At 33.4% G+C, this 144,179-nt stretch overlaps 8 protein-coding genes across 8 annotated transcripts in view; 3 read left to right on the top strand and 5 right to left on the bottom strand.

Annotated features, from left to right (window-relative positions):
• The window catches only part of LOC129799029 (MAP kinase-interacting serine/threonine-protein kinase 1), a 74,795-nt gene extending 29,332 nt beyond the window's left edge, over window positions 1-45,463 (bottom strand). Inside the window, exons 1-4 of the mRNA XM_055842624.1 lie at window positions 44,391-45,463; window positions 35,304-35,486; window positions 30,716-30,957; window positions 30,374-30,643 (exon numbers count right to left, since the gene is read on the bottom strand). Coding sequence (XP_055698599.1) covers window positions 30,374-30,643; window positions 30,716-30,957; window positions 35,304-35,486; window positions 44,391-44,445 — 750 coding nt within the window. The 5' untranslated portion in view covers window positions 44,446-45,463. The remainder of the gene's footprint in view (window positions 1-30,373; window positions 30,644-30,715; window positions 30,958-35,303; window positions 35,487-44,390) is intronic.
• Window positions 45,464-57,331: 11,868 nt separating this feature from the next.
• LOC129799036 (doublesex- and mab-3-related transcription factor dmd-4) lies at window positions 57,332-63,330 on the bottom strand. Its single transcript, XM_055842634.1, has 4 exons — window positions 63,142-63,330; window positions 62,496-62,691; window positions 57,726-57,931; window positions 57,332-57,623 (listed from the first exon to the last, which is right to left on the bottom strand). Exons 1-4 carry the CDS (start codon window positions 63,316-63,318, stop codon window positions 57,462-57,464), a joined length of 741 nt encoding a protein of 246 aa, XP_055698609.1. The 5' UTR covers window positions 63,319-63,330; the 3' UTR covers window positions 57,332-57,461.
• Window positions 63,331-67,401: 4,071 nt separating this feature from the next.
• LOC129799031 (ionotropic receptor 21a-like) lies at window positions 67,402-71,611 on the top strand. Its single transcript, XM_055842627.1, has 5 exons — window positions 67,402-67,767; window positions 67,828-68,199; window positions 68,264-68,372; window positions 70,301-70,949; window positions 71,007-71,611. Exons 1-5 carry the CDS (start codon window positions 67,548-67,550, stop codon window positions 71,346-71,348), a joined length of 1,692 nt encoding a protein of 563 aa, XP_055698602.1. The 5' UTR covers window positions 67,402-67,547; the 3' UTR covers window positions 71,349-71,611.
• A 188-nt stretch (window positions 71,612-71,799) lies between these two features.
• On the top strand, window positions 71,800-86,852 carry LOC129799035 (hematopoietically-expressed homeobox protein Hhex). Its single transcript, XM_055842633.1, has 3 exons — window positions 71,800-72,303; window positions 86,229-86,431; window positions 86,499-86,852. Exons 1-3 carry the CDS (start codon window positions 71,943-71,945, stop codon window positions 86,739-86,741), a joined length of 807 nt encoding a protein of 268 aa, XP_055698608.1. The 5' UTR covers window positions 71,800-71,942; the 3' UTR covers window positions 86,742-86,852.
• Window positions 86,853-91,245: 4,393 nt separating this feature from the next.
• On the top strand, window positions 91,246-114,576 carry LOC129799034 (prion-like-(Q/N-rich) domain-bearing protein 25). Its single transcript, XM_055842632.1, has 5 exons — window positions 91,246-92,482; window positions 106,226-106,519; window positions 109,872-110,120; window positions 110,177-110,319; window positions 114,047-114,576. The coding sequence occupies exons 1-5, from the start codon at window positions 92,386-92,388 to the stop codon at window positions 114,257-114,259; spliced, it is 996 nt and encodes a 331-aa protein (XP_055698607.1). The 5' UTR covers window positions 91,246-92,385; the 3' UTR covers window positions 114,260-114,576.
• A 2-nt stretch (window positions 114,577-114,578) lies between these two features.
• LOC129799033 (major facilitator superfamily domain-containing protein 10) lies at window positions 114,579-125,333 on the bottom strand. The gene is made up of 5 exons (XM_055842631.1): window positions 124,464-125,333; window positions 119,023-119,364; window positions 118,527-118,944; window positions 114,798-114,935; window positions 114,579-114,721 (listed from the first exon to the last, which is right to left on the bottom strand). Exons 1-5 carry the CDS (start codon window positions 124,887-124,889, stop codon window positions 114,627-114,629), a joined length of 1,419 nt encoding a protein of 472 aa, XP_055698606.1. The 5' UTR covers window positions 124,890-125,333; the 3' UTR covers window positions 114,579-114,626.
• A 195-nt stretch (window positions 125,334-125,528) lies between these two features.
• Window positions 125,529-135,995, bottom strand: LOC129799032 (TBC1 domain family member 22B). The gene is made up of 5 exons (XM_055842628.1): window positions 135,430-135,995; window positions 131,402-131,742; window positions 131,143-131,334; window positions 126,210-126,616; window positions 125,529-126,146 (listed from the first exon to the last, which is right to left on the bottom strand). The coding sequence occupies exons 1-5, from the start codon at window positions 135,840-135,842 to the stop codon at window positions 126,012-126,014; spliced, it is 1,488 nt and encodes a 495-aa protein (XP_055698603.1). The 5' UTR covers window positions 135,843-135,995; the 3' UTR covers window positions 125,529-126,011.
• A 3,488-nt stretch (window positions 135,996-139,483) lies between these two features.
• The window catches only part of LOC129799027 (uncharacterized), a 13,531-nt gene continuing 8,835 nt past the window's right edge, over window positions 139,484-144,179 (bottom strand). Inside the window, exons 4-5 of the mRNA XM_055842619.1 lie at window positions 144,076-144,179; window positions 139,484-140,691 (exon numbers count right to left, since the gene is read on the bottom strand). The exon at window positions 144,076-144,179 is cut by the window's right edge and continues 101 nt beyond it. Of these exons, the coding sequence (XP_055698594.1) occupies window positions 139,595-140,691; window positions 144,076-144,179 (1,201 nt within the window). The 3' untranslated portion in view covers window positions 139,484-139,594. The remainder of the gene's footprint in view (window positions 140,692-144,075) is intronic.

Below are 144,179 nucleotides of genomic sequence, written 5' to 3'. Positions count from 1 at the left end.
TACGATCATTACGATATCATTTTTAAAAACAAGCTGCTGAAGTATAATAAAAACAATGGATCAATAAGTTAGTTAACATTGTTTAAATTATCATAATACCGGGCTAGGCCTTAAAGTATAATTTTATTTTAATTACATTTTATATTTACTAAAGTTTATTGAAATTTAATTTATGATGCATCAAAGCTCTTAATCATCTTATTATTTATTAAGACCCCATTCAGAAAGTTTTTAATTTTTTAATGATTTAATGTATAAATTTAATTAGTTCTCTTTATTAGAAATAGAAATTTTATACTCCAATGTAACTAAAAGTTCAAAGGATCCTTTCAAAGGCATCATTGACCGAAAGGAGAACGCTCTTCATCTAAATTCTTGAACACTTGAACTATAATGGATCTTCTTTGATGTATCACTTCAGTGGTACAAATAAAGGATCCTATTCAGTGATAATGTAAATTTCCTTCTTTGATTCAATTCTTTCAGAGAGATCAACACTTAAGCGTGTACTTCGGGAGAGACAACAATAAGGAATTTCTTAAAGAGAAATTAAACTAAAGCCAATAGGGCATTTCTCTGGGGAAACGCTTGAGTAATACGGGCTTCAGAGCTAAGGCTTAGTCAAATGGCTTAATTTCTCTAACTAGTTAATGGTAAAGGTTTTTGGAAAAATTTTGATTTAGGATTAAATGTTGAGAGTAAATGATCCATAATATTTTCAAAAACCGAAAAAAATTCATTGCTTTATGAATTCGAAGCTTTCGGTAACTAGGCTAAACGTCTAGTCTGAAGACTACTTCACAGATAGAATTATCACAAAATTTAGTCTGATAAGTTTTTTGAGGAAGAAGATCCACATCTTATGCATCCAGAAAGTCTTCCACAAAAGAAAAATTCCTGACCAGAATATTAAAGAACTCAAGAAGTTTTGGTCAGAAGAAAATAATGAGAATGAATGTAAAAAAAATCCTTTGAAGGTATCAAAATCCGATACAGAATTGATCTCACAAAGTATCAAAAGGATGAAACAGCAAATTTTCTATTAAAATCGCATGCCCTAGACAGGCTTACGACTTAAGTCGAGAGACGACTTAGTGGAAAATAATAGAAATTCACTTTAACCATATTTCTAATATATCATTACGTTAAGCCGTCTCTCGCCTAATCCTCATGTCTGTCAAGGTTCTAACAGATTTTCTTTCTAAGGGTAGATTCACATTGACAGTAAAATGCTCACCGTCACCGTCAAAGGCTCACAGTATTTCGTTAATTTACGCATTTTTATTGCAATTCTTACGCAAATTCTCAATTACTGTATTACCTTATCTCACACTCGGTGGCATTAGGTGATAATATAAGAAAATTGAAGAAATAAAACGCAAATACGATAAACGGTGAGCAAAAAACTGTAGGATTTTTTTGCTACAGTTTTTCGTACATTTTTTTTTTGCTCACCGTTTATTGCATTTTCGTTTTATTTCTTCAATTTTCTTATATTATTTTCACTTAGTACCACCGAGTATGAGATAAGGTAATACGGTAATTGAGAATTTGCGTAAGAATTGCAATGAAAATGCGTAAATTAACGAAATACGGTGAGGCTTTAACGATGACGGTGAGCATTTTACTGTCAATGTGATTCTGCCCTAAATCTTCGAAAATATGCTCAGGCTCTATAAAGAGTTGACAGACTGTCTAGAAATTTTGCAATGTAATTAATATTTCACGAAAAATTCCTAAATTTCTGTTCCTGGTTGATCCAAGACGTTCAGACAACAATTTTGACTGGCAAACCCTACAAGAATGCTATTAAAGCAGAGAAAGCCTAAAAATTGTACCACATACCGCAGATTAAAATTTTCATGATTTACTAACTGCTTGGTTGTTTTGGTAGTTTGCCAAGTAAAATAGTTCGAAAGGGGCATGACACTCCTTTCAGCGTCATCTTCAAAAGATAAACTACCAGACACCCCAAATGCTTCATGCTAAATTGTTCAGGAGTTCTAAATTGATTTTCAATGCACCACGGCAGTTTTTGCACGTTCAGCTACATTTTTTCATCTCAAAATCAATTAATGTGCTCACACAGAGAAAAATTACCCTCTAAATTCAAGAAAAAAATACTCTAACTAAGGGTTCGATTTTGCTCCAAGCAATTTTTTTCTTAAATTTCGCTTAAATTAAGAAAAAATTTCTATAAGAGCATTTTCTTAAATTTTAGAGTACGATGGTTTTGAAATTCAGTAGCTTTGAATTTAGACTTTTTTACTCTTAAATTTAGAGAAAAATAGTTTTGAATTTGTAGCAAAAATGGTTTTGATTTTAGAGTATCATGGTTTTGATTTTAGAGTATTGTGGTTTTGATTTTAGAGCATTGTGGTTTTGATTTTAGAAACTTATGGTTTTGATTTTAGAGTATCATGGTTTTGATTTTAGAGTATCATGGTTTTGATTTTAGAGAATTGTGGTTTTGATTTTAGAAACTTATGGTTTTGATTTTAGAAACTTATGGTTTTGATTTTAGAAACTTATGGGTTTGATTTTAGAAACTTATGGGTTTGATTTTAGAAACTTATGGGTTTGATTTTAGAAACTTATGGCTTTGATTTTAGAAACTTATGGGTTTGATTTTAGAAACTTATGGTTTTGATTTTAGAAACTTATGGGTTTGATTTTAGAAACTTATGGGTTTGATTTTAGAAACTTATGGCTTTGATTTTAGAAACTTATGGGTTTGATTTTAGAAACTTATGGTTTTGATTTTAGAGTATTGTGGTTTTGATTTTAGAAACTTATGGTTTTGATTTTAGAGTACCATGGTTTTGATTTTAGAGTATCATGGTTTTGATTTTAGAGTATCATGGTTTTGATTTTAGAGAATTGTGGTTTTGATTTTAGAAACTTATGGTTTTGATTTTAGAAACTTATAGTTTTGATTTTAGAAACTTATGGGTTTGATTTTAGAAACTTATGGGTTTGATTTTAGAAACTTATGGTTTTGATTTTAGAGTATCGTGGTTTTGATTTTAGAGTATTGTGGTTTTGATTTTAGAGTATTGTGGTTTTGATTTTAGAGTACCATGGTTTTGATTTTAGAGTACCATGGTTTTGATTTTAGGGTACCATGGTTTTGATTTTAGAGTACCATGGTTTTGATTTTGGAGTGTTTGCTGTGTTGATTGTAGAGTATTGCTGGTTCTGAAAGTAGAGTATTCTGAGGTTTTGAATCAAGGCAATTTGAGGGTTTTTTTGTGAATGTTATATATTTCATTCTTTACCTTTTTCCACGTGATGCATATGATGCGCGCGTATTGACTTCCATGAAACTCTCATATGCATCTTTCATTTCAATTTTCTATATGAACTTTGCCAATCGGAATTTACCTCCACTGAAGTATGTTGCTTAATCTGAAATATTTAAGAGTATAATGGTTTTGATTTTAGAGTATCAAGGCTTAGAACCTCTCATAGTCTGTCTTATTTCGATATTTTTATATAAACTTTTCCAATCGGAATTCATCTCCACTGAAGTATGTTGCTTAATCTGAAATATTTAAGACTAATATGGTTTTGAGTTTAGAATATTATTGTCTTGCTTTTAGAGTACTTTGGTTTTGATGTTGGTCTATTGTGGTTTTGAATTCTTTTAGAGTATTGGGGATTTGATTTTAGACTATTGTGGTGATGATTCTACAGCATTGTGGTTTTGATTTTAGAGTATCGTGGTTTTGATTTTAGAGTATTATAGTTTTGATTTTAGAGCATTGTGGTTTTGATTTTAGAAACTTATGGTTTTGATTTTAGAGTATTATGGTTTTGATTTTAGAGTATTGCGGTTTTGATTTTAGAGTATTATGGTTTTGATTTTAGAGTATTGCGGTTTTGATTTTAGAAACTTATGGGTTTGATTTTAGAAACTTATGGGTTTGATTTTAGAGTATCATGGTTTTGCTTTTAGAGTATCATGGTTTTTATTTTAGAAACTCATGGTTTTGATTTTAGAGTACTGTGGTTTTGATTTTAGAGTATTGTGGTTTTGATTTTAGAAACTTATGGTTTTGATTTTAGAGTCTCATGGTTTTGATTTTAGAAACTCATGGTTTTGATTTTAGAGTATTATGGTTTTGATTTTAGAGTATCATGGTTTTGATTTTAGAGTATCATGGTTTTGATTTTAGAGTATCATGGTTTTGATTTTAGAGTATTGTGGTTTTGATTTTAGAGTATTGTGGTTTTGATTTTAGAGTATTGTGGTTTTGATTTTAGAGTATTGTGGTTTTGATTTTAGAGTATTGTGGTTTTGATTTTAGAGTATCATGGTTTTGATTTTAGAGTATTGTGGTTTTGATTTTAGAGTATTGTGGTTTTGATTTTAGAGTATTGTGGTTTTGATTTTAGAGTATCATGGTTTTGATTTTAGAGTATTGTGGTTTTGATTTTAGAGTATTGTGGTTTTGATTTTAGAGTATCATGGTTTTGATTTTAGAGTATTGTGGTTTTGATTTTAGAGTATCATGGTTTTGATTTTAGAAACTCATGGTTTTGATTTTAGAGTATTATGGTTTTGATTTTAGAGTATCATGGTTTTGATTTTAGAGTATCATGGTTTTGATTTTAGAGTATCATGGTTTTGATTTTAGAGTATTGTGGTTTTGATTTTAGAGCATTGTGGTTTTGATTTTAGAGTATTGTGGTTTTGATTTTAGAGTATTGTGGTTTTGATTTTAGAGTATCATGGTTTTGATTTTAGAGTATTGTGGTTTTGATTTTAGAGTATCATGGTTTTGATTTTAGAGTATCATGGTTTTGATTTTAGAGTATCATGGTTTTGATTTTAGAGTATTGTGGTTTTGATTTTAGAGTATTGTGGTTTTGATTTTAGAGTATCATGGTTTTGATTTAAGAGTATCGTAGTTTAGATTTAAAAAACTTATGGTTTTGATTTTAGAAACTTATGGGTTTGATTTTAGAAACTTATGGGTTTGATTTTAGAGTATCATGGTTTTGATTTTAGAAACTTATGGGTTTGATTTTAGAGTATCATGGTTTTGATTTTAGAGTATCATGGTTTTGATTTTAGAGTATTATGGTTTTGATTTTAGAGTATCATGGTTTTGATTTTAGAGTATTATGGTTTTGATTTTAGAGTATCATGGTTTTGATTTTAGAGTATCATGGTTTTGATTTTAGAGTATCATGGTTTTGATTTTAGAGTATTATGGTTTTGATTTTAGAGTATCATGGTTTTGATTTTAGAGTATCATGGTTTTGATTTTAGAGTATCAGGGTTTTGATTTTAGAAACTTATGGTTTTGATTTTAGAAACTTATGGTTTTGATTTAAGAAACTTATGGGTTTGATTTTAGAAACTTATGGGTTTGATTTTAGAGTATCATGGTTTTGATTTTAGAGTCTCATGGTTTTGATTTTAGAGTATCGTGGTTTTGATTTTAGAGCATTGTGGTTTTGATTTTAGAAACTTATGGCTTTGTTTTTAGAAACTTATGGGTTTGATTTTAGAAACTTATGGTCTTGATTTTAGAGTATCATGGTTTTGATTTTAGAGTATTATGGTTTTGATTTTAGAAACTTATGGCTTTGATTTTAGAAACTTATGGGTTTGATTTTAGAAACTTATGTGTTTGATTTTAGAAACTTATGGGTTTGATTCTAGAAACTTATGGTTTTGATTTTAGAGTATCATGGTTTTGATTTTAGAAACTTATGGTTTTGATTTTAGAGTATTATGGTTTTGATTTTAGAGTATTGCGGTTTTGATTTTAGAGTATTATGGTTTTGATTTTAGAGTATTGCGGTTTTGATTTTAGAAACTTATGGGTTTGATTTTAGAAACTTATGGGTTTGATTTTAGAGTATCATGGTTTTGCTTTTAGAGTATCATGGTTTTTATTTTAGAAACTCATGGTTTTGATTTTAGAGGGAGGCTTTGATGTTTCGCACATACGCTACCATCGGACACTTCGAATTTCTCCGGTATTACTTTATAACTTTCACTGATGGCTATATATTTTAGTAGCTAGTCTTAAATCACACCTTTCCTGAAAAAATTGGGAGTCTAATCCTTTTCCCCTAGTTTTAGGAAACAAAAATTAAAAACAGGTCCAAAACTGTAATTTTGCTGTGCAATATTTCATACGATTGTGCAGAATTAATATCACTTTTCTGAAAAACTACTATCACAAAGGGTAGAAGGGTTATTAGGAATCAGATTTATGTAAAAATCTTTTAGGCTGAACAGGCACTTTTTGTGGGTGGAACAAAATTCACAAACTTGACTCAGATTCATCGATCGCACATAGAAGACATGGCTTCTCTCACATTTTCCAAGAAACTTCATTTTAGATGCGATCCCTCATATTCACATCTATTGTAATCTACCGATTTGATCCACCACTAAAAAGGAAAACTTAAAAATCGTAAAGTTGATAAACAAGAAGTAATTTGACTCAAATAGGTTGCAGTTGAGTAATTATTAAGCAATTTTGCATTTCTTTGATATAAAAATATTTTTCAAGCTTGCACAAACTGAATGTGCAATGAAAGAATCACATCTGCAATAAGCTCATACAGTTTACAACTGGTTTTTGACAATCTTTGACATAACCTCACTATTGTGTTGTTTTGCATGACAAAGAAAAGAAATTGTCCGTAAGAAGATGTTTTGTGAAAATTTTAGCTTGTTCATCTGCTGAAGCTCAATATCTGTGCTAAATCCCGATTCCTGCAGCTGCAGGAACAGAGAAATCTTCAATGATGCGCATTCAAACGTTTTTGTGCATATCCGGCTCCGTGGAGGAATGGTGGAATCTTGTGTGGTCTTCTCGCTTGCAGAGTTTTAGTCAATTTTTAGCTTTAAAAACTTATTGATTCGTGTAAATTTAGTGATATTTGGACTTTTCTAGAAAGTATTCATCAGATTTAACCGTTTCCGGAGTGAAATTCTCGTAGAATCAAGCAAAAAAATGGTTTTTAATGTCAATAAAACATCTCTCAGAAAAGTTCCAAAAAAGTGATATTAAAATGTTTTATTCCTTATAAAAATGGTTTAATCAAGTAGATTAGAGTTCCCTTTAAACAATGATGTGCAACTTTTAGTGTCCGGTGCAAAATTTACGGTGAAAATGGGGTGTTCAATGATGGCGTGAATCGTGTGCGATAATAGAAACTTGATTCATCTATCGGACAAATCGCCATTAAATTTTCATTTTCCTCTGGAGGAAAATCTAAGGATTTCCTGGGATTTTGTTTGGTGGGATTATGAACCTTATAAGTAAGACATTTTTTTGGCATAGTTGGAGAATCCATACGGTTTGCATGGTAGTCAGAAAAAATCACTGAACTTGAACATCATTTTTGTGTGCGAAAGTTCAAAGCCTCCCCCTACTGTGGTTTTGATTTTAGAGTATTGTGGTTTTGATTTTAGAAACTTATGGTTTTGATTTTAGAGTCTCATGGTTTTGATTTTAGAAACTCATGGTTTTGATTTTAGAGTATCATGGTTTTGATTTTAGAGTATCATGGTTTTGATTTTAGAGTCTCATGGTTTTGATTTTAGAGTATCGTGGTTTTGATTTTAGAGCATTGTGGTTTTGATTTTAGAAACTTATGGCTTTGTTTTTAGAAACTTATGGGTTTGATTTTAGAAACTTATGGTCTTGATTTTAGAGTATCATGGTTTTGATTTTAGAGTATTATGGTTTTGATTTTAGAGTATTGTGGTTTTGATTTTAGAAACTTATGGTTTTGATTTTAGAAACTTACGGTTTTGATTTTAGAGTATGTTGGTTTCGATTTTAGAGTATCAAGGTTTTGATTTTAGAAACTTATAGTTTTGATTTTAGAGTACTATGGTTTTTCTAAAATCCAAACCCAGATACTCTAAAATCAAAACCATAATACTCTAAAATCAAAACCACGATACTCTAAAATCAAAACCATAATACTCTAAAATCAAAACCATGATACTCTAAAATCAAAACCATGAGACTCTAAAATCAAAACCGTAATACTCTAAAATCAAACCCATAAGTTTCTAAAATCAAACCCATAAATTTCTAAAATCAAACCCATAAGTTTCTAAAATCAAAACCATTAGTTTCTAAAATCAAAACCACAATGCTCTAAAATCAAAACCATAATACTCTAAAATCAAAACCCTGATACTCTAAAATCAAAACCATGAGACTCTAAAATCAAAACCATAAGTTTCTAAAATCAAACCCATAAGTTTCTAAAATCAAAACCACAAGTTTCTAAAATCAAAACCACAATGCTCTAAAATCAAAACCATGATACTCTAAAATCAAAACCATAATACTCTAAAATCAAACCCATGAGTTTCTAAAATCAAAACCATAAGTTTCTAAAATCAGAACCATGGTACTCTAAAATCAAAACCACGATACTCTAAAATCAAAACCCTGATACTCTAAAATCAAAACCATAATACTCTAAAATCAAAACCATGAGACTCTAAAATCAAAACCACGATACTCTAAAATCAAAACCATAATACTCTAAAATCAAAACCATGATACTCTAAAATCAAAACCATAATACTCTAAAATCAAAACCGTAATACTCTAAAATCAAACCCATAAGTTTCTAAAATCAAACCCATAAATTTCTAAAATCAAACGCATAAGTTTCTAAAATCAAAACCATTAGTTTTTAAAATCAAAACCACAATGCTCTAAAATCAAAACCATAATACTCTAAAATCAAAACCCTGATACTCTAAAATCAAAACCATGAGACTCTAAAATCAAAACCATAAGTTTCTAAAATCAAACCCGTAAGTTTCTAAAATCAAAACCACAAGTTTCTAAAATCAAAACCACAATGCTCTAAAATCAAAACCATGATACTCTAAAATCAAAACCATAATACTCTAAAATCAAACCCATGAGTTTCTAAAATCAAAACCATAAGTTTCTAAAATCAGAACCATGGTACTCTAAAATCAAAACCACGATACTCTAAAATCAAAACCATAATACTCTAAAATCAAAACCATAATGTTCTAAAATCAAACCCATAAGTTTCTAAAATCAAAACCACAATGCTCTAAAATCAAAACCATGATACTCTAAAATCAAAACCATTAGACTCTAAAATCAAACCCATAAGTTTCTAAAATCAAAACCATAAGTTATTAAAATAAAAACCATGATACTCTAAAATCAAAACCATAAGTTTCTAGAATCAAACCCATAAGTTTCTAAAATCAAACCCATAAGTTTCTAAAATCAAACCCATAAGTTTCTAAAATCAAAACCATGGTACTCTGAAATCAAAACCATGATACTCTAAAATCAAAACCATGAGACTCTAAAATCAAAACCGTAATACTCTAAAATCAAACCCATAAATTTCTAAAATCAAACCCATAAGTTTCTAAAATCAAAACCATAAGTTTCTAAAATCAAACCCATAAGTTTCTAAAAACAAAACCATAAGTTTCTAAAATCAAAACCACAATGCTCTAAAATCAAAACCCTGATACTCTAAAATCAAAACCATGAGACTCTAAAATCAAACCCATAAGTTTCTAAAATCAAAACCATGAGACTCTAAAATCAAACCCATAAGTTTCTAAAATCAAAACCATAAGTTTCTAAAATCAAAACCATGATACTCTAAAATCAAAACCATAAGTTTCAAAAATCAAACCCATAAGTTTCTAAAAACAAAACCATAAGTTTCTAAAATCAAAACCATGATACTCTAAAATCAAAACCATGATACTCTAAAATCAAAACCATGAGACTCTAAAATCAAACCCATAAGTTTCTAAAATCAAACCCATAAGTTTCTAAAATCAAACCCATAAGTTTCTAAAATCAAAACCATAAGTTTCTAAAATCAAAACCATGATACTCTAAAATCAAAACCATAAGTTTCTAAAATCAAACCCATAAGTTTCTAAAAACAAAACCATAAGTTTCTAAAATCAAAACCACAATGCTCTAAAATCAAAACCACGATACTCTAAAATCAAAACCATGAGACTCTAAAATCAAAACCCTGATACTCTAAAATCAAAACCATGAGACTCTAAAATCAAAACCATGATACTCTAAAATCAAAACCATCATACTCTAAAATCAAAACCAAAAGTTTCTAAAATCAAAACCATAAGTTTCTAAAATCAAAACCACGATACTCTAAAATCAAACCCATAAGTTTCTAAAATCAAAACCACAATACTCTAAAATCAAGACCATAATAGTATAATAGAATTCAAAACTACTGTACTCTTATTTCGAAACGATGATTTCGCTAAGATCAAAACCAAAATAGTCTTAACTCGAAACCTCTATACTCTAAAATCAAAACCATGACCTTCTAACTTTAAAACTTCTGTATGCTCTATCAGTGTTCAAAACTACGATTCTCTAAAATCAAACCCACTGTTCTCCTATTATTAATCACAATTTATTCTATTTTTTAAACTATCATACTCTTTTAGAGAAATTCAAGCGCAAAATATCTCAATTATAGGGGAAAATAGTTTGAAATTCTTGTACTCTTGATTCAAAACCACGTTTCTTAATTTTTTCTAACTCAAAATTTTTCTCTGTGCAAAAAGACTTTTTTTTAATCTTGATCATTTATGAATTAACGCTTTCCTCCAATTATTTCTACTAGATTTTTTTCATGTCTTGTGCTGTCGGTCGTAAAAGTGACACAATCGAGGAGACATGCAATTGAATTGCACTCTCTAAAATTGCACTGCGACACCTAATGAGTTTCTCCTGGTGTATCAACTTCTTGCATTTTATTTGCATCAGAAACCACACACAACAGCACTAAAAAACAACACTCAAGCGCCATTGAATTGGGACAATAGTTCGGTGACACCATCGTAAATTCACTCAAACATGTTGCTGTTTTCACTAAAGAAGCAATAGTTTTATATGTTACCGTCTGTATTCGAAATTCATCAGTGCGAATCATGGTGTTGAGTTGAAAAGTTCATGCTATATGCAACAAAGATTCCATTCCATTTTGGTACTCACTTAAGTTCAAGAGAGAAACTCCTTATTTTTCCTCTATGCCAATATTATTACAACAATTTGCATTTTGATACATTTCGTGAGTATATTTTCGAGAGAAGCAATAAAATTTTATAGGCTTGAGACAAATAAAACAAGACTCGTTTCAGCATCAAATTGATTATTTTGGGGGCATATTAATAAAGATCAGTAAAACTGAGATTACGAAATTGTTTTTCACACGAACACTCCTATTTGAATTTGTCAAGAATACCTAATATTTATGATTGTACAAATCGTTGAAACATACTTATCGGACCTTCATAGCTATTCTAGTAATAAAAATGCCTGAGCAAATATTCGCTCTGGAGTAGAAATTGTAATCCCCATTAATATCAGTATTTATTATCCATACCTATTGCTTCAATTTTTATCTAATATCACAAAACATATTTTCTAAAACTAGGCAAAAAAATAATTGAAATGTTCTTTAAAAATCATATTAGTTTTGAAAGGGGCGTGGCTTATTTTTCATAGGTAAGATACTTTCTTGGAATTTCTTGTAATTTAATTGACGCGGATAGTAGAATTTGCTCCCACAGGTTTACAGAAGGGCACCACTAAAAGAGTCCCGGTCAAAATCCCGAACGGCAAAATCCAGAATGCCAAAATCCCGAACCCAAAAATCCCGAAAGCCGAAATCCCGAATCGGCCAAAATTCCGAAAGCCAAAATCTCGAATTCTTAATAGTGTCATAACTACTCCCAAGATTGCACTAGCGCTTGGTGGAAGCAAAGGGAAATTTTCTGTGTCCTGGGAAATTATTCTAAACATTATCCTCCAGGATTTTCAACATTCGCAATTTTGGCCCTTCCGGGATTTTGGCGTTCGGGATTTTGGCTGCCTTCTGTATCAAAAGCTTTTAAGAGCTTTCTCAAAAATTCGAACAAATTTTGGAATGACTACGGCAAAATTTGTGTAAAAAGAGGCCATAAGTTGAGGCAGATCACAAGTAATGCAGCCACCCTATTTCTTATGAGCATATGGTTATAAAGTAACACCGGTTTACAACTTTTGAACGCTTTTACGAATTAAATAATTAATTCTGAAGAATCTAAGTTCTACTTAAAACTGAAATATTTCCCTTAATTAATTGATCAACCTTAAAAACTGATCCATTATTAGGACTAGACCTTATTCTTTTGCGGCACTATACATATGAGCAGTAAAAATTAAATTAATAAAACATATTTAGGCAATAACTTAATTTAGAACTTTAAAAGCAATGAAATTTTCTTACAAATTTTCGGAAAAAAAAGAAAATTACATTTAATCTGCAAACAAGTTATTTATATAAATTAATTTAAAATTAATACTTTATTGAATAAACTTGATTTTTAACTTCTCATTTGTTTTTTGGCTTCAATTTGGACTAAAATTGAGATTAGAAAATCGTATTGTTTCTTTTGCTCTAAAGATAATATAAATTATAAAGCAAAGATTCATTTTTAAGCTCCTTTTTTTTACTAAAATTTTTATAATAAGAAATTAATGGAATTTTTATTAGATATTGTTTACTCAGAAAATTTTTCAATAACCTGTGCCAATTTTCAGAAGTTCACATTAAATTTATTTATCATTGCAATGGGCACTTTAAGACACAATCAACTACAAAACAATTTTAAAAGATTAGCTTAGAAAGGCAAACTCATAAAATAGTTCTGCATGCGTAGACGAGATAACAGCACACAAACAACTTCTTATGAATATTTTTAATTCTTCCATTGAGCAAAAGAAAATGCTGGCGATCTATTTTCTTTCTAACTTTCAAACGACAAAATTAATTAAATGACGCACGAAGAAACTATCAAAAGTGATAGGAAGCTTTTTTTTGTCTTATCACAATATTTCACTGAAATTTTCACCAAGTTTTTCTTCAGCTAAATTGCATTAAAAAAGTGCTAAGTGTTTAAAGAAAAATATACAGAGGAAATAATAAAAAAAAAACAGCAAAAGCGTGATCTCTTTTTTTCACATTTCTCCTCTAAGATTAAATTTATTATCATGAGCTGTGAAAATTTCCACATAGTCCATAGAGAGTTTTTCTCTCTCTTTTTCCCACAACAAATGTGGCATGTAACTAAAAATAAATTAAATTTACGCATAAATATTTATCACCTTCTCAATTGCGCCTTTTTTTTCTAACGTAAACAACTCATACTAGTGAGTAAATAAGCTATTACATATTAAGCCCATAATTTAATGACCTCGGTGAGTGCATTAAATAATTTTTCTTTCCGTCCACCCCGAAGCCACAAACAAACAAGAGAACTTGCAGGATTTTCTTGTTTGCTGGAATATTGAGAAATATGTAATAGCTATTGATATTTTCGCAGTTGAAAACAACCACTCAAGTCAAATTCATTAATGAATCAGCAAGAAAGCTCCTTGATGACAATGTGAGCAAACAAAAGGGGAAAACATGTGATTCAGAATGAAGGGTAAGAAAAACATATGGGAAGTTATTTAGCTTAAACAGTTGATATAAATTGTTTGAATATGCAGTAATTTTGTCGGATTTGCATAAAAGTAAGACGAATGCATTTTTTTTTGTCCTCGTGCTTTCTTGTTTGAACTCATCAAATTACACACGACTTAATCTACAACAGGTCACCTTATCATATTTGCACGCTTCGTATGTGATCATATTTCGGCATGTGACACATTCTTAGCTAGAAAAGATATTGTTTTACCTTATGGAAACTATGATTCTTTTATTGGAAGATCCCGAAGATCCTGTTAGTAAATTAAAACGAACGCAAAAAATCTTCAGTCGGCCTACAACACACCAAAAATCGAACATGTTTAATCGAAATTATTCTAAATATAAATTTAGACTTATTTCAAAAACCTTCCAAAATAATCTATTACTGTTTCAACCTGTTTAGAAATATGGCCTCTAAACTCATTTAAACTTTTGACCGTTAAAACCCGACAACTTTTTCTTACTAAATTGAAGATATAACGCAAAGTAAACGTAATTTTCACATTAAAAATTTTCAGAACGAAAAAATTATCCTTTCCTTCCGTTAACTTTTATTAAATATTTGTAGGGAATCCGAAGTTCGAACTAGCTAGCCATTAAAACCTTTTTTTTAATCTTCAAAAAATTAAAATTTCACAAATAATCAATGGAGAAGAATCGAATATACTAAACTCAAAATGGATGAATTATTTATTTCGCTTTTCCGTTTAATTGAGCATTAAAAATTAAAAAAAGGTCTGTTAAAATAAAATATTTGTGAAACCTACTTTTTTTTAAATTTACTTAAGAGCTAGCTAACATATTTTACAAAAAATCTCAAGATGTTTTTCCATGCCCAAACCTCAAAATAATTTACTTCGTTTAGCTATTCAAAATAAGAAAAAAAAACTAAAATTATTTTATAAAAAAAGGGTACCAAAAGTCGCCATGATAGGAAAAATGCTCCTTAATAAGCTAAAAATATAAACCGCAAAAATCTTTTCATTATTTTGTATAGGGGAAAGTGCTCTCCCTTCGAACGTTCATGCCTTCGAATAATGTGAATTTCTTTTGTTTTTCGTAGGAGATTTACACTAAATTATCACGGAATTATCAACAATTGATGATAAGAATTTAAATATTTAATAGAAATGTGGAAGTCTCTTAGGAAAACATTATTCGAAGGCATGAACGTTCAAAGGGAGAGTACTTTCCCCTATGCCAATTGCTATATTAATGATCAATTTAAGTATTTCTATGTATTGTTGGATTTTGACCTGGCGTTATGAATATCTATTCTATGAGGACACCTCCGGTGATCGACATTGGAAACTTTATTTCGCCTCAAGAAGAAAAACAAATTTTCTGTCTTGCCCAGAACTTTCGGTCTAGATGTAGACCTTCTCTAGTGCCTACAAAAAGATTTTCATTTTATTTTCAAACTTTTCTGACACAGTCGAATGAGTTAAAATTTAAATTGTTCAAATGAATAAAAAATAATAATAAAAAGAAAGCCTTTTTGTAGAAACTGAAGGTCTACATTCGGGCCGAGAGCTCTGGCCAAAACAGAAAATTTGTGTTTCTTCTTGAGGTGAAAGAAAGTTTCCACTGCTGATCACTGGAGATGTCCTCATAGAATATTTCCAGAAATAATTACATTTTTTATTTATTTATTTATTTATTTTGAACACTCGAATTACATTAAAGATGTAATTGTAAAAATGCACTGGTTTTTTTCGGATCAACATGAATTGAGATTTAGTTAGATGCATCTGATACACCTGAAGTGCGCTACAGATATTAAGATATCAATTTAAAAAAAAAAACATTTTGTTTTCGGGCACTAATGCAGAAACAACCTAGTGGTTCGAAGAACACCGTCGATCCCTGGTACTCTTGCCTTATCTTAATTTATACTTCTCAGAATTTTCAAATATGGCACTATTCCGGAAAAGTGTCAAGAAGGCCTACAACATACCGGAAATTTATACTCAAAATTTTATTTATTTTCAAAAATCTACGGATATTCAGATTGGTATGACTTCTTGTGTGTTCAGAACCGAATAAATTACACGTTTAAGCATAACTCGTTGGTGCATTTTCTATAAAATCTTAGTATACAGCCGGGCCGTTTGGAATTAAGAATGACCCTATGAATACGTGATGAATCGAACAATCGACTAAACTACAGCATTTACAGTAGCTGTGATTAAGAACCAACTTAACTGACCAGCGTTTGCTGATTCCTCATAAAAAATCCATTCAATTTTATATTATATTTATTAATAATCGCACTTCCATGCAATATGATACTTAATAAAATATTTTGCCCGCAACTCGGTCAACAATAGACTTTTTATCTAAAGCCCCATCTATCTTCTGTCATTTCCAACTCCTACATAAATGTCTAGTGTATTAATTACTTGTTATTGTTATCACTTTATGCAGATGATGTTTATCTCTTTTCAGTGCTTTATTCTTAAGAGTCAACTTTCTAAGCATCTCTCAAGCAGAATGCCGGAAGAACCCTGAGCATATAATTTGCAATTTGTAGCAAAGCAAAAGAGACTTTCTTAACTTGATAAATGTACTTCATACATTTGATATTCAAGTAAAATAGTGCACACCGCTGAGAATGCCATCCCGGAGAGAGAAGATGGAGAGGATTTCATATACGCCACAAGATGTGGAACTAGTCTGTGAATACGTTGTTTCTTAACAAAATAAATTATTGTTTGTAGGAAAACCAGTTAATAAGGCAAGGAAAACAAACAGCCTCTTCAAGACGATCAGTGAAAATTTTTAACTCTGCTATTTTTCCCACTTAATTTAATTCACCGATAGTTTAACCCGCATAACAGTGGAGGAGATATTTATAAGTGCAACTTTTTCTTTCCATAATTAAAATTTACAGTTTGTTGCGATAGAGGTATTTTGCGAGATAAACTTGACGTCGAGACAGAGATTTCCTCTAATAAACTATATAATATTACTTTAATAGTTATCATTTCTTTAAAGGCAGCACTCAAGTTATTAGGGATATTGTAATTAAAATAAATGAGACAAAAGATAAATTATCCGATTTTCACAATACTTCGCAAAAATTTAACTTTATTTAATTATTTTCATATGATTTAGAACAGTTTACTTTAAAATATTCAAATATATTTTTTTATATATCAAAACTAATGATTTCTCTTAATAAATTGTTTCAAAATAAAGGAACAAATTGTTTCACAAATATACCGCAGTGTGTAATTGTAATGCTATATAACAAAGTCTAACTAAAAACTTAATTCTCAAGATGATATCAAAAATACTTAATCTTAATAAGTGGATACTAAAATTGTTGATCAAAGGCACAGACACTTCAATCAGCAATTGCTGTAACTTTATCACATTGTTAACAGTTCCTTTTCAGCTTATCTGAGTAAACAGCTTATGGACTCGATATTAAGGGTATCACAAAAAATAAACCAGGAAAATCATTTGATGGAGAAGAAAGAGTAGGAAGAGAGATCAGCGAAAACCAGAAGTCGATATATCTAACCGTTTGACCTCCAATTCGGTGGTAAATCAATAGAGAAGCGAAATATATCGAGCGTTAGTTTCCCCGAAATTTCAGAATTTCAAAATTTTTACTATGCCAAAACCTGCTCCAAATGGAAATTTTTCGCTACTCCAAATGGAGACGTCATTGTTTTCATGATAAATACAGTACTAAATTATTATATTTATATATTTTCTATACCACAGTTTCATTATTTAGTTAATTTTGCTCCAAATAAAGCGAAAATCCATTCATATTCACAAATTTTAATTTATTAATTTCTGAGAAAAATTAAAAGTGTACCTTTTCACCATCGAATTTTTCATCGATCGACCATGTTTTCCAATGAAAAACACAATGAGGTGACTATTGTTTATTCGTTTTCTTTAACATTTACGTTATATTTCTGGTTAATTTTAGTTAAATTAATTGCTAATCTTTGTTGTTAACGGTACGTGAAGTTTTCAAATGAAATAATTACATATTTCGTGAACAAAAAGGGTTTTTCTGAAATGTCTGCAAATACTTCAATAGGAAACCCCAGAAATATGATTTTTTGGAGAGATTTTCTTATTGTTTTAAATGGGAAAGGAGAAAAGACCAGGAATAAGAAAAAATCCTGCACTCAGGAGCAACTTAACAAGGTTTAGGAAGCCTTTTGTCGCGGTTTCATTTACACTATTTGTCTCCAATTAGAAACTTTCCCTTGTCTCCATTTGGATTAACATGTTTCCAAAAGAAGCATTTTACGCTCGCGTATTTTTTCTTGTATTTAAGAAGTTTTCAAATTATATTTTCACTAAACAGTAACATTCTTGAAGAGTCAAGGAGCAAATTTATGTAATTCTCTTAAGAAAAAATATGAACTTAATGTGTTGCATCTTCTGTCAAAGTTAAAGCATCTGGAAATGGTTTTGAATTAGGACATTTACCCTAAATATGATTTAAAATCAAAACCTGTTATTGCTCTGCCTTAACAGTTTGAGCAATGAAAAGTGTTTCAATGTGATTCAAAATTTATTTTGGTCAGTGTTGATCATTTGGAAGATTTTGGAGTTGGCCAGTTGGTCAGGTGGTTCTTGATTTTCGACTTTTTTTCAGCAAGTTCAGCACAAAAATATTCCATTGAGCAGTTAAAGTGCCTATTTTGGAAGTTTTGCCAATTGGAAGACATCATGCCACTTTTATTGAATATCAAACTGTTTATTTAGCGACTATATTTTTTCCTCAATTCTTTGCTTTTGTCGTATTATTTCCTTCTCTTTTGCTGCTGCTTTAAGCATATTGGAGAGAAAAAAAAAACACCTAACTTGTGACTCATAATTTGCTATTCCTATCGCAAAATATAACCAATAGCAATGATCCCCGAGACCAGTGCAATTTAGCTTTTTATTTCTCTTTTAGCTTTGATATTTTTCTTCCACACCTTCATGTCTACATGGAAAACATGTACATAATGTTGTATACATATTTATTTGATGTATATACCTTTTGAAAATACTTTCCCAGGCAACGATTGTCTCAAATCTAATACAAATTTCTTGCACATACAAATGGGAAAGTTCAACGCTGAATTGCAATTTGCTTGGGTGGAAACTTCTTTCTTATAGCCGGAGAAGATGAAATAATAAAAAAAAATATCGCATATAATTTAATATTAAAATTAAATATAAATTAATCTCATAATCCATTTTACGGTGCATTATTTGAATATAACACTTTGGGTGAGCTTTCTAAACCGCCACGCATCCATCTCGAGGTAAAATTTATGTGATCTTCAGTCGAAAACTCCAATAAGGTTTGATCGAAAAATTATAGTGATCACTATCGTCTCTGCTGCTGATCGTCATTTTCAAATAGAGAGTTCAGTGTATCTCACCAGAGTGACTAATAACCCGCAATAAAAAAAAAACCACATTCACCATCTCAACTTTAGACGAGATTGCGGGCATAAAAAAATAACCCAAAGTGATCACGATCTCCCACCATAATTAATCTTGCAAATATGACTGAATTCTTTTTTTTTCTTTCTGGCATAAGATCGAGAGCTCAGAAATGGGTTAAATTTATTCCAATTGCTTGCAGATCTCATCCACAAAAGCCACACACCAGAGAAAACAAACAGAAGAGGGAAAAAAAGAATTGTATCAACCTTGAATTAAAATTAATTTGTGGGTTTTGTTGATCACCAAATAGCTCAATTGGCCACAATTGTCTTATAGATAGCTGTAAGAGGAGAATATAAGCAGCAAATCACAATTTATTCTCCAAGTTTATTTTTCACTTGGATACTACCCAAAGAAATCACCATGAGCCACCATGACACTTCTAAATATTTCCCCGAATTAATACACCAATTCCAGTGATTACGATCCACCCAAAACACGCTAGTGATAAGCTTGATCCAGCTTATGGCAGCTGTGATTCTCACATTTCCAAGGTGAGTCATCACTGAGTGAGTGAAATCCGAAAAAGTTAAAATAACATTCCGAAAATGTTAATTTTACCCTGCAGTATTGATCCGGAATCGGTGTAAATATTATGCTTTTTAGTTGTATTAGGGGTTAAACTTACCATTTTTCATGTTATTTTTACCCTTAAAAGGGTGTAAAATTAACATTAAAAAATGTTGATATATTTTTACACCTAAAAAGTGTTAAAATTATGAGGAAAAAAAGTGATCTCTTAAAATAGTGATCTCTTAGTGATCTCTTAAAATTTTCTAAAATTTTGACAATTCCTGAATTAATTGATTTATCTTTAAAAAAAATGTAAAATAATGCGCTTTTTATCTGAAGGGTGGGTACTAGCATTAAGACGGAGGTGGATGGCTTAACACTAAACCTTCCAAGACCCAGTCAAATTGACCGGTTTAAAATCAACACATGTTTAAACGGTACAATGTCACTATCAAACTTTATGAATTTCTTAAAATGTGCTTGTAATATATTTTTCAGTGTTTAAATTTTAATTTTTTGCACTTCTACAAGATAAATTTGTTGATTATCTCACCCTACCATGGTTTGTCATTTGACCGAAAAACGACTAAAAACGGTCAGTAGGTTTAGGGCAGAATCACATTGACAGTGAAATTCTCACCGTATTTTGTTACTATACGCATTTTTATTGCAATTCTTAACGCAAATTTTCCATAACCGTATTACCTTATCTCATACTCTGTGGCACTAGGTGAAAATAATATAAGAAAATTGAAGAAATAACACAAAAATACGATAAACGGTGAGCAAACAAAAACTGTTCGATTAATTTCTCTTAGAGTTTTTTTTACTTACCATTTATCGAATTTTCGTTTTATTTCTTCAATATTCTTATATTATTTTCACATAGTGCCACCGAGTATGAGATAAGGTAATACGGTAATGAAAAATTTGCGTAATAATTGCAATTAAAATGCGTAAATTAACGAAATATGGTAAGGCTACGGCGAGCATTTTATTGTCGATGTGATTCTGCCCTTAGTGTTAATCTTCACTTTTCAATGCATAAGGTAAATGTGCCAAATTTCGGTATAATAATAATAATAATAATAATGGTGGCACAACAATCCATTAAGGAATAAGGCCTTCCCGCAAGGGGATTTCTAGACACGCATTATTATTTTTTTCTTGTACGGGATGAGGTTGTTAGTCCCATGCCATGTGAAATCAAGTGCAGTGAAGCTCACTGGATGCAATCCGAACATCTTTAACGCCAGAAAAATTCCTAGTGACCTAAAGGGGATTCGAACCCGGGACACTTGCATCATAGAGCAAGTACTCTACCATTTGACCCTTTGAGTGCCACAAATTACGGTATAGTTGCATGAAACTGCCAAAGTCTTAAGTTTCAAAGGTAATATTTTTGATACAAATTGAATTTTTTAATTCTTCTTTTTAAAGAGTGTTGCTTGGAACCTTGTAGATAATTTGTCGTTTTTGTTTTCTCTAAAAACATTCGTTAATACTTTTTAAAATGAATAAAAATATAGACATAGCTTTCGACAATATTTCGGCTATATTGATTCTTACAGTTTCTTGCCCTACCAGTTAAGTTGGAGATTTCGATGGCAGCCAAAATCCCGAAAGCCAAAATCCCGAGAGCCAAAATTCCGAAAGCCAAAATCCCGAAAAGGCAAAAATCCCAAATGTTTAAAATCGTGAAAGGGATGAAATTATATGGAGGAAAATGTATAGAATAATTTCCCAAGACACAGAAGATTTCCCTCTGCCTCCAGCAAACGCGGATGCAATCGTGGGGTCGGAGTAGCTATGACACTTTTAAGAATACGGGATTTTGGCTTTCGGGATTTTGGCCCATTCGGGATTTTGACTTTCGAGATTTTGGCTTTCGAGATTTTGGCTTTCGGAATTTTGGCTTTCGGGATTTTGACCGGGACCCGAAGATCTACCTTCAAATCTACATTTTTTTCCGAGTTCGCTAGGTCAACTGACCGGATCGATTTTTCTTCAACTTTTAGTTTAGCTCAATCGAAAACGATCGCCTGATTTAAAGCATCACAACAGTTGTGATTTTAAAAGAATCACGACTAAAAACATGAGAGAAGAGAAAAAATAGCGAAAGAGAGTATAAATGGGAGGAATATAGAAATATTTAATGTTTTTGGAAATGCAAAAACAAACAGAAAGACAAGAAATCGCCTGATGTCTCGAGACTACAAATTGTGCCTTTCCTTCGTTTCTGGTGATCGTGTGATCGCGACTTTTGCGCGTCAATATAGGCTCAACTCTATCTGAAAAAAGTGCTTCTCAAACACATCTCAAAGCATCGATTTGAAGTTCCATTTGTCTTTTTTTATATAAACTTACATTCATTTCATCATTTGCCACTATTAATAAAATAATCTTATCTGTCTTCAATTATAAATTATACCCCCTTGTTTGAACCCAATGCACTAGCATTGGCGCATTTCAGCATTTCTCGAGGGTCAACGCAGCCATCGCAAGAAGGCAACAAATTGATCAAGAGCTTATTTGAACTTTTTTTTCCAAGCATGGTCTTTGATAAACTATGGTTTACGATAACGTAAATAATATTATGTCCCACTTAAAATAGATTAAGGGAGTGGCTATTGCACCGAATGCTAATACTTTTTCATACTTTCTATCTTGAGACAAAACAAATTTAATTTTCTCAAAGGATTTTCCAACAATAAAACCACAATCTTTTAATAAAGTCGAGTAAATTGAACTAGGAAAGGCACTACTATAATGGAATAGGTTAGGTTTCAGAATTTGGCAAAGAGAGTTTGTTCCATATAAAACTTGGAGGAAATTTTGTATGATCTTTATCCACAAACTTCATAAGTTTTTCTCGAATCTTGTACAAAATGCACTCAATTTAAGGAGCTTTTGGTAAATATTGTTGCAAAAATATCTCTTTCGGAAGAAATTGAAAAAAATAAATATTTTACTAAACGTTAGCATTTCAGAATTTATGCTGAACTTATTGGCTAATCCATTAAGTAAATTCGGAACTTGACTTATGTAAAAACAAGTTTCGTATAATATATATATATATATTAAAAATTAAAATTTAAAAGCAAAATATGGACACTCAGAAAAATAATCGAGTAAAACTTACTCAAATCGATATTGAATTAGTAACTCTTTTTCGTTGTGATTTTCGAATAACTATATTTTAGAGTTGATTTTACTTCAATTTAGATGTAATATTCAGAAAAGTCATTTTAATTTTTTTTCCTAAAATTTACATGACAAAAGAGTGTAAATAAATCTTTTTAAGACTGAAAATTACTCGTTTTAAAAGTTAAAATAACTCTAGTGCTATATTTCGACCGTATGCGTATACTAGGCCCTGAAGAAGATCCCATTCAGGATCGAAACGTTGGCAAAATAAAGTCAAATTGAAGAACAAAAAATTAGACCGAATTTCCCACTTTGACTTCAGTTAAAATAACTCGTTTCAAGACTTAAAAAAATCTTTCTTAGAGTTAAAATAACTCTCTCAAATTCCAAAATTAATGTTTTGCAATTTTATGTTTTTTTTTATTTTACCATTTTCTTTATTAATATTTTCTTGACCTCAAGTTCCCTATATTCCGAGCGAAATATCACGTATGATGCTCGCACATGTCTTCATGAAACACTGTTAGGCATATTTCTAGTTGATGTTCCTTATGAACTTTGTCACACGAAAATCTTCTTGAATGAAGTATATTCTTAAACGAAAACACTTAAGCATATACTTCAGTCGAGATGAAATTTTACATCGAAAAAGTGTATTACATCGATATCCGACGAATTAATTCAACTCGCACGAAGAGTTGTTTCAACTCTATTTACTAAAATTTACAAAGAAAAAAAGTAACAATTACATCGATATCCGTAGAGTTAATTCAACTTTGCCATAGAGTTCTTTTATATTTTTTAGTTTTTTTCTTAGTGAATGAATTTACAGTATTTTAAACTATTTACGATATTTCGAAATTTTCTAATACAAAAAAAAATAAAATTATAAGTCTTTCTTTTATCTAACTACACCTTATTTGTACGTAGTACTAGATCTGATGTATGTTCTAGGCGTTCTAGGCATATCATATACGTGTATAGTACAGTTCAATTTAAATAGACATGCAAACCCATGGGAAAAAGAATAGAATAAAATGATTGATGCATATCTTTTCTTTTATAAATCGCTAAGTTCACTAACACTATTCTCCATAAATAAATGGTAAGTTTTACATAGTTATTGAAATCTTTACCATTTATTATAATTTTGTTTTTATTTGTTCTATTTTTTGTATATTAAACCGGCAAGTGAATAATTGTGAATCCGATAGTTTCGATAAAAACTCATCAAATTATTGAGAAAAGCTTTGACTAAACTTTGATGTTCGGTATACCTCTAGCAGCTCTGATCATTCCAGTCTAAATCTAAATTATGGAATGTCACGGGTTCGAATCTCCTTTAAGCTTCTAGAAACTTTGTATTATTAAAGATTTTGGAAGGAAGGCTCTTCCGTCAATTCGCCATGGCTTGGAAGTTGGGACTAAACACCTTATTAATCAACTTTATTACAAAATTATTGTGCCGCATTAATTTTCTTTCTAAAATTCTACCTTAATCCAAAATTTTATTTCAAATTCTTTTTAAACAAAATTGTTTCTCTTCAGTACAAATAAATGCACTACAAACTTTCTTCAGCATCAGTGTAACTTCCTCAATCATTAGATAAAGTCCATGTTTCACAAGTCTATCCCTCAAAGTAAAGCAAGTGCTGTCAATTTTCTTTCTGAGTCACAGAAACTGTGCAAAACATCGTAAAACTGTCGAAAATGGACGTGAAAGTTTGAAAAGCACTGCTTTAAGTGCCACAAGCAAAGACAGAAAATTTATTGCTGAGACTGAAAGCTACGAAGTGAATATGAAGTTGAAAATGTTGCTCGGAAACTCTCTCACACCTCTTCTCGTCACTTTTGCATTTTTATTGTAATTCTGGATGAGGTGATCGTCAGTGTTTAAGACGGTGAAAGAAACACTGTCACATAAGTTAGTTTGAAGAAAATATCTTTTAGATTTAGAGCCATGGGTGTGTTGTTTCTCCCCATTTAGATCTATATTTCTCGTCTTGATGCCTTTTTTTTGTCATTCAATTTGCTTCCATTTAGAAAAATTTTATATGTCTATTTTATGAAGTATATAATGGCTAAAAATCTTTTTCTATATTCCATCTTTCTCTGCCTATCATCTGCTGGATTTTATTTCCATCTTTTCCAGAGCCAAGTGTGGGAATTGGAGAAGAGAGTTTGAATATAATACTTCCAACTGTGTTATCATCGTCACAGTATGTAGCCATATATAGCTGCTTTTTTTATTGCTCAAACTCTTACAGAAGAAATTGTGTGCAAACCATCAATTGCGAGTTGTATTTCGACGATTCCTCTTGCCAAAATTTTGGCATTAAAAAGATTGAAGAAAAATGTTGCCATTTGTCCGACTTTCCGTCTGACTGTTACTGGTCTAGAGGACAAACGGTTAGAGATATTGACTTCCGACTTTCGGTGACCCTCCCACACGTTGATATTCTCTTTAATTATTTATTGCCAATACCATAATTTTTCGATTTATTTCAAAGCAACAGCAACCGATTTTTTATTTTCAAATGTTAAGACCGGAAAATTTAAAAAAACGCCATTTGGATTTTTCAATGCCAATTTTAAAACTATTCTCAAAAGCTTATTTTTTAAGCGATTTGGTCAAAATTGGATTTATTTGAAAGGTCTTGAAATCTTCCATCAGACTGTATTGATTTCAATCGGTTATAAACCGTTGAAATATAATAATGATTGCACAACGTTCCATACAGGAATTAGGCGGTATTAGGCTGTCACAAGTGAGATTTTCGGAACATCCATTATTATTTTTTCTTAAACGGGGATAGGATTGTCACACTATAATTGCCATGCTCTGTGGAATCAAGTTGAATGAGCTTACTGGATAAAAATCGTTTCAAACGCCTTTAATTCCAAAAAAAATCCTAGTAAGTGGATTCGAACTTCGGATATTTACATCATTAGATCGAGTACTCTACCACTTGACCCAAAACCCAAAACCGATAAAATACCAATAATGAATCGATGAACTTTTAATGAAAATTTATTTTATATTAGGGTAAGTGTGCCAAATTTCGGCATAGTTGCATGCAAGCGCCAAAGTCTCAAGTTTGAAATCTAATATCTTTAACAGAAATTGATTTTTTTCATTCCTTCTGCTTAAGGAGTGTTGCTTGGAACCTTGTAAAGAGTTTACCATTTTTATTTACTTTAAAATCATTCTCAATACATTTTAAAATTAATAAAAATGTAGACATAGCTTTGGTGCCTTATTTCGGCCACTTTCATTCTCATATTTCCTTGCCCTTCGGGAATTCTTCCAATGTCTTTTTCACGTCATCTCGTTTGTCAAAGCTACATTTTTGTTATTCTTTTGCATTGCATAATCTCTAGAGTATGTAAAAACTAAAAAATCATGGAAATTCGAGGTACAAAAAAGGTGGCCGGAATTGCAAGCTGGTCGGAATTGCAAGCTGGCCGGAATTTGGCACACTTACACTAATTCAATATGGACGTCTTACCATTTTAAGTATAGTTTATGAACCAGTTAAATGAGTTTTTCGGATTTATCCGAATTTGTGCGTTCGAGCACTCCGCGAACTTTCTCTAGTCACAGTTTTACGACAAATTGAGGAAATAAGAGAGGGCATGAGACGAAAAGAGACTTACATTGTAATAAAATCATCTTCTATAATTCTCACAAAAACAAGTTCCAAAATTTTAAAAATAAATAGCAAAATGTTTAATTATGGCATTATATCACAATTTATTTGACTTCCCCTCCTTTATTGCCATATTTTTCCACTCTTCTCTCACCCATAGATAACTTTGCACTTCTATCGCGGCCACAGTTATATTATTATTTGTTTGAAAGTGATAAAAAGTCCTATACTCTCCCTCCTGCAGTTCAGCCAAATGCCCATCAAATGGTCTATCATGGCATTCCGGACAAATAAAGTGCTGTTAACCTTTTTCCAAAAGTCACTATCATACTCCCAACAATAATGTTATCAATCAATTTTCATCTATTTCAAGAACGTTAAATGGAAAAGTCCAACCTTTTCAATTGATTCTCTACAATTTTTCCCATTCAGACTTCCATCAAAAAGCTTCTGTTGTCGCGCATTTGTGCTTCACCAAAGCTATTTTTGCATCAAATTCATATGAATTTCGTAACAAAGCTCATACATAATCTCCATGTCGATGGAGCCATAAGGTGACACAACCGACAAGATCTTATTCCTCGCTTAGAGACACATTATATTCTCCTCGTAGCTATTTTTTTCCTCCTTTCAACATCAAACTAAATAAGGAGCTAAGCTTTTGGCCAAATGAATCGCAAAACGACATTTTTTTTACCACTGACAACTTAAAAAGAAACTGGTTGAATTTCTTATTGACAAATTGATTGGGAGTCTCTCTTGTGAGAAAATTGCAATTCATTTTATAAAAAAAACGAAAATTCTTTAATATATTCCATATGATTTCAGCTTTTTCAGTGAGAAAATAATTTCTTGCAAATACCCAGTCACGATGGACAAATTTATCATGATTTTTAGATTTTGGAAAGGCTATAAATTATTGAAATTTCAAATTGGACCTAAATTAATTAAATTCCGAATGGCATTATAATCACATTACTAATAATGCAATTATTGAATTATCTAGTGCCATTGCAATTTATCATATTTTGGGACTATTCTGAAATGATTCATTGTATTTTATTATTACGTGTCACTGGATAAAATTCACATTCTGCACACCTTCAATTTTATAAAACCATAAAAGAGACGAATAAGTTAATTAAACTCTAACTGACAAATTTATTTTTTGCTCACTAAATTAGATTACAAAATATTTCATTTCAAGTGTAATTTATTTAGTTATTTATACTTGCAAGCTGCATTCAACCAAAAATACGAGAGAAAAAGCATCAACCATAAAAATAACAAATAAGTATATTTAATTTGATTTTATTTCTTTAGAAGATGGGTTATCTAAAAAAATTGTGTACCTTCAATTTAAAAAAAAATGAATACTAATAATTTCATTATATGTGAATAAAATTTATCGCTATTGAACGGTCTTAATTTAATTGATTTTTATTATTAGTGCTCAATAAATTCAAAATTGGATTCTGTTCAAAATTATTCTTTTGTACCCAAATTACATTACTTTACTTTTATTGTAACTTTTTAATGTTTTCATTTACTGAGAGAAATCCAAAAAAAAGTTAAAATAGCATTATGAAAATGTTAAGGGTAAGTGTGCCAAATTCCGGCCAGCTTGCAATTTCGGCCATATTTTTTGTTCCTCTAATTTCCATGAATTTTTAATTTTTGCATACTCTTGAGATTGTACAATGCAAAAAATAACAAAAAATGTCGCTTCGACGAGGAAGATGATCTGAAAGAGACATTGAAAGAATTCCCGAAGGGCAAAGAACTATGACAATGAAGGTGGCCGAAATAGGCCACCAATGCTGTGTCTACATTTTTACTCATTTTAAAATGTATTAAGAATGATTTTAGAGAAAATAAAGATGATAAACTGTCTGCAAGGTTCCAAGCAACACTCCTTTTAAAAGAGTAACAAAAATATTCAATTTTTATTGAAAATATTACATTTCAAACTTGAGACTTTGTCGCTTGCATGCAACTATGCCGAAATTTGGCACACTTACCCTAATTTTACCCTACGGTATTGGATCGAAATCGGTGTAAATAATTACCCTTTTTAGGTGTATATTAGGAGTCAAAGTTACTCTTTTACAAGTTAATTTTACACCTAAAAGGGTTTAAAATTAGCAAGAAAAATGTTGATGTATTTTTATACTAAAAAATGTTACCGGTATGACGAAAAAAAGTTCATCGTACCCTCTTCTTGTCTTCTCATAGTTCTAATGCATCCAGTTCACAATTGTTTTGAAGTTTTAAGGCGGAATCACATTGACAGTAAAATGCTCATCCTCACCGTCAAAGTCTTACCGTATTTCGTTAATTTACACATTTTCATTGCAATTCTTAACGCAAATCCTCAATTACCGTGTTACCTTATCTCATACTCGGTGGCACTAGATGAAAATAATATAAGAAAACTGAAGAAATAAAACAAAAATGCGATAAACGGTGAGCAAAAATACAGTACGAAAAACTGTAGCAAAGTCATACAGTTTTTTTTGCTCACCGTTTATCGCATTTTCATTTTATTTATTCAATTTTCTTATACTGCTTTCACCTAGTACAACCAAGTATGAGATAAGGTAATACGGTAATTGAAAATTTGCGTAATAATTGGAATGAAAATGCGTAAAACAACGAAATACGGTGAGCATTTTACTGTCAATGTGATTCTGCCCTTAACTGTATTTGGATGAATATTCCATTTATTATAGGTCCATAAACAGTTTTATCCGACTGAAAATTATCCCAGACTCAAAGACCTTTCAAATGAATCCAAACTTATTCTTATCGGTTGAGAAATAAATACTCTAGAATTGTTTTAAACTTTAAAGTTGAAAAAAATATTTGAGAATAAAGGACAACAGATACGGACGAAATATAATCCATTAAAAATACTAAAATAATATTTCACTGAACAAGTTCTATTTGCCAACCATTTCAATGAAGCATTGCAGAGTTTTAATTTTTTTATATTTAATGTATATAATGCACGAACATAACTATTGACAAAATATTACAAACAATATACCTTTGATCTAAAACTGTTTTTTTAGATTATGCGTCAACAACTCTCAATTCGCGACTATTTCTAAATTAATTCTGTTGATGTTATATAAATTCCCTTTTGTCATATACGTAAACAAAACCATTTAATTATTTATAGATAGTAGTCAGTATCACCATTTAAACCGTGGAAAAAACCCAAACATTTCGTGCAGATCAATATACGATAGTGCTGAACACCATTCCAATTTGATAATTCTTAAATGAGGGACTACAGATGGTCCTAACCAAGGGTAATTGCCAAAGTAAATTGCGCCCTAGTTCTTTTCGAGATAGTCCAATTCTTTGGAAGCTAAACAGAGCCAGAAACTTGCTAATGAGCCCAAAAAAGCGTGAAGCCAAAAACTGGTGAAAAATTTCCATATGACTTGGTGTCCACCACAATTGAGCTATCAAAGGGGAAAAAGAAATTTCCATACAGTCGATGAAAATGACCAGCATAGAGGAAAGAATTGAGAATGGAATATCATCACAGTCAGAGGAGCAAACAAAAAGGAATGAGAAAAAAATGAGAGAAATAAGCGAAGAGGTTGATTGTATGGGAACACGAAAAATTTGCGTCAACGAAAGCCGTTGAGTATGGGGCAGAAAATAACCCGAAAAGGTGGTTTTCCAAACCGTCAATGGTATTCCGTATCATACAAAAGAAGATCCAAAAAATAACATAGCACCAGGGTCGAAAGAATGTCATTTGCTGTAGATAATTTTCAACCACACATCAAGCATTAAATATACGTGAAAATTACTTGACAAAAATAGAAAAAAAAGATTATATTGTAGACGTAAGATATTGCGTTGTTGATTTGAAACTTTTCTGAGGGGGTCTAACACGCTAAACCTTTGGTTTGGGGACAAAGGATTCAGAGAGTTTAAGAATTTCTGAGGAAGTTGACTTTTGAATAAATAACATCGAGGGGAGATTATGATAAAATTAGACTTACCGGCGTCAATAGCTGTGGCGTTGCGGCCGGTGATGAGATATTGGTGGTGAACTTAATGCCGGAACCAAGATCAAAATCACAAATTTTAATTGGGCACAACTTGTCCGGATGCACACAGAGAATATTCTCAGGCTTCAGATCACGATGGGCGATTCCTTTCTTATGCAAGAAATCCAAACCTGATGCTATCTCCCGGATTATCTGTGCAGCCTCATGTTCCGAGAAGCACACATACTCCTGAATACGCGTTAACAGAGGTCCTCCGTTAATCTACCAACAAATTAGATTAGCATAAATTTCCCTGAAGGCAACCAAAATAGGAGGCATCATCAATTTTCTCACCTTCTCAAAGACGAGATAGAACTTCTCGTCGTCTTCGAAGAATTCAATCAACTGAAGGATACCCGGATGTCCTTGACAGTGATGGAAAGTCTCCACCTCACGGAAAACACGAGCACGAGCATGCCCAGGAATCTTATCAATTATCTTCACAGCATACTCGAGATCCGTGTAGATATTAACACACGTCTGGACAGATGCATAAGCACCTTCACCCAAAATCTCTCCAGTCAACTTGTACAATTCTGCAAAAAGATTAAAGGACACGGAATCCTTTTAGAGCAATATCCCCTTCAAAGACACTTTAATGTCAAAGTGCATAGGATGACCTTCTATGAACTCCGAGTACTCTCCTATTTTCCACAATGAATGTAAGAAAATATCGCCAAGGAAAAGCATGTTAAAGCGGTATCTCTATAACTGAATATTTTAGCTATACGTGCTAGATATCAAAATGAAATGTGATTGACCGATAAATTTGTCTTCACTTGAGACATCGACCAACAGAATTAGATTGCAGCTCGACTTTGGATGACTTATGGCATCAACAGTGCAGAACTTAAACCACAATTTCTTAATTATTATCGCTTCGGGTATTACTTCTCTTCGCATTTAAAAGCAGTAAATTACTCAAATATTATCTTAATGCCACAAAATCTTCCTGAACTCAATTTTAAAGAAGGATGACAAAGCATAAGATATTTTACCTAAGTGCACAAATTCTGAAAGGTGAATACTTTTCAGGAAACCGTAAAGCATTACCTTGGTAACCGACTTATGCACTAAAATTTGAAGGTAGCAATTTCAAAAATCTTTAATAATGAAATTATAAATTTGGTTTATTTACTGATAAAAAGCAGTACTTTAGCCGAACTAAATTATGAAAATCATATGCACATTTAACTTATAAAAAATCTTAAATTTCACTTTTGAGCGCATATTAATGACATTTAACTTTAATCATCTGAATGCAATAGTTTAAAAACTTCCTAAACTTTTACTTAACAACAATGCATACAGGTTCGAAATAAAGCTAGACAATCATCGATCGACAACAATCGATGAATCACTCTTATCTCAAATTTTCAATAGTTAATAGTTCAAAAATATCCTGGCGACAACATTTAAATTTAAAGATTAATTAACTCTTTTGCATCTTTTGGAACACTGAGTACAAAAAAAAATATGGATATACTGGGAAAAGCATTTTTTTAATTACTTAAAACCGATAAAAATCCCATTTTTTTGGATATTTACAAACTATAAAGATGTACAAATCTAGGATAGGGGGAAGCTTTGATGTTTCGCATATACGCTACCATCAAACACTTCGTATTTCTTCCGTATTCCTTTATGAATCTCACATATGGCTATATATTTTAATAGCTACTCTTAAATCCCACCTCTCCTGAAAAAATTGGGTGTCTAATTCTTTTTTCCTAGTTTCAGGAAACAAAAATTAAAAACAGGTGCAAAACTGTAATTTTAATGTGTAATATTTTGTACAATTTTGCACAATTGATATCACTTTTTTTGGAAAACTACTATCACAGGATGTAGAGGGGTTATTAGGGTTTAAATTTGTATAAAAACCTCTTGGAATGAAGAAGGCCGTTTTTGTGGGTGGAAAAAAATTCGCAAACTTGACCCATATTCATCGATCGGATATTAAGAATTATTATGTATCGCATAGTGAATCTGGCAACACTATAATTTTAATGTTCTAACATAACCTCACTTGTGTGTTGCGGACGTCAATGCAACATAACCTTCAAATTTCCACATACATTTTGGGGTTGCCAAAGTGACATTTTCATGGAATTTGAAAATCAAAGAAAGAAAATGGATTCCTCAGTGTATAAAATTATGCCTTTTACAAATCTTCATAAAAGTAATATTAAAAGATATTATTCCTCACATAAACTATTTAATCAGATAGACTAGAGTTCCGTCTAAACAATGATGTGTAACTTTTAATGTCGGGTGCAAAATTTACGGTGAAAATGGGACGTTTTTGAGTGATGTAAATTATATGCGAAAATAGAAACTTGATTGAACTATCGGACAAATCGCCATTAAATTTTCATTTTCTTCTAGAGAAAAATGTGAGGATTTCCCAGGATTTTGTGAGATAGGATTTTGAACCTAGTAAGTAAGAGGTTTTTTTGGCATAGTTGGTGAATTGATACGGTTCGTGTTGTAGTCAGAAAAAATTACTTAACTTGGACATCATTTTTGTATGCGAAACATCAAAGCCTCCCCCTACTTTTTGTAGGACTTCGATTAATTCCTGAGCTAATATATTTTAGTTCAAAAAATCGCGAAATTGGCTTGCTGCACAATGAGGTGTTATCCCGAAAAAAATATTGAAATTCAACATTCCTATTTTAGATTAATTGTATTGAGGTTCAATACAAAAAAGTATTGAACTCAAAAAAGTTATTGACTCAAATAAGTTTTGTGATGTAAAGTCAAGGATCTTTATTAAAGAACATGAATGAGTTTCTGTAGGCTTATTGAAAGATGTTAAGATTAATCATTTAACTGAGAAATTCATTGTGTATGTATGTAAATTTATCTTTAAAGAGTGATTTACATTCTGCGATAGAGATCCTTGAAGATGCAAATTTCTTAAGGCTCCAAATACGAAACAAGGCAAACATTAGTGGTTTAAAAATGGAAATGTAAAACTTCTTAAATGGGTTACATTTAAATTTAGATTTTAACGAGGGAGCGATATCTAAAAGAAAAAATAGACAATGCTAAATCGAGAGTCCAAAAAGCCCATTACGTATAAGAGTATTCTTTGGATATATTCCGAATTTAACCGGGGTATCTTCTATCCCAAAACAGCATTCTGAAATAATACTGCCTTACACAGGCTGAGGCAGTCACATGTAAGGTATATGATATGACCATTTTTATATTCCAGGATCCATCTATGCTTGCCTCATTTATTATTTTTTTAAAATCATTCTTTTATTTTTTAATAAAAATGACAAAATAGTGAGAAATAATTTTACAAAATTTATATTGACAGGACTAAACATGGGTTTGTTTAATCGTATTTTCTAAAAATCATCTTTTCATTAATCTTGTATTGATTGAAGAATTTTGAAGATTCTTCAATCTGGTTAATATAAACGTTAGAATATCGGTCTAAAGTTTCTTACTCTTCTTTATGTTTTTATTAGCCGACATTTCTGTACTTGGCTGGGACCTTCTTCAGGGCCAAAATGCAGTAGATACTGAAGAGCACTTTAAATAAATTCTTCAACAATTCACATCAAAAATTGAGAGAACAATTGTACACATAAATTTTATCACCATCAACTTTAAATTACACTATACATTGCTCTCTTCATCTATCAGCAGTGGATGATTGACTAATAAAAAATATTGGTGATCAACTGTTATTTATTTCAAGTGCTTTTCTAAATTGTATTTTCATAATTTAGAAATTGTATATAAGCCCTGAGGATGGGCACAACTAAGGGTCGTAATCTCGGTCCAATAAAAACGTAAAGAAGTAAGGACGGTCGATTCTCAACATTGTAATGAGTCTGTTATTATTTTTTACTATTCGAACTCCACAGAGAGACCAGTATACATATATAATCCCTCGATTTTGAGTTATATGTATTCCGAATTCCGACTCGGGACCTTCGTAGGATCCCCTATAAGCCTATAAGAACCGTTAATATGCCGACAAAAATCCACCTGAATCATTCTTAATAGGGATATTTCAAAGTCAAAGGTCAAAGAGACTTAAGAAAAAGCGTATTACTTAACCGAAAAGGGTCATGTATCGACTCCTTGTAGTCTTGGAATTTTTGAGATGTCTAAATCAGATCCAGTCTATTACGAACCGATAACTGATTTTTATTAGAAAATTATTTGTTCTACTCCTGGCTACTCCTAAGCTATATTTTGGAGGATATTTAGAGTGATATATAAAACGATCAAAATTAGTTATGAACCGGTAAAGAGTAAATCATGGAAAGCATTTTTGTGGTATACCTTCTAAGTCATGATTTCGAGCATTTTGCAGAGAATGGGACGCTTTGTCTACTTTTTTTATTAAAGCAACATCCTTTTAAATAAATAAATTTTATTTCTCTTGAAGTTTCTGAGTGTGCCGCCGACCTCACGACCGACCTCTGCGGCAAAATGCCAATATACCCGCTTCACAGCTTGTGCATAAGTCTTTAAAATGCATGAAATCCCTAAGTTGTGTTATACAGTTCTTTGGATGTTTAAAAATGCTAAAAGTTTTAAGTGATTTGAGATTTAAGGAGCGGTTTTTGTTATGAAATGATTATTTACAGTCTAAATTTTCAAACAATTCCAAGAAATCTAGTACCAGTTCGGCTTATTTCTCTTATCTTTGGCAATAAAGCCGCTCTTAAAGTAACAGTATCAGTGATTATAAAATCCGAATTACATCAAATAGATAGGGAATAAGGCTTCTTTTGTAAACAACAAGCGTTCATTTTATTGGAAAAGGTAGAGGAAGTTCGTGTGAGTAATTTACAGGAGATTTAGAGAGAATATATAGCAATATTGAGGAATTGTTTAAATTTAAACTTACCCTGAAAGGTGGATGATTGGAGAGACGAGCTGGTTCGGTTCTTCTTGCGGCGCTTCCTCTTCATTTCCTCCTTGTGCCGATTAAAGTCAGCCTGCCTCTCCGTTTCCGTAAGGACACGCGTCTCCGTGGATTCATTTCCAGAAATTTCCTCGCTGCTGTAACGCGTAACTTCGGCGTGAGAAACTGCCAAAGACAAGAAAACAAGGGAGTGTCAGAGGAAATTGCTAAAGAAAATCATGTGTATTTAATGTTTTAGTTTTTTTTTTTGTGCAAACTGGACGAGAGAAATCCAGCACTTTTCATCATCTTTCACCATTTCAAATCATGGGTGGAAAAACTCGTGATGCAAAAATTCAATTGCAACTCTACATAGATGGAAAATGCATTTACATCACCATACTTTTTCAACTTCAAGAGAGAACACATTCACTGAAATCCACGACCCCATTGTCCCTCTCTTTCACATAAAATGCACAAAGTGCATTATATCAAACACACACTCAAATAACCAGTTTGTAAATTTTTCCCTTCTTTCTCAAATTCTCATCAGAGCTCAATTTTCAGTTAAGTTCAGAGTTGGATCGAGGGGAAAAGTATAGATGAGGATCTTTGACTAAATTTGAACCCTTTCTCTACCTTTAAAGCACTGTGCGTAGCTCTTTTTTTCAAAGTTGGAAAGTTAAATAAACTTTATTCGAAAGATAAGAAAATATTCTTGCACTTGAATGCAATATGCAAATGAATAGGAAATTATGAATTAGGCAAAGCAATTTTCGTGTCTCGACTTTAGATTAAAGTCATCAAGAGTCATATTCGTGTCTGATAGCATTTAAAGTGAAACATTTGAATAAAAAAACACCATTAAGTGGATGCAGAAATTCAATGCACTTTAAAAATTTTTTACTGAAAAAATTATAATTTTTTCTGACAAAAATAAACAATTTCTTGAGAAGTAAACCCATCGGTTCATAAAGTAATTAATTTACTAAGGGTCAGTTAGAGTTACGTTATTTCGTGTAAGGGATTGATCACTGATAAATCTTTCCAAAGTTAGGCCGGCTTCAGACCTAAGACTTATGCCCTAGACACACTTACGATTTTAGCCAAGAGATGACTTAGTTAGTGTAAAATGATGGAAATGTAGTTTAACCATTATTTCTAATATAACTACACCAAGCCGTCTCTCGGCTAATCCTCAGGTCTGTCAAGGCCCTTAGCCATCTGGCTTAACTGTCCTAATTCTCAATCAGGCACAATTTTTTAAAAAATTGTTGTTTAAGATTGGATTATAAGGGCAAATGATTCATTAGATTATGAAAAATCAATAAAATTGCTTGTTATTTAGATTTATGAGACCTTCGGGAACTGAGCTAAACCTCCAGTCTGAAGTCGACATTACCCCCATGCCCTCCTGTTCCTTGTTCCTCTTTTCCTTCAGAAATGTAATTTTTGGATACGGTTATCGGGGTCCCGGTCAAAATCCTGAACGCCAAAATTCCGAAAGCCAAAATCCCGAACGCAAAAATCCCGAAAGCCAAAATCCCGAAAGTCAAAATCCCGAATTCTGAAAAGTGTCACAGCTACTCCCATGATTACAGCCGCGCTTGCTGGAGGCAAAGGGAAATCTCGTCCTATGAAATTATTCTAAACATTTTCCTCCATATAATTTCACCCCTTTTAGGATTTTCAAAATTCGGGATTTTGGCTTACGGAATTTTGGCTTTCGGAATTTTGGCTTTCGGGATTTTGGCTGCCACCTGGTTATCGGATATAAGAGCGCTTTATTTTTGAAATTATTCATAAATTATTTTTAAACCTAACAAATACAAAAATTTCTTTTGTAAGCCCAGTCTCATAATTTCATTAGTTTTTACTAATTTCAGGGTACTAGAAAATTGACTAAGCTAATATTAAATAAATCAGGTTGTTAACTCTTTACCTGTTGTTAACTTTCTATCGGGGAATTAGGGCCTCAACGACTATGTGAAACCGATTCTTTTTATGAAAAATTGTTCCAACTTATTTCAAAGAAGTACCCCTATTAGACACCTTAAAAATTTAAGGGAAACATTTAGGGTCAAAATTAAAGACTTGTAATTTGAAGTTAAAGTGAAATAACGTGAATTAAAGTGAAAAAATTTAATTAAAATGAAAGACGGCGGTGGCCGCATAAATGCAAAACATATAATTACTTGAAAAGGACTCTAGTGTAAGCACAATAAATGAAATAAATAAATAATTAACAGAAATAACGTTTTATATAACCTTTTGTTTCATGATTTTCAGAATTTATAGGTTGAACAGTTTTCAACAAAATTTAAAGAAAGCTTAAATTTCGCATCCGATTAAGTTTAATGCGGTTCCAGAAGGTCTAGAAATTCAAAAAACGCATAATTTTAGTGATTATTTTTAAATCGAATGGATTACTTACTCTTAATACATTTTAAATTAAAATGTTTGAAAGAAAATAAAAGATATTGTAAAAGCTAAGCCGTGGCTAAGCCTTAAATCTGTGGACCGTATAACAATTTAATCGTCTAAATAATTAAAATTAAATATTAAATAATTAAATATTTTAATCTTTACGCGTTGTATACAAGCTTTACATACACACTTTCAAATCTTTAGCCAAGCAACAAAAAATTTAATGGAATTGAATATTTAATTAGGTGTGATTTATGCTTTAATTTAGATATTTTCTCAGTACCAAAATGCTATGAAGATTTACTATGAGATTTGTAATTTTACTAACAAATTTTCTGTGAAGTAAAAAATCAAAACACCATCAGAAAAGGATAAGGTGGGAGTGAGGCTATTTTGAGATGTGGGGCTACATTGATAAACAATTTTTCGCATATTTCTAAAGAAAACTGGACTTTAACATAATTTAATTTATATAGATACAGTAGACTCTCTCTCAATTGGGCATTTTGGGCAAAATGTCATTCGGTTTATCGATAGATTTGGGCGTCAAAGCCTGTAAATTCCACAAAAACCACTCAATTATAAAGAATCACAATGAAATAGGAAGAACTACAGCAAATTTGAGCAAATTAGCTGCATAATTAAACGTGAAAATTGTCAACAAAATTTTTCGCCCGATTGAGAAAGAGCCGATTGAGCGAGAGTCTACTGTAAAACAATTTATTATGGATCTAAATTAATTTATAGAAAGGCCCAACTTCCTTTAGAAATATGTGAAAAAATCGTATATAAATGTAGCCCCATCCTCTCCCTAAGAATACCAATAATACAAAATCTTAGAAAAGTTATTTTTCTCATGGATTTTTCAAATAAAATTCTAGCCAATAAAAAATGATTAAGCACATATAAAAAATTAAAAGTTTTTGAATAGCAGACGAACAAAACATGGCTGACTTCTGCTAAATGCTATTGGCTGTTATTTGTGTTAGTTTCTTTTGATGGAAAATCGAGATTAAAATAATCCATTTTGCGAGTATAATCAAAGTTATAGATCTAACCAAATAAAATGCAAGAATGCAAAAGTTGAAGACCTCATTTGTTCAATGAATAAGCAGTAGTTTTTGAACCATTTCAATTTGATTAAATTTCAAGATTACTTAATGTTAAAAGATTAAAATATTTAATATATAACCAAGAACTTTCTGGTGTTCTTCTTTCGATGGAAGAACACCATCTTCTTCAAATCTGCTTTACAAAATTCTATCAAGTCGTCCAAATGACTTCTGAATAGATAATGCTGTATCTTATAAATCTTCAACATTTCCTGTATAATCGATTTTAAAATGAATATTCCTAAAATTATGTCCCAAAAGTTAATGAGTAGATACATAATTCCAATTCGCTTCTGGTGCCTCCATTAGACCCTCTACCTCTTTCTGCCCAATTTCAATATCGATTGATTGCACACGGAGATTTTCCAGTAAAATATATAGATATTTTCCCGCAGATATACAACGGAAATGAAATGTTAGTTTTTCGAGATGAATTCCCTCTATGATCGTGAGGTATAAATTGTGAATTAGAGGAGAAGTAAAAAAAAAAGAGCTATAAGCTCTAAACATCAAATGTCAAGAGAATGGGAAATAAATTGTATGGTGTTCAATTAAAATTTGATATAAATGCAACGAGAAGTGGATTTGAAGCGATGAACGCTCTGAACTGTGTTCGTGTCATCGACCGCAAAATAGAAAATTATGCAATTTGGCCTTGCAAAACACACCAAAAAGCCATTCGTCGATGTCTCTGCGCTTTTCGCGATGAGAGAGAGAATTTTCTCTCTTTTTTATTGCTCTAACTCTGCAGAGCGGGCAATATATGTAATCCTTTGATTTATCGATACTTCAAAATTTTCATCTGATCTCACGATTTGCGAAAATGACGCAACGTCTACAGGCGAACCTGTTAGAGATAGGGACAAAAGAGCTAAGGGGACCCCCCATTAAGTCGATCCTAGGATCATTAGCATAACCTTCACTCACCGCCCCCCCCACCCGGAGGATAATTTCTTTTGAAGTCACAAAAGACATCACTAGATTTCTCTAAGAAAGATCATTTAAATTGGTGATGATCACATAATTGAACAAAATAAGCGCCGCGCAAATTTTATCAGATGATAAGTTTTCATAACCTGCCATAAATATTCTTTACCTTGTATTTTTGTATTTTTTATGAAATATCTCGAAAGTGCATCTCTTTTTTTTATTTTTCTATATCTTGTGGAGATTATTTTATTATTATAAAAGATTATTAGCCTTAAGTATTCAAAACAAATAACACTAAATTTGAGTAGGGAAAACCGAGGTACCAAAGAACATGGGGTAGCACCGAACAGTATGATTTTTTTTTCTAAACAACTTAGACTATGACGAACATTTCTTCAGTTGAGAAATATCCTTATAGTATCTATTCGGGTCCCGTCTTCTGTAATCTATTATCTAATTAAAAATTCGCAGTATCCGGTGTTACTCTGCGTTCGGTGCTGCCCCAGGTTCCTCTACATATACCATATGAAAATTTACAAGGGTTCAATACCTTCAATATTTTACTGCTCGAACTTAAAGAAAGAGCAGTTATATAATCCACTTTTTGTCAACTTGTGACACGGCTAGAAGCCAAACGGTAAGAGATATCGACTTCCAGTCTTCGATGACCCCCCTCCATAAGTTAACATTATCTAGGACAGTCTTGTTTCCCCCACCCCCTCCTTTCCCATCCAAAACTATGTTTTATTTGGTTTTTTTACAATTTTCAATTTTTTATGAACCAAAAAAGATAATAAAATAATTTTTCATATAATTTAGACAGATAAAGTGCTTTATTAAATTGTTTTTTAATAAAGCCTAGACATTAACATTATATAATTATTTAAAATAAAAATATATCTATCATGGGGTCTCTTGATAAATTGCTCAGAATGAATTGAACCCCTGTCAATTCGCAAAATTGATATGAGAAATTTTAAATTTCGGACAAGTTCTATTTTTCCCAATTGGTTGAATACGTCAATAAACAAACAATTGATAAAATTTTCAAAAATTCAAATGTACTCAAGCCAAGGTTATTTTGAGCAGGTTTTATTAATCGGTTTAAATTGTTATTAATAAAATAATTTCAGAACAAATAATACAGTATGAGATTCAAGATTAAGATTTTATAGATGTCGGTTTCTTTAAGCATCCGATGTTCCGATTTTAATCCATTTAAATTAGGCTCAGATTTATTGTCTCCAACAAATTCTAACGGTTTTTATTTTGTTTTATTTTTTCTTAACTCATTACCATCCTTTCTTGAATCAACTTATAAAACATTTTAAATCTATTGTAAAAAAATATATAAATAGGTTTAAAGCTAAGAAAAACAACTTTCTGAAATAGTTGATATTAGACTGCTCGACAAGTTTGTTAATTTAAACAATTAACACGAAATTATTTTTCGAAATGTGGCATGGCACGAAATAGATTAAAGGGTAGAGCACTCGCTTTGTTATAGAAGGATTTGATTGAACTACCTCTATATTACCACAAATTTTCTGGCATAAATGATGTTTAAATTGCTTACAGTGAGATTCAGTTCAGTCAATTCCAAATAACTTGTAATAACCCCATCCCCTTATTGCATATTCAGAAATCTCACTTGTAAGAACTATAGTTTCCCTAGTTTCCCTAGGTTATTGTATCAGTCAATTTAAGGTTCTCATTCTCTCTTATTCGCTCAATAAGTTAATTCGAAACATTTTAAGTTATACTACCCTCAATCTCAAATATCAAAGATTTTGGGTCTCTTTCTCTTAAGTAATCAAGTTAATGTAGAATTTGATATTAAGTATGGTCTAACTACAAAAAAAAAGAAATTGTAAAATAATAATTATGATCAGAATGAAATTTCTTAGTAAAAGTAGCGTCCTTTTTTCTACATTCAATAACCAAAAATCCTTTTATTTGATTCTTTATTCATTTCTTTAGAACAAAAAAATAAAGATCAAATCCAGACCTATTTACATACTGGATGCTTGCGAACTTGTTTCATTTAAAACTAAAAGTACATTCAGATTAACTTTCTATGGTTAAATTACTCGTTACAAAACATATTCTTATTTCAAATATTTGAAATTAGGCTTAGAACCAGGCTTCGAATGCCATTATTAGGAGTAACCAATTTTTCAAATAGTCAATTATTTTCAGTAATATTTCCTAACCCATTCAGTCAATGTACTAGAAATACTTGAGATAGAATGTTCATATTTTGGAATTAGTTTCTTACAGATTAAAAGATTAATTTTTTGAAAAGAAAAAAATATTATCTATTATTGGGGCGCGGGGAGCCGCTGTTAAACACACGTTTTAACGGTAATACGGGCTTCAGACCTAAGGCTTAGCCATATGGCTTAACTTCTCTAATGTCTTATTTGACATGAATGTGAAAATTTTGACTTAGGATTGGATTATTAAGGGCAAATGACCTATTACATTTTGAAAAATCAATAAAATCGGTTGCTGTTTAAGGTTTTGAAAACCTCCGGAACTGGACTAAACCTCCAGTCTAAAGACGGTCTAACTGATTTTATTTTTTTTTACATTAATTCACTACAAAGTCTATAGATTTAGGTAGAGTAACTATCCAAGAAAACAAATCGGCAACCACAATTCAAATCAGGAAAGAGAAAAAAGGCCAATTTCAACAAATTCGATGGGAGGTCAAATTTTCCGTCCGCCATTTTGAGCAAAAATTTTGCATGACCTTCCGTGAAGCAAAAAAAACAATAACAAAATGTACTGTCAACTCTGTCGGGCTATTTTCCCAAGTAATTGAAGGACTAAAGTTACTAAAAATCCATTCTCGACAGCAATTCGGATAACAATTGCCCAGGAATAAATCATCTAAAATCACTCAATTTGCGTATGATGTGTAATACCATGGTAAGGAATGGGTTAAACATTTATTTAGAGGTTCCTGTGAGTAATACGGGCTTCAGACCTAAGGGCCTTGACAGACTAGAGGATTAGCCGAGAGAGGGCTTAGCGTCATTATATTAGAAATAATGGTTAAACTACATTTCCATAATTTTCCACTAAGTCGTCTCTCGGCTTAAGTCGTAAGTGTGTCTAGGGCATAAGGCTTAACCAAATGGCTTAACTCCTCTAATTCCTTATCAATCACGATTTTTCGGAAACATTTAACTTAGGATTGGATTGTTAAAGACAAATTACCTATTAGGCTCTCGAAAAGCAATGAAATTGCTCGCTATTTATGATTTTGGAATCTTCGGGAACTGGGAACTCTAGTCTGAAGACCGCCTAATGCTGGCTTCAGACTTTAGGTTTAGCCCAGTTCTGAAAGTCTTAAATTTCAAAACAGTAACCAGTTTTATTGATTTTTCAGAATTAACCAGAGTTATTTACCCATAATATTCAATCCTAAGTCATATTTTTGCAAAAACCTTGACTGATAAGAAATAAGATAAGTTAAGCCATATTGCTAAGCCTTAGGTCTGAAGTCCGTATAAGGCGAGTAAGGCTTAACCCAAGCCTATTGACAATATAATATAATAAGGCCCATTATTATTATTATTTAGTATAGATCATTTTAATAAATTTGTAAATACGAGCATTCAGCGAAGTATTTTTTCGGTTTGTTACCCCTTTTTTATATTTGTGCATTGGCACAATTTATTCATTTATTTTTTTCTATTTTACCGTTTTTGTAACTGACAAATTTCACTAATCATTCCCCTAAAAAACAAAATGACATTAGATTTCTCATTTTATGTGTCAATTGAGGAAAATTCCCCATGAAAACTGATTTAGTCATTTGATGCATTTAGGTGTGAAAGAAAATTTCTGGGTAATTCTCAGAAGGACAGAAATAGGAACCAGCTGTTCGATATATATTCACTCTTCCCTTTTGGTACTTCTTTTGTTTTGCTATATAGGGGCTTTTCTTATATGTATGTTCGTTATAGAACCATTCAATCAATTCTTCATATATTATATGAACGTTTTGTGTGATATCTCTGGTGTTGTTCTCGAAAATTAATAAGTCAATTGATAGGACCTATTCTGTTCCTTCGAAGGTCACCCCCAAACCACCCTTTCCTTTAGCGTCGTTTTATTTTCAAGTAGGGCCAAATTCAGTTGGAAACGGCTTTGTCAACCCTGCCAATCAAACCCGGTTTTGTCTTTTTCTCTCTTACACCAAAGGCAAATCCAATAAGACTCTTTCGGATTCATTCGCTCATACCTTCTCTTTGGGAGAAACTTGAATTTGACGCACACTACACTCATACCATCTCAACGGAATTGCGTAGCAAGAGGAAAAACGATGGAAAAGGTACATATACCGATAAAATTTACGATTATTCCCTCATCTGTTCCTCACAGTGGTCCCAACGGCCAAACATAGGGCTACGGAAAAGTACCGGATGATGCACAACACGGTGCAATAGCTACATCGTAGTAAAGGATATGGGAAGGTCCCCAAAAATCCGTTTTTTTTTGCATGCCCACCCAGAGCTGTGAGCTGAGGCGGCAGATGAAACGGCCGCCTCGCGAGAACGCGAATTAACTGATGATGTGATGTGACAAGACAAAAAAAGAAGGTACTCACCATTCGCTATGGAAATGACGTTCACGTCAGATTCCTCCAGAATTCGCTCCACCATATTGTTGAATGCACAGAACTGGGGTCTTTTTTTTTTACAATATTCAAAAATAGTTGGGAAATGCACACACAAGTTCTTCAGCAAAAAGAAAAACCGTTCTTATCGAAGAAAGAAAAAACTAATCAACAGTGAAAAGAAGGTATCAAAGATTGTACTGTATCACGGATGTCGCTCTTATTAAACTGGACAATTACTATATATAAGAAAAACTGATCTCTGAAGGAGTCACTAGGAGATTGTGAGATTTATAATCTTCCTCAAAGGTGTCTTTCTGTTGCGAGCGGACCTTTTTATTTTTGTTCTTTGTCAAAGAGATGTTCTGTGTGTTTTTCTCTATTCTGCTCTCCACCGAGAAAGTGAAGAAATATGATGAAATGTATTTCAAACACTCTCAAAATCGAGCTCTTCCTTATTAAATTCCTTTGCCGCTTCTACTTTTTCAAGAATTTCCTCATCGGTCAATTGACGGAAAAGTGTCAAATGACTTCTGATTTTTTTTCCAATATAATCTGCTTTTTTTTAGGGGATGCTCCAATTTTTCTTTCTCTCCTCCTTGGAAATATCTCTCAAAAGTCTCGGTTTTTGGAGTCAATCTGTCATCGAAAACTTGATGTTTAGGAAAAAGAATCAAAACCAAATGTTCTCCAAATGGATCTGGCTGATGTGTTGGAAACAAACAATGTAGTTTTGGTAGAGGAAGAAAAAAATAATTTTATCGATTTCTTCTTCTTCTCTCTGCTGCACCAATTTCGTGGGTTTTGACGTATTTTCTACACTGCTGTAACTTCTTTGCACATCCAATATCTGCACTAATAGCCTTCTCAAAATGCTCTCGATGGCTCTTTTTTCCTTTCTCAATCAAAAACACTCACAAAAACTCGCGCAAGATTTTCGAAAATGATGTTAAATAAACGCTAAAATAGCGGACAAAGGCCGATGTTTCATTCAATTTAGCTACCGCTCCATTTTACACACAATCCCTTTGATGGTTGAATTCCGACTAAAGCGCAATTCACGTAGCACCTCGGCCGATACCTCTCTCAAGCGGCTCCCATTCGCATACATATAAAGCAAATTCGTATACATACACGGTCGTCCATGTTGTTTGTGGCTCACATCTCCAAATCGAACCACTCACCATTTATGTGTACGTGCGCAATGTCGGATATTTGTATTTTTCTTTCTTTGCTGAGAATACTCACCATGAGGTGTGAGTCGATAAATTTCAAAAGGCTGCACAGCAGCAGCCTTACTGTCGCCGGCGGTTGAAACCTTACCTTTATCAACTAGCTCTTATTTATTTTTATACGGAAAACTGCAGTTTTTAAATTTGTTTAGTTCAATTGGGTCTGATCATTGTTCGAAATGCTAGGGCCAAGCGAACACCCGTTCAGCAGGGACCACCTATTGGCAATTTATCAAAATATGTATCCAATAAAATTCAAATAATATGACGTTTTCCATGTAACACACCAGGGATGTCAGTGGCGCAATAGGCAAGACCGTTGGGTATTGGGCAGATGAGATCTCTGACTCGACTCTCACAGTTGCGAGTTCAAGTCCCGCCCGGTGGAAGCAACTGAATGTCACGAAAAACATTTTCACTGTGATAAAACGTAACATAATGCACCGCCTCTACCCAAAAAACTCCAGGGGAACGGAAGAAGCATCCACATCGCGGGGAAGGCGATTCTGGGTGGTCTACAATGGACTAAGCAGATTCTTCCAACAGGGGATCACATTCTAACAATATATCCCGATACGATTAATAATAAGGGTGCCAACAGGTCATGACACGTGTTCTTAAAATGCAAATAGTTGTTCCTTTGACCGTATTTCGCAAATCTTTGAACATGTCGTACATTCTAAATACTAAGATTTATCTAATTTGATCCATTATATTGAAATCAAAAAATCAATAGAAGTATAAAACCAATAAAGATCCCAAATATGAATTATGAAATATGTATTTTGTTGTAAGCTAGAATAATGAAATAATAATTGTCTTATTTGGTGAAATGCTCCTCTACATAGATTACTAGGGTAAGAGAGGTAATTTGGAATCATGTGTAATTCGGAAGTGTGAGATTTCCTAACAGTTTAAGATGACAAAAGGAAAAAAACAACGAAGAAATAATCTCGAATGCAAAGTCTTGTACTTCTTCGTAGTTTCCTTTTTCCCTTTGACCAATCTCAAAATTCCAAAATAGACGTGATTCCGAATTACCCTATCTTATCCTACTTTAAAAGATATCGTTACAAAATTAGTGACGAAAACTTACAAAATTCGAATAGTTAAGAGCTCAAATGTACCCAAAATGCTGACTCTACTTCTCTTTTTAAAGTAAACCCATTTTCACCCATACGTTTACACATTTCTATCTAAAGATTAAAGTTACTAATTTTTTTGTAAAATCGTGAAGTAATATTAAACACCTTACCATATGAATGTGACAAAACATCAGAATCTCACATTATTTTAATAATACTTAACGCAAGAAATCCTGGTAGTAAAGTTACATAAAATCTTAAAATTTATATACTGATATCTTATTAATTATAAAGTATAAAGCCATATTTTTAGTGAGGAAGCTTTTAAGTTTTTATTAACGCCGCGACCAGCCGGTTTTGCTGGCAAAGCTCACAGCTCCCACCATTCAGCAGCTGCGACTGTGGTGAAATTCTATTTAAAATTTTTCATCTAACACAAATGATTTATGACTTGAAAGGGCAGATAAATAAATTTTCGCACAAATTCCGCCTCTTCTGAGACAATTTACTGTCCTTCCGGCACTTCCACCCACTCCAAATCCAACTCCAGAGATTGCAAGAAAATTATGATAAGAAGCTTTTGATCCAACAAGTCCATCAGCAAAATTTAAAATTACGTCAGCAATCGTACGAGAAGGTGCTCTCCAATGTATTCGCAGATTTTATTTTCTAACCAGACGATTTGGTATTTACTGATTTTTGTTGTTTCTCTCTTGCAAAAAAATATATCTGTGAGAAATTGCGCATTTCTCAAATCCGCCGAGCTTGTAAACTTTGAGAAAACCACGTGCTAAGCCAAGATCTTGCCAGCACATTTAGCTGAATAATATGAAAATTCGCAAAAATCATCGAAGATTTTCTTCTTCGATGTAGCACTGGATCATGTTATTGGTTAAAGAAGCCAAGAGTCAGTGTGAAAAATAATCAACAAGATTCTTAACATATTTTTATGATCTCGAATGAGTCAATAATAGTGTCCAGCCTCACGCAATCATTTTGTAAAAGCATTGTTGAATGCGTTGCTTCTGTCACGTCCACCTTCTTTTTAAATACAGATGCATTTCATTTGAGTTTACAATAGACATCCCGAGAATTCTCCCGCAATTTCACTAAGTTTGACGTCATTTTCCAAGTGATTTGCTTGGGATTATTGTTACTTTAAAAGAGCAAACCAATCACGATTCATTTACACGTTATTTTCCACGCCACATTTTCAATTGACCAAGTCTCAAGTGGAGAAACAATTGATTTGAAAAACTGAGTGTATCTTCTAAACAACGGATTTTAGTCTTTTTTCTAATTTCGTAATATTACACGAAGTGAATAATTGATAATAGAATGATGAAATATTCAAAATGAATAAGCTCAAATTGTGATAAGACGATTGTAATAAATTGTATTGTTTTTAATTCTGGGACAGAATTGCATTTATTTCCTTAATAATTAGGGGCAATAAGAGTCCTTCAAAATACTTGAAATAAGGAAAAATACTTCTTTAGATTCTTGAAAAAATCAATTATGAAGATTATTAAATCTGCAGACTAGAATTAGCATTTTGGTTAGTCAAAAAATCACATCGGTTTGTCAAAAATCGAATTGATCAATAAAATATTATTGAAAATTATTAAATTATTAAAATATTATTATATAATAACGCAAAATTGTTTAATTTGACCTCCAGCTCGGGAAAAAACTTAAGATCAAATAAAAAAATAAAAATTTCTAAAAAAAAATGATTCAATTACCGGTACTTAACCGATGAAGACCGATACAGCCGGATTCGAAATTTCAATACCTTTCCAAAAAATCCAAATTCAATCAAATCGGTTAAAAAATGATCCCAGTAAAGTGATATAGTTCAAAATGGCGATATTTCTGGTCATAGGTACGTTTATATTTACGAATTATTCGCCTAGTAATTTTGAAGTATTTTCTAAATCCATACAAACCCGGTATTATACTTATAAAATAAACTTACTTATAAACAATATTTTCAGAATTGAAAAAGAGATCACAAAACGTCCCAGCTTTGCGGAATGCTCGAATTTACGAGATAGAACTCTCCGTGAATTAGTTTTTCGCATGGTCTTTTGGTGCGTACGCGTACTGCTACTAGAAATCATATTGATTGATAAATCACAAAAGCATTTTAAAATCTAAAATTAGTAGAGAAATGATCATTCTAGAATGTTCTGGCATGAGATAAAAGCATAGGAACAAACAATAAATGTAAATATGAGAAAGATAGGTCATTTATGGATATTTAACTTCTTTGAAAATGTTTTCAAAAAACCAAATGTAACCTATCGGTTAAAAAATTAATAAATTGACTTCCAAAAGCAACAGTAAATCTAAAAATAGTGCAATAGTAAAAGTTGCCACAAAATAAATAGAACGCATTCTAATTGTAACCCACAATAGCAAGCATGTCAGATTTTCTGATGTATTTAAACCCCTCAAAAATTGATAAGTTGGTCTTCTGAGTGTGCCGCACTTTCTACATTATGCTAACAATTGTACTATGAGTCCCACTTTTTTGTCAGATTGAGAGTGTAACCTCTCCAAGTGAGACTCCAAAAAGACGCATTTTGATTAGGTGTGGCAGAGATTCTTATTGTGCTCCTCCACTCACATTCTGCTCTGTTTCTCAAGCAATTATTTCCTCATCGAAGACATAGGGTGAAAATAGAACGGCTCATCATCAAAATAGATTAGACTTCGTGGAATTTCCCTAAACTCTCAATCCTGTGACATTTCTTAATTTTCTCTAATATGCGATTTATCTGCTAATTTTGCTTGTTTACGCCAATCTACCTTTTCTTGGGAAATTCACTCTATCGACAATGAAGCCTGTCATTAATAGACTGTTAACTACCATAGAATATCTTTGAACACTTTATTCAACATTGTAACTCAAATGTGACTTTTCTTGATTATAATTTTACATGACATTGAGGACAAGTCTAAAATGTTGAGACTATAATGGATTCTCCTTATGTTTATCACGCATAAATTAATGGTATTTCTGTATGATATGCTTTCTTTGTGCGATGCTTCAGAGAATAATCTTCCTCATTCACCAGAAATGAATATTTTTCGAGATCTCTTTTTGGGAACTCAAGGAAAAGGAAATAAAAGATGGGTTGGATGAGTTTCTTTTTTTTTGGTTGGAAAGATACTGAAAAAGTGAAAGGTATGGTGTATAAGATTAAGAATATAATTACACACTTGGAATGTTCTAGAGAGATCATTTCAACACAAAGTTACGCAGTCACGGCAGTTAGTTCCAAATGACACATTACTTTTCTATCTATGTGTTGAAATTGGCCGCTTTGAGCACCAGCGACTCACACTCCCTATCTCTTTTAACGCATACTGTTAAGTTTATCGCATTATTTTCACTGTATTGAGGTCTTCTTACACTGCAAAATGCATGATGCAATTTTTCACAATTTTCGTAAAATCTTTCATATAGTTTTTTTTTTATTTAATTGTAGAATTTTGAATTATTTCTCTTTATCCGAATTGAGGGCCAACCACTTTTATCTGGAACTCTTTCATAGACACAGCTACAGTTATGCTAAGATTCAGTCAACGTCTCCGATAGAGCTTTTGTTCACAAGATAGACAAGATATTATAGATGATTTGAATATCCTTGGTTCCAAAAATGAATAAACACCAGATTCAGCCTGCCGGCCGGTTGTTGTAGCGGGAAGTAGGGTACTTTTGTATTAGGGCAGCTTTGAAATTGTGCTTTTCCCCCTATTTTCAAAAGAAACTGGACCTTATCATGATATAATTTAACTCCGTAAACCAATTGCAAGGCTAAATTACATCATCAAATAATAACTCAATTGATAAGACTCAATTCGATTTAAAAATAGAATAAAAAAGCACAAGTTCAAAGCTGCCCCACTTCCCCTATACTCTAGGGGAAACTGGGACACCACCAAACACGGGGTACCACCAAACACTAATTTTTATTTCTATAACTACTTGGACTATCTCGACCATTCCTTCAGTGGACAAGCATCCCTATAGTGCCTATAAATTCCTACCGGTCTTATCCTCTGATATCCAATATCCGATTAAAAAATCGCAGTGTTTGGTGGTACCCCGTGTTTGGTGGTGCCCCAGTTTCCCCTATGTCAGGCTTACAGAAGAAAAAGTTGTAAAAACTTTTCAAAGATTTGTTAGAATTCAAGTTAAAATTGAAAAAGCACATAATAAAAATTGTTGTTGAAGAGACGCAAATTGTTCTTTTAGTTCTAGCAATTGAAAAACAATAACAATTACCGCCTACTCTGGGGTCTCTCTCGGGCCTTCAGCCTTCTCTCTCCCCAATATTGTAAAGAAGGTCGGGTTGGCACCGTGTATCCGGTTTTCAGTATAGTATGTGTAATTTTGGTCTCCGGCCATACCGCGGTTTCTGGGTCGTCCTTCGGGGTGGGGTGTCTTGCCCTCCGCTTTGTCCCTTGACGTGTATAATTCATGTAACTTCATATTTTAAATCTTTTTCCTTTTTTTCCTTTTTTCTCTTTTAATTTATACACATTTCTTTTTATCACTACGGCAACAACACGTGCTAATTTTTAGCCTCGTTGTCGTATCCCCCATGTGTCTTATCTGGTGGTTTCCTTCCTTCCTATGTCCAGTAATAGCCATTTACAACAAAAGAGCGTCTATGACGACAAAAGATTACACAGCCTGAGAAGAAGCATTTCCGCCGTTTGGCTTTGGAGGCTGGTCGCCAACGCTGAGACGGCGGCGGACGCATGGGAGGGGGGCTGCTGTCAAGACACATGAAGGAAAATAAATACAATACAATACAATACAATACTATAGGGGAAAGTACTCTCCCTTTGAACGTTCATGCCCTCAAATAATGTGAATTTTCTTTTATTTTTCCTAAAAGTCTTACAGATTTCTATTAAATTTTTAGGTAGCTTACGTTATAATTACGGTATAATTATTTGTAAGTTTCTTAGGAAAAGTAAAAGAAAATTCACATTATTCGAGGGCATGAACGTTCAAAGGGAGAGTACTTTCCCCTACATTTTTTCCATTGACCAAAACTTTTTTTTACTGAACGAATTGAATTATTACTGCTCATTTTGAATTAATAAATTCCTAATTTAATTGTTTTGCTGACCAAATTTATTACTTTACTTGCTGAATGTTACTTACAAATATCGTTGAACTGATGGAATGTGATATTCTACTGACCTAAACCGATTTTTACTTACCAAAATTGATTTCTTTTTATTGATCAAAACCAGTTCTTTATAGATTGAAGTTGACAATTTTTAACTGATCAAATTGAATTTGTGCTGTTCATTTTGAATTAAATAAGATATAAATTTTATTCTCTTACTGATCATTACCTGATTCATTAATTGATCAAATTTAATTTTCTTAGTGATCACTGAAATTGAATTTCCGTTGTCTATTTTAAATTAACAAATTACCAGTTTGAGTCTTTTACTAATCACATGGTCTTTCTACTGTCCACTTTGAATTAATAAATAATACATTTAATTTTTTTTACTGAGCAAATTTACTATTTTACTTACAAAAAAAATTGTTTACTAACCTTTCCTGGTTCTTTTTTATTGATCAATCAAATGAAATTTTTATTGCCTATCTTGAATTAATAAATTTTACCAGCTTGAATATTTTACTGATCTAATTTACTATTTAACTGAGCAAAGAAGATTTTTACTGGCCGAACTTGATTTTTTTACTGATCAAATTGAATTTCTACTGTCCATTTTGAATTAATAAAATATCAATTTGATTCTTTTACTAACTTTTAATCGTTTTTCTAATCATTACCAATCTGTTATTAATCGAATTTGATTTTTTTACTGATCAAGTTTAATCTCTGGTAAACTTTCGAATTAATAAATGACCAGCTTGATACTTTTACTCACCAAATTTACAGTTAGACAGAGCAAGGATTTTTTTACCAGAAAAAAATGATTTTTTTAATTGATCAAATTTAATTTCTACTATCCATTTGAAATAAATAAATAATCAACATGATTTATGTCTAAATTTACAATGTTTACTTACCGAAAGCTTTTTCTACTCACCGAATATATGATTTTTTACTGACCAGTTTCATCAAACTGATCAGTAATTTCATCATATTCTGGTGCGTTTTAAATAAGGAAAAGTTTAAATGTGTATATAATGTGAAAAATAAAATAATTTATAAAATACTTTTAATTAATATATTTGAATGTTTGTTTTTTTAATATTTAAATTTCTTTGAAAAGTTCCAGAATATAGAAAAACATTAAAATTTGCTGCACTATAAAAAAGATCATTAGTTGTTTTCTTGTTTCTTAATGTGTTTGCAAAATTTAACAGGTTTTAGAAATATGCTTGAATTTTGCTTTGAAGAAACTCCATGTACATTAGGCTACTTAAATATGATTTTTAAAAATATTTTTCTTAAGTGCGGAAAACAATTCATTAAATTCAATAATAGTTTTTGAAGATACTTCATTTGAATTGACTCGCAAACTGAATTTCCATTCAAAGAATCACTGCTGCTATAATTTAAATCCGGCTTATCGCTAGTTTTCATTTGTTTTCTACGAAGACCTTCTTTCAATTGGACCTCATAGGCTCTCACCTCCGAAAACATAATCCTTGTCACGTACGCATTCAATTGAAGCGAGAAAATGTGCGATCTCAAGTCGATCATTAGCAGAAGAGTGAGAGATAAAAAGATGTGTAGTGCTTGAACGCACTTGAACCTCATTACATTGCAGTTGTACAATTAATTTTTCTAGCTAAAAATAACACATGTAACACTCTTGGTTGAAAAATCTTCACACAATTTTAAACATCTCTCGCATAGATCGCACAACTCGGGGGCGATCGCGGTGAAATGCAAATGAAATACCATTACAAAAAAAAATTCTATAACAAAAGTGTGAACAAGTCAGTAAGAGAAATATAATAAAACAGTTAAAGTGTCATTCTCGATATTATTTTCCAATCACTCGTCTTCTGGCCATGAAATAGTTTTTCACTCGGAGGATGAAGTTTGAATTGAATGCATAAAAACCCAATGAAAAAGCTCGGGCTTCTTTTTACACAATATCGAAGAAAAAATTAGTCACACTCAATTTAATTGCTTCTGAGCATAGTGATTCATGCGATTTTTCACCAATTTCTACTCTCCCAATTTAATTATCTATTGCATCATTTGACTTTGGTTGAACTTTCACCTACGATGGTTACAGTCAATTGTTATTTTGGTTTTTTTTTTACCGACTCCACGAAGCTGGCAAAAAAATGCTTGACATAGGATTAAAAGTTACACACAAAATCAGAACAAAGTTAAACGATTAAAAATAAATCTACGAACACGTTTTACACTGCTGGCATTAGTATTTGTGCCAATAAACGATTAAGCACTAAACATATTGAATTAAACATTTAATTTTATATTTTTTTTAGTTCTATTGCAGCCTGTAAGCGGTCAAAAAGCTTTGAATATTTTGAATGTTTAAAACACAAACTAATCAAAAGAAGATAATGTTAAGGGCAACTCAAAAAAAATATTATTTTTTACAGGCTCTACCAACTCTACCATATAGTATTTGAGGGAATTAGTAATCTAATCAGACATTCTCATAGGAAATTCACTGCTCTACGACTTTGGTAAAGTAGAGAAAAGCGCGCTTGCTACCTTCAGACGACTCAAGCTACGAACATTGTTTTTTGAATATGTTATTAATTAATTTGACAAGTTCTAATATTACATTTAAATAGCTATTCCCAGGCCCCAATTTTTTGAAAAGAGCCATAAGTCAAACCCATTAAGAACATAGAAAAAAAACAGAGTTGTCCGAAGCTTAAGTCGTCCGAAAGTATCGCACTTCCCCTACATTTCCCTTTATCTCGACAGAAAAAAAATACTTTTGAGCTAATTTTTAAAACTTGTTCTTGTGTAGATTTTCTAATATTTGATTAATATAAAAAAATAAAGTTTTTTATTTCTTCGTAGTCAATAATTTAACGATATTCGCGCTGCTTTTAAAATCCTAAACTTCGAAAAGCGAACCTAGGATAAAGTGTTACATTAAAACAATTTTTTTTATTTTTAATGATATAATAGAAGACCTGTGAAATTGAAAGAAATAACCAGTTGAATAATTTTACAGGAAATTTAATCTTCTACAACTTTGTTAATGACTAGTTTTATATCATAACCTTAATGTAAACTGGCAATGTGAATTTACTAGTCATTTTTTGAAAGCTTTTCTTGAAACTAAAAACTACTCGGCTGGTTTGAACAGATAAAAAATGATGAATTGGCGACAAAATGTTACCAAGTAAATGTAGTTCAATGAAGGTTTTTGACATTTAAAAATAATAATAAAATTTTGGTCAGTAAGTAATCTGAATTTTTAGAAAAACTATTTTATTTTATACAAGTATCTAAGTTTTCCTAAACTTTTACATAATAATCTGACTTCTTTTAATTTATTTATTAGTGATCAAGTAAGTAAAGAAAACTCTTGCAAAGTTTAAAATTGATATTTTAAAACGAGAGCTTTAAATATCAATACTTTGTTCTTTATCCCTTGCGGTGTCCATTGAAACTTTAAAATTTTTAGGAAGATCGTGAAACTTATCACATGATCTCTTCTTCTCTTCAGAAATAGGAGAAAGTGGGGTACCTTTAAATTGGAGCAGCTTTGAATTTGGGCTTATTTCTCCTACTTTTAAATAGAATTAAGCCTTATCATAATATGTAAGTTTTGAAATTAATTTGTCGAGCTAAATTATATAATGATAAAGCCCAGGTTTATTTAAAATTAGGAGAAAAAGGTCCAATTTTAAAGCGGCCCCAATTCAAAAGTGCCCCACTTCACCACACCCAATTTTCACCACATTTTGCCTCAAGTTCCGCTAGTATTCAGAATTGTTTTAGTGATCAACTGCAAATACTAACATTGTTGAATAGTGTAGTGCTAAATTAAGCCATTAGAAATATTCCTCATTGACTGAATTAAATTTATTAAAAAGCTATCATGAATTTAAACACGAAATCATATTATCAAAATTTTTTTCCCAAAAAAAGAAAATGATTAAATGTCGTTTAATTTAAAAAACTAATCTAAAACTATATAATACGACATCAAAGATTATTTAAAAAACAATGAATAAGTATAAGTGAATCCATCTTAAAAATTACATCAGTTCAAATAGGCATTGTATAAATGAGCAGTAAAAAGTTAAAATTGAGCAGTAACAAAAAAATTTAAAACAGTGATATTATCGTCTAAATTTTGGCAAAGGGAAAATAAAGGGCTTTTCATTCTATCTGCAACAATTTTAAATGTTAAATATATAAATTAGACCCATTTATGTAAAGATTTAATTTTTTTACTGACCATTATTAGATATTTTACTGCTCATTTTTAATTTTTTACTGCCCATTTTGATTTTTTTTACTGCTCGTTTGTTTTTTGCCGTTCAAATATAAGCCGTCTATAAATTTTTCAAGGAAGAAAAGAAACATCATTAAGGATTTTTTCGTAATTTATTATTTACTTCTATCAGATTTTTATGATATGAAATCGAATAAATTATGTTATCACAATTTTCTGTCTCTAGAAATCTTTAGGACCGAAAGTCCTAAAGACACCAATAAGATTGGAAAACAACTTTTGAAATAGCAATATATTGGAATTTATTCATCTGAAAATTACAAATAAATATACATAATCTCAATCTAAAAGTAAACTTTATGACCTTACCTAATCTAAAGTGTTATATTTACAAAACATGAAATTGGAAAAAGTGTCAAATAGTCTCAGTATCCTCAGTATCGTCCCACAAATCAGCAAATTATGTTTGTTTTGCTAAAGATAAAAATCTGCATATTTACATTTTACACGTGAGTTACCAAAATAAGAGGTAATGCTAGCCTATGGCAATAAAACGATTTTACAACCACCTTTTCCCAAATCATAAATGTTTGTTGAGTTATTTCCTGATAAAATTGTTTTACTTTACTTTGCATATTGCGTGATAATTTTGAGGAAATATGGGTTTTGGAAGAAGTACACATGAACTAGAATTTGGAAGCTGAGATAAGATTACGCTGAATTTGTTCTAAACTTGTTAAATATCCGTGCAATCTATTTGATGTAGAACCATTTCTTAAACTTGACATTGATAGGTGGAAAGTTTCTAAGCAAACAAAGATATTTTCACTCTCTATTGATGGGGGGTGTAAATTAAAATTAGCTGAAAACCTATAACGATTTAAGCCAATATTTTGCATAAGAAAATCAAATGGAAGATTCTTAGATAAACATAACACGTCAATTAAATTGTTAGCGTAATACGTAAATAAAGGCGATTTTTGGCAATATTTGCCAAAACAGAATTTTGCGTGAAATTTGCCAAAAGAAAAGTATACATAGTATAGGATCGTAGAATTGTTTATTGCAGTGTGCCGTATCATGTTCTTTTTATGTAAGCATAACAGAAAAACGTACACACGGACTTCAGGACGCAATTAACCTACATTTCTGAATTTTGTTAAATTTCCGCGATTTAGCAGCGCGCCTCATAAACAATTCTTAAAACATATTGATGGTTATTTAGAGCCAAAATACCATTTTTTCACACTTCCTCGCTGTCGTCGTGAGTATATGTTTGCCTGTTCTATCTTACTACAGCAAAAGCCGGTCACGCGTGGTCTAGATCTCTAAATGTGGAGACACATGGGGCAATTGGGAAGCGTGCATCGCGGCGCTAAGTTCGGTAAGTGAACTGGTATGCCCGAGATTGGGAACAGCCACTTTGGATAAGCTATCAGAGGCGCATAGTGTGGCTGAGGTGGAAGTGTTGGTGGTGGAGTTTGCTGGTGCTGTACACTCGAAGACGGAATCTGAGATGACGATGACGGTAAAGAGGGCTGAAATTCACAACAGTATGAAGAAACTAAGTGGATAATTCAATATTTAAGCACTTTTACCTGATTCGGTGTTGTTGTTGGGGGCTTAAATGCACTAGGAACAGATGATCCACATTGCTCAATTGCTTTCAGGAGATCAAGGTCACATCTCTTAAGGACTAGCTCCAGTACTGATCTTTTGCGGTGTGGAAATAGTTGGGCTAACATATCAATAGCCGTTTGAGATACCGATCCGCTAACCGGATTTGGAATAGGAGATGCTGAAATTTTAAGGAGTTTCAATTCTGTGTCCTGTATTTTAATTTATTCTATTTTTTTAACAAAAAATATAAAAAATTGAATGAACGTAAAAATAAGAAACAGGAACTTGGGTAATTAAAAATCACAAACTGCAATTTTAAAAAAATTATGAATACATTTTGAAATGGAATAAACATTTGTTTCAGTAGGGAAAAGTGCCCATGCTTGATACCATTGGAAGCTTCGTAATGACTAAATTATCTATGTTTCGCAATATTATATGTGACTCATCGGAACCATATTTTAAAAACTATGGGAAAGTGGCCGGTTTTTAAAATATATTGCGGAGTCATGTTTATTGAGAAACATAGGAAAAATTTAGTCATTACGAAGCTTACATGGCATCAAGCATGGGCACTTTTCCCTATTTTAATAAATATTTGGTAAAATTCAGTCTGTACAAGATTTATAAGATAATTGCACTTATAACACGGATAAACAAAACTTATTTAAATTTATTTTAATACCGTAGATGCGGGAGACTTTGCACCCAGTGGCGGCTATAAGGCGTAGCAAAGAGGCAACGCTAACGGGGTCTCTACCCCGAGGGGCCCTCTGAACAGCACTTTTAAATATTTTATACGTTTTTTTTTAAGTCATAAAGAACTTAGTTTTATCTATCCGGCCCTTTTAATATTGTAGGTTTTAAATTTTGAATTTGCTATTCAATTCTAATTAAACATTAAACAAGAGCCAACAAGAGCCAACAAGAGCCTAGTGAAAAAGGGACATGGAGGAACAGGGGCCGTTGCTCCACTTACACGACATTAAAAAAAAACTCAAAAAGTATAAAATCAAAAATAATTCAAGAACATTGAGATTTAGCACACCTTAAAGAAATTTCACACATTTTACTGTTTTGAAATATATTTTGTTAGTACTTCTGAGCTTTCTAAAAAGCGTAAAATTATTTAATTTAGATTAAAAATCGATTAAAGACAAAAATTGATCAAATAGATTAAAAGACTTATGCAAAAACCGAATTTTCAAAATTTTCAAAATGGGCTTTTAAGAGAATTTTATTATTTATGTTATCTTACAAGAAGTTTGGGGTCATAAAGAGCATTTTCCATTCTAATTTTGATTAAAATATCGGCATATTCTTTAAAAAAGAAAAGTCTTCTCGGTGCTTTTAGCAAGTTTTCAGCTAACAAAATCCGCCGAGAAATTAAATTTAAATTCAATATTAAATTCAAAATACATAAAAAAAACAACATTTCTCGTCTTTATTGGAATTTTCACCCAAGAAAAGCATAATTTGGAAATGTTTTAGACTTTTCGTAATTTTTTTGTGGAAGTGTTCTGGTCTTCGCAAATAATTTGAGATTATATAAAACGATATAATGGTTTTATTATGAATTTTGAAATAGAAAGCGTGTTTGAAATCTTCCTAAGGGAGTTTCAAAACGTAAAAATTGAAGCTGCTTTTAATTGCAATTCCCTAAAACCAGGGACATGACATTTCCTATGTTTCTAGCGTGCCAAAAAACCTTTTGGGTCTATTAGTTGTTTTCTGTCAGTGTAGAATGAATTAGTAAAAAATATTAATACAAAATAATAGCTAACTTGATATTAAATAGGCAACCGAAAACTATAAATTGGCATCGTACATAGTTTTGGAGATATATTATGAAATGTGTACGAAAACAGGAAAAAATTTATACTAAAACTGGTCGCATATTTCAGAGCTAATGTCACCCCCTGCCTAAAACAAAAAAAAAAAACTAATATTTGCTTTTCAAAAACTATTTGAAGACTGTTTGTGAGCAATTTGAATTGAACCACTTAAATAAAATCATCAAAATCGGATTAAAATAAAATTTATGTCGATAGAGAGTCTGAACGTTTTTTTTTTTTTGGTTTAAGAATATCGTTTTCAATTCAAACATTATTCTCAAAATATTCAAATGCAATTTCCTGTAATAAAAAGCTACTCAGATCCATGAGAACATTTTTGTACCCCTTTTTCTAAATCCGTCAAAATTGGCGCAGAAATAGAAAAACAGAATTTCCTTGAAAAAGAATTTCTAAGTGGATTTTCATTTTTCCTAAAGGTGCTATTAAGGATTTGTTGATTTTTAAATAAGCTCAAATTAATGAAAATTGGACTTATTTTTGAAAATGTTCGAGGAATCTCTTTGCGTTCGATACACGGAATAATCCTCTAATGTGGCTACTCCTTTTCCTAAAAGCCTAGCTACACCCTTGACACTAAATAGAGCCTCTTATTAATCTTAAATGATGGGGCCCCCTTAAACATTTTGCTGACTGGGTCTTTCCTCCTGTATCCACCATTGTTTGCACCCCTATTTTTCGTAAAGTTTTCTTTAATTTTAGCACTTAAGGTTGAACTATACACTCTTTTTAGCTGTTTTCATATAATTTCTTTTCTTTTTTTTCTTCCTAAAGTTTACTACAGTTTACTACTTTTTCAGAAGAAGACAACCCTCTAGTCATGGACCTCTCGACATTTCATTTTTCCATACGTTTTTGCATAGAAGCACTGAAGACTATTGGCAAGTTTTTTCCTAAAGAATATTAACTTATCAGTCTAATATATTTCGAAATTGTGCCTTAAAAGCTATCTAAAAATACATAATTCATAATGCTCGCCGAAATAATACAAGAACTACGAGGAAATTTATTTAAGTCGCGGTGCAATATCTGCAAAATTTTTATAAGGAAAAGTGAAAAATATACGAAGGTCAAGGAGATGAACTCCCTCCGGATGCGTCAGGGGGTGCAATCCTTTCAGGACAGGAAAACACACAATTCTTTGCCAAAGCTTTCGACGCTTCAACGCGTCTTCCTCAGTAGTGGTCAAATCTGTGATTTGTCTCTGAAATTTTGTCCGCACTGTCTGTTTACTACTCCAAATGAGGATTTACAGGGAAAATTGGGAATTCGTCGCGGGTACTCAAGACTGTTGAACAGAAAACAGTTGGCCTCATATCAATGTCCAATAAGGAGTACCCGCGACGAATTCCCAATTTTCCCTGTAAATCCTCATTTGGAGTAGTAAACAGACAGTGCGGACAAAATTTCGCGTTGAAGCGTCGAAAGCTTTGGCAAAGAATTGTGTGTTTTCCTGTCCTGAAAGGATTGCACCCCCTGACGCATCCGGAGGGAGTTCATCTCCTTGACCTTCGTATATGAATTGCCGTCAGTAATCTACCGAAAAGTGAAAAATATCTTCACTTTTTATTAGACTTGATCGGCCCCTGCTCTAGTAAATTATGAATATTGTTCATTATCATCACTTAAATGGCTTAAATAACAATGTCTTTTTACTATCTGGAGTGATTTGAGAAAAACTGGATTCTTTTCTCGATTCCATATTTTAGTATCAGTTGAGCTCATCTTATGCCTTGTAAAATCTGCACAATTCAATTAATTTATTTGTTTTGTAGACACTTCTTGAAAATAATTTCACCGATAGTAAATTTTGAAATTTCTGGAAAAATTGCATTTGTACGGCAGATTTTATCCACGCAAAGAAACTTCAATTGCCATAAAGTGTTTCATTCATTGCATCATTTGATCATAATTCACTAAAAATTATCGGCTAAAAACTATCGGTTTAGGTCTTGTTATAATTAAATCGGATTTATGAAAATTCTCAACCTCAATTAAGACAAACAAGATTTTGAAAATTATTGTCTATCCGATATCCTTTGATATTGAAAGTACTAAGGGCATTATCATAATAACGGTAAAGACGTGTTTTCGACATATTTCAAAAACTATCTCATTAGGATTAAATGATATGAAAACATCTTAATGAGGACTCCTCCGAAGACTTTAAATCACCATCTCAAACCGTTTAGCCTCTCCGTTGAGTCAGAGGCAGAAGAAAAGACAAATAATGTAATGTGGGGGAAGTTTTCAGGCTACGCACACACTCTGTTCTCTGGTTTCGATCACTTCATATATTTCCCATATTGCTTTAATGAATCTGACCTTAACCCTTTAAGGACGAGAAGGTCAAAAATCAGGGGTCCGAAAAAATCGCTTTTTCTGACTTTTTAGAGCAAAACATAACTTTAGAAGATCGTAGGAAAAATTTCATTTTTGGGTACCCGGTGACCCAATCGTCCTTAAAGGGTTAAGGCAATATGGGCAATATATTTTGATCATTTTGATAGCCAATCTTAAGTCATGCATATCTCTTGGGAAAAATTGGTCAGGTTCATTAAAGGAAGATGGGAAAAAATGAAACGTTTAGAGCCCGAATAAGTGCGAGCCCTGAAACCTTCTCCACAAATTCAAACAACAAATTTAAAGCTTCTTCTTCTTCTTCTTCTTCTTCTTCTTCTTCTTCTTCTACTTTAATTAGGCAAATCCTGTTTTTCCCACAGTAGGGCTACGGATTGTTTATCGTCGATTGAGTGTACCCATGCCAACTTCAAATTTAAAGCATGATGATCATAAATATCCATTATTCACTACCATTCACTGATATTTCCCAGTATATTTCAATTTCAAATAAATTTCCAAAGCGATAATAGGTCCTCCTGAACTTACTATTGGATTTTGCTGGAGATTCTTCAACTTTGGTAGATGCTACTGCATCTTTTGTTAGTGGAGTCATTCTTGGTTCTGTTACATTCATCCCAAATATCTTTCCCGGTGGTAAACTGTCGAGTGATGTGCCAGATTCATTTGATGCCAGGCGCAGAGCGATGGCATCCTCAACTGCCTGCTGACGCTTCAGGGCAACCTGAAAAATTACCGAGGAAATAGAACCCCATTAATATTCTTGGTGCAATTTCTTGCCCATAAGCTCACCGGAAGAATACTAAGACAAACACCAAAAGATTCCCTCGAGGATATGTTTATTTTATCAATTTAGCGTTTGTCGGAGGACAATGGAATTGTGGAGGGATGAAAAGGGGTGAGAGAAAGTTAAGAAAATGTGTGCCACAAGATAGTGGTGACTCTTGTTTGTACATCATGAGGCGTAATGGAAAAATATCATGAAAAGTGATTTGAGGGGTATCAAATGAAATTGTGCAGAGGGGACCGAACGCGATGAATTGATAAATTCGATTAGGATCTTATTTCATGAGTCAACAAGCATATCTTCTATGCTTCGAGATTCTTTGATTACTTTTGCAAACAGAAATCTCAAAAAAAGGATGTAAGAATTTATGTTTGAAAAAATTCAAACCTGAGCTGCCATTATCCTCTGTCTTTCGTGAATTAATTCACACTTGGCACATCGACAACTTCGGTAGGTGCATTGTTTCTTGTGACCTCGCAAACCCGAAATGACCCCGTGATTCCGGCAACGCGCACATTTTGGCACTCGCGGGTTTAGTAATTTGGCATTCTTGCTACTCGACATCACTCGGTCAGAGCTGCTGGAGGACTTTTCCGCACAAAATCTTCACTTGAGACACAACTGGCAACTAAATGAGTCAAGCCATCCTTGGGAGCATCTCTTGGCCACAGATGGATGTTGGAGAAAGATACACGTACAAGTCCGTTACACAAATCAAATGGATTCTGTGGTGAAGATGCTGGCAACAATCGAGGATCATCCTAATGGATTTCCCCTTGTGCGCAGTGAATTTTCCTCCAGGGCGTGGCTAGAAAATATCCACAGTGCGTTGAAGCACTCATCGTCCAATCCCCGCCATAGATTCCCTTATCTCTGGGCCACAGTCACAAAATTCAGATACCAAATTGTGGAGTTTCACAGCACTAAACACACCCCCATGGGATACATTACCTCATGGGAATTATGATGTGCTACACATCCGATTTGAACCAGATGGAAATTCGATATTTGTCGATTTTGACTGCGCCGAGGAAACCACACAAAGTGATATTTTGATGGGGGCTAATGGCTCAAAAACGTCTCGATGAGGCGAAAGAAAAAAATCCACCAAAATAAACAAACATGAGGCTCTCTTTTTTCTCTGCCCAGGATACACTCTAAGTAATTCCCTCAACTATCGATCTTGCTTCGTTCTTTAAACAAATAAACTCTTGTCTCAATTGTCCAAATGCGAGAGCAATCCATTTTGCCACATTGATTCACTTGTAGACATGAATATTGGGTTTTATTCCTCTTGTTTACTGCGGGGTGATTACCCAAAAATATCATGCCGGCATAACCTGATACCCAATGAATATTATTCCTCATTTACTTTACTCGAAGCATGACCTCTAAGAATAACTCTAACTTTCCCTTTTCAATATTTTGTTATTTTGTTGAAATTGAGGAATAGATCTTCGGGTAATTTTCACCCAAGGGGGATATCAAATTTTGACTTTTGTGATACCATTATTAAAAAGATGAAAAATTACTTAAAAATATTAAGTGTGATCGTTAAGTTATCAATTTAGTACGACTTTACTATAACGATATCTAAATAACACCATTTAATTATCTAGCGATTTTACTTTAAAACTAGAAAAGTGATTAGAAAATAATAATATAAAGTAAATAAAACGAAAAGCAGCTGAACTTACAAAATTTTACACCACCTGAACACTCTGAACTCTAAACAGAATAATATTTATTTTAATATTTCTTACAATTCTTCCTTTTTTCTTAATTAATTTGAAATCAAAATTTACAATTTACCAAAGACATTACAAAAGCTAATTCGATTTTTCTAAAAGATAGAACAATCTATTTGAGATACGACCAAACAGTTTTACTTACATTTTAGCATTATTTTAATTAAAAGCAAATTTAAAGGCACTTAATACTTAAAGCTTATAAAACTAAATCGTAGCTTGAAAGCATAATTCCACGATTTTATTAAAGAAATAATACAAAACCGTTAATAAAACATATTTGTCCCTCAATTCTCAAGCAAGTCTTTAAACCGTAAATATTAAAATCTGTCTTTAAAAAATAATTCGGATTCTCCAATAAAAATCTAGAATTTTGAAATGTCAAATTTCTTTAAGACTTTATGATTTTAAGCTAAAATGGAATAAATTTATCAATAGCGGATGTAAAACGGAAGTGACAAATTTCTTTAAAAAACCTTTAATTTTAAGGCTGATCGGAACGACCTTTTAAACCTCCAATTATAGAAAATGTCGAGGCAGTATAGGCATAGGTAAAGCGTCGTCCAGCATATTAACTTAGGATTTTTAACACTAACTACTTAACTTAAATCTTTAGGCGTTTTTTATATCAGAAGTATAAGGCTAAATCTAATTATTAAATATACCTAATTATTGAATTATTGATATTGTTTTAATTGTTCTTTCAATTGCTGATATTAAGCTAGTGTTGATTGTAAAAGCTTTCGGTCATTTGTTGATCCTTTCATTTCAAATTAGATTTTCTTACTTAGAAAAATATTAATTAAAAATAATCTTGAAAAAATCGGATTAAGATCGGGTTTTATTATATCTGATGACACATTAAGTTGGACATACTTAAATCTCGGTAACGGCTGCAGAGAATTTAATGGCATTATGTTTTTGGACCTATTCAGGTCAAAATAGCATAAAAAAGATTCTGTAACATATATCAAAATACTTCAATATTCAAAGGCAATTTCTTGAAATTACATGTAAAATTCGATTTACCGTAGGTTTTTTAAAAAAGTCATAGAATCCAAAATTGTGTAAACAAAAATCATAATAATTTGCATATATTCTGAACAGAATTATGAACGACCTCATCCGGCTTTCGAACTCAAAAATCATAAAAAAAACATCACTCTTATGAATATAAGACCTATCGTGTACGGTTGCCGGGATCTGAGCTTTATGATAAGAAAAAGAACGTTTACAATCATTACCTAAACCTGTAACTCTTTAAGCAGAGATACTACAAATTTTTATATAACAACTTTAATGTTAAGAGATAATTGACTTAAATTAAAGAGATTTAAGGCAGTAACACCTGCTAATATTTCCTTAAAAAAGTGTTTTTTTTTTGTTATTTTTTCAAAAACTCACTAATTTTTCTTATTTCGTAATGTGTTTTGAAATTTTTTTTGGAAATAATTTTTTTCATAATGACAATGACGTGAAATTATACTTTTTTGGAATATTTCAAAGTGATCAGTTATTCCTTATTCACTATATACATGTCCATTGAAAATTATTTTAACTTGTTAACCTAGTTTATAAATTTAATTTACAAGTAATTTCAAATAAGAAAAAAAAATGCAAGAAACATACTCGTAATTTGAGAGCTTTTCTGTGATTGTAGAGTTAATTAAATATGAGTCCCGATTAAATCCCGATTTTCCCGGGATTTTATCTGATTGGATTTTGGCTTTTAGAATTTTGGCTTTCGGGATTTTGGCCGGCCTTATGTATAAAATTAACCGTGACCCATGTTAAGTTACATTTTCAATTAAAATTAACCGCCTAAATTTTTTGATTTAAGTGTTTCAGTCGTCCTATGTCGTCTTTCAAGTCAAAATGTAGTCATAATTACTATTAGATATTTTGAGCCTTATCTGTATCTAAAGATTGCTATAGAGAATTGACAAACCCCTTCATTGGTTTCGTTTATTTACTCATTTCACTTTCTATAGAGTTGCTTTTGGGTTTTGCTATAACATGAGATGCCATTAGGAAACATCACAGGGATAACGGTGGCAAGAGGCGGCTTCTGAGACGGGACGGGAGACGCTACAAGTGTCTAAAATCATCTCTGATACGATTTCCCCTGCGTGTGTGGCTTCTTTTGGTCCAAAATGTGGCTCTTTTCACGCAATTCCGTCACAAGAATTCTTCCCCCTTCAGTATGCCTGAGAATTTCTCTATGATTGATGGAATTTTAAGAGATTTTTCACTATGACGTGAACTAAATTGCTAATAGAGAATCATACAGTTAATTTTCACTAATTCCTCTGTCCTCACAATTACTTTTCCTTCTGACGAGGCATTTGCCTCAAAGGAAAATGTCTCTTTGCCATGAAGCAATTTTCTCAAAGATAATGCATTTGCGCAGAATGCGTTACCACAGAACTTCAAATAAAATTAATAATTCAATTGGATGATTGCTTAATGCTACAGACAAGCTGGTTTTAATTTTAAGAAGATGAAACATCAACAAATGCAATTGTTTCAACAGAAAATACATTAAGCATTCATGTGCGAGCTAAAGAAAAAAGTAAACAATTTTCCATGTGGTATAAAAAACCAACTCTAGAGCATTAATTCTGTAGAAACTTTCCAAAGCTTCTTGATACACCAAGATCTTGTGGCAAATCGCAAGAAAAGTTAAAAGAAAAGTGTGAGACTGTTTTTTTCTTGGACGGAGTTATAAATTGTAAAGAAAGAAAATTTTAAATGGATATTTTGGCTGGTGGCGTCATTGTAAATATTTCTATTATTTCTCTCTTCAATCAAATCGGTCGGTTTATTTCAAACTGAATCAATTTTCTTTCTTTAAACAAACATTTTCAATAACACAATTTTCTCTCCATCACAGTTCCACGATATTTCTTAGAACTGAATTCCTTTGCAATTATTTTTGATGGGGAACCCTCGAGCGATGTTTACCAGGAATATGCAGATGAACTTGAAATATTTTTTAAATCTCAAACTTCCCCACCGATTTCATGGATTTCAGTTGATAGTTCAATGGACAGTGAATCACTCGAAGAGAAAATCCTCTCAATTACTGAATTAGGATGTCAAGGATTCATCGTTGCAACGCCAAGAGTTGTGGACTTTATTGCATTAAAGTATCAAGTTACTCAAAAGTCTCTTCAACGCCATCGGGATAAATACTTTATCTTTCTTATTGATGATCAAAGTGGTAACACAACAGAAGAAATTCTACAACATAAAGCTTTGGAAAGTAAGACAGGAATAAAAATAAGTATCCTTAAAATTTCTTAAAGTAAAGCTCTAATTGCAGTTTATCCAACACATTTGATTGTAAGAAAATCTTCAAATGGAGAGTACGACTTAATAACACAAAAATTTAGCAGCAATTTTGAAAATGATAAGGAAATCTTGGTGGATGTTCTTCAAAAAGATGGGACATTCCTTTTTGAAAAAAGTCCAGACTTCTTTCCTGATAAACTCAGAGATTTGCAAGGTAAAGACCTTAGAATGGCAACATTAACGTACTTGCCATACATGACGATCGATATTGTTGAACCTGGTGAAGGAAATGCAGATGAGCTAGATCAAGATCATCAGAAAAGCGTCTTCATTGACGGTTCTGAAGCTCTAATGATGTTTGAGTTCAGTCGCCTGAGAAATTTTACTATGAAAATTAAAAGATGTAAGTTATTAAGTACTAAATCGATGGACTAAATTTTTGCAAGATTTTTTTATGCTCATCGCAGTCGAACCTGATTTCTGGGGCACACTGTATGAAAATGGATCATCCGACGGGCTTCTTGGAAGTGTCTATAAAAAAGAAGTGGACTTTGTTGTTGGTTGTGTATCAATGTGGTAAGGACAGGAGTTTTTTCTAAAATAGAAAATTTTGGAGCTTTGCGAATTTTACATTTTTCCAAAATACTTGCCCCCTTCCCCAATCTGAGCTTACTCAAAAACATTTTCAGAAAGTCCTAAGTTATCACATTTTCTCTAACACATATTCGACAAAAATTAATTCGAAAACATAAACGAAAAAATGTAATAGGAAAAACCGGAAAATCTCACTAACCGAATCGTTTAGTTTTATATTAATTGATTTTCTTATATTGCAATTTGAATGAGTTTAGTCAGAGATGGCTACCTATATGATACATTTCAGAAATTGGCGAAGACCTAGTATTAACTACAATAAATCTAATACTTATAACAAAAATTTTAAAATAATCTCTCGAAAACATATTTTTCATTTTACTGCTCGAACTCAAAGAGAGAGCAGTTATAATCTTTTTTTTTTACTTTTCACCCCCCTGATACATAAACCAGGGGGTGAATAAGTCTGCCACTCACGGTACACTTTGAGTGCGATCAGCGCGATCTTGGAGACTGATTGCGCGATCAGCGCGATCTCGTTGACTGATCGCGTAATCTGCCGATTTGCCACTCACGGTACACTCGCTAAACGGTAAAAGACTTCGACTTCCGGTCTTCGATGACCCCCCCATAAGTGGACATGATATCGGACAGTATTTTTTCCTTTATCCCCTATCCCCCCCTCCTTAAAAACTATATTCTCTTCGGTTTTTCTCAAAATTGGCCTAAACTTTTCCAATGGTTTTCGGATATGCTTTAGAGGTAGTCTAGGTGAACATTTCGTCCAAATATACCTATGACCGAAATATTCACCATTTTGAATTATTGAAGGTCAAAGGACAATCACTTTGGAAGGCCCACTTTTAAACCGAGTTGGTTAAATTTGGATTTTTTGGAAAGATATTGAAATTTAAAACCCAGCTGCATCGGTCTTCATCGGTAATGAATCGGTTAGGTACCGATTTTTTTGATTTTCAAAAGCTTTTGTGATTTATGAATCAGATTGATCTCTAGTAGACGAGCAAGCACCAAAAGATCATGTGAAAAACTAATTCACGGAGAGCTCTATCTCGTGAATTCGAGCATTCCGCAAAGCTGCGACGCCTTGCCATCTCTTTGGAAAGAAGTGTTTAAAAATCTCCTATTTTAATTAAGAACAATTAAATGAGGTTTAAACTAAAAGTTTCTTTAACAGCCAACAGAACCATTGAATTTTAAGGGTTTGTCAAATGAATTGCCCTTATCTATTATTCTAAACAAAATTACTCACAAAATCTCACTGCTTATAAAAATTTTAAAATGAAGCCATTGTTATAGGTGTGAAAAAATATTTATGGTCTCAAGTTTGCCAATTTCTTAACAGTTTGAAAATTTTTAATTTTCCTTTTATTTTGTTGTTAATGCACTACTTTGCCGAAATAATATTTCACCTTCAAGAAATTTTATTACGTTCAAGAACATCACGAGTGTAAATTCTTAATGAATTTAAATATCTTTTTCAAATGTTTTGTTTTATTCATTTTATAAAGTTTACAATTTTGAAATCTAGATCTTCAATTAAAATTTGTAACACAAAGATAGATAACTTTGGAGTTTATTATTACTATATTGAATTACATAAAACAAGAATTACAGGATTTACTTACACAAATAAAACTGATAAGCTAACTCTTCAATAATAAAATAAATTTCTGAAATTTTAATTTATTTACCGAAATACTTTTTCGACGAGATTTAAAGATACAAAAAATGTTAAAATCGTTTACCTGAGTCCTTCTTGAATGCTCTCAAAATTTTAAGATTCCCTTAAGTTCGGTTTTTAAACTCCTATTTTGAAGCTTTGAAAGTACCTTATTATTTTGGCAATGAACAGTTATCAATTTCCCATAATCACTTTTCGTACTCTATAGGTATTATAACGAAATGGATTTTTCATTCACAATTGCAAAATCTGCTGTGAGACTTCTAGTTCCAGCTGCCCAAGTTCTCCCGGCGTCTCTTACACCAACTTTACCCTTCACTTGGGGTGTTTGGATGGGTATTCTGCTCGTAATTCTTGTGAATGTAATTGTTTACTATTTCATGGAGTATCACATCCAGAAGACTTTGTCAAGATCAAAGAAATCAATTGGATCAGCGGCTTTGACTATTGGAGCCATATACCTTCAACAATCTGCCCCTGGGACACATCAGAAGTCCTCAATGCGAATCCTTTTGGCTGTTCTCTTCCTTTCAAGTGTCATTGTGGGAAATTCCTATAGCGGAGGACTAGCTAGTGTCCTGACAGTACCAAAATACGAAGACTCAATCGATACTAACCATGAGTTTGCAGAGAGCGGTATTAAATGGGGAGCCCCGTCGGATGCTTGGCTCTATTCACTAATGGGAACAGATCAACCTGATTTCAAAACGATGGTCAAGAATTTCGAAGTTAAGAGTTACGATGAATTTCGTCGGGTGTCTCTAACTAGAACTTTTGCATTAGGAATAGAGAGATTAAATTCTGGTGAATACGCATTTGAGCCCTATATACAGGAAGACGCCTTGGATAATTTTGATGTAGGGGGAATTTTGGGTTTAAAACCTGCCAATTTTAATCTATTTGTTGTACTACAGATGACGAAAGAAGATGTCTATTTTGAATGGACCAGCCCTAATGCAGTTCGAGGATGGCCATTAATGGACTACTTCAACAAACATGTGCTGGAAGTTCTTCAGCATGGACTTTGGGACTTTTGGGAACGGCGAATTGTAGAAAAGTATTTCAACGTAAAGGTTCAAATTGGTCTGCACCTTCTTAGTACAGGATACAAGGCATCTCCAGGAATTACTAAACTTAAAGTAGCCCATATTTCTGGTCCCATCATTCTTTGGGCAATAGGACTCACTTTAGCTACTATGGCGTTCATTTTCGAATTAATGATTGCGTTACTAAAACAGAAAGGTTTACGACAATGATCCACTGAAATTGATCTTATCAGGAAGATTACGAAAAACGATGCCTATTGGATGTTTTCAATCGCTTAATAATGAAGATTAGTACAGCCCAGGGCTCTAGATAAGAGTAAATTGTGGAAATTTTCTCAGATTTGAATTCCACCAGGTTTTGACATGTATGCACGTTTTATTTGATTTTCAATAGTAGTTTTTGGATAAAAAAAATAGATGACACCTTCCTCTTTCAAGCACTGCTTTATAAGCAAATAAAGTTGAATTCAAAGTAATTTATTGTGTGTAATTTTTCGGGTGAAAAGAGGAATAGAACGTCAAACGCAGCCCATTAATGCCCAAATATGAAATCCATTTGAGTCTTTTATCATGACTTTATCGGGGAAAAAGTGTTTTTTTTTTCTGATAGAAACTCATGCCTTAAGCCTTCTATATGTGGCCTCTACCAATTGATAAAATATTTAGTTACAATTTAGACCTCATCGAAAGCACATCGAGGATAATTCGTGTGAGTTTTGATTTTTGTGGGTGAATCAATGCAAGTGCTGCTTTTGAGTGAAGATTGAGTTGAAGAAGACATTGAGCAAGTAATATTTTTGTGCTATGGGCTCATCGAAACGAAAATCTTCATTCCGGATTGACGATATTCTGCAGCAACAGACGGAGAATCAGATGGCCACACAGCGTCAGCAATCAAACACTGTCATCAAGAACAATGATATGGAAGCCACTTCCAGCAATCGACCATCTTCACCACCATCTGACCCCACAGCATCCACGGTGTCATCCTCAAATACCCTCCAATCAGGGCGAGATTCCCCAAGAAAGCCCACACCGATCTACCCCCAAATGCTGGATCTGCAGAAGACACCAAATCTGTGCTTTCCCATCCCCGTGGGATTTCCTCAGCCATTCTCACCAGCAGCCGCATACCTAGAGCACTATGCCAATGCACTTCATAAAGGTTGGTACATTTCTACATGATAGATTAAAAAGTATATTTCCACGAACTGCGCAACAGGATGTAAGCATTCAAATGGGGAATTTATTTCACTTTAATATAAGTGAGTATAGGGCAATTGGTGATAATCCTAATCACATCTCCTTCCTGTGTTTGCAAAATAAATCTCGGAAATAAACTTTAACAAATTCGTCGAATAATGTGTCAAGAAATATTGATGTGTTATGAATTCTTTTAATCTCAACATTATACTGCATAACATGATTCAATTAAAATAAAAGAAATAAAATTGTACAATACTATTATTTTATTGATAATTTTTAATATTAACACTCAGAAAATAAGAGAGTAGAATTATTATTTTTTTTTCATTAAAACGATTACAATTTATGAGTAGGGGAGACCGGGGCAGAATTAGCCAGCAAATGAAATTTTTCATTGATCTAAAATTGATTTTGGATCATTACCATAAGAGCAAAATTAACATTTTTGGTAACTAACAATTCTGCTCACTCTTTGCAAAACTATACTTTCTTGTAAAATAAAGGTTAATTTATATATCGCTCCTTGTAAATTACAAGGGGCTAACTAATTTTCGGCCATTTTTCAGGAGACAGCATGAAAAATTCAACTTTGTTTAAATAAGTATCTCAATTCAATGACTGAACAAAAACAATTTATTTCTTTTCTATTTGTATGAGCATTAGTGTAAACATCGAAACTTTTATATTTTTACCTTTCAAAATATGTTTTTTAGTAAATTAGCTCCTTGTCGTTCTAAATGATGTGCAAATCTTGCTGAAATTAGAATGACAAGGGATCCACTTGCTTGAGTTAGTCCCCTGTTTCACAAAAATATGAACGATAAATATATTTTATTTATCCCTTTATTTCACACAAAATTATGCAAGCAATCAAAAAGATTAAGATTTTGAAAAACTTTTCTAATAACGAAATTTAATGACTTATATCATCTGAAAATTTATTAAATTGTCTTTCTAAGTGCATTAGAATCTCAAAATCTCAAAAAAGTGAGTTGACCCCTTGTAATTTCCAAGGAGCGATATACAAGAACAACAACTCGTTGATGCTATCAACTAATGTCGAGTGAAAAGAAATCATAAATTGTACGGTAATAGACGATACGAACATCAACTAGTCATTTAATAAATTCAGTAATTATTCAGTTTAACTTAATAATTAAATTACTCCGCTTTCTTTAGTTTTATTATTATATTCGAGCAATAGTTCTTACAACTTTTTGAATTGATCTTTTTGAATATTTTTTTAGGTAAAAATTATTATCAGACCGAAAATTAAATTATACAACTAAATTAATGTTCTAATACACTTTTATATATTAACATATTCTATTGATAATATGCAATTGGAAAATAAATGTTATTTTCAAAGTTTCATTTGATAACAATACAGAAACAACCTCCTATAGAAGAACTTGACCATTTTTCAAAATGGTTTTCGCAAGTTCCAATATTTTGCTTTTTTATGAAAAATACTAATAAAGTGACAAGGACTGAAACCCTCTTTGAGCAAATAAAATTATAAAATCTACTAAATTAACAAAATATTTTAAAAACAGCAGAAGAAATTTTAATTTAGACATTTTAATTAACCTATTAAATGTGTCTTCCATTAATAATGGTGAAAATATTTTTAAGAACGATTTAAGCCTTTTAATTCAGATAAAACAGTTTCCAAATAAAGGCCAGAAGAACTGAATAAATTATACAATAATTTCCTTAAACTTTCTGTAGTAAATTCTAATATGGAATTGTACTAGTTTCACACAATTCATCAGAATTTCTATTTCGAACATTAATCCAATTTTCATACGTTGTGTTGCTATAATGTAGTAACCTTCAGATCCAGTCGTCCAATTTATACAATCTTGGATTCTTAACAATTTTAATAAAGAAAGGATGTTAAGTTCCAAATGCGTCACACTTCTAATATTGTAAATTTTTAGTATTCCTTGAGAAAAATAATAAATATTGGGCTACACTTATTGTTCAAAATAACACAACCTATCCCTAATAATTAGTAGAACAGAATTTTGCTTCGGAAAAAAACACACTCTTCGAAAGCTGGCACATTTGGAAGCTATCTGACCACTTTCCCCTATATAAATATAACAGAGGTGTGCAAAAACCGTTGAAACCGAATTAACGTCAAAATAAGTTTGTTATAGTAGCGTTTTGACCATTGACGTACATGGTTTATTTGATGTTCATTCTGTTTCAACGGTTCTTACACGCCTCTGATATATAATATATACCTATAAAAAATCACATAGTTATTGGTCACCAGTGAGCTAGTGACACAAAGTGCCTGTAACGTGTCAGGTTCTAAAATTGTAAATACGTAACAGAACTTCCCAGCGTTTCAGTATATTTCTACTGAGCCGATCAGCAAAAAATAGACTGACCGGTCATAAGTTCTCGAAGAAAATCCATTTATTATATAATTCAACCAGAAGTTATCTAAGGATATTTTCAACATTTCAACTATAATTTTTCTATAGAACAATTTGTAATAAAATGCCAGGATGGTTTTAACACATTGAACAATTCGATAATACTGAATTATGGTTATTCTTTTTTAATGGGGTCCCTTAATTACAAGATCAAAAAAGATCTATTTTTTTTATTTCTTAATATATAGATAAACTATCTCGAATTTCAGAAGCGAATTGGAATTATTTCCGAATATACAGAGATAAAAGTAAAGAAACGCCGAGCACATCTGCAAGGGCTCGGGCGACCATCCAAAATTTTGAAGAGCTCTTTCTCTCCTCCACTCCTTATTTTTACAATATCTTAAAATTGGCGGGAAACATTAAAAAAAAACTTATTGACGGAATAAAACGAATGAAGACTTGTTTTCTTCAGAATAAAATGCTTTTTGAGTTGAACTAAAAGAATTATTGAAAACCCAATTTTTCTATGTTTTATTAGCCATGTTAAAGTCAAAATCTTAATCAAAAAATGCATGCTTTTTAAAAACCCTGAAGAAAGTTCCGATTTCACGATGTTCTTCGGGTTTTATTAGTTTTAATATTACATACACTTACGAGAATAGAAAAAAATGGAGTTGCCTTTTCTCAGACAAGAATTATCAGCTGCAGTGATACGATGAGACGCTCCACTGAACTATTCATTTTGTCGCCATTTTGTAATATTTTTTTTTGAACAAAATAATTTAGGCACTTCAAATTATGTATAAAGATATACCAAAAATTTCAAAAAGATTGGTAGTTTCTTTGTCTTCAAAAAAAAACTCGCAAATACCAGGTCGTTTTTAGACTCCTAAATTAGGGGAACCCCCGTAATAATATTGACATGTGGAACCGTTGGTGACAGCAAAAATCCCAATTCTTATATTTACGCAAATACTATATTGAGTTACGGACGAGGTTACGGACTATTCATTTACGTAATTTAATGTGGTCAGCTATGACTTACGATCATTTCATGCTCTCGTATCCTCAAAAAGAGCCCCGAACGGAAAAGTTCTATATTTTCCCATAGTTTCCTTTATCCAAACTTGGGAAATTGGTTGTCAAGGCACTAAATAATTATTACCATTGCATGAAAATTTTGTCATTTTTCCAATTACTCAAAATTAATTTCAGTTTATGACTATAAATGAAAATTATTCTATTTTTTATCCAAGCAGAACTTTACTATATTGATCTATTTCAGAACTGTACTTTTTCGATGTAAGATAATTATTTAAAGATTTCTACGTCAAAATTTTTTCAGTAGAAATCCCCTACTAGAAAAAAAATCATAAAAGTAAAAAAGTTGGGTTTGTGAATGTTTTATTATTATTATTATTTTAGCCACCGCTGTAATTTAGTCTACAAACAAATTGGGAAGTTAAATTAAATTAAAATTAATTAGTTATGTATTTAAAAATAAGAGAGAATAAACCTATTTCAAATCTTACCAAATTCTACGGTGCCCACCTGCCCCTATGTCAAAATAAAATTTTATAAAAAACTCATTGATATAAAAAAGATAAAAACAAAATAAAACTTCATTGCGTCAATTGAGTGAATATTTCACAATTAAATCACAATTTTTGGAAACTTAAATGATGAAAATAGATAGACTTGGCGCCATTAGGGATCAATTTGGTGTTGATATCTCTATTTGAAGACACCTTTTTCCAAAAAGCAATCACTCATCGAGCAGTGATAATTGGAATTTGATTTTTTGTCCCCATACCTAAGGATTACTTTCACATTCATTACCCTCGAAAAAAAAGATGATCACACCCGCACAATAAAAGTGCAAATACAAGTTCAACAGTGCATATGATTAGAATATATCGAAAATACTGAGTATATCGAAGGATTATGAGTAACATTTTTGTGGCATATCAATGTCCAAAATACCTTTTTATCATGTTTAATAAGCCTCTTGATTACACACAAAGTGCGGACGTGAATGAGGTCTATTTAGAGAAAATCTTCCAATAAAGTTATTTATTGAAGTGGGTCTCTTTTTGCACCAGACATCAAAGGGAAACCGCTGCTTCTGATGACTTCATTGGGTCATATAAAATTCCAATTCTTGGACTCTGTCGCACAGAATTATTGACTTCAAAACCACCCAAAAAAATATCATGATCAGACACCTTTTTTGTGAATTTAGTGTAAGTGTCTCGGGTGAGGAAAATATGAAAATCACCCTGTGGTGCTCAACGCACTTAATCAGTGCGCAAATGATGGAATTCGAGGCGAAAAACAGGCAATTTAGATACCTAATCCACGTATGCTTTCCACGCCTGATAATGATTTCCTAATTAATTGAAAGGAGGATTTACGCGTTTACCTATGTGAGTGGCTCAAATATTCTGCTAATCACAATCGAATGAGTTCGTCCAAAAATTAATTGCATTTTTATCTACTGCTTAATTACACACTGAGGACGAAAAATTGTGATTTTTTTATCGTAAATTTGCCTTTCGAGGTCCCATTTACACAGAAAATCATCAACTTTTGGAAGTGATACCACCTTTCAGCGACGATTTGTGCGATTTGATAATACATTTTCACACATCAATTGATATATAAAAGACACTTATACCTGGGAGCACGATCAACTAATTCTACCCCCATAATCCTCATCGATAAGTATATTATCATTTTGGTGACGTTGCAGTATTTTGTCATGTGGATGGATTTTAGCCTTAATAAGTAATCCATAGTCGTTAAGTCTTTTCCATCATGTGAATGTTTGCCATCAAGATATCCAAATAATAAGAGGATATTATTATAATTATTTGGCATAATAAAATAAAGTCTTTTATTCATCCATTTGTGAGCAATAAACAACAACTTTTGTTTTAATCTGAATAAATATTATTTTGCAATATATTTCTGATGATTTTTTTCTAGTTGTCTCAATAATTCTCATATGCAATTTTGAAAGCATACTTACAACACGAAAGCTTTTATTGTATCTCACTTATATTTACTGAAATATTAAGCAAGTATTTACAAAATAAATGTATAATTTAATGTGACCATAAAATTAACTTAGGCAAAGAAAAAAAATTGTAAAAAATCTTATATAAAATTATTTGATCTATTTTCTTCGCGTGTATCTTTCTAATTGTTACAAGTTCAAGTTTGAATTGAGCATGAGTATACTAAGACCGTCTTCAGACTATAGAGGTTTAGCCTAGTTTCCGAAGGTCACAAAATCCTAAATAGCAACTAATTTAATTTGTTCTTCTGATTCAAATAGATTAATTCTCCCAATAGTCCATTTCTAAGGCAAAATTTTCCAAAAAATTTCCACTGATAAGCAATTAGAGAAGTTAAGCCTTATGGCTAAGCCTTAGGTCTAAAGCCCATATAAGAGAAAGTCATCTTGTTAAGTCGCAAAAATTTAGAAAATAATAACTAAGAAAGACAAATTCAAAGTTTAGGCTGCGAAACTCAAAGTGAAATTTATTGAAAAATCGATTACGAAGTATGAAACAAAATGTATTTCTAGGAAACCAATATCTGGAAATCTGATACGTCTAACGAGTATTCGAGACAACACGTAAGTCCTGTTCGAACAAAATTGTCTTGAATGCAATGGTGCATAGAGTAAGTGTACCAAATTTCGGACAGATTGCAATTCCGGACACTATTTTGCTCCTCAAATTTCCATAAATTTTTAGATTTTTCATGCTTTAGAGATTATGCAATGCAAAACATAACAAAAAATGTCGCTTCGACAAGCAAGATGATGTGAAGGATACCGGAAGGACAAGGAACTACGAGAATCAAGGGGGCCGAAATAGACCACCAAAGCTATGTCTATATTAGGTGAGATTCTTAACAATCTCACCTACTATAATCCTAACAAAATTTCATGTCCTCCGATCGCGCTCAAACTTGGCCAAAATGTGTTTCGCCACTTCCTGATCACGAATATATATGTGGCTAATTTACGTTCCCGGCCGGCCGGCCGGCCGGCCGCTCTTTGGAGCTTAATAGCTCCTAAACTAAAAAAGATATCGACTTGCGGTTTTCGGCAAAGGTTAAATATCGTATGAAAATTGCAACATGGTGCATTGACCCCCCACCCCCCACCCCTCCTTCCGCCATTTTGAAGACCCCCCTTTTTTTGTTTTCTCAATAGCTCCGGCCCTATGGCATCGAGCGGACTCAAATTTTAGTATGTTATAGCTGGGCCTTAGAGCTTTCCATCAATACCAAACTTAAGGTCCCCCGACCCCCCTGACCCGAGCTATAAGGGTCCAAATAAATTTTCTTAAAATGGCCATAACTCCGGTTCTAATTGTCAGAATTTAAAAAAATGAGGGCTTTTTGGAAAGCTCTCGTGAAATGCCACTTCCTCTTCTAACATCGCAAGTTCATAAAACCACCGCTAGGGGCGCTATTATTAAAAAGAAAATTTTTAAATCTTAAAAGTTAAATAACTCAAAAATTCCTTATGCAATCGGGCTGAAATTTTAGTATGTTGTAGCCGTTGATTATACCTATCAAACAAAAAAAAACCTTAAGTCGATCCATAACCCCTGACCCGAGCTATAAGGGGTCAAAGTTCGAACATTGACCGGCCTCTATCTCCGGTTCTAATTAACATATCGACATATATTTTACCTTTTTGGTTTCGTCTCGATGAGAACTTTCAGATGGAAGTTCAAAAAGTCACTACAGGTGGCGCTGTGATAGCGTCAAAATTCATCGAAATTCAAAGTCACTTTTCTCAAAAACGGCATTGTGCAAGTTAATGAAATTTTAGTATGTTGTAGTCCAGTCTAGGACGTTTCCAAAATGGTGCGTATGTGCGCTGTGGTTTCAATAGAACCGGAGATATGAGGGGTCAAAGTTCACAAAATTTAAAAAATCATATCTCCGGTTCTATGTGACCGATTTTGATGAATGAGGGCTTAAACGAAAGATCTCACCAAATGCTACAACTTTCTATAACATTTGAACTTTGTGGAACTAACACCAGGGGCGCCACAGTCGAAAAACCAATTTCAATATCACATAACCTCAATTATCTCGACTGTCGCTGAACCGATTTTGATGATTACTTCGACATAATTGTAGGGGATATTTGTCTCTACATTTCGTCCATACATCATTTTCCGCTCAGACTACGCTATCACTCCGATTTTGCCGTTTAAGTGTGAAAAAATTGATTTTTCCCATAATAACGCTTTGAAATCACTCAGATGCCAATTTGACTGCCTCTACTCCACCAAGACACTTAAAATAGGGTTTTAAATGGAAAGTCCCACAGAATACAACAATTCTTTGATATAGTTGAAGTTCAACAAATGACTACTTGGGGCACTCTGGATGAAAAAACGAGTTAAGAAACAAAAAACCTCGCTTATCTTGGCTTCTGAGTAATCGATGAGTTCAAGTTCTACGGCAAAATTATAGAGAACATTCTGGTCTACATTTCACCCATATAACACTTTTCTGTCAGTTCATCCAAATCCTTGATATTTTGGTTTAAATACAAAATTTGTATAATTTCACGAATTTTATTCAAGATAACTGAATGGCGTCTCCCAACTTCAGCTCTAAATCGAATTTGCATGCACTCCGAGTTAGCTCACGTTAAGAATCTCACCTACATAAGCCGGTTAGGATTATCTGTCCTTTTTTATTCATTTCAAAATTTATTAAGAATGATTTAAAAAAAAATGAAGACGATAAACTGTCTACAAGGTTCCAAGCAATACTCCTTAATGGCCTCTACACATTGGGAGCAATTTTTGTCAAAAATTGCTTTTTTGAAGGAAATTTCCTGCACCGTTGTAGGGGGAAACGCCAAATTTCTGTCAAAAACGCAATTTTTGACAGAAAACTGCTCCCAATGTGTAGACGCCTTAAGAAGAAGTATTAAAAAAATTCACTTTGTATTAAAAATATTACATTTCAAACATTAAACTTTGGCGCTTGCATGCAACTATGCCGAAATTTGGCACACTTACCCTATTGAAGTACCAAAAAAAATATCAAAATTGATGCTATGTCGAACTTTTAGTACTTGACTTTGACAAAATAAAAGCAATAAATAGTATTTCTACCTGTATCAACTAAAATACTAAAAGTTAAAATCCCGAAGAGGTCAAAATCTTGAAAGTCACGAAATTATACAGAGGATAATATGTGAAATAATTTCCCAAAACACAAAATTTCCTCCTTCCTTCCTTCCCTATTTCGGAAATTTGGCATTTTCGGGATTTTGGCCCTTCGGGAATTTTGTCATTCTGGATTTTGCAGGTTAGAATTTTGGTTTTCGGGATTTTGACCGGGACCCATCGAGAAAACATGTACATACTTCACATAATTTAATAAATCTTTTGTCTATAACTTCTACATCAATTCATTACAATTTATTGTCACGAGTAGTCTCAAAAATACTGACAAAAAATTTGTTGTTTTTTTGGTAAATATTTGTAAATTAGGACGGGGATTTATGAAATACAGTGAACTGTATAGCTCACTTATAAGTTCGTAAAAGTTTGTACCTTATTCACAAACATTATTCATAACGTGATCCATTGACGAACACAAATATAATGCTATTAAATTTACTTATTCAAAGATACGAATCATTAGAAATTAAAATTAAGTCTATATATGAAATGTATCTGAACCAAATTTTAATTCAATTTTCTTATTTATTATTCTCATTAAAAGAACTTTAAAAAAAAACTATACCTATACCAAATTATTGAAATCAATTTGTAAAATCTAATTCTATGAATCAGGCATAAGGTAATATGTCACGTATAGTCTATCAGGAATTCAAGCTCAATCATTTATCAGTGAGAAATTAATTTTCCGTAAAAAAATTCCCTGAAATCGTACTAAATGTCTTCAATATCGTTGTCTGCCCGTGATTGTAAATCCCATTTCACTGCCACAAATGAATCTTATGCCATCAATTTTGTGAACGTTGACAAATATTAAATGTGATCACACATACAGTAATACCGTAAAAATCAATTTGCTAGGGCCAATACATGTTTTGGCTACTTCATTTGGTATCTCTACCACCGTGTAAATTAACTGTTATACTTCTTTATCGCGCCACCATATCAGGTAAATGATGATCAAATTGTGTTGGTTGACATTATATCCGCAAGTATTTGAACAAGAGACAATAACGTGACGTGGAATTTACAGAAAGCATGTTACGTGGAAAAATTAAAAAGACTTATAACTACCGATTTTATTTTGAGAAATCTATAGAACTGTTATACCTCACTGAATTAATAAATTCATATTTTACCGAAAAAATATTCTAGGAGTAAAACAAATATGTTGTCGAGAAAAAAAAGATGAACGATAGTATAATGTAATTAAACTTTGAACTAAATAAAATTGAGAGTCGTAGAAAACATCAATAAATGTCGAATAGAAAAAATCAAACATCTAATTGAACACCATCATTCGATACTCAATCACCTAATCGATAAGACTGAAACTCGAATGGAAGTCATCAATTACGTCCAGTAGCTGAGATTACACTGAAATTATTTACCTTTCTTTCATACAGCCCTGCAACCCCCCCTTACACAATTTCATAGACAAATATGTCCGGGACTCGTGTTTTTTCCAAACATCATGTCATCTTCCATAATCAACATAAATTGCCACTGACACCCTTTTTATCAATCAGCAAAAGCAAGAAAGAAGGTTAATGCAAACCCATATGGAATTCCCTAGAAAATTTGGATTAATTTAGAAGTTGAACTTTATCGAGTTAGTTGAACTTTGTCGAAATTTGAATTCCATGTAGCTGTATATATTTTGAAGAGTTTTCCTTTTTTGTAAAAGAGAGTCCTTGTTATTTCTATAATACTTATTTAACAATTTATATTATAAGTAAACCTTAAAATTCTAATGATAAATCCTGGAAAAATCTTTCAAATAATTGCCTCCATTCTGAGACCAAGATCAAGATAAAGAGAATTTTAAGATTTTCGTATTCTGAAATCAAAAAATCAAGATCAAGATGTCAAATCTGTTAAATGTCTTGTAGAATCTTGAAATCCAAGATTCTAAGTGGATATTAAGATTTGAAATTCTAGAACCAATATTTCAAGACATTGAAGAAATAATTCCAATAACCTCTCGGAGGTGCTTGGAATTTTCAAGACAGTAACAATTTGAAGAGTTTCATGCGGAAATTGTTTTTGATTAAGAAAGTTTCTATAAGAGATGATACAAAAAGAGAATGACTATGAAAAATACTATGTTTGATCTTGTAATTTAATCGAAATGTTTCAAAAGGTTCTAGATGTACGTTTTCAAGTACAACATCCTGAGAATACCTGCAAAAGAATGATATCTTTCATAAGCATTTCAGGGTTTATCGCACGTCACAAATTTTGTGTGCACTTCTTTTATTCCCGATAATATCATGTCATATATTATTTAATGCAACCTATAATTATTTTTTCTAATTTATATGGCGAAATTTCAATGAATTCGGCAAAGAAATGAAAATATTTGCCAGAAATGACGTTTCGTTAAGTGTGGAAAATCTTGGTTCTTACCTAAGACATTTTAAGTTTCATAAATGCTTCGCGTCAGAATATGAAATTTTGATTTTGGAAATATTTGACAGCTTGAAATTTTAATCTTGATCTTGGTCTCAGACTTGAGGGAAATATTTCACAAATTATATTTTATTTTAAATTTTTAAAGGAATTGATAGAACGATCGACACTGAAAATGAAAATCTAATTTTATTTATCTAATTTTAACTTACTTTAAATTTGCAGTATTTAAGTGTTCACAAGATATTTTTAATTGATATTAAATTAAAAGACAACTCAAAACACTTTAAGATTTCCATTTCGAATTTTTTTTGCGCAGTGTATTGGATTCTTTTTATAAGATCCGAAAAAATTGACACTTTAAAATCAAAGATCTTTTCGGAGAATACGAACTAGGTTTTAAAGATGAATTTGAAATTTAATGGCTCTGGAACACCTTTTAGATCAGGAAAATTTCAGTCAAAATTCACTTCCCTATCTTTATTAAAAGTTTTTCATGTCTTTCCAACTCTTTCGTACTCTTCTTGTTGTTCTACCAAATGAAATTTGATTCAGTCAAATTTTGAGACAAAAAAGGAATGCAATAGACTTATGCAAATCTCTTGTGAGACAAAGGGATGCAAATTTTGATTTCATCAAATAATTTAAACCGAGTTAAAAGTTATGCCGAAGGCATAAAGATTCATCTTACAATTGAAGGGAGAAATTATTAATTTCACCAGACCAAAAGAATTTTCCAATAAATTAAACATAAAAACATATAAAACCAAAAGTTATTTACTATAATAATTCCTAAAGACAAAAAATAAAGTAACACGGAATATAAAAACCTTTATTTTTCGAGCCTGCGTTTAGTATTTCGAAAAAAATAAGTAGGGGATACCGGGATACCTATAGCCAGGGGTAGAATTAGTAGTCAGTGGATTTTTCTCATATTCCTTAAAATGTACATCGAGCAAAGTATTTTTTAATGAAAGTAGGAACACATCCCCATATTCCCAGAAATATTTATAAGTCTGATCCTGTTATCCAACAATTTAGGAGCATTTTTATATAATCGGTATAACATTGTAATTTTGATGTTACAGTTTTTGGACCAGCATTTGGTTTTCTAAGTTGTTAGTCAAAATTTCATAGTTTTACCTCGTTTCTGGTTTAATAAACCTAATTAAAAAATATTTTTCACTTGAATAATAATTATCCAATTTTTTATATAAGATGACAAGCACTGAAACAGCCCTCGGGGCAATTGTAGCCACTCTTCCGTGGCGGGCTAAAACTATCATTGATTTTTTACTAATACACTTCATTTGCTGGCTAATTCTACCCCTGTCTCCCCGAATTGTAATTCTCACTCTCATATTCTTATTATGAAAATATAATTTAAATGACAAAATTTATAAAACCATAATTGACCTGATTTTTGTTTAAAAGAAATGTTTACAAAATAAATTGTTTTAATATATAGCGCTGTAGAGGAAGTCGCGCTACCTTTGGACGACTCAAGCTTCGGAAAACTCAATTTTTTTCTATGTTCGTAGTGGATTTTATCAATGGCTCTTTTCAGGAAATTTGAGGAATTGGACTAGATACTAAAAAGGCGTATTAGAATGAGTAAAATTCATTTAAAAATATATTGAAAAAATTAGTTGTTCGAAGCTTGAATCGTCCTAAGATACGGCGCCTTTCCCTATTTGTTATAGAACAAAGAAATAAAAGTGAACTATTACAATTTTTTTAAGAGTGTGTGGTACTGTTATGAAGACGCCATTTTAAGAAGAATAATAACTTTTTTTTATAAAAATAGGTAATTCAAATTAAAGAGAAAAGATCTAGGTTAAGTAATCTTGCTCAGTCTAAACTAGTTTACAATACATGTTTACAAAACAAGATTAGTTGTGCGTAGCTTATAAGAGCTACTCGGAATTAATAAGAAGGTGTTAAGAGTTCAGCGTTCTCATTTTCTTGCCTCAATGCTATAGCTAGACTTTTTGATATAGCGATCAATTATACATTATCAGAAGCTCATGAGGAACCATCACCGTGATTGAGGAGGGCAACAAAATATTTGGCTATTTGGAAGAAGTGGAAAAGCGTGTTAATCACAAAGTACATAAAGGCTCTGATTTATCGCAAAAGTTGCATGTGTTATCAATTAAATACTGAAATATTGCCATCGCACCGAATACGCATTTTTTGCGTAAAATTACAACGCGAATTGATATGGAATATTTTGGCAATTTGTACAGCTGCAGTGTCATCGTACTTTGATGTAATTTCCAGAAGCTAAAATTCTCCAATATGATACAATACTATGTTGAAAGAGCATTTTCTATTTGAAGTGTTATGAGTTGCTCCAAGAGTGTTGTAAATCTGATAATCAATCAAATCGATCATTCCCTCAATTTAGGAGTGTTATATTGCTGATCCTCTGTTCAATATTGTATGGCTACTCCAATAAATTCATTTTGCCGACACGCTATCATTACACTGAGCCATTTTTCTCCTTATCTTACGTTTCTATTTGGCTGAGTATTGAGGAACTGTTGTGTCGGATCCTTGTGAAAAAAAAAGAATTCGTGGGCCCACTTCAAGCGAAATGCTACCGACCCAATAATATGGCAATTTAATTGAAAGATAAAATGTGATTTGACCAGAAATTAATTGCTCTCGCGATAGTAGATCAATCCACTCATAATAATGGTCTTAAATTACTTTATACTCTTGCGATATCGAAGGTGGATTTCAACCTTTTAATGTGGTTATTTTCTCTATGGAATTTTTACGCGCAAAGTGTTTACATTTGCCGACTGATTCCATGTTTGTTTTCTTTTTTTTATCTTCAGCATCGCCACGCCTCTGGCCTTTCTATCCTCACCCCTATGGCGGCTACTTACTCCCACCTTGCGGGTCAAAGAGAAAAGGTGGACAGGTGCGATTTACCCCTCAACAGACACAGAGTCTCGAACGAAGATTCTCCAATCACAAGTATTTATCGCCAGAAGACAGGAGACATTTGGCTATGCAACTCAAACTAAGCGATAGACAGGTCAGGCTTACCTTTATTCCAAATCCTTGATTTCTTTATTCAAAATTTAACGTCTTTTTCCCTACAGGTAAAAACTTGGTTTCAAAATCGACGTGCCAAATGGAGAAGATCCAATAATGGAGCAACTACCTTGGACTCCCCTAATACAGGACCCTCAGATACCCATTCTGACGACAATTCAACCCCTCCATTGAATTTGGCAGGACCTCATACAAAATACAACTCGAACTCGAAAGCACACCTAAATGAAACATCTTCTGATGAAGAAGATAACTTTGAAGAATCCAACTCGCCTATAAACGTGTCATAGATTAATCCATTAGGACTGATTTAAGTCCCACAGAAACTATAACGTCAGTATTAAATAGCTAGGAAATATTTTTCACCGTTACACAAAATAAATCCGAATTAATCACACAAATTGCTCTGTTTTGATTGCACAACTTAAGGCAAGCTTCGTCATCTAAAGACTGGACTTTAAACTAACAGGTGAATTATTTTCAGAGAACTTGCGTCATTTATGATCTCAATTGGAAGCTCGTCTTGTGAATCATACTGCTTTAGAGACTAAGACGATCTTATCAGAAATTTTCCTTTTCGATAACGATCATTTTGCCAAAAATAATCGTGAAATAATTCACAAAAGCAATCGAGCTCACAGTGTACTTTCTGATTGATTGCTCAATTGGGTTTTAATCTAGGACTAGGCGACCTAACAGTTGGGAAACGTCCACTGAAGTAAGTTTAGGGGAAACTGAGGCCGTAAACATGGGATAGTTGTAAACACTGTCTTTTATGGCTACTTTACTTGAAACACTTGGACTTATGTCGACCATTTTTTAGACAATCATAGTAATGAATGCATTCATACATAGATCTCGTCTTCTGAAGCTTCAGACGAGAGTCATGTAATTCAAAATTTTCAGTTTTAGAAATAAAATAAGAATCTGACGATTTTCGAATATAGTTGATCAAAATTTATCTATGTTAAACAGCAAACCAGTAGGGGAATTCTGTAATTTTCGTGACACTGTCACGCGTGAGTTCGAAACCTGACAATGCCATTCGAGCTTTTTTGTCATATCATATGAGTTCGAAAATGCAATTCATTGAATTTTTAATGAAATCCCTTTACTTGATGATTTTATGAAAATACAGTACGTCTTGGTTGATTTATTTAACAAAATAGATAGATAGATAGATATATTATGTCTCATCTCAGTGTACAATGGTTCAATCCCTGGAATGAGAAGTGCCACCGAGGGTAAGGATACCGAGCCAAAAATGGCTGTTTGGTTCCATTGCAATTGCAAGATACACGTAACGCGCAACAGAGAGTTATAACAGTGTCAATATTATATATAAAAAAAAAAACAAACACAGTCACGGATTCAGCAAAAACGAACGTTAAAAATGAAGGAGGTGTGGATCCCAACCCAACTCAAGCGTATCGTGACCTCACGACACTCTGTAGCTCGTCCGCATCCACCCGCCATAGCCATATCACCATCAGGGTCGCCCTGTTTAGCGGGCTCAATTCGCGAAGCAGGTTATTAACTATCGTTGGTGCCGAATAGTTAATGCATCTCAAGAACCTTTCAGTGTTAGGTCTGGGCACCACAAACATCTCCGACCTTCCTCGTCCACCACGCTCCACAAATAAAGTGGGATACAAAAAGCTCTCCTTTTGATTGAAGAAGAGGTCAGCCATTCTCAGAATATAGAGCTGTTTCACCGGCCAGATTCTCCACCTCTCGAACAGAGGTCTCGAGTGTTCTCTACGCCCAGCATAGGACATCACTCGCAATAGCGACTTTTGTGCAACCACAAGGGGGTCAAGATAGACATTATGAGTGTTTCCCCAGAATATTAATCCATAGGGGAAATGCTCATAATTTTGTCCAGTTTCTTATTTTGGACACTTTGAGGATAACATTGGACACTAAAAATAAATTGATTAAAATGATGGATTTTTATTCCAATATTTGATGAATAATGAATTCTATCTAAATATTTGTTCTTTTTGGAAGATTTTAACACTAAATACGTTAAAATTTGAATATGATTTGAGTTGAAATTGCTTTGTTGAAAATTCAGTGTGAGCAATTGCTTACGAGAAATATGACAGAACTTCGTGGCTTACTTCAGTCTTATTTAGTTTTGGTGAAGTACTAACAAAGTTTGTTCGCTGTTTTTGAGTGATATTATTGAATATTCATTGCATATTGTGTTGATTCACGTTACTGATGATTTGTACATTTGACCTGAAGTGAGATTTGCCTTGTGAATTATATTTTTCGTGTGAAAAATGGGAAATTTTTTAAGACATTCACCAGTGAGGTGATGATTCTTATTTTGGACAGGTGTTTTTCTCACGAAATTTCGTGAAGTTTTAGCTTTTGTGATGACTAGGTTGGACAAATGCCTGGAGAAACAAAGGAGCATCATCTCTACGAAAGAGATGTAGCGAGAAATGCCTTGAAAGGCTCCCGGAAAGGTCAAGGAATGCGCTAATCCGCACGTACTTTGAATACCGAAGTCAACTCACTTTAATGAATGATATGGAAAGTTTCCGGGCTTCTTGTGACATTCTACGTTTCCCTTACATAGACAGGAAGATTACTTGGTAAGATTGGTTCATAAAATGAAGAGCAATGGGCATCCTGTTGAGGCGGATTATCTGTCCAAATTTACAGACAAGTTGTAAAAATTAATAACCAAGTAGTCCAAAATAAGAGTCAAATTCACCTCTACATATCAATTCATTTTTAAACGTATTAAAACTAATTTTAGTAAAAATGAGATGATAAATAGCTTGCCAAGTTTCTAAACAATCCTTTTGAAAAGAGAGTAACAAAAAAAGTCAATTAGTATTGAAAATATCGCACTTCAAACTTAGGATATCGATGCTTATATGCAGACTGTCCAAAATTATAAGCACTTCCCCTATCTAATTCTTGACTCCGCAAGGGCATAATAAAATACACGCAGGAGCATCGCCGAACAAGACCGTCTGAGGGCGAGACCGTCTGAGGGCGAAAACAAATTCAGTGACAAATTCATTGTCATTTAAACTGCCAGAAATCTGAAATATGTGACTTCTGATAATGCTATGTGAGCTGAAATGGCAATGCCACGGCTACAGAATCGCATTTTCGAAAAAGTTCTCCTAAGATTCGAACCCAATTTGTCATATGGCATTGTCAGAGCGTTACAGAATTCCCCTCCAGGTTCGATAAGGGGTCCCATAAATCAACCCTGCCTGACCAATAATTCCCTTTCCAATATCTCCAAACACATTTTTTTTTGTAATCAAAAATTCATAGCAGCTTGCTTTTATTACCTGAACTTTGCATAATTTTTTGCTTGAGTCTTTATGAGATTATTCTAACTGTGTTTTGATTTAAAACAACATGGATCCCCCCGCCCCTGACTCTAAAAGCCTCTGCACATTGAGAGCAATTTTCATATAAAGCGTTTTTTTTTAAGTGAATTGGCTGTGTTACAATTTTTGAATAAAATTACTTTCAAACTTTCAATACTTTGAGCCCATAATACAATAAAGTGTCTAGAAACCAATCTTGAAATGACTCATTCTAATTGTCTAAATTTGATCGTCTTATTCAGAACAGCACGACTTACTACGATCCCTGCTGAGTGCTTTAATTAAAAGATCGATTTATCAAAAATTCGATGGTTTTGCATTAGAAGTCCAACCAGACCTTTCTCCGTTTTTTTTCGATTTAGGTTCTCTTTCAGCCTGTTCGATCCAGGAGGGGAATTCTGTAACTCATATGGCATTGTCACGTGTGAGTTCGAAAAATGAGAATGCCATACGAGCTTTTTTGTCATATCATATGAGTTCGAAAATGCGATTCAGTATACTAAATCAGGTCTCTCTCAGTCTTTTATTTCGATATATTTCTCGCATTTTCAGTCCTGACTTTTCTCGGTCTTTTTTGATCGAATAGTCTCTCAGCCTTTTCGATCAAGGTCTTTTTCAGTTTTTTCGGTCGAATGCAGGTTTTTCGGTCGAGAATGTCATATGACAAATTTAGAGTTTTTTTCCCTACAGGTAAACTAATTAGGGGAGACCGGGGTAGAATTAGCCACCAAAAACAATTTTTCATTCCGTATAATTTGTACAAAAAATGTTTGCATGAGGCTTATAAATATTTCAATGAATAGGAAGGGAAGTATAATCCAAACCTATTTTTGATAATAGCATCAAAGTCACGGGTTCAAGAAATTTGTAAAGCTAGGCCACTTTGCCTATCTTTTAAGTATGTGTTTCGCTATATTAGAGAAAGCACAAAATTTTATTTATTTTGTAAAATTGCTAAAAATAACAAAGTTCCTAATACAAATTGGTTGATAAGCCCCTCGAAAATGGAGGATAAAACAGTTTCACGTTGATAGTGTCTTTGCTTAAAACGCCATCTCTTGTGACTATGATCCTAAACATTCAAGTTAATGTGGTGTACTCTCGTGCGGTAAATTTAAGCGCCGAAATATGTTATTCTCATGGAACTTTCAGTGAAATCAATTTCCCATCTTTTCTTTGTGTATTTGTACTACAAATTCTCTTTCTCCCATTTCATTCCTGGGCAATCAACTATTGTGTCTCGCTAAAGTCAGTGTGGGAAATTTAAATTGTAATTTGTCTTTGGCTTCCCTCAACACCACGATCACTGCCGCATCTCAGGCCACGATCGTCAAAGTGCTCTTCCCATGATCGCTGAAATTTCGAACGTATGAGCACGATACTTAGCTTTTTTCGCCTCTTCCTCCATAAATTCCATTTTCCGCACCAGGGGTACGCAGTCTTATCCGAAATACCGCCGCGGTCGCATCACGATCGCGCTCAAACTTGACCCATTTTACTTGCGAGGTTCTTGAAGGAAAAAAAATGTTTGGGAGAGTTCTTTTTTTTGTCGACGGATAGAGATTCTGGATGTTCTGGATCGTAGTGGAAAGGTGCAGACTAAAAAAAAAGCGACGCACCGTGTAATAAAAGGCACTTTGGAAAAAAAACAACAACAAAAAGGAAATAAAACATAAATAGGTGAAAAAAACGTACAATAAGAATAATAAGGAATAAAAAATACCACGCTGAGTGCCATTCGTTGTTCTCTCTCGCACTCTTGTTCCCTTCCATTTTTTTTATTCCTCCTCGCATCTCATTCTCCGCGATCTTCAATTCGTGATCTCCAACTGACCAAGTCTCTCAGTTTCCACGGAGAAGCCAAACGATAAATACTCGCGTCTCAATTTTTCTCGCGCGCGTCCTTCACAGTCTTCTCCAAATTTAGACCCTTGGTGCTCAGTGAGATCTTCCCTCTTAACAGAAAATTCCTGTTCTTCCCAAACGCCCACGCTTTCCCACCAAAATCCCATTAGTGTTCGATTGCGTCTCGGAGGTGGCGGCTCATTCAGGTGCACTGTATAGAAAATTCTGTGTTATCATTCCCATGAAAGAACCCAAGTACCTTCGCGTGTATGTGTGGGACACAGCAGGTGGAGAATTTCACTTCTAGTGCCGTGGAGTTTAGTGTTTGAAGTGAATTTCGTGGGTGCACAACCGATAAGTCTCCGAAGAATAGGCTCATGAGTGATAAGACATTCCATTGAAGGAACATCTCCCACGACTGATTTCCGCTCACAGAATCACTTTCACGGATTCAGTGCAACGCACGTCACAAAAATGGTCTCGCATCGGGGAGTTGCAGTAAAGGGAAATCGCTGGTAAAATTGTGTTGAACAACAAAAAAGTCCATCCGACAAAAGTGAATTGTGCAAGCAAATTCTACGGGGAGAAATTCGAGAATAGTGCCAATTGTGTAGTGGAAAGAAGGGAACCACGGAGGAAAAAAGAGATAGAATTATGTGTGGTGTATATTTAGTCTCCCCTAAAGTGTCCCTTAAAATTTGATCAGTTGCGGAAGAAGCCAAAAATGCTGACCAAGAAGCGTGTCCATGCTCTCACCCTCTGCTCAATCCTCATTTGCAGCCTTCTCATTTCTGGTAGTGCCCAAGACATAGTGAAGAGACGTAAGTGTGTACTAATATCTCAATTTTCATAATAAGACTTCAAGGGGCTACTCATTTCAAAATTTGATTTCAAGTTGTGTATTTGTTTAAATTTTGACGCCTCACAAAGTATAACGTATTACAAAGTCAATTGACTTTCTAACGTTTCTAATCATGGCCATGGGTCACACTAGCCTCTCCATGTTACTTTAATTGACTTAAGGGAAAGCTTTGAGACTTCGTACACTTCATATTTTTCAATATTCCTTTAACACTTTAAGGACGGTTGGGTTACCGGCGTTATCAGTGACCCAAAAAAAATGTCATGAACAATATATGTTATGCAAGCCCCTACCTACCAAGTTGCTTAAAAGTTGATACCAAAATCTCATTTACATGCAAACACTTATAGAAATTTCTCTGCATTCTCTGCAATCGTTACGCGAAATATTTTAAAAATGAGAAGATTTTTCGTATTACACTCAACTCTTCGTTATCCGGCACTTCGTTATCCGGGTGACAGCTGCCAAACACTGGCGGTTGATGTATTCAAAATTATTTTTACTAAACTTGAAGTTTCTCCTGTGTAAATTGAAGTATTATTTATTAACACTTGGAAGGACCCTAGTGGCAGCCGCTGCCAATTTAGTTTTCAATTTAATTTTTTATAGTGAAGAATATACCATTTCGCTTGAAGGCCTGATTGAATGCGTGCAGAATTTATCTGGCTATTTTTTCGTTATAAAATTTTTAATAAAAATTAAATATTAATGTAAATATATTGCAAAAACAAAAAACTGCACTCGGAAGGACCAAGTGGCAGTTGCTGCCATATGCATTTTATATGGGACTTTGACGTTCTGCAGATGTAATTTTCTTGACTGTTAGTGTATAAAAGCCTTAAAAGAACAAATTGAAAGTGTTTTTGCAAATTATTGAGAAGAATTATGGGAAATATTGAATTGGGAAATATGAATAATTTTGGGAATTATTCAATTTTTCTCTTACTTCCCAAAGCTAAAAATCCATTTTGTTAAGCGAAGTTAATAGAAAATAGTTAATAGTATTAACTATTGTTCATAAAGTAGAATTTTTGCTTTGAAAAATAAGAGAAAAATTGAAACATTCAAAGGCTGCCGCATCGAAAGGCACACCACATTCCCTGACTCCATGATTCTGATGAGGATGACAACATCGAATGGTTAAAAATCTTTAGATACAGTACCCAAGGAGGTGAAATTTCTGATTCAGACACCAGAAAAGAACTGACTAAAGCTCCGAATGTTAAAATGTAATTAAAATTATCAAAATATTATGTAAAATCCGATAAGTGGCAGCGGCTGCCACTTGGTCCTTCCGTGACACTTTTAGTTAGGGTTTTACGAAGTGTTAAAGTATCGAAGTTTTTAATACATAATTATGAAAAAAATGAAACATAAGCACACCATGAAGAAAGTACTCTTGTTCTTTGTCAGACAGAAAATAAATTCACACTGCACAAAATATAAAACCGTTAATCATTCAAAAAACCTCAATGTCATTTTGTCCCCCGGTCAGCCGGATAACGAAGAGTCGAGTGTACAAGATTCAGTGCGGAGGAATTAATATAATAGATTTCTGTTTAAATACATTTTCCCTCAGATCAAGAATCTTCGTATTTTTTCAATTTTGTTTTTTACACTTTTTTTACACTGTTTTTCCTAGTTTGTCTTTATCTTTGTCTTCGGTAATTTTTGTTTTTTGGAAACTTTGTCTTTGGAAATCTTGCCTTTCATACATTTTGAATAAGTATATTTTATAACTTTCCAAAAATTTCCAAAGACAAACTGGAAAAAAGTGTAAAAAGCAAAATGGAAAAAGAACGATTCCGCAAACCGGCTACAAATAGCTCCATATAAAAAAACCAACTTGTCATGGAGGTGAGACAGTAGTGGGGTGTTTTAGTTTTCTATAGGAAGAATATTGAGTAAACCACTATTTATTCAGAGTAAATTGACTCGCTCCCTTTCCTCGCTATATTCATTGAAATATTTATCAGTCTGTTTCAAACTTATTCGTAACAAATTGTATGCAACGAAAAGTTTCATTTCCTGGCTAAGTCTGCCCCGGTCTCCTCTACTAAAAAAAAAATTAGAGTCGTTTTAATTTTTAAACACAAAAAAATAATACAATTTATTTTGTGTCAATCTTTTACTTCTTTTTCTATAGTTATTTATACCCTTCAGAAGAATATTAATTAGCTAATATTTGAGACCGTTTTCTTTCATGAAACAAGGTTTAAATTCTTGGAAAAGACCTACTTATATTTTCTTTATATGTAAGTGCAATTTTAGAAAAAAAATTGTATTAGACTTGTAGAGTAATTTCAAATGCTTCGGTCCAATCTGTGTTATTTGCTGATATATTCAAGAAGTTCTTAAAACATTAAGTTTGAAAAACATGGTGATCGTAAAATTATTCAAAGAATAGCATTATTTTTTATCGATCAATATTTTTTCACAAAGGTACACTGATAAAAATTAAAGGATCACCGTTAATCCTCTGAAAGGGTCACCGTTTGGCACCTATTTAACTCCGGAATAAACGAATAAAAACAATGAAAAAGTCATCTTTAGTGTTTGCTCAGATGAGAGAAATATTATAGGAGTAATAAATTTACGATAAAACGTAATCTATCGTACTAAATTTGCATACAAAATTTCAAAAGATTCAAGTGAACCTTTCAAAGAATCAAATCATTTCATTTGGTTAAAGTTTTAAAATGATTGCATTTGGTTTTATACTAAAACTAAAAGATCACTTTAGAAAAATATACCATACTTTCGTACGGAAAATGTAAGAGAATGCTCCACCCTGATCAAATATGATCCATTTTTGTTGAAAAGGGTTAATTTGACCTTTTTATTTTTACCAGTGTAATTTTAAAACATTTATTTCTTCTTCATTTGACAATCAATATCTGTAACAATAAATTTTTCAAGGTTTCTGGAGATACTGAATTGTCAAAAAATATCTCCTCTATAATTAAACTTTGGGCAAATTCAATTCATATGATTATCCCCTTAACAACAATGCCAATTTTCCTCTTTTTTTTTCTTACTAAGAGCTCAATTGCGTGTGCCTTTTTGTGCTGTTCTTCTCTTTTTTATGGCCATTTGTTGGCGTAATCTCAATTTACATATTAAATATAAATTTATATCAATGTCACATTCACGTGTTTTCCATATTTTTTCTTACCTCAGTTATAGAGGTGTTCAAAATACTTCTTAGCACTCGTGCCTAATACGCATCTGTCACAGTTAAATTATTACATTCTTCACAAGTCACCAAAAGTGATCTCTCATTTGTGGATCTATTGATCATCAGTTCCAATCAATTGTCCATGGATACCCATCATTCCCCGTGATTTTTGATTAGAAACCCTTGTGATTGCAATTACCACGATGATCACATGTTGTGTATATTCTTCTCATGATAAACAACATTCACAGCTGAGACGAATGAAAAATTTCTATTGATTTATTATCCAAGGCTCCAAGAACATCGTCATACTTAGGACCAACTGATGTATCGCATAATGAAACATTTAAATTCTTCCAATGTTAGATCGATACTGTACTCTTTGTGTATCATACACTCAAGAATATTTTTAGTAGATATTTTTTCCTCCACGGTTAATTACAGTTCTATATAGAGAAAGTTCGGTGCAATGACATTACAGGTATTTTTATTGGTTGATCAATAAGAACAAAACGAATAATTTTATGTAATTTAAGTTGAGAAGAAAAAGAATCATTTGCCCGACACACTAATTTGTTTTTCCACACTATGCTTTTTATCGTTTTTGCTGCTCTAGAGACTGTATAATATTTGAATCATATTATCTTGTAAAACTTTTTTTAGTCGTTTGCGAGGCATTAAGGCATTACTTTTAAGAAGCTTGAGAAATGGAAAATCTATATTACAAAAGCACAAAATGTTAACTAAAAAGCTTATTTTTAATCCAAAATATGTTAATCATTTAGTATTGTACTAAATGAATTTGTAAAAAGATTTCACAATTTTTGAAGAATAATTTTAAAATAATTGAAAAATTAGATTTTAAAATAATATTATAAAAATTCTTTTCTTTTGATTTATAACAATAAATAAAATACATAAAGACAATAATACGAAATTTTTAGAACATGGAAAAAGGAATCTTAATGAAGTACTAAAAAAATCCCAAAGAATTCTGTGGCTTTTAAAGTAAGGTGAAAAAGAAAACCTTAAAAAAATAGAATGAGGAAATTTTCCTCCTGAACATTTTTTTTAGTACATGGCTGTTCTAATGTGCTTTAGCATTATTGACTTTTCTTTATGTTAATTCCTGTCACAACAGAACACAACAAACACAACTAGATCTGAAATAAAACAGTCGTGACAAGAACCAACTTGGAACCAACGCAAAGAAAAGTCAATAACTCAAAAGCACATGAGATCAGTCATGTTCTAAAAAAAATGTTTATGAGTAAGATTTTCATTTTTTATTGGAACAGCATCACAAATCGTTATTGGAATGAACCGCTCAAGTACTAAAAACGAACTATAGCTTAAACGGTGAGAGATAGCAACTTATGATCTTCATGTTTTCTGTTACCCCTTTTTAGTACAAACCGTGTGAGATGCAAAATAAATAAATCAAAAGTAGTAACAAAACCACAGGATAAATTAATATTTATTAATTTACCTAACAAAGCTCTATATGAATTATTGTTTCCAAATAATTCTTTCTATTACTCACACTAAAGCTTATTTGAAAAGATATTAATTATTCAGTGTCATATCCCCTCAGTAAGACCGTAATAAGAAATATTTTATGACACACATAGAAGGAAACTTTCTAAAACAACCAATTCTTATCTAAGAAAACAAACATTAAAGTGGTAAAAGATAATCCCTTTATTATCACTTTCAAACATTGTAAAGTTGAAATTTATTGATGAAATGGAATTTGAATAATTCATGTTCTCATTATCTCCATTCTTTTGCTATTCATTAGACTCACACTTCTAAAAGACATTAATTGGATCCCCTTACAAGAATTTAGATAGTATTTTTTTTTAATTAATTGTTATTGACCTAGCACAATGTTTAAACAATAATGGAATAAATTGAATCTAAATTTTGTTTTTCTTGTTTGAGAGGCATTTCTGTTAAGAAATATAGAGTCTGTTGTATTCTCTAAAAATGAGAAAGAAAACACTTGGAAAACAGATGGAAATTTACCATCTGAATGATCAAAAGTGTTTTTCTTCACAATATCTTTTCAATTGACTACGAAAGATCGTGATCGTAAATTTTGTAAAATTGGTATTTGAAATATTTTGGGAACGTAATGCGAAGACAGAGGGCCATTATTTCAGACGTTTATCGTCGAATTTGGCGTTATGAAATTTTCTCCAATTATCTTTTCGTCAATTTTCATTGAAAGATCACCCTAAAAGATCCCATTTTGCTTGCGCAAACGCAATTCTGAAGGCAATTAATGATACTTCATGTTCACACGATATTTTGCCGTTAAAAGAATTTCTGATGATGATTTTGATGAAATTTTGCTATAATCTTCACTGATCTTCAATGTAGTAAATTCTTGATGGGAATAACCTTCGAATTAGCAAGTTATCGTACGAGAATTGTGAAATTTTAGTCACTAAGTCATATCACAATATGAGAGTTATCGCTTGCAAGTGCAAATAAGTGCTAAAGATAAACTTTGAGAATATTGCAATTGGAACTGAGAATTTCCCAACACATTCGTTCCATTTGCCATGGTGGATAAACATTCACCTTCACTGAACATCATTTTCATTTCATGATCACTCATTTTATAGCAATTTGGTGAGTGAGGAAAAAAAGAAGAATAAAATTATGAAAATCACCGTTCTATTTGATTTTTTGCTGTAATTCTTTCATTTCACAGCTACTGTTCTCATGCACCTCAATAAAGTTTATTGGATTGAGCTTATATTCAACATAAAGCAGTTTTAAAAGCCATGTTTGCCAAAATTATGCTCCGACAAAATCGAGAAAATTTTTGTGAAAAAATTCGGTTCGATGGGGTATAGCATGAAACTACGGATTCTGTATCATTGAGTGAAATGGTCAACTTCAAAATCCGATATGTAATTCAAGTCCAAGTGCAGTGTAATCATTTCCCGTCTGTACGTGCTTTTCCCAACAAAATTCGATATTTGATGAAGAGTACATTCATCCTCGAAACGTCGTAAAGAATAAAATTACGAAAATCAACACAGGTAACAGGTCTAATATTTCCCTCTTTTTCCTGCAAAACCGAGTTTTTTTTCATTTGTTTTGAATTTTCCCTGTTAACTCTTTCCGGACCACAACATATCCAGCGAACGATTTTCAGTAAATCTCACTTTATTGTAAGTCTTAGTGGTCAAATATGATACTTTTGTAGAGAAAGAATTTTCTCCGCCTCTGGGAAATTGGAAAACTCATGGGAACTCTCGTCCCCTAAAGAATGCAAAAGATAGAAACTTGGACAAACTTCAATTTTCCAAAAGCCAATAATATCAATTTTGTGAATTATTTTTGCGTGTCAAATGACTCCTTTACAATGTTGATCACTAAAACAAGAAGAATTATTGACCAGTATCTTGTGGGATGTCCAGGAAGTGCTAAAAAGGACACCCAGCTCCTGCTTGCCAACAGATTCCTCAAAATATTTCACAGAATAACACTTTAACACACATTTCTCTCAACAGGATGTTATTGCAGACACATTAAGCTTTCTCAAGAGCCAAAAAAACACTTCCTGGACAATCAGAATTCACCAAAATCTGGAAGAATAGGAAAAACTTCCCCGAAAGCAATCTTTTTCGCTGCCAAATGTCAAAATTATCGGCCATATTGACAAAAATTTCGCTCCCGCTTGAATTTTCTTACAAGGTTGGTGTCAAAAAGCAAATGGCGGGCATTGGCGGGATAACCTTACATTTGACCTCTATATTTTTGGGGACGAGAGTACCCATCAACTTTGAACAAGTTTTTTGAAAATTTATGAAAAAATTGTTTTTCGAATTTATGTAATTTGTAATTGTTAGTTATCATACTTATTGGCCCCGAGAGGTTTTTCCTTATTCGGGTCTAGAAATATGAAAAAAGTCACAATATCTGCAAGGAAGCAGAAAATCGAAAATTCACGATTTTTGACCAAGAATATCTTAGCTCAGGAGTTAATTGGGATCCTGCAAAAAATATCCTAGATTTGGACATCCTTATAGTTTGTAATCATCCACAAGAATCGGAATTTTATCGATTCTAAATAATCTAAAAAAATTATTTTTTTCATGGGTACCCAGAGTCCCAAAGGAGACGAAAGAGTTAAAGATTAATTAGTTGATTAAACTGAACAAGATGTTCATTTTCTAATAAAGAGGAATTTCAAAATGTACCACTGTGAACCTATGAACCTTTCAAAATACTACTATTAATAGTGTTTGAAGATAAAGTCTCACTTCTATCCGTTATAATCCCCCAAGTGCGCCTCGGCTAAAATAGAAAGTCTAACTTATTTTTTCTCGGTTTAAAATACTGTTAAGTCGGAAAGAGTGTGTAAAACAACACCGACGACACCTTAATGCACATAAAGAATATACTAGTGAAAGACTGGGACAAAACTTGTCAAAACGCATATTTAATTCTTTCACGAGCTCTGAGAAAACTTAAACGTTTTATAATGAGCATATTCTATAGGAAATTTGCTGCTCTACAACATTGCAGAAGACTATTTTCCTCTATCTCGAAAGAAATGTGATTTTCGAATCATTTTCTAAAAGAAGATTTTGTGGAGATTCTCAAAATTGCTGGGGCAAATTTTGTCAGTCTTCGGATAATTTGTAGCGTTTTACTCTTGCAAACGCTAAAAATATCAAACTGACATATTTTTATAGGAAATTTATTCCTCTACAACTTTGTCGAAGATAATTTTTCTCTATTTTAACGAGAAATGTGCTTAAATTGAGCTAATCAATATTGATATTTTCTGTAAGCCAAATATTCCAAAAATAGGGCTCAAGATTTCATTTTTTTTTTTATTTTACATAATCCTTCCTCGAATCCCTTGAAACTTTGTAAGTTTAAGAAGGTTCATGAAGACTATCTATAATAAAAATTTTAAGGCTCAGCATCTTTTATTTTAGAAAATAGTCAATATTGAAATTTTCGTTTTGACAAATTTTGCCCCAGTCTCCCCTACTCTACTCTTTAAACTTTTACGAAATGTAAAATTAAAAGTAAAAATTAACAAAGTGGGTTCTTTCCGTTTGTCTCTCATCAGACCGATAAATATGATAAATTCGAATTTAGGAAAAGGTAGAGTGCTATCCGTCTATAAGAAACCAGTCTTAACGTAATATTTTAATCTGTTTTTGCAAATTTAGGAAAATATCTTTGCTTATTCTTTTAAATATTTTCTTTTTTATTTCTGAATGTAGATGGAGGTAGGACTTATACTGAAATTGGGGCAACATTGAAAACGCTATTTTGCATATTTACGCATTCTTCAGATCAGGAAAATTTCATAAAGTCAAAATTCACATCCCTCTCTTTTTTGTAATAAGATTTCAATATGTCTATCCCATTCTTTCGCACTCTTCTTCTTCTTTAGAACATCACACCAAATTAAATTTTAGTTAAATCCAATTTGAAGCCGAAAAAAGTGTGATAGACTCATGCAAATTTTTTTGAGAATCAAAGAAAAGTAAATTTTAACATTATGAAACTTACTTAATCTAAAAGATGTGTCGGGAGCTATTATAAATAAAATTGGTCTTGGTCAAAATTCAATTTAGATCCACATTTGTTTTGTACGTTTTGTATATCTAAATTACATTACGATAAAGCCCAATTTCATTTATAAATATAAAAAATAGCATTTTTAATGTATCCCTACCTAAGAAGAGATCACAGATAACATACAACGAATTCCGAGATCATCTTTGACAAAGTTCGAAGTTTTTACAATAAAATTTTCCAAAAAGTTTTTATGCGCCAAAAGATAGGCAATTACGTAACATGGTAAGCTCAGAGGGAGATCTATATTCGGAAAGAATACTTAGAATCAAAATACCCCCGTATAAATGAGTCTTAATGAACGTGTTTCTATATTGTGAATTTTTCAATAACATAATCATAAACAGGTCATTTTGAATCAAAAAGAAAACTTTTATCATCTTTATCATCCCCGATAGCCTTAAGTTTAATAGTTGAAAATACAATTAAAATACTACATAATCAAATTCTAAAAAAATATTGATTTATTTATACGTTTCAATTAAAAATTAAAAGAAAATAATCACAGCTTTTATAAGCTAAAAGACCTTATCACTACCCTTCCTCTTTCATTTCTCTCGGATAATTTTAGTATGAATTCGATGTAAAAAAAAATTTCCTGTGCACCATGATTCGACAGAATTCTCACAGAAAATTTCTCAGCCGTTATTGTTGATTGAACCACAAATACGCTGTACTTCTTCGCGGTTCGACAAGGAAGAACAAAAAAAATGTGGATAAAATTTCAATGTTCTTTGGGAAGTTTTTCACGATCATTTTTCACTCTCATCTCGCATTTCTCTTCCTTCTTTCTTTTCCTCTGAAATTGGGTACTGAGAGTAAAAGATGAAAGGAAAGCTTAGACAAAAAGTCACAGATGTTAATCAATTAACAAAATTACATTTTAAGAATTCCATTTCATTTGCTCATTCTCATTTTTGTGTACTTTCATGGCAAAGAAAAACAGCAGAAAAAAAATATTGTTTTAAAATTTTTACTGGTGATCTCTGTTAACCTTCTATTGGTGAGAACATTCTCAGAGATATTCCACAGAGTCACCCCACAGAAAATGGTAAAATCGTGAAAAATTATCAAAATTGCTCAAGTGGAACGTCCCGATGGAAACCATTGCAATTTTATTGAAATAATCGTTCTTATATTCACATAGAGTTAGTATATTCTTTCAGGTAATAGATCAAGGCTTATTTCCGATCTGGAATGGAACGTCTTGATCAATAAAAAATAGATTTATTGGGCTATTAACCACGCATAAAGACCCCACAATACGACAATCGGATATAAAAGTAAATTAATAGTGGAGAGTGGGTCTTTCAAATATTCCAACCTCCTTCACACCTAGTTTCAAAAAATAAATAATAATAAACCATATTCAATAATTTAATTTGAGGGGTATGAATTATTAATTTTTGAGTCCTGATGAGCTAACAGTTAAAAAGGAAAGAATGGTGAATTGAAAATGTCACCTAAATCAACTTAATCGGAAGGAACTGTCCGAAACGACTAAAATATTCCACTCACTGAAAGGGCGAAGGACTATAGCAATAGCCCAGCAAATTTCAGCAGCCATCTAGGAAAAGGATTTTGAACCAAATAATCCCAGGCTGAGCCTCAAAAATATTTATTTTTGTAACGTAAAAATATGACAATAAAGATTAATCAAAAACTATCATGCACTGAAAGTTTAGGATAATATAGATTGGAAGTCCTTTCCATAAAATTCACCTAATTTACTACCAAATTTTACGGTCATATTCTTGAAAATCCGCCGAATGGCGTCTACACACTACAAGTAATTTTTGTCAAAAATTGCCTTTTTGAAAAAATTTGACGTGTCTGTCTACAATAATAGGAGAAATTTTCTTTAGAAAAGTATTTTAAAAAAATGGTCTTAGTGTGTAGAGACATTAAGTCTATTTGAGCTCTTAGGAACGAAGGATTAGGATTGATATATTTTACCGTCCATCGACTGGGTTAACAATTGTCGAATGAGCCGTATGCTCTTCTCAATTATGTAACTTTCTTTTTAGTTCTCTTATGGCCTCTACACATTAGTAGAAATTTCTTCTTTAAAAAATGCCTTTTTGAAGAAAACTTCCCCTATCCTTGTAGGTAGAAACGTCAGATTTTTTTAAAAAAGTAAATTTTTGTCGAAAATTGCTTCTAGTATGTACGCACCATTAGGCCTTCCCATGTTCAATCCTTACACTTTTAATTCTTCAAACCTTGCATTCTTGAAATTCTTGTTGCTAAATATTAGTAAGAAACAAAAATCAAAAATTCGTGAAAATTTCGGGAGATTGTCCTTTTTAAAAGGTTTATATCGTGTTCTTGCTTTTTTGTAACTTTAAAAAATGTTTAAATTTTAAAATGATTAACTTAATGTATTTTTTTTAATCCCATACCTTCAAAAATGTATTAATATAACTTTTAAAGGGATTAATTTTCCAACAAAGTAAATCGTCTTTTGAAGTAAACCGTCTGCACTGCAACAGGTAGAAATGTCAAAATTCTGTCAAAAATACAATTTTTGACAAAAAGTGCTCTCAATAAGTAGAGACATTTGCTGTTGACGAAGACTCTAATGCACCAGACAGACTTGCGACTTAAGCCGAGAGACAGCTTACTGGGAAACAGATTGGAATGTACTCTATTCATTATTTTGATTATAATTACGTTAAGCCGTCTCTCTACTTAAGTCGCAGGTGTGTCCAACACACCCAATACGAGGATATTCTTCTCTTAACTGACTTTCGGGAAGTATTTCCCACCGCATTATCTGGATAGTAATAATAAGAATGGTGACAACATTCCATAGAGGAACTTAGGCCTTCCCGCAAGGGCAGTTCGGAACATCCATTATTATTATTTTTTATACGGGATGAGATTGTTAGTCTCATGCCACGTGAAATCAAGTGCAGTGAAACTCATTGGATGCAATTCGAACACCTTTAACGCCAGAAAAATTCCTGATGACCTAAAAGGGATTCGAACCCGGGACACTTGCATCATAGAGCGAGTGTTCTACCACTTGATTCATTAAGTGCCCATTATCTGGATAGTCTTTCCTTAGAAAAAAGCATTTTAGACATCCAGACTTAACTCCGGAAACTAATGTCAGAGTGCTCAATTTAGTAGTGCTTTTATGGTTTTCTCTCCCGAAGTATACGTTTATGTGTTTATCTCTTTAAAAAGAAGAAAACTTTCAGAGGGTTTTTACATAGGATCATTTACCTGGATCACTGAACTAATACTTCACGGAAGGTTTTGAAAGGATTCCCGGTGAACCTTCTATTTCAGTGAATACAAGGAGCTTACAATATTAAAAGTTTACCGAATTATACCACAAATATTGAGAGATTATACCAGAAATATAGATTATACCTAAATATTTATCGATATTGAATTGTCGCTCTTTATTATTCATTTAAAAAGTCACTGAACACTTTGGATTAACTTTAAGGCTTTGTAGATCGTCATTCGACAGCAAGTAGGGTTATCATGAACATACAGTAGACTCTCTCAAATTCGAGCATTTGGGACCGAAATGTCACCCGAATTTAGGAAAAATTCGGGCAACAAACTTTTTGAAATGCATCGATTTTTTGTTCATCTGCATTCACATATTAAGTTTACATGCTCATATATATTGTAAATTTCATGAAAATTCCTTAGTAATGCAAAATCACATCAAAACTAAAACAAACCATGGTAAATTTAAGGATATTTGCTTCATTCGATAATCATAATCAAACTTGAAAAATCTCAACAAACTTTTTTCGAATTTAACTGCCGCCGAAATTAAAAAGTAGCCCGATCTTAAAAGAGCCGAATTAGAGAGAGTCTACTGTAGTTATGTAGAATTTGTTCCGTATTTAGAATTTTATCAATCGACATATTGTCAGGATCAGCAACTGTATTTGCTTTTGTTGCAAACAACAACGCAGTGATTCGTCGTTTTGCAAATTCATTATGCAAATCAAATGTAAATAGCATAAAAATAGTCCAGTTAGTGATCCATTCGAACGATATATTAGAACCTTTACACGTTTATCGCATATTACATGAGACACATCCAGCCCATCCAGCAACATTCAAATGGATTATCGATCATCATACGATAATATTTAGGTGCTTATAAATATTAATATATTTCCCTGATGTACGATCTAAACTGCCCCGTTCAGCCCTATTGAATTATTCTTAAACGTACAAAGGCTTAAAGGTTTTTTTTACAGAATCCATGTTTTGAATCCGTACATAATTAAAAAGCACATTATCTACTAATGTTTCCATTCAACTCTGGATGCCTATATAGAAGTTTTCTTTGAAAGTGATCTTGGAAGTAAAAAGTGGTTTCTTTGAAGCCACATTCGGCTCAATGAGAGAAGCAATTGAAGAGAATTTTTGAATCTCTCAATGTAATTAAATTAAATTAAAATTGCCGGGCCAATTTAAGTTATTTTCAACACGGGAAGGAGACACTCTCACCGAATGAGTGAACTCAAATGACCCACATTATGGGTGGATTTCCTCCCATTTTTCTCAAGCCATAAAATTTCCATGACAAAGAATCATCAGAAATGGTAACATATTGAATTCTCTGAGCTCATCAGACAACAATCCCATTCAGCCGGATTCTCTGATGCGTAGTAAATGAGTTATGCAATGGGTGGCCCAAGGCTTCAAGTAATAACAAAACAGCCATATGGAAAATTCAGTTGCAACTTCTAAAATCTTCTTGCGAGATTTACTGAATTTTCCACGCATTAATTTCCATCTGTATTTAGGGATAAGATGGAAATGGGGCTTTTCTAAAATATATCTTGTATTTTTTTCTCAATTGTTTCTATGCTAAAATTGTGGGAATTACAACTAACAATGCCATGTTCTTCTCTTCCGGTCCAGGGACCAGCAATGTATGTCAGTCGAGCAACGATTGTCCACCAAATGCGTACTGCGAATACAATTCTGATCCTCTGGATACTGGTCAGTGTGTGTGCAATCCAGGCTTCATAATCGTGGCTGAACACAAGAAACGCGAGTGCTATCCGGTGGCTAAAAATCTAGGGGATTCCTGCACCCATGACGATCAGTGCCAGATGGCCTTTAGCACGGAATCGGAGTGCTTTCAGGGCACGTGCGACTGCAAATTGGGCACGCACTTTGTCAGGCGCGAAAACACCTGCTACAAAAGTGTCAGTAAGTTCATCAATTTCAAAAGCATGTTAATTCATTAATCATTTCGCTCTCATTACAATTTTGTAATAGAGGTTTCATCTTCAAAATCATACCCTACCCCAACTTACGTTCTTTTACAATTCAAGACTAATTTAGATGCAATAGAGATTACCCAACAACACCACTTAGAGAAAGGATGAATTAATTTTATTTGTTAAATTTTGAGAAACTTTCAAAATAATGTTTCCATTTCCTCAAAGTAATAGCGCAATGAAATGGCAATGAATGCTATCTGATTTTTAATTGAATTCAGTGGCAAAAATTATAAATAATTTCATAATCTTCTTTCATTCTTCTTTTCACCTTTTGTTTATTTCGGAAAAGGAAGTACTAATTTGGCTCACGAAAATGACAAACGCTAAAATTATACGATAACTCGTCAAATTTTTGTGATTCATCTCTTTTAATAATTGGGCATTGAAAAAGTAATTTTAATAATATTGAAAACGAATAAATAAAGAGTGAAATTCGTTATATTAAACTGAAAACTTTATTTTAAACCGGTTGTAGTTCGGATGATTCAGAACCAATTATTATGAACTTTTCAATATAGATGAAAATACAAAATACTTGATATTGTAATTCTCAATTTGGAATAAGTAGTAAGAAAGTTCAGTTTTTGAATAAAATTTTAATATCTTATTGGCATTTGATTTAAATCAAATTTGATCAATACTTAGTTTACAATTTTAAAAGCACCAAAATCGTCATGTAAAATTTGACAAAGGGAAAGTGAAATGTCCTTTTCATTTTATTATTTAGATTTATTTTTATTTTATTATCTTAGATGTTATTAATATAAATTAAATCCTTTTTTAACGATTTCAATCTTTTATTATTCACAATTTATTACTATTTTTTAACAAAATATAATTTCTTACTATTCGTTTGTTTTTTTTCTTTCAAATAATGTTCAGTTTACTTTTAAATCAAAAGAAATGAATGACACCATATGGAAAATATTTTACTGCTAGAATTTCACGGAGAGAGCAGTAATGTTACAATCCCTCAATTTTTTCACTCCCAAAATTTCCACTTTCCATCCGCCTGAGACCACTTTTCTTAACAAATCTTCGCGTTTCTGACGATTTTCTGAGAAATGTCGTCAGGCTGAATGTCCGTCTGTCCGTCCGGCTGTCGCCTGCTATAGAAGCCAAACGATAAGAGATAACGACTTGGGACCTTCGGGTGACCCCCCCCCATAAGTCGTCTCAAGGATCGTTAACGTGTCCCTCACGTTTGAGGTGTTTGAGAGATTACTAAGACGGACATTTGACCATGTGAGAAAATACCGTTGAATCATTCCTAATAACGGTTTGTTAAGGTCAACAGTTAAAAAGGCCCAAGAGCAGGGGTGAGCAAGAACCGTTTGAAACCGAATAAACGTCAAAATAAGATAGTTCAGGTAGCATTTTGACCATTGACGTATAAGTGTCATTTGACGTTTGTTTGGTTTCAACATTGAGAGAAATCCGAAAAAGTTAAAATAACATTCCGGAAATGTTAATTTTACCCTGCATTATTGATCCGAAATCGGTGTAAATATTACCCTTTTTAGGTGTATTAGGGGTTAAATTAACCCTTTTTCATGTTAATTTCACCCTTAAAAAGGTATTAAATTAACATAAAAAAATGTTGATATATTTTTACACCTAAAAAGTGTTAAAGTCCCGAGGAAAAAAAGTTAATCGCACTCTCTGTTTTTCCTCAGTGAAACGGTTCTTGTACATCTCTGCCCTAGAAAGTGCATTTATTAAACGAATGGGGCCATGTTTGGGCTTGTTAGAAAGGTCTTGGAATTTCCTATAAAACTGAACCGGTTCGAATCGGTTCTGAACCGATTCATAACTGATAACTAATTTTTATACAAATTTCAATTGAATTATTCTAAGGTGTACTTTGGGAAATTTTTTGATTGATTTATAAATCGGTTTAAATCGATTGTGAACCGGTTATGAACCAATCAGTAATTTTTGTCTGAAAATATATTTTATTACTTTTAAAACTATTTTGTAGAATCTTTTGAGTAATTTATGAATCAGTCAAAAGCGAAAAGTGATGCAAAAGTACTTTTGAGGCGTAATGTCACGAATTCGAGCACTTAGCAAATCCTGAGACGCTTCGCCATCCCTTTTACTGCTCGAACTCAAAGAGAGAGCAGTTATATAATCGACTTTTTTTAACTTATTTTCAACATAATAAAAAAAATATTTAATTCGACCTTCTAAGCAAAAGTACAACATTTATAACTATATTTTCTGCAATTTTCATTTCAAATTTTTAAAAATTCAGACACTGGGTCCTCATTTTTCGAAATTGTTTTTGAAAAACACATACTTTTCGGTGGACTTCTTAGAGTATTTTCATCTGACTGGAATAGTAGAATTTTTTATACCTCGATCACAACTTCTTTTACAAGAGAAAACGTGGTGTAAAAATATGCCAAAAATTGTAATTTTTGTATCAAATTTTTGCCAAAAATCCAAATTTCCTTAAAAATGTGCCATTAAAGTACGAATTTAACTCATCAGCTAACAGGATATATTTAATTTTTTTGGCGTCAGATGATTTATACTTTTCAAAAAGATCTCCGAAAAGCAGATACCAATGACTGAATTTTTAAAAAAAAAATTTATAGGAAATATAAGAAAATATAGTTTAAATGTTGCACTTTTATATGATTAAGAACTTGAATTAAAATAAAAATTTATTATGTTGAAAAAAATTAGAGAAAATATGCTGTCTTCCAGTCTTTTGGACCCACGTAACCCCTCAATGCAAATAATTGCATTTTCAATAAAATAATAATCATGCGTTAACAGTACCTAATCAAATATATTTCCATGAAATATTTCAGTTTTTAAAATTATTAAAAAAAAAAATTATTAATTATTTATTCGTTTGAAGTGTAAATTATTTTTATATGATTAATTTTTCAATTTTATACGTGAATAAAGCATATCAGTTTCTAAATTGTAAATTACAATTTCTGACCGTGGTTTATATCTTTTGAATTGGTTTATCTCTTCTGCCATAATACAAATGAGCTTAGCAATGAGTGAAAGAAAAAAAATCAGCACTTTCCCATTTAACTCCAGCTTTACAATTTGATTGAACACAGACTTCAGCTAAAAATAATAAATTGAGAAATTGTAGCTTCCTCCCAATAAACAAGCGAAAAGTTTTCCAATCTTCCAGCAAATTCGATAATTGAAACTGTTGATGAATCAAGTCAATTCGCACATTCGTCATTCGTTTTGTTTCCAACCAATGCCATCTCTTAACTTAAGAGAGATTGATCTTTTCCCTCCAGAAATCAACGATTGGTGCCGCCTGACAAACAATTGCCTGGGCGAAGGAACGGTCTGTAGGTCAGGAGTGTGCCTGTGTCCCTTCAATAAGCATCCCAATGAGGATTTCACGGAATGCGAAGATGACATTCAATTGGGCGAGCCCTGCTCGAGGGATTCTCAGTGTGTGGCGAACAATTCGCGATGTCACGATATCTGTCGATGTCGCGTGAGTCACGTTCTAAGTCACGATCGCACGAAATGCCTCAAAAGTGAGTAATTGATGAAGATCTCCGTCTTTGGGATCTAATGTGAAATTTCTTTGCAGTTGCCGAGCATTTATACGACGAATGTGAGGAGTCTATTCAGTGTACTTATCAGCTCAATTACTCAAGCTGTGAATTTGACTATGATTCAGAGACGGTGGGAAAATGCAAATGCCGACCGGGATATCATCAAAGCACTAACGGGGTAAATATTACTATTTTCTACTTCTAAATTTATGTGTAAATCTCTCTTAAACTGATGCATAGTCACTCATTCTAGAATGTTCACCTCCGAAATTTTAACAGATTGCAACACTACTTCTTAATAGACGATCAATCGCTATCAATAAACAAATATTGATATAATTGAACTCTTATCGGTGAAGAAATTTGTACTACAAGTGTTGCAATAAATTGACAATCACATTCTAGTTAAAGCGCGATAGCTTGTTGTCCAGAATGGGGGCTTCTGGCCTCATTCTGAACACTTTTCTTATAATTGCGATCTCATTAGAAAATAATTAGCAAAGTTTATGTAACAGATATTCAGCGATCATTGAATTTCAAGAACACTTTGCAATGGCTTGAACTGGATTATTTAGTAAATACATGTATTGAATTTAATTCATTTAATTTAATTACAAGGACCGTAGGGGGAAGTGGGGTATCTTTAAAAGTGGGGCACCTTTGAAATTGAGATTTTTCTCCTATGTTTAAGTGGAACTGAGCTAGATTTTGCCAGGGGTCAGTTCTCCATTTCGGATATTCCGATGCATCCAGGCCACCAATTGGGCCCCTTATGCTTCCCCACTCCTATTCTATCTTATCCCCCGATACGGGTAGCCGCTCTATATCACAGCTCTGTGAGCAGTCAGTGCCGTTACTATATCACAGCATCCCTTCTCAGTGTGTGTTTGGGATCAGTGACAGCGAATATTTGTATCGACTGAAGTACCGCTTTCATGTCGAAACTCGTTCTCGTACCAGCCTCTATTGTTTAGGCGTTTCACTTTTTTGTCAATATGCACCATTGACATTACTATTCATTCATTCACTGGACGAATTCAAAGCCGATATGGCATGAGAAATCTTTTTCTGCTGCTGCTCAGCTTTGAACCCCAGACCTCGCAGTCACAGAGCTACTACTCTATCCACTGACCCACTCGAGGCCCGGAACTGAGCTATATCATAATGTAATTTAGCTTCTCAAACTGTTTGTGTAGCTAAATTATATCACAATAAGGTCCAATTTTAATTAAAAATAGGTGAAAAATCCCAATATCAAAGGTAACCCCACTTTCAAAGGTGCCCCGCTTCCCCCTACGACATGATCCTTATTAATTTCGTAGCTTTAAATATTCTTACTTTGAGAAATAACTAACGAAAATTCTTTATGGAAAGAAAATAAACCATATTATATCTGAAAACTTTAACTAGCCAAATTTAAATTTAATTTCATGGATGTAAAGAACTAAAAAAATAATACAAATGCAATATTATTCGCTAAATAGCGTTGAGCAATGATGAATTGCAGAGAAAGGAATTACTCATTTAAATACTTTAAGTTCGTCATATGATCCGTATTTTGACGACTTTCTTTTTTGTAAATTTAATATTTCATGCATAAAACATTTATGATTTCCGTTTTATTATTTCCGAATTGTAACATATCCAGTGAGATAATTTCACGCAATATAGTACAGGAATTAATCAAACTTCCAAAGAAATATTCTAGATTTGCATATTCGTATTGTTTGTTATCCACACAAAAACAGGGTTTTAAATTCAAGTTTTTACTGCTACAGGGCGTAACCAGGATTTTATTAAGAAGGGGGACAAATATGAAATTATATTAGTTGGTATTTTAGAGGAATACTTTTAGAGAATTATCCTTCATAAAAACGTATTTCGAATGTAAAGAACAAAAGATTTCTCGGAACTGCTCTTTAAGGAAATTCTGTTCTTTGTCCCATTTCTGCACCGATCTTGATGATTTATCGGATTTGATTAAGGTACAAAAACGTTCTCATGGATCTTAATAGGGGAATGTTGGCATGGTTTGCACAGAGTGAACCTTCAAACAATGCAAATTTTCTCTTTGTTTGCAAAGAGCTAGTTCGTAATTTATTAGCCATAAGATAGACAATTATTAACCTCAAAAGACGAGATGACAAATGGTAAACCAGCTCCTTGCAAACAAAGAGAAAGTTCGCATCATTTGAAGGTTCACTGTGTGCGAACCATGCCTACATTCCCCTAGCTTTACGGGGAGAAAATTAGGTTTAAGCTTAAGATGTTCTCAGACCAAAAAGGCTTTAGACTTTACTTAAAGGGTTACGTGGAACAAAATGACAAAAAAACATATTTTTCTCTCATTTTATTCAACATAATAAAATATCTCATTCAAGCTCTTACAACATAAACTATATTTTTTGACATTTCCATTAAAAAATTTAAAATATTCAGTCTTAGGGGATTTGATTTTCGAAGACCTTTTTGAAAAAAAAACTTTCGGTGGACAAAGTTTTTCGGAGTTAGGGTTGCAGCCAGTTTTATCCCAATTTCGACCGACAAGAACAGTTTACCCGACCCGATTCTTTATGGCTCCGGCACACCTTTTAGATCAGGAAAATTTCATGAAGTCGAAATTTGAATTCCTTTCTTTCTCACATGCTTTGAATATGTCTATCTCATTCTCTTATACTCTTCTTCTTCTTTTAAACTTCACTCCAAATTCAATTTAGCTCAATCGAATTTGGTTTGAGAACCGGTAAACGGTAAATGATGCGAAAGTACTTTTGACGTATAAGGTCAAGGAGATGAACTCTATCCGGATGCGTCAGGGGGTATAATCCTTTCACGACAGGAAAACACAAAATACTTGGCCAAAGTTTTCGACGCTTCAACGCGTCTTCCTGAGTAACTAAAAAGCCATAAATGTTATGTATTTTTTAATGTTTAGTAAATCCTTATTTGGAGTAATGGATAGACAGTGTGGACATGATTTCAGAGACAAATCACAGATTTGAGTGAGTTGAAAGACAAAGAAATGTAAGAGCATTGTCTAAATAAAATTTTAGCCACTGACTGAGGAAGACGCGTTGAAGCCAGTTGAAGCGTCGAAAGCTTTGGCAAAGAATTTTGTGTTTTCCTGTTCTAAAAGCATTGTACCCCCTGATCGCATCCGGAGGAAGTTCATCTCCTTGACCTTAAGCTATTTATCGTCAGTAATCTACCAAAATTCAACGGTTTTGAGGTATGGCATCTAAGTTACGAGTTCGAACACTTCGCAAAGCCTGGGATGCTTTACCACCCCTTTTTGATATACAACATAAAACTTTAGAGATTCCCCGTCTGGGATTTCTTTAAAAACGAAACCATAGTTTTCTTTAATAATATTTGATCAAAAGGTTCTCCAAACATTCCCCAAAAATCCATTTGAAGTTTATAAAATTAGATTTTGTGAAATTTATCTTTTAAAAAAATCACCACAAATCCATTTTAATCCCAAATAGAATGATTCTGTTCTTTTGAAAAGGTCATAAGATTTAGCAAAAGGCATTTTAAGCCAGAAATGCTTTTCTCCTAAATCTCTAAACTACAATCTCAAACCTGTTTAACTGTTCAAAAACACTTTTTATTAAAATTCTAATCATTTTTCATTCTGAAAAAAGGAAATTCGATTGTTAAATTTGTCTCTTAATTTAAGAGAACGCATAACATTGAATAAATTCATGAAATTCTTCAATTTATGAAAATGTGTCATATTTTTTTTAATATGACATTTTTCATATTTTTAATTAAAATAAATATTTGTTAATTTGCATACAAGACAAAAAGGTTGCATTTCACTTCCTTGATTTCACGATTTCACTTTATAATTTTTCAAATATTAATAAATTAGTGATTAAACTACCTTCTCTTAATTTCAGGCGTGTTTTGTGTCAGTAGAAGTGGGAGGAATCTGTGAAGTGGACGAGAATTGTTCCTTGGACCCCTTCTCTCTGTGCCAGGAAGGCCGATGTGTCTGCATGGAAGGTCTTGTAAACATCAACGGCGAATGTTCCTCATCATCAATTCTTTCACTTCCCACAAAACTCCTCGCATTTCTCACACTTTCACTAGCACTAATTCTCTTAAAGTAAACACCCAAAACTCCATGTGAAAGAGTCTACTGTCCAGTCAAAGAAAGAGATAATCTCTATCGTTGTTGCCAAATACTAAATTTTAGTAAAGAAATTTGTGTAATTAAAATCTTCCCCTACAACCTGCAAAGAATATCTCCCTAATTTATTTTCTTACATTTTAAGGGTCAGCAAAGAAAAAAAAAGATTTGTGAAGATTTTTTTTGTGTATAATTTATTAGATAAAAAAAATTATGTAAAAATACTTTGTTGTTAATATTGCTTAAGAGTCTATCATCAAAGAGGCATATAGAAAATAAACTAATTCAAGACAAAAATATATATACCAAATTCATTTCTTAAGTTGGAGAGAGTATTTGTTGTAATACTAGGACAATACTGTGAATTGGAGTAAAAGTGATGGATACAGCAGACAAATGCCGCCAATTATGTACGTAAATGATGAGCCTATGCTCCAAAATGCTGCATTTGGAGAAATAAGATGCAAGAAATTAAGAGAAAACTCTAATTAAAATATTTTTCTTGGCATTGAACTTACCCATGGAAGCAACGATTGGTCCCAATGCTCTTGCCAGAGCTCCCAGTGATCTGAAGATTCCCAAAACCGTTCCTTTCTGGTCGAAGTTTCCGTATTTCGATGTAAGTGTTGTCATGCAGGTTACTACAAATGCAGTGGCTAAAAAAAACATTACAATTTAAAATTAGTTCATCGTATCGCGAAATTCGTTCGTTCACTTTTATCTTAAATTAATCCAGTATTTAATTTAGAAAATGTAGTGACAGATGCCAAGGATTGACCCCAAGATTGACCCCTATTTTTCACTGTGCTAATTTTGTATCCCTGTCATTTCCCCTTTATTTCAGCACAAGAGATAAGTTAAATTTTTGATTCATAGCTTATGCCGCCCATGTGGTTGGGGTCTATTGGGCGCGTCCCAGATGGCGGACAGGGAATGGCTGCAATTGGTTCTTGAACTGACTATAGTTTGTTTAGAAATAGCTACAAGCACGTATCGACATTCTTGTGCCTACGAGAAGTCCTTAGTGAATACTCATGATTTTCGCTTTTTTTTTTTTTTAATATTTTGCAAAATGTGAAAAAAATCGTTTTTTTAAGTTTATCTCGAAATCTATCTCCCGATTTCGCACTGAGAGAAATCCGAAAAAGTTAAAATAACATTCCGGAAATGTTAATTTTACCCTGCAGTATTGATCCAAAATCGGTGTAAATATTACCCTTTTTAGGTGTATTGGGGGCTAAATTAACCCTTTTTCATGTTAATTTTACCCTTAAAAAGGTGTAAAATTAACATTAAAAAATGTTGATATATTTTTACACCTAAAAAGTGTTAAAGTTACGAGGAAAAAAAGTTAATCGCACCCTCTTTTTTTCTCAGTGTAGGCACTCGAGGAATTCTTCGCGGATTTTTGGGACAACCACGGATTTTTGCGAAATTATTCCCGGACTGTATTTTTTGTTTATGGAATTTTCCTTATTCCCAAGGGGAATTACGCACATCGTAAAACCGTTTTCAGACCAGAGGTTTAAGCCTAGTTTTCGAAGGTTTCAAAATCCTAAATAACAACCAATTTAATTTGTTCCTTTGATTCAAATAGATTACTTTCCCTTAATAGTCCATTTCTAAGTCAAAATTTTCCAAAGCTTTTCGACTAATAATAAATTAGAGAAGTTAAGCCTTATGACTAAGCCTTATGCCTGAAGCCCGTATAAGCATAAATGGTGCTCCAAACGGATGTAAAGTTCTAGGCATCTATCTCTTATGGTTTCCGACAAAATTGACTATGAAATTCATCGTATAACACTGTGCAATAAAGTTTTCTGTGTTCTTTCAAAGGACTGGTATTTTCGGGTTCTTTGGTATTTCTTGAGAATATCCCTCACTCAGAGAAACTTATGGTCCATCTAGCAGAGTTTCTGAATTAGCTTAAGATGAACATCTTTCAGAAATGAGTCGCCTACATATTTTAACGCCTTAAGTTTTCACCATCTAATCTAATTTTTTGGCGCCCTTAATTTTTTAGACGTTCTCAATTTAAATGTCCTAATTTTTAAAAATACCCCTAATTTTTTGCGTCAGATTTTTTTCTTTCTGATTTCTTGGCGTCTAGGAGCTCTAATTTTCTAAGTGTTTATTTTTAAAGCGTCTTTATTTATAACGCTTTAATCTTTTAGGTCCTTAAATTTTTTTGGTTGCCATACGACGCGCCAATTTTTTCTAGCAATTAAAATGTGCAGTATAGTATGAGTCAATTGAACTACAACTAAAATTAAATCGCTATAACTTTGGAACCATTCAGGACAGTACGCTAAAATTTTACATTAACACCTTTCACGTTTTCAACTTCTCAAATAAGCATAAAATTAAGTTGAATAATCTTTTGATCGAAAACTAAAATATCTAATTGATTTATTACCAAATTTTTAGGAAGGTGTCCCACATTCCACACTGTTTGGTCCCTCTTTTCAAACTGTCCCGTTTTACAAATTTTACTCTATAGCTCATTTTCTTGGTTACAATTCCACAAAAGTATTTATGAAAATTTTTAGCAAATGGCTGTCTTTAGAGCCCTCCAGAACCTGAATGTGATTGAATCTATTGGCTTTTAAATATAACTCAATAGAGGGATACTGCCAGCATAATAAAACGCTATGGTGGATGTGGAAAACATTACATGATCGGCAACCGCTGTCCTTAAATTGAAGAAGCGAATTGAACGAAATCCGCACGATAGCTACAGACAAATGGACCTTGCAACACACATATCGCAAATAATTATGAAACAAATATCCTAGAAGGATCTCTATTTATAGCCTTCGGCGGACCCCTCGTAAGTCTATCCAAAACATGTCCCTCATTTTCCGGCCACCCCTCCCCTGCCCCACCAAAAGCAAGTTTTTTTGGGATTGCTCGAAAACCCGTCCCGGGATTATTTTCATTTTTGGATATATTTTAGAGATTGCGAAGGCGAACATTTCGTCCTTGTACGAAAATATCGTTTAACCCTTTAAGGACGATTTGAACACCGGTGTCCCATAAAGAAAATATTTTTTTCTGGCTACCTAAAGTTGTTTTTTTCTTAAGTTTTTACGTAATGGCAAAATAGAAGGTTGGAGGAATCTAGGATATTTTTTGCAAGTCTCCACATATTTGCTATATGATAAATATTTAAGCTAAAAAATGACGAATTTTTAAATTCACAAATTCATAATTGATTTTATTTATTTTTTATACTTCCAGTTTTTTTTAAGTAAAACCGGTATGGAAAAGGAAACTACAATATTCAAACATACCATTTTTCGTTAGAGTGAAAATTATCAGTCATTGGTATCGTAAGAAAAATTACTTAAATTTTTGGGCTATTTTTGTCCCTAACGTTCATAGAGACAAAAAATATACTAAATCAGACTCTGTTTTCCTTTCGAAGGTTAAATGTAAGACATTTTACAAGTTTTGTTTATAGGTTTCATTTTTATTGCTGATTTTCGGTCAGCGAAAACTGTCTCGTCGTTAAAGGGTTAATCAATCCTAATAACGGTTTTTCAAGGTCTAAGATCAAAAAGGCTCTAGAGAGCTTATTTCTCATCCGAATGGTATCATGTTTGGCTGGTTGGAAAGGTCTTGGAATTTCACATAAAACTAGACCGGTTTGAAACGGTTCTAAACCAGTAATGAACCGATTCATTGCCAATAACTAATTTTTATTCGAAATACAATTATATTGCTTCTCAGGTGTATATTGCTCGTTTGGGGAATGTTTTGAGTGCTTTACAAAACATTTCAAATCAGTTGTGTACCGATAAACTCAAAAAGAAATTTCCCTGTGGAAAAAAAAACTCTGCGAAATCCTTGAATTCGTTAATACTACTCTTTTGAGGTACAGCATCTTAAGTTACGTTGTTCGAGTGCTTTGCAAAGCCTGGGACGCTTTGCCATCCATTTTATTTTTGGAAAAAAAATTTCACTATTTTTAATTAATAGAATTTTACATTTTCCGTTTTATTCAATTACTTATCAGATTTTTCTTCTAATTGCATTTACTGAATAACTGATCATAGTATTGCAGCCTCAAATTTATTAAAAAAAATTACATAAAATCACGTTCAGTGAAAAAATGCATATTTCATGGAAATGTTTGAATTTCTATAAATAAATAACGAAACTTCGAAATTAATCGTCCAATACTAATGGACCCAAAAGCAATTTGTAAAACTTATTGAAGAGAATGGCAATAAAAGATTACTTACAGATTGCAAAGAGAATCATCCCGAGGTAGAGAGTCGAAGCTGTCTGAGCCAGGCCGACAACAATGAATGATGGAACGATGAGGTAGAGTCCCAGAACAGCCGATTTCTTAGTCAGTCTCTCCGGAAGTCGCCGGACAACGGATCCCTGAAGCAATGCCATTACAATTCCCGTGGTCAGGAATACTTTAGCTTGATCGATGGACGTAAAACCGAATTTGTGATACATAAGAAAAGTCACTGTAAACTCCAGTCCTGAGTAGATAAATAGGTAGACAAAGTAGATGAAGCCCAGTCTCTTGAGGGACTCGAGATCTTTCGTCGAGAGATTCTTCACAGCATCAAATTTAAAGAGTGACGTTGGATTAATGTACTCAAGGGCTCTCGATAGAGAAATGAGAACTTTCTTGGCGCGCTTTTTCTGTAGCAACCACAAAAAAAATAATAAAATAAATTATTCCTTTTTTCTTAAAAAAAAAAAACACGAAAAGATCCTTACTTTTGGCAGAGTCTCCTGCAGGAAGACTCCCAAGAAGAGAATGTCCGCAAGTGCTAGACACATGGCAAAAGTAGCAGGAAGCCAGAACCAATCCGGACTGCTCTTATCTGAGTATTTTGAGAAAATGGCCCCAATCATCGGGCCCACAATGAAGCCCAACGAGAAAGCAATGCCAACAAGAGCCATTCCTTTGCCACGACTCTTGCTGTTGGACACATCCGTGATAATGGCCATGGCCAGGGAAATATTTCCCTTGCTCAAGCCACCCACGAAACGAGCAATCACAAAGATGGCAAAATTGCTCGACACAGCCCAAAGAAGATAAGAGAGAGTAATCCCGCACTGCAACAAAACACTTCTTATTTTAGTGCTAATTTAATTATTGTCAGTATAAAGCAAGAAGAAAATGGTGTTTATTGCTTGATAATACAAAAAAAAGGAATGAAAGGCAGCTCACGCTTCTAGAATATGTGAGACAAGCAAAAAAAAGCGCCCGTCATGATTGTGACCCAATTTGTCCGAGGAATTTGACGAATAAGAGATTTTTTTATTGATAAAATATAAATCAGAAATAAATCAAAAACAAATCGCTGATGGTTAAAATGGAAGAATTTCAGGTAGACGCAACATTTTGTAGGGGATTACCGGGCTGTCTTGGGATATGCAAATCTTGCGCACCAAATTGAAATCAAAAAAATAAATAACCTTTAATAGGGGGAAGTGGGGCAAATATGACAGGCCGAAAAATTGAAAATTCGATATCTCCAAAAGGTAAAAGATACTGAGGCTTCAAATTTTAGAAGAACCTTTACGAACCTCCTAAGTGATCTAAAATTTCACAGGATAATAGTAATGGAATATGGTAAACTTTATTTAACTCTTTGTCCGACCGTTAGCAAATCTAGAGGCCAAACGGTTAGAAATAGAGACTTAGGGTCGTCGGGAGACCCTCAAAATCGATATTTAAAATATCTCGAAATCGTGCAATTTCTCTTATATTTTAAGTCATTTGAGAAGTCTTGAATCATTTATAATAACAGAGTTTATAAACGGTCTAGAGAGAGCGTATTTCTCAACCGATATCGACAAACTTGGCGTCGTTGGAAAGGTCTTTGAATCCTTAATAAGTCAAAAATAGTTCAAAACTATTAAAAACCGATAATTAATATTTATTCAAAATACAACTTCTATGCAATATTAAGTTTTTTTGTATTATTTTCCTGACGGAATAGAGGGAAGACTGGGACAATCGGAAATCGGAAAACGGAAATGTTATTTCTTAATCAAAACTTGAAAAGTCACTTAACTGGGTTAGAAAACGCAAAAAAAAACAAATAAAACACGATTTTTAGAAAATGACCTGAAAAGCACACTTTTCGGTAAGATATAGAAAGAGGCATGTAAAGTTGTAGAATGAGTTATCATTTTACTGCTCGAACTCCACGGAGAGAGCAGTATATAACAATCCCTCGATTTTTTCACCCCTCCAAAAGTTCCACCTTCCACCCTCCGGAGACCACATTTATCAACAAATCTTCACGTTTCAGATCATTTCTGAGAAATGTCGTCACGCTGTTTGTCCATCTGTCCGTCCACTGTCGCCAGTTTAGAGGCCAAACGGATAGAGATAGCGACTTGGGACCTCCGGGGGACCCCCCATAAGTCGACCCAAGGATCGTTAACATGCCCCTCATTTTCCCCCATCCCTCCCCTTCCCTTCCAAAACTGAAAAAAGGGGGTGCGATTAACTTTTTTTCCTCATAACTTTAACACTTTTTAGGTGTAAAATGTGGTGTTTAATGTTAATTTTACACCTTTTCAAGGGTAAAATTAACATGAAAAAGGGTAACTTTAGCCCAATACACCTAAAAAGGGTAATATTTACACCGATTTTGGATCAATACTGCAGGGTAAAATAAACATTTCCGGAATGTTATTTTAACTTTTTCGCATTTCTCTCAGTGTAATAACGGTTTTTCAAGGTCAAAGGTTAAAAAGACACTAGAGAGCGCATTTATCAAGCGAATGGGGTCATATTTGGGCTCGTTCGAAAGGTCTTGGAATTTCCGACAAAACTATTAATATTATTATTATTTATTATTAAGGAGAGCCTTCCCCGCATTGTGGATGCTTCTTCCATACTCCTGGAGTTGTTGGGCGTAGGCGGTGCGTTATATTACGTTATTAACATATGAAAATTTCCTAAATTATACATTCAGATCTTTGCACCGGGTGGGACTCGAACTCACAACAGTAAGTTGAGCCGGGGAATCGATCCGCCCAAGAGCCACTTTATTCCTTGCCTACTGCGCCACTGATTCCCACCGACAAAACTAAACCGGTTCCAATCGGTTTTGAATTGGTAATGAACCGGTTCATAATCGATAAATAATTTTTATACGAAATTCAATTAAATTACTCCTGAGGTGTATTTTGGGAAATATTTTGAATAATTTATAAGTCAGTTCAAATCGGTTGGGAACCGGTTATTTACCAATAAGTAATTTTTGTTCGAATATATTTTTTATTACTCTTCAAACTATTTTGTGGAATCTATTGAGTGATTCAGGTATATCATCTAACTCACGAGTTCGAGCATTTCGCAAAGTCTGGGACGCTTTGTCGCCCTTTTAATAAAAGAATTCCTAGAAGAAAAACTCATATGAAAACTCAGAAATGGATAACGGATTCGTTTCAGTCAGTACAAGAAATGCTCACTACTTCAAAAATTTTAGAAAATTAGTTAATCCAATTTCGATATTTCCTGAAAAGAAAACATTTTTAAAACAGAGTTCAAAATTTTAAATTACTTTTATGTACCATATTCCTTGCTCGAATTCAATAAAACTTTCCACGTTTAAAAAGATTCATGAGGATTATCTATTATAAAAATTTAAAGCCTTGGTCTCCTTTATATCAGAAAAAAATTTATTTTTAAAATTTACAATTTTTGTGGTTATTTGCCCCAGTTTTCCCTACCAATTGAAATTTTCGGTTACTTTTTTTCAGGTTTGTTGCTTGAAATCTTAATTTGTTTATTATATTTTTTTTTAATTATCCTGAATAAATTTAAAATTGAATAAAATTGCTTTTTTGCTAATATCGGACACCAAGTTTCTCGAAGTCCCCTGCACTTCTGAGATTGTTCCAAGGTTTTTTTTCCAATTCTACAGCGTCGCTATGTTTGAGACGACGTTCCTTTCTTTCTTTGTCATTGCAACAACCTCTAGAAATTGAAATAAATAAATAAATAAATAATCATAAAATTTTGAGACAAGAAAAGGTGTCCGATATTTCACGCTGTCCGAAATTTTGCACAATATGCCCCTACGTTTTGCTAATGTTCTACAAGGTTTTTTTTGTAATTGAAAGCTAAATAATTTTATGGCTTTTAAAATTTAAACACATTATTTCAAAAAGCATTACAGGGGACATCGAGGCAGAATTAGCTACGGATAGAATTAGACTGTGGGATGTTATAGCTTGCCTTAGAACCTTGCCTCTTGCTTATTCATTCAAATATTTATCAATCGGATACAAACATATTATTTTACAAAATATGTGGAATGAAATATTCATTTGTTGGCAAACAGCCCTAGTCTTCCCTATTATTCGTGAAGGTAAAATGAGATTTCCTATGTAGCTTCAAATATACAAATTTTAGATAACGCCCTTCTCAAAAGTTATAGCCAACTAAAAGTACTAAACGGACTAAACCTAATATGTTGGTAGGGGAGGGTGGGGCAGTTTCACCCCTAAATTGCAAAATGGATTTTGAGACCATTTTGTAAAAATATGATAAACAGAATTAAAACTTTATATATTCTGTGAGTTACAGTTGGGTTTAGGGTTAATGAAAATAATAAAAAATAATCCTTTAATTTCATTGGCCTATTGTGGAGAAGATGATTTCATTTGAATGGCAGAATGCGTGAAAGTCCCCCGTTGCGGGGCAATTTCAAGATAAATAATGAGGCAATTTTTGAGAAAGAAAAAATGTGTTTATATGAAACTTGCGATATCAGAATTGATTAAAATTACTATTTTAAAGTCTTCTAGGACTTTAAAACATAAAAATATAATCGAGCAAGAACTTTATAACAGAATTTTAACTCTTATTGATCATACAGTGAAAATAAAATATCGCCACAAATTTCCAATCCTATTTCTCATTTATTGAGCAATTTTCTTTAATATTTTATACGAAAGAAATGTCTTTTGTAGTTCTAAGCTAATTCAGAACATAAATGGAACAATATGTCGCCTTAGAACATGTCGTTTTTAGTAAAACAGTTTTATAATAGTATTTTAAAATCTTGAATTGTCATAATACTACAAAAAATTATAATATCTTGCTGAAAACATTCTGAAAAATATTATAACAATTTACTTTAGCGTTTTTAAGCACTTAAAATCATTGAAAGATTGTTTTTTCTTATTTTTTTGGTAATGAGTTTTTAGAAAATCTACTTCCCAAAATTTCGAAGTTTATCGACAAAAACAGCTACAAAACGTTCTCAGTGATTGCTTTAAGTTAATTTTGATTAAAAAAGTAAATTATTGGACACAGGAAACTTCTCCATGTGCTTGCTTGAAACTGCCCCTTACGCACTTTCGGAACTCAAATCAAAATTGTCAGAACCGTCTTAGAATTCATTCAACGCTAAATGCCTTATAATAATCATAAAACCACTGGTAATTTAATACAATTATGTTACTTCGATAGATAAGTGCAACGGTTCAGAAATTGTTGAAAATAAGACATTATAAAAAGTTTCATTTTATTGCAGTTTTATAAAATCAATTACAGAACTCAAACGAGAAGCGTTACGAAATTAATTATTTTTATGAACATGGGTCTCTGTTATAGCTTCAGTAACATAAAGGTTTTATTTCATTCCTTTCAAAGGGATAAGAAGAATATGCATAAATTGAAACTGCCCCGTCGTTAAACTGCCCCACCCTCCCCTACCTTCAAGTCCAAAGAGTTGAAAGAGGCAAAGGAACAGTCAAAAAACAAGACAAAGTCACTCCCACAAATCTAATTCTAGGAGGCTCTTCAAGGATCTAGCTTCTTATCAAATTAATCAAGAACGTGGATTAAGCCTCATCGAAGTAGATGAGGAGGGAGTTCTTCCGATTCTATTTTCTTAATTAGTTTTTATTTGTGAGCAGTGCTCCAGCCTAGAACTTCTGTATTAATTTATAGTCGCGTAAAACTTGTTCAGAATATTAGAAAATGCAAATATTTTATAAATCATCTTGTAAGCACTACATTGGTTTCGTTCTTCCCAATGTTCTTACAAATAGCCCCACTCTCCCCTATTCCATTTTTTTTTAAATATATTCAAGCGAGTCAAGCCTTATTTAATCCTTTGAAATACTTAATCTGATACAGTAATTTGAGGAGAAACCTTTTAGGAAAGCTGAAGAAGACTCACCATGCAAATCATCATGACCCTCTTCCTGCCGTAAACGTCTGAAAATGCCCCTACAATGGGACTCGCTACAAATTGCAAAAAGCTGAACATGGATCCCAGGAAGCCCCCAAACAGCACAGAATTGTACTTCTCAGGAGCCCCCACTGTCTCCTGGAAGAACTTGATGCTCTGTGAGAGTCTGTGATAGAGTCCCTGGGTATCGTGCTGTCTGTAGTAGTCCAGGAGGGATGGCAAGAGTGGCAGGATCATCGTGAAGGCCAGGAGATCCAGCAGCAGCGAAAAGAACACCACGTAGACGGTTTTGTGGGTTGCCGCTACTTCCGGAATGGACTCTTTGCTCACTTTATTCTCCATCTTGTCCGGCACCTTCTGATTCACTCCACGCACTGTACTTCCCTTCTCCAGTGACTCCCGCAAGTATGCCATTGCTACTTGCTATCGGGCACGTTCTGGACACTATCTTTAGCAATCGAGAGCGATAGAATCTCCTTGGACAAATCACTTTGAAGATTTTTTTCTGCTTCAGTGGAGAAACTTTCTCCCAATCTTAAGTACTTTCACTCACTGCAAATTCGCACGATCTCATCACACGTTGCAAGAGCACTACTTCATCTCTACAAATCGCTCTCACGGCATGCAAGAAACTGAATAAAATGCGGAGAAAAGCAATAAAAAATAATGGCTGGAAGAAATTCGCGATTTGTTTTGTAATTTCTGGGCGGAGTGAGGTTATGGACATGACAGAATTTATGGCGGGAGTATTCCTCCTAGTGTGCAAAAAAAATGAAGAATTTGCGTAAATTGTTCAGAGTTTTCGTAAAAGGGATATAAAAAGAAACTTAAATAAGTAAGAAAAATTAAATTTTATCATGAATTTTTGTTAATAATTCACAGAATCCTAAGGTTTCAGTGATTCTTCCAGTTAAATGTGTAAAACCGTTATATTTTAAACTCACAGTTCTCACAGCAAAAGATGTTGTGACTTTGGGACAAAAAATCAATTCAAAAGTAACGACTTTGGGACATTTTCACCATAAACAAAGAAAACTAGAAAGAAAAATGTTATTTTTCATGACAAAGAAGTCATAATTAGCCATATTCTTTATTACTATTATAAATTTAAAAAGGTCTAATATTTCCAGTTCAATCGATATTTAAAGTAGTTGATTTGGGGAATTCTGAATGGAGATCAAATAAAACAAATCTCCCACAAAATTCACCTTCGTGTTCCATGAAATTGCCTTAAAACCTATTAATAATAATATTTTTCTTATTTGCAATAATGCTCACACATAAAAGTCCGCGCATAATTTTTCGTGTCACTATCATTCTCTCAAAAAGAGATTTCAACTAGCAGGAATTGTTTTTTTCTGTTCTTTTCTTTTTTATCAATAAAGATTTTATCTTTTAAATTGTCCCAAAAATTAAACAAACTCTCCCCTCTTCATGCTCTTTTTGGCCAATTCCATCTTGCAATGTGAACAGGAGAAAAGGTCTACTAAAGGAAATTGTAAATCAGCCGATGAATTTGCTCATGCCTATCGGTTGTCAACTCTTCCCCTCAAAGTGCTTAGGAGCATCTGCATAAGTGAACTTCAGTCTGAAGGCTTCAGCCACGAGAACACTGATATGAGAATCCATCCAGTTGTGAGTGGGTAAATTCTGCAGCATCAGCATAAGACCCTTTTGGAAGACAAAGTCAATCATCCGAGGAAATCAAGGTAGAAAAACGCCAAAGATTTTTACCTGGAAATCCTTCTCCTGCAGCAACTGCTCCCTCCAGTGAAGCAGAAACGCTGCACAGACGTAGAGCTGGAACACAGCAAAGCCATCAGACTCAGCCAGATACGTGTCCCAGAGACGGATTGTGCAGTGAAGTGGCAATTCTCGCGTCAGCAAATTGTTCATCCAGCGAAAGGAGAACTGCAGATAATCCACTCCGTGCTGCACCAGATGCTTATGCAGATTCCCATCGATGCGCTGAATCAGCTCCTTCAGATGATTCACCTTGGCCTGAATGCCCAGCTGAGCGAAAATGTAGTTATCCTGGATACAATCGAGGAACTTGGAGAGGCACCAAAAGGAATCCGCCTCAATGATATTCCTCTGTTCCTCCGACAAATCTTCCAATTTGCACGTTTCAAGCTCAACTTCTGCAACACCGAAAGGAGCAATAATAATAATAATAATAATAGTGGCATAACGCTCCATTAGAGGAACTTAGGCTTTCCCGTAAGGGGACTTCGGAACATCCATTACATTTCTTGGATGGAATTGTCAGTTCCATGCCATGCCCCGTGGGATCAAGTGCAGTGAAGTTCTCCTGACACTGGGTGCAATTCGAACACCTTTAACTCCAGAAAACTGGCCTAAAGGAAATTTGAACCGGGGTCCCGGGACGAATCAAGTGATCATGTTATAAACAACGTTTGTGAAGAAGTACAAACTTTTACAAACTTGCTTTTGGGTTATTATGGTGTCCAGGACATGGCATTAGTTCGCATCACAATTGCTGTGCCATTAAATTTCAATGGTTCAACCAGCAATGACTATATTCCCGAATAAACTAGAAGTATTTCGGTCCTTCTGAACCCCATTTCAACACGCTGAAGTATAAACCACCCCCTGTTGAGGTATCAGGTATCACACCATTGGGCAATATTCAATTCAATTCAATTAATTTATTCATCACGAAAAATAGGGTATTTCCCTCTTACAAATTTGTGGCAGATGAAAGATAAAAAAATCAGTGAAAAAAAAAGATTTTGGAAAAATAATAAAAAAAAATAGTTAAAAACAAAAAAAGAAAAATTGTTAAGATTCAAAAGCTACTCAGATGAGTTCAGGAAGTGCTCCCTTATAGCAGCAACCGATCGTCTCGTAAGAGGAGGAAGGGAGTTGTACAGGTAGACTCCCCTAACAAAGAGAGTGCGATGGAATGTCTCACTAAGAGATTTCGGCACAATGAGCCCCCTCAACCTAGCCGAACCACCGTCCGTCAAGAGGCCCGCCAGATATTCGGGGCACCGCGACACAAGGAGCCGACAAATGAACGTGAGGGCTCGCATTTGCAAGTGAATAGGTCACACCCGACAAACACATCCCTATACGAGGAAATGTGGTCACGAGGTTTAAGCCAACAGATATACCTGATACAATTGTTCAAGGTCACCGAGAGTCTGCGCATTGATTCTGCGTCCGCTAAAAAAAAACAGTTCGGCCCCATAATTGAAATAAGGGAGCAAAAGTGCTCGGGCCAAAAGCAGTCGTGTGTCACGGGGTGTGATGTCCCGGTATCGCCTAAGGAGCGTATAAAGAGAGTAATTGACCTTACGGCAAATAGAAGACACATGATCTGACCAAGACAGGTTTGTATTAAAGATGATTCCTAAGTTTTTGACCTGCTCACAAAAAGGAATAACTTCACCATGAAGAATCAGAGGATAAGGAGTAATGTGAACAGATTTTTTAGAAATGAGTATAGCCTGCGACTTTTTAGGATTTAGAAGTAATCCATTGGAGATTGACCAGTAGTGCTCAATTTTTGAGAGATTCTCATTCATTATTCGAAACGCTGAAAAAGTGTCTGAGGGGTCACCCTCAACACAAAATTTGGAGGTCATCCGAATAAAGGTGATAGGAACAGCTGCGCAGGACAGAGGGCAAATCATTGATGAAAAGAGAAGAAAAAAGAAGAGGCCCAAGGATAGAGCCTTGAGCGATGCCATTGGACAAGAAGGCAGGGGGAGACATTTCGTCTCGAAAGTTCACAACTTGAGATCGACCATTAAGATATGATTTGAAAAGGGTGACTGCAGATGAAGAGAGCCCGAAAAAGTTGAAAAGTTTATAACAGACCAGATCATGCGGAAGGCTATCAAAGGCTTTCGTAAAGTCAAGCAGCACCAATATGACCAATATCAATGTGGCTGTACTCCAATACAAAGGCATATCAACAACAGACTAGATTTTTCCTTTCGGCTGTCTATGGAGAAGATGAGAGAGCATGACCAAGTATTTCACCATCTTTTCATCGATTTCAAGGCAGCCTACGATAGCATAGTCAGGGTAAAACTATATGAAGATGGGAGAATTCGATATTCCGAACAAATTGATAAGACTGACTAAGATGACCATGACCGATGTGAGGAATAAAGTTAAGGGTAACGGATCGTTGTCACGGGAGTTCCGTATGCACAACGGCCTCAGACAAGAGAACGGACTATATCCTTCGTTCTCTTTACCCTGGCAATAAGTCCACGCAGCTCCTAGCCTATGCTGACAATACTGATATCATGGAACGTAATCCAAGAGCTGTACAAGGGTCCTTCGATCAAACAGGAACAAGAGCATCGGTCAAACAAGGTTTCCGATGGACGACTACCACTTCGAAGTTCGAAGCCGTTAAACTCTTTCACCTACCTTGGTTCAACAATCACAGCCAATCACAACATTCAACAAAAGTCGCGCACGGTTTCTGAAAGCCAACAGGAGAGACTATTTCAGTCTATCAAGAGTTTTCCGGTCCAGAACCTTGAGCATAAAGACTAAGATACTACTGTACAGAGGATACAGAGTGTACAGAACTATGATCCTACCAGTCCTCGTGTATACCTGGATCCTCAGCAAACGGAGTAACGAACTCTTAGTCGTGTTTGAGAGGAGGATTCTACGATGGATTTTTGGCCTCTTATGTAAGGAGGGACTATTCCGAACTCTATACAACCATGAAATGTAAGAACGCTACCGAGAGGTAACTGTCGTCAAGTAAATACGCCTCAATAGGCTCCGGTGGGCTGATCATCTGGTTCGAAAGGGTGAGGATGACCCAGCGTGAAAAATCTCTGTGAGCGGACTCTATGCTTCGAGGACACGAGGCCGACCCATCCTTCGATGGACCGACGACGGCGTGAATCAGGACGCCAGTTCATTAGTGGTCCGGTATTGGAGGACAATGCCGCATGGGCTCGAGTGGCGACGGATCCTGAATCAAGTCAAGATGAGCAATTGGTTGTAGCGCTAGTTAAGCAACTAAGTAAGTTTTTGAGTTATACGGCTTATACGATCTACGAGCATTTCGTAAGTCCCCAGAGTGGGATCTAATGGCCGAGAGTTCAAAAACTCGGCGCGGGCACTACAACGGCTTCAGAGACTGCTGTACCTAGCAGTTAGAGTTAACAGAACAGCGCCTAAGACTGTTTTGGAAGGTAATGCTGAGCATATCGCCTCTTCCACTCTTTATTGAGACAGGGGCGAGCCTGGATGCTTTGAGGTTACACTCGGCAGGGATTTCGAAAATCGGGGGTGCCATCCGGCGGAATACGCGAAAATACTTGACGTACCTGTCAGGAGGCACCCTGATCTTTTCAAGAGGGATAACTTTCGGTACGAAAGCTATCCTAGAAGATGGATAAATGTTAAAATGCACAGCAGATCTGAATGGAGCGACCGCGAGGAGGAACTTATTGAACCTGGAGCGGTTGCACTATTCACAGATGGTCCTCGTGTGGAAGGCTCTTCAGCCACCGGCTACTACTCTTCTAATAATAATAATAATATAATAATGGTGTCACAACGTTCCATAGATGAACTAGGCCTTCCCACAAAGGGAGTTCGGGATATCCATTATTATTTTTTCTTATACAGGGATGGGGTTGTCAGTCCCATGCCCCGTGGAATCAAGTGCAGTGAAGCTCACTGGATGCAATTCAAACACCTTTAACGCCAGAAAAATTCCTGGTGACCTAAAGGGGATTCGAACCCGGGACACTTGCATCATAGAGCGAGTGCTCTACCACTTGACTCATTGAGTGCCCTACTACTGTTCTAGGCTTCAGCTAAATGGATCAGTACCTCTTGTCAGATACACAACCCTGTGTCAGGCAGAGGTTGCTGCCATAGTGTTTGGAGCGCACAGGCTGCTCTTTTCGGATAGTAAGTCCGTGATTCTTTCCATATCTGGTTAGAAGACGCGATCTGATCTTGTTTCCGAATTTCAAGGTATTAGAATCGATCTCACAGATATGTGAAGTTGGACTACACTGGAGTACCTAGACACAGTGGAATCGCATTCAATGAGGAAGCAGACCGTTTTGTTGGTTCCGAACTTAAGATTGTTTTAATTGGACCTGAACCAGTATAAGGGCTCTCACAAATAAGGAAGTCTATAATAAGAGAAGACGCCCTTGAAACGCTCATCAAACAAACTGGAGCGCAACAACTAACTGTCGTGTGTTCAAATTGCAGGCCATTCATGATCAATATCAACAAAAAACCAAAATAAGTACCAAAACCGTTCTGAGACCTAAAAAGGCCTTGATGCCGCCTGAGGAATTGATGCATTGGGAAAATCTTATGTATTTAACTCTGAGATATATTGAGATAAGTACTTTTTGTTGAAACTATAATAACTGGGGAATACCAACTAACTACTGAACACATTTAGTTTCCCATGTAAAAAGTTCCACGTGACAATGCAATTTCATTTTTTATTCTTGTGACTCATGCAAACACTTGCCAATGTTGAAAATCCGTAAAATTAACAATTTCATCCACTCTCGAAAAAAAAACTTGTCTATTTCACTAGGCACATCTGTTGAAGCTCCCAAAAATAGCCCAAAAAATTGGCAACAATTTTTGAAACACTTGAAAAAATATAAATAAAAACAAATAGACTCACTTGCATCGAGAGTTTCTTGCAGGAAGATTATGAAAAACGGCGTTACGAGATCATTAATCCCCTGAACATAGCCCGAAGCTGGATGTCTGATGGCCCAAATGAAGAGAATCCTCTCGAACATTTCCTGCACGAGATGCTGCTGAAAGAGTGGCACATGCGGATTCATTCGCGGAACATCGATATGAATTTGATCTGTGGAAAAAAAATGAAGAAATCTTCGGATGACAAATTCCCTCAAAGTAATTTGAGAGGGACTCACGATAAGTATCCTGCTGAGCCTCATCTCGACTGTCTACGGGAAAATACTGAGATACGAGTTTGTGGTAGTCAAGTCTCTTGCGCTCAAGCACAGAATTGCGACGCTCGAGACTGGTGGGCAAGTAGCCGGAAAGAAGGCGCCATGTGACGGGGCGCATCTTCTTGGGGATTCCTGACCAACTGAGCTGTTTCAGGGCTATCAAATTGAGCAATGGCTCCTCCAGCAGCACCGTAAATTTCTCCAATTTGGACTCATTGTTCTCATCCTTGGACAGACAACTCGATGACAATTTGAGTAGCTGTGGACGTCCTGGATATGTATGGAACTGCCGATAGCGCTTCCTGTAACAGTCCCCACCAAAACATTGGCTAATGAACTTAATATTTAACTCTGTTGATGTAAAATTATTGAATCGAATTTTCTTTAATGCTCTTCTCAGACCTGAAGTTAAGCCGATTAGTGACTTATACGGGTTTCAGACCTAAGGACCTTGACAGACCTGAGGATTAGCCGAGAGACGGCTTAGCGTAATTATATTAGAAATAATGGTCAAACTACATTTCCATCATTTTCTACTAAGTCGTTTCTCGGCTTAAGTCATAAGTGTGTCTAGGGCATAAGGCTTAGCCAAATGGCTTAACTGCTCTAATTTCATATCATTGACGTTTTTTTTGGAAAAATTTAACTTAGGATTGGATTATTAAAGTTAAATGACCTATTAGGCTCTCAAAAGACAATGAAATTGCTCTCATTTCAGATTTTGATACACTAAGCCGTCTCTCGGCTTAAGTCGTAAGGGTGTCTAGGGAATAATGTTTATCCATTAGGTTTAGTGTTTAATATCTTAACCATCTTAATTAATTAATTTAATCAATTAAATTTTGAAGAAAATTCTGAAATTGTTTATTGTTTAGAAATTTAAAGCCTTCAGAAACTACGCCAAATCTCTCGAACTACTTAACAGAGACTATCCTAAATTTAACATCTTATGAAGTTAATAAAATATTAAGTGTGTAAAAAATAAAACTACAGAATAAACTGCACAGTTTTAAGCTGAAATAGATTTTCTTTATTCTTTAAGCTGTTCGCGATATCCTTTAATATCTTTCAAAATATTGATAAATTTTGAGGTTGGCTTGTTATAGAATAAAATTTACAATTCCGAACAACGCAACATTCCGGACAAACCAATTTAATGTTTAAACAACTCTCTAAAAACTTGATAAAAAGATAACTAAATGATCTTTAAAGTAATCTTGAATTGCAAAAATATACTAAACTATTTATTAGTTTATCAAAATTCGAACTTTTAAATTAGTTTGTAAGGAATTTTGCGTTGTCCGGAAATTAAATTTTTTCCCTATAGGAAATGTCATTATCCTGAGACTAGCTAATTTTAATTTTAACAATAGAGTACTAGCTCAAAAGCAGTAAATTGGAATAAATTACCCAAAACAGGGAAAATTTCCTTTTCCTCCAGCGCGGATGCAATATTGGGAGTAGCTATGGCACTTATTAGAATTCATAGGATTTTGGCTTTCAGGATTTTGGTTTCAGCTGTCAGGATTTTGGCTTTAGGGCAGAATCACATTGACAGTAAAATGCTCACCGTATTTCGTTAATTTACGCATTTTCATTGCAATTCTTACGCAAATTCTCAATTACCGTATTACCTTATCTCATACTCGGTGGCACTAGGTGAAAATAATATAAGACAATTGAAGAAATAAAACGAAAATGCGATAAACTGCGAACAAAAAAACTATGATTAATTTCTCTTACAGTTTTTTTAGCTCACCGTTTATCGAAATTTCGTTTTATATTATTTTCACATTTAGTGCCACCGAGTATGAAATAAGGTAATACGGTAATGGAACATTTGCGTAAGATTTGCAATGAAAATGCGTAAATTAACGAAATACGGTGAGGCTACGGCGAGCATTTTATTGTCAATGTGAATCTGCCCTTAAGCTTAGTGTTTAGGATTTTGGCTTTCGGGATTGTGGCTTTCGGGATTTTAGCATATTCGAGGTTTTGATCTATTCGCGATTTTGGTTTTTTCGGTTTTTGGCTTTCAGGATTTTGACTTTTGGAATTTTGGCGATCAGGACACTGGCTTTCGGGATCTTGGCGTTTGGAATATTGGCTTTCAGGATTTTGGCTTTCGGGATATTGGCTTTTCGGCTTTTGGCCCATTAGGGGTTCTGCTTTTCGGGATTTTGACCCATTTGCAATTTTGGGATTTTCGAAATTTCGGCTTTCGTGATTTTGGCTTTCGGTATTTTTACCCATTGAGGATTTTGATCATTTCAGGATTTTGGCTTACGGGATTTCGGCTTTCACGATTTTGGCCTTAGAGATTTAAACTTTCGGGATTTTGGCTTCAGGATTTTGACGTTTGGAATTTTGCCTTTTTAGGATATTTACTTTCAGGATTTTGAGCATTCGAGATTTTACCCCTTAAATAGGGGTCTCTCGACATTTCATTTTCCCATACGTTTTTGCAGAGGCACTGAAGACTATTGGCAAGTTTTTTACTAAAGAGAATTGAGTTATCAGTCTGATATACTTCGAAATTGTGCATTAAATGCTATCTAAAAATACATATTTCATAATGTTCGCCGAAATAATACAAGAACTACGAGCAAATTTGTTTAAGTCGCTGTGCAATATCTGCAAAATTTTTACAAGCAAAAGTGAAAAACAGCTTTACTTTTTATTGGGCTTGAAGGGCCCCTGCCTTGAGGATTTTGGCTGTTTGGGATTTCCACTCCACAACTTCGGCCACATCCTTTTCAACATAAATCATGCTTAACTGGCTTAACTGCTCTAATTTTTCAACAATCAAGATTTTTGGCAAAAATTTGACTTAGTATTGGATTATTAAGGACAAATGACCTACTACATTCTGAAAGGGCAATAAAATTGGTTGCTATTTAGGATTTTGAGGCCGTCGGGAACTGGGCTAAATCTCCAGTCTAAAGACCGCTCTAGTATAAGCAGTTTCATGTATATCTAAGCATTTAAACGTAAACAATTTAGATTTCAGACTAAAGTCTTAGCCCGGTTTCAGAAGATCTCGAAATCCTAAATAATAATCGATTTTAGTGATTTTTCAAGATAGTTGATCATTGCCCTTTAAAAACCCGTCCTAAACCAAAATTTTCCTGAAAATTTTGTCTGGTAAAAATTTATAAAAGTTAAGCCACATTACTAAATTTAAGTTCTGGCGATAAATCATGAATTCGGACATATTTCGCAGATTGTTCTTTTTTCACCATTTTTTAATTGCATAAATGTATATACAAAGCGATAACACAATGCAATTGCTCTTTTCACTGTGAAAATGAAAACCAATTGACCTTGCAATTTGGGTTCTAGTGGAAGCTAAAGAGCAAAAGTAAAAAATGGCAAAAGTAAATAGAAAGTGAAAATTCGAATAGAATTCATAAGAAATCTTTAATATTTTCTTTGAGAAAAAAATATTCAAAATTTTATTTTTCAACTCAAAGAATTTTTTGGCTTTGTAATTTACTTTTAATGAACTTCATCTTTAGCTGATTGAATTACTAATTTTACTAAACTTGCTATCAGTAGATACCTTGAATTAGCCCGTATAGAGCCAACTCACTGGACTTATTCACGATATTACCAAATAAAAAAGTAACAAGAAAATCGTCAACTCTCTCACTCTCTCTTTCGATGGAAAATCTGTGGGAATTTAATACATGTTCTCAGATTTACAAGCAATTTCTTGCTATTGTTATTAGCTAATTGTCATGTTCTCTGATAAAGATCTCTGCTAACCACAAGACAATCTCTACTTCCCATGCATTATTGCACCGCCTGAGATGTTGCCAAAAAAACTAAGTGATATTTAGGATCTTTAGGATAATCGGAAATTCTGCAAAGGGGCTTCTTGTAGGAAACTAATTGGACATGAAGAGGGAACTTCCTTGATCAAAGTTGATTACAATCAAAGCGCGGAAATTGAGAGTGAATAAAATTAATTGCAAAATGCGACAAACCTTGGCTCGGAACTTCCGCGCTCGCGACCGATGGAATCATCCACCAGGCTGAGCTCGGTGATGAGGTCTTCAGGCACATTGTTGCTCTCCTGGGTGTGATTAGTCTGCGGAGGTACAACCTGAACAGCCGGCTTGGATTCGGACGCTCGACTGGCTCCCAGATTGCTTCTGTGTGTCTTGACCGCGAGGGCAGTGGAAGTGCTGGCACTTCGCTTATTGACTCTCTCATCTCCAATGGGAAATTTGAGGAATTCATCATCACCGAGTTCCCAGGCATCTCGCACAGAGTCCTGGAAGTCCTTAAATGACGTGGATCCCATCTGCTGTGTTTTGCTTTTCACAGTGGCAGAGACAGTTTTTCCGGGCACCGCACGGGCATTGTGTCGCCAGAAGGACTCATGATTGCTGTCCATGGTGATGCCACGCCTGCTGGCAAAGCCAATTTTTCACATTCAATCACAACACACTCCCTTTTTCACCAAGAAAATCACATTTGAATTTAGTGTTTTTTTCGGGGAGAAATTTCTCAAAACTATTTTGACATTACTGATGACCCCAGAGCCACTGGCGGTCAAGGCGAGAACTACTACTAATTCGAGACAGTTCATTGAGCGCGAATTCTGAACGTGTAGAATTCAAAAGTTTTTCAACTATAAAAGTTTCATAAATTTAATTAGGATCTTTTAAAAACTATGAATTACAGTGCCCGCTTCGTAATCCGGATGATTGGGAGACAATTTGACAGATGTCCGCTTCGTAATCCGGATGGATTTTTTGAATTTGTTCAACGTCTTGAAAATATAATACAAGGTTTTTTTCCGAGAATTAGAATAAAAGTTTTAAAGAAGTTTAAAAAGACATAATTAGAGAATTCTATGCTATTATACTTCATTTATTGAACAAAAACTTCACAGGATAATTCATTCTCATTGCTGAACACACATGCATACATAACCTCAAAATGATTTTAAATGTAACAGTCGAAACTCGTCCGGATTACGGCGATCCGGATTAGAGAGCGGGCACTGTATATACAAACACGTGTAATTTCTCATTCATAAAATTACTCTTGCCAAGAATAATTTCATTAAAAGCATATTAATATAAAATTGGGTAAAAAGCGTAAAAACAACGTTTTGATCACAATTCCGACTACGGCTGTCTGACGATTCTCTTGGAAAGTTTATACAGAGCACAGGGGGTCCCAGGATTATGCATATTTTCGGGACCGAGAAAGAGCGCGCAAAAGGGCTTTATGCATACAGAAATTTTGCATATTTTCCAGGTACTTCTTTGAATAAGTTACAGAAACGCCGTAAAATATGCAAAATATTGTTTCCGCCAATTTCTTGGGTTATTTTGCACCAATGGTTCATAAGTTACGCATTTCAAATTTACCGCTTCAAATAAATTGCATAGATTTACGGGTGGGGGGGGGGTATTATTAAAAAAAAAATTAGAAATCGACTATACTCACAGTCCCGGCATTATGCACTTCGAGATTATGCACATTATCAATTATGCAAATTTGCCTACTTTTGGGAGTCAATTTATGAAATCATTTTTTGAAATACGCCTGAATGTATACTATCCGCGACGCGGGAAATTTGAAGACACGATGCTTTTTTTTTCAGTATAAAACTTTAATTTCTTCTAATAAGGTAAAATGTTTGAATGTTCTAACAATTTATTGAAAAACTGTAGCCAAAGAGCACTGTTTGTCGATGAATTTCTTTTAAATAGTTGAATCTTTTTGATCTCTGACTACTTTTACTCCGCGCGAAATTCGTTCTACGGCCGATTTATTCAAAAGAAAGCCCCTGCGAGTATGCATTTTCTCGATGCATGCCATTTCGCGCGTTTTTTCGGTCCCGAAATTGTGCATAATCCCGGGACTGAGTGTACACTCTGTACCTTGTAAGGAGGGATAAATATTTATTGATTTATTTATTTAAAAATCAAACTGCCTTTAAAACTGTGAGTCTCTGAGGCATAATAACAGAGGTTTATGCGTCCATTGCCGTCTTAGCGTAGGTGCCCAATGTGCCTAAACCTACTCCGAAGCCAAACGGTGGAAATGCTCCTTCTCAGGTCTATGCATAGGCTGTAAGTTCAGGGGCTGGAAGTCACCGATTTCGCATGCTATGTATTGCAATCATATCTTATCCTCGCGTGTCGTAGCCATTCGGGGCCGATCGGAACTTTTTCAGTTGCTGAAACCATTAGTTTTCTTGAAAATCGTGATGTCACTCTCAACAGCGCCTTTGGAAACTTTTGATTTCTGTTCAATATTTCTGATGGATTCATTTTCTTTGTGCAAATAAACGATGAAACTGCATTTTGTAGGTGACAGACACTGTTCTCTTTTACAGATTTTGCATTAATATTCCATTGAATTTTAAACAGTGTTCAAATTTCTTATTTCACTATTCTTTGCCCTTAACTCTTTCGCGTCACACCTTTATTCAGCAGATGAATTCATGTAAAATTGAGTTTTTCCTAATGCTTTATGATCAAATATAATAGTTCAGAGAGGAAAAAAAATTCCATTGCGCGAAAACTCGGAAAAACCCCAGGTCATATATGACCCTATTGTCCTTAAGGGAAGTGTACATACCATTTTCAAAATCTATATCACGGGCTTTCTAAGAGTTTTTTTTTGCTTCAAGTTATAAATTTGGCCAAAACCATAGCAAACTGGATTGTCTTGATGAACACTGTACTCCTGGTGTTCAAGGAATCCTTCTGGTAATCCCTTGAACAGTCACTGTCACAATATTTTGAGTGGTATTTGGCAAAAATAAACTTATCCACATATTTATTCACACACAATACAATAGCACAATATGAGACACTTGCAGAATACTCTAAAATATTGCAAAATATGTTATAATTCATCAGATATAAGATGAAATGTCCAGGAGCAAGATGTCCCACCTGCATTTCACAAAGAAAAACAATGTCCCAACTACATTTCGCTATGGGTTTGGGACGAAAACACTGTTACCCTTGGGGACAATAGGGTCATATATGACCCGGAAAATTCTACATGCTTTTCTGGAAAATTGAGAGTAGTTTATTATATCAAAATATGCAATATACAATCTTTGGATATTCTATTTTGTGTTTCTAAAGAACTTTTTGCTGAAAAAAATAAATGAATATAAAAAATTTTGAAAAAGTCATTTCACAAAGTTCGAAATTAGTATTTTTGATCTCAAATATTTTCTTTTCCTGAATATCTGGAGTCTGGAGAAAATTAGCCAAGAATCTTACATCCTTTTATTATGATGTCGTGCACAAACCGATAGATTTCAATTAATGTAAATAGTTTAAATAAAAACTTTTTTTCCCGAGGCCATATATGATCCTAATGACGCGAAAGAGTTAAGGAAGGATGGTCTGAAAGCCATTCTTAAGTGCTAGAATTAAAGGAAAGCTTGAGGTTAGGAATTTGATTTATTCTAAATTTAGTAAATTTAAAGATTTTTAAGATTAGTTTAATTTTCCTCCAAGTTAAATTACAAAATTCTTAATTAAAAACAAGATGAGATTCTACTAACTTAAAAAATGTTTGAATTTTTTGAGGTTAGATCCGAGATAACCTAAAATTAGTTTATTGGCTAGAATCGTGGATATGGGCGACTTTACCCCTTCTGCTCGTAAGTTTTTTTCTTTTAATTCTCTAGCTTTAAGGATAGTATTCACACCTATCGGATCTACACCAAGTTCGATCAATGAAGACCATCATTTATTGCTAGAATTAAAGGAAAATCTATTAACAAAAGGAAAACAAAACCACCCACATCTACAGTAATTAATTATATAGACTTTAAATTTATTAATTAGGCTAGAATTAATTAACTATTATTATTTTACCTGAGAAGTAATATTGGAAGATATCCGAAGAGTGCCTATTTGTACCCAAGACACAAAATGACTATCAGCTGCTTAAGACACAAACCTTTATTTAGCTGACAAACCACTTTCATAAAACATGGAAACTCGATAAAATTTTGTTGCAATTGCAAACCAATAAACAATAACTGAAAAATAATTTCCCTGATTTTGTTTTATTGTTCTTTGCAAAATAATTTGTGTACAAATTTCTATACAATTGTTAAAAAATTCTCTCAGTGCATCAGACACAAATCTATAAATTCTTTCAGTAGCAATCAGCATCGTTTACCTTGATGTCCTTGAAGGAGAGTAGAATGTCATCCAGGAGAGAGCTGAAGCTCTCCGTTTGCAATATCCAATCCGATCTGGATCTTACCAATTCACCCAGATCGATCTCGAGGAGTGTCGTGAGAAATTCATTGGGAGTCACTTTGGCGAATTTCTTGTACAGATTCGGATCAATTGGGGATTCCCTAACGGCATCATCTTCCTCGTGCCCATTCACAGTCATTTGATTCTCATACGCTATGGCAAGAAGATTCACATCCGTTGCATCGAGAATGGACTCAATGACAACGTCAGAATTCTTTTCCGGCGACACATCAGCATTATTCCTCTCCAGTGAACTTCTATCTTGGCTTTTGGGTGGGATCTTTTGATAGGGCACATCAATTACTGGGTGCTCCTTTTTTGCACTCTCCTCCTCCAACTTCTTCCTCCCCTCGAGGTACTTGTACTTTGAGAGGAAAACTTTTAGGCATTCTATCACCTCTACAGCAACTTTCACCACGGCCAGATCACAATCATCCTTCAGACACTCCATTAACACTCCCAAACATCCTCGCACAGACAATTCATGCAAAATCCTTCCTATCCTCAGAGATATCTCCCTCTCATTCAAAGTCACAATCTTCTTGTTCTCCTTGGAAAACGTCACAGACGGGAAGACCCCATCGATGACTCCCTGATGCTGACACTGACGCATTATGACATTCTTCCAGAACAACAATGCATTGATCTTCACTTCCCAGTGCAGATCATTTACCGCACAGTGAGCCATTGTCGACAGGACAGCATCCAGTTGATTCTTAGGCACTTTCTGGCGATCATACAGCGAACACAGAAGACACACAGCCTCCCTCCTGACCACTCCCTCACTCTCCTCACCCAGGCACGTCAGTAAATGCGTCACAAGGTCCAAGGAATTCAGGGACTTCTCCCAGTATCCCGGAATCTTCATCATTTTGTACATGCAATGGAGAGCTGTGGCTCTGACATAAGGTTCCTGATCATTCTTCGCCATGCTGCCCACAATCGGACACAATTTATTGTCCAGGATGTGCTGCTGGAAGGCTGGGAATTCTGCAAGGAATTTACATTTTTTCATTCTATTTGGAAGCCCTATATGAGCTTCGGCCCTATCTGAATTCAATTGGAGAAGTTGGGGCAGTTTCACAAAAGGGCACTTACAATTTTAGCTTTTTTCTATATTTGATAGGGATAGATCTGACAGACCAAATTCTTCATATTACGGAGGCGGAATTGAAACTTTATAGCATTTTTAGTGCTCAATAGTAAACAGAGGAAACAGAGTAATAAATGCGATTTTTTAAACTTTTTTCAACCTGGCTAGAAGACAAATCGAAATGGATATCAATTTCTAGTCTTTAGTGACCCCTCCTAAAAATTATCTAGAAACATTTTTCTATGTTTCCCCACAACCTCCAAAAAATAATATTTTTTAGATTTACTCGAAAGCGGCTTAGGCGGACATAACGGTCTTTCAAGATTAAAGGTTAAAAAGCCTCTAGAGAGCGTATTTCTCAACCGAATGGGATCACATTTGATCTCGTTGGAAAGGTCTTGGAATTTCCGAAAAGATTGAACTGGTTCTAATAGTTTCTGAAGCGGTAATGAACTGGTTATGAACCGATAAGTAATTTTTATCGGGAATCCACTTGTGAGATTTTTTATTAATTTTGGGCGTTTTTTTTTTGAGTGACTTACAAATCGGGTAAAATCAGTTGTAAACCGGTAAACGGTAAATGATGAGAAAGTATTTTTTAGCTATTAGCTCTGAAAAATGCGACAGGTTTTACTGTAAATTTTTTCCTGTTTTCGTACACATTTCACGAGATATCTCCAAAAGTACGCAGGTGCCAATTTAGGGTTTTTGGTTGTCCTTAAGTTATCTATTATTTTGTATTTGTATTTTTTGTTAATTCATTCTACAATAACAGAAAACAGTTAATAATCTCAAAAGTTTTTTTTTTCGGCACACTAGAAACATACGGGAAACATAGAAAACGTCATACCCCTGTCTATGGCAATGAAGTCGATTAATTCCTTCCAAAGTTTTTAGTCAATTAAATTTTAAAGATAAAATTCTTAAAAAATTAGCCCTTTTTATTGCTCGAACTCAAAGAGAGTGCAGTAATATAATCCACTTTTTTTCAACTTGTGACAGGGCTAGAGGCCAAACGGTAAGAGATATCGACTTCCGGCCTTCAACGACCCCCACATAAGTCGACATTATCTAGGACAGCCTTTTTTTCTTTTTCCTCCACCCACCTTCTTTCCCTCCAAAACCATGTTTTTTGGTTTATTTTGAAAACGGCTCCTACGATTTTTTTTTTGAATATGTTTCAGAGATAGTCAAGTTGAATATTTCGTTCGTGGACACCTATGTTATAAAACCATTTCGATATCGAATTTTCGAAGATCGAAGTTTAACCCCCTTTAGAGAGTATATTTTTCAACCGGTTTGGTTGAATTTAGTTTTTTTTTAAAGACCTTTAAAGTTCCAATTCCAACCCGGCCGCATCGGACTTAATCGATCATGAGTCCGGTATAGTACCCGTAAATGATTTACTTTCCCGGATTTACTTTTTTATCTGTTCGAAAACTGAAATCTCACGCATATTACTCACGCTAAAATATTCTAAAACCTACTTAATCAATTTCTTATTTCGGAATGACTTTTTAATGATCAATCAAATTAATCGGTAGTATAGCGATATTGTACCCAAAAAGCATGCGAAAAGATAATACACGGATAGCTTTTCCTCGTGAGTTTGAGCATACCGAAAGGCTGGGACGCTTTGCCATCTCTTTTTTAAGTAATTTTCAATTTTGAGATGAGTCTTACGAACCAATTTAAATCGATATTATACCGTTATAAACATCAAAACAGTGCAAAAAGATCATGGAGAGCTCTATATTGTGAATTGGAGAATTTTGAAAAACTTGGACGCTTGGTTCCGGTTTTTGAAAAACCTTTACTTATTTTTTTTTATTTTCTTTTTCTAACCATTTCAGTTGTCTATTATAATAACATAGGGAAAAAAGGGGGCAATAATAAACATGCGCTTGGTGTAACACTACCATTTTTTTCAGTTAGATATATCAGACATTAGAGGACAAATTCTATATAAATTCATAGACTTAATAGGAATCCTTGTTCAGTGAAAAAAGTCAACATAAGTTCAAGTAGTGTAAACATAAAAATCAATGTTTACAACTACCCCATGTTTACGACTGCCCCAGTTTTCTCTATTTGCAATATTTAGCTGTCTAGTAATTTCATGATAATAATAATGTTATTTAAGCACTGCATGAATTCTAAAACGTTTCTGAAAGATTTGTGTTAGGCTCCGAAAATGTGTGAGGGGCAGTTTCATATAGGTTTATGGGGCAGTTTTTTAGATCTTCTGAGTATAATTAAAAATAGACATATTTTCATTATGAGAAACAGTAGCAAAATAAGACAAGCCTAATTTCTCAGATTGTCTAATTTTGCCCCAGATTCTTTTTTATGGGACCCTGAACTTTCCCGGATTTTAAAAATCCCGAGATTCTGAAAATTTTAAGCCAAAACTCGTAATTCTTGGATCCCTTACTGGAAAACCTAGCCAAAAATAGCAAAATTTTATATCTCTCAAAAATACATCATGACTCCCTCCATAAGTTCTCCATCCACAGTTCTCTATTCAAAAGTTATGACTCCATTCTACAAAAATAACTCTTGTCATTCCTTCAAACTTTTTTTTTTTATTTTTAAATCTATGGTTAAAAAGGCTTTACAGAACCTATTTATCAACCGATTAGGGCAAAAATTGATTAAATTAAAAGATCTTAGAAAATAGAACAAAATTAAAATAATTTTAATCGGTCATGAACCGGTAATTTTTCGATCACTGATTTTTTTTATTAAGATCAACTGGCTCAAATTGTACTACTTATATGAGATTTTGCCCAAGTTTCGACTAGAATTTTTAAGAATTGAACCATTTTAAATTACTTTTGAAGCGGTTAGCGTAAAAAGACAAAATGTATAAAAACTTCCCGGAAAAATGATGAATAAAAAATATGAATTGAATTGAAGTCGTGCTCATAACCTTTTATGTTTTTATAATATTTTGCAAAGTATTTATTTATAAGATATGCGTTTTTCTCAAGATCGTTGGATCTTTAGTATTAATCTAGTTGGAAATCGAAGTTGTACTAATTTTAAATTAAATGCTAAAATTTTATATTGAATTGCAATTTTTTGAGACATTCAATCTTTGAAGAAAAAGAGCCGCAAGGTGATATCTCCCACCGTTTTCTCGATATTGAACTTCAAATTATTCGCAACAAGTTTAAAAACGCCTTAATTTTTGCAAGCATTTTTCCAAAGCAGACTTAGATAAAGTTTAAGCCCAATTAGAGAATATTAAGATTTTGCTTGATAATTTCATGACTTACTTTGTTCAGAAATCATCACCATCGCAGACAGCAGCTCAAGAGTGCTATCCCGAGTCTCCCAGGAGTTGTCGTGGAGCTTCTTGAAGATCATTTGCCCCAGTCCT

The sequence above is a fragment of the Phlebotomus papatasi genome, chromosome 1 (genome assembly GCF_024763615.1).
Source record: "Phlebotomus papatasi isolate M1 chromosome 1, Ppap_2.1, whole genome shotgun sequence".
NCBI lineage: Eukaryota > Metazoa > Arthropoda > Insecta > Diptera > Psychodidae > Phlebotomus > Phlebotomus papatasi.
Note: the sequence above shows the minus strand (reverse complement) of the source record. Positions and strands in the feature narration are given on the sequence as shown.

Bases quoted from the DNA above. Each gene is read 5' to 3' on its own strand.
- LOC129799036 (XM_055842634.1), bottom strand. From the start codon at position 63,318: ATGTCGAGTAGCAAGAATGCCAAATTACTAAACCCGCGAGTGCCAAAA. The intron at 62,692-63,141 runs GTTTGAATTTTT...GTAATTTTTCAG, and splicing joins AGAGGATAATGGCAGCTCAG to GTTGCCCTGAAGCGTCAGCA. The intron at 57,932-62,495 runs GTAAGTTCAGGA...TTAAAATTTCAG, and splicing joins ATCTCCAGCAAAATCCAATA to CATCTCCTATTCCAAATCCG.
- LOC129799034 (XM_055842632.1), top strand. From the start codon at position 92,386: ATGCTGACCAAGAAGCGTGTCCATGCTCTCACCCTCTGCTCAATCCTC. The intron at 92,483-106,225 runs GTAAGTGTGTAC...CTTCCGGTCCAG, and splicing joins CCAAGACATAGTGAAGAGAC to GGACCAGCAATGTATGTCAG. The intron at 110,121-110,176 runs GTGAGTAATTGA...ATTTCTTTGCAG, and splicing joins TCGCACGAAATGCCTCAAAA to TTGCCGAGCATTTATACGAC.
- LOC129799033 (XM_055842631.1), bottom strand. From the start codon at position 124,889: ATGGCATACTTGCGGGAGTCACTGGAGAAGGGAAGTACAGTGCGTGGA. The intron at 119,365-124,463 runs GTGAGTCTTCTT...GTTTTGTTGCAG, and splicing joins GGGTCATGATGATTTGCATG to TGCGGGATTACTCTCTCTTA. The intron at 118,945-119,022 runs GTAAGGATCTTT...TGGTTGCTACAG, and splicing joins TGCAGGAGACTCTGCCAAAA to AAAAAGCGCGCCAAGAAAGT.
- LOC129799031 (XM_055842627.1), top strand. From the start codon at position 67,548: ATGGACAGTGAATCACTCGAAGAGAAAATCCTCTCAATTACTGAATTA. The intron at 67,768-67,827 runs GTAAGACAGGAA...CTCTAATTGCAG, and splicing joins ACAACATAAAGCTTTGGAAA to TTTATCCAACACATTTGATT. The intron at 70,950-71,006 runs GTAGGGGGAATT...GTTGTACTACAG, and splicing joins ACGCCTTGGATAATTTTGAT to ATGACGAAAGAAGATGTCTA.
- LOC129799035 (XM_055842633.1), top strand. From the start codon at position 71,943: ATGGGCTCATCGAAACGAAAATCTTCATTCCGGATTGACGATATTCTG. The intron at 72,304-86,228 runs GTTGGTACATTT...TTTTATCTTCAG, and splicing joins TGCCAATGCACTTCATAAAG to CATCGCCACGCCTCTGGCCT. The intron at 86,432-86,498 runs GTCAGGCTTACC...TTTTCCCTACAG, and splicing joins TCAAACTAAGCGATAGACAG to GTAAAAACTTGGTTTCAAAA.
- LOC129799032 (XM_055842628.1), bottom strand. From the start codon at position 135,842: ATGGACAGCAATCATGAGTCCTTCTGGCGACACAATGCCCGTGCGGTG. The intron at 126,617-131,142 runs GTGAGTCTATTT...TCGGTGTTGCAG, and splicing joins GCAAGAAACTCTCGATGCAA to AAGTTGAGCTTGAAACGTGC. The intron at 126,147-126,209 runs GTAAAAATCTTT...GTCTTCCAAAAG, and splicing joins TGCAGGAGAAGGATTTCCAG to GGTCTTATGCTGATGCTGCA.